Source organism: Netta rufina (genome assembly GCF_964035555.1).
Source record: "Netta rufina genome assembly, chromosome: 3".
Lineage (NCBI taxonomy): Eukaryota > Metazoa > Chordata > Aves > Anseriformes > Anatidae > Netta > Netta rufina.
In genome coordinates, this window is record NC_140125.1 from 106,778,974 (window position 1) to 106,923,152 (window position 144,179).

The following is a 144,179-nucleotide window of genomic DNA, read 5'->3' on the forward strand; positions in this document are numbered from 1 at the left end:
GGGAAAAGCTAATTACAGTAACTGTAAGAGATTTAGACTGCTGTTTACAAGATAACTGGTAGAAATTGGCGTGCATGTATATTTTATTGTTTTTGTTTTTGTTTTTGTTTTCTTTTTTTTTTTTTTTCAGAGATTTGCTTCATTTAAATTTTGGGAATAAAGGTCGGCACTGTTTTATGTAAATAGCATCACCTGGGCAGTTTTCGACAGTTAGTTAATTTAAACTTTTTAAAGGAGTGTGACATTCATGTCTAATCCATCCTTTATAAATAAAGCTGACACTGCATGGATATCTGTCTTGGTGATATATAGCACTGTCAAGCATACTTTTTTTGGGGGTGAGGGGAAAGTTGGATGAAAGGAACTCACTATTAAAGAATTTCTGAAACGGATCAAGAGAAAAAACAGTGTTATTTAATGGCTTGAAATGTAACATGGCCTCAAAGGTACAGGAGCTTATAGAAGAAATCAAGACTAAAGACAGAGGGTTGAAAACTCCTGTCTTGTACTCAAACAAATTATGCTAAATGTCTGTAAACTTTCCTTATTTTTTAGATGTGAGATTTGCTTTGCAAATGCTTAGACATGCATCTTTCTCCAAGATTCATCCTGAAAAAAAGCCTTAAGTATTTGTGTTGAAACAAGAAGTTTTCCAGTTTTGCTTTCAGAAGTGGTGGCTTTGCACAGTACTATTTCTCTGATCCTCACATCACAGTGCTGGGAAAATCAGAGTGCCTTCTCAGTGCAAGCTCGTGTATCTTCCCATAAAGTTGTTGACTGGTTTGTTTTGCAGTATTTCTGTGAACGGTACTCTGATAAAATATGGGTTCACTAGTGTGGCTGTCGAAGTTCCTCAGACCTTTGCAACACTGCTGGGTGCTGCTTAGCCTCTGTATTTTTTCATGGAATTATCCAGCACGCAACCCCTTCTGTGTCCCATGCTGTTAAAGTCATGTTCAGCTCTACAAGTAATGGCCAAACCATTTGGAAAGATCACAAGCTCAGAGCTTTCCATTAAATATCTGTAAGATTAAAAAAAAAATGCATTTCAGCTTCCTGTTCATACATCAGGTTTTTATTTGTTGTCTTTGTTTGCTCGTTATGAGGACAATTCCCTGCACTGGTTAGAATGGTTGTTGGCATTGTGGCAGTCTAGGCTCTGTACTTGTGTTTGAACAGGTACATTTACTGTCTGAAACACTGAGGTAACTTCACACGAGAATTCTGAACTTCACATATTGAGGTTACTTGTTAAGAATTGAGGTGCTGACACACAAAGGCAGAAGCATTATGAAAAAGTAAAACACTTTAACTGCATAGTTATTTAAAAGTATTCTGCATGGGTAAGATCACTACTGTTGCAATTAAGAAATTATAAAAGTTTGGAAATTTCACCAGAAAATGGCCAAATTAAAACATTCAGTATCTTGTATTGTTTCATGTACAATTGTTTCAAGTGAATGGGGAATAGTTTAAAAGTAATTCCAGAAAGGCATATTTACTTGATTGCTGCCACAAGGCTGAGCTTTAGCATTCCTAATTCAAAACTGTTCTCATGTGTGAAATTAAAACATATCACTAAATCAGATGGAAATAGTAAATCACATCCTTTCTTAACATTCTCTTTTGGTATGACATCTTCAAGATTTTCACAAAATGCAGCTGTGGGTGGGCTGAAACCATCATATACTTAAGTAACGTCTCACTTTTAACCTTTTGTTCTGTGAGTTACCTACCCACAGTATCCTGCTTACAGGATAGGGGTCTCGGACCTGGCCTCACCAGACATGTTTCCTGATGAAAAGGAACAGGTACAAGTCTATGGGACCCTATGACATGCATCCCAGAGTCCTGAGGAAACTGACTGGTGGAGTTGCCAAGCTACTCTCCATCCTATTTGAAAAGTCATTGCAATCAGGTGAAGTCCCTGGTGCCTGGAAGAAAAGGGTAACATCACTCTCATTTTAAAAAAGGGTAGAAAGGAGGACCTGGGGAACTACAGACCAGTGAGCCTCACCTCTGTGCCTGGGAAGATCATAGAATGGGTCCTCCTGGAAGCAATGTCAAGGCATATGCAAGACAAGGAAGTGATCCAAGACAGGCAGGAAGACTTTACCAAGGGCAAATTGTGCCTGACCAATCTGGTGACCTTCTATGATGGATTGACTGCATCAGTTGACAAGGGAAGACTGATCGATGTCATCTATCTGGACTTCTCTGCAAGGTCTTGTTTTTATTACATCCTGCTATAAGACTAGATACACACCTCTTGCGTGACCAAAATGCAGTTACTTCCCTTCAAACGACCAGCTGTGCACCTGACATAGCAGAAGAACACAGCACTTTGTTCACATGATGCCAAATATTAATGGTGAATAAGTCAGGGAGAGCAACTCTCCAGACCTCTGTACAAAAATTTTTTCATCCCTGACATAGTTTACAAGCAAAACTCCCTTAATCCGTAAGCATTCAGATATGGGGAACACGTGGGGTTTTGTGTCCAACTGAGATTCTGAGGTGACTACAGTAATGCAGATAAATAATCATGATAAATAAAATCAAATCTGTTTGGGTGGGACTGACATCTTGTGCTGTACAAAATACAGCAGCTTCTTTGTGCTAATGTTTTTTACCAGGTCTGCACAGGGAGGTAGGGAACCTAGGTCCCAGCTCCACCCTGTTCTTGTCTTGCCTGTTGTGAGAGGGTCCATTACAGTGACCATTGTGAGAAAAATTAGCCTGCATTCATGCAAACATTTAGTCTCTCCTTTCTGACTTTGGATGCAACAAGAACATAGAACTCTCCATCATGTGGATTGACTTGATAAAGTAATAGAAAACAAAATGAAAGGCAAAATGGAATTGACAGCATGCTTTTACAGACCTTTATCCAGCCCCTGCCTTCTTCTCTAGTGCCTTCCATGCTTGCTGGCTTAGTCATCCACCATTATCACCTGCTGATAGTATTGTTATCGTGTTCAGTACTGTGTGTCAGGGGGTGAAGCATTTTATGATTCAGCTTCTGCAAAAGACAGTATCCAAATATAGAGAAGGTTACTGGGAAGGTGACATTATTTTCCTTCTTACCATCTCTCTCCACTATCAAAAAACTCTTCACAAGCACTTAAGCACTAATGTCTGGCATTTGAATAGCACAGGCTTTACAAATGATTTGAACGCTACAGGATGTAAGAGATTTCAGCCTCCTTCCCTTAGTAAGCACCTCCTGGTGTTATGGGGAATGTATAGATCTTGGCTCCTACGCAGCATCTAAAAGCAGCTGCTAAATATATCAAAGGCTAGATCTGTGATACTCTGTGGTGATAGGTGTCAGTCAGACAAAAAGAAAGAAGTACAAGAGAGATAAACCCAAAATAAGTGTCAGGGGAGAAGTTACAAAATGGAAAATGGAGAGCAAGGGAAGGGGGGCTAACAATGGAGACAGAAGAGCCTCTGCATTTGCCCCTCAGTGTACAGCTTCAGTAGTTCATCAGCTTTCACTGAAATACCGTAGCTATGCTGGTGAGAAATAAAATTCATATTATTCTTTCCTTTTTTCCTACCTCCTTAAAGACCCAGGTCTTCATTGAAAAGCAAACTAATCTCATATATCCTCTGCCTGTTCTGCTTTTCATCTGAAAAAGAAATGTCAGCAGTTCTGGTCACTGGCAAATGCTTTTATAGCATTTCCAGTCCTGTTTTGGCAGCCCAAAAAGTAAGCACTGATGGTTGTAGAGGAGACAGCTCAGGGAGTTTTGAGGCATTGTCCATTTGCTGGCATTGCCCACTGCTAACATATTATTCAGTAAAAGAGAGAGGGGATGTCAAATGTAACAGTGAGAGTCCTGCTCAGTCAGAAAAAGACTTTTGGAATTGACTGCCTTGATTTTCAGAAAAGCTTCATAAAGCTACTTCATATGCAAATGTTGTTTTGATTAAAATCATCAAGAAAACTGACATGTTTGATTTGCATAGCAGCATAAACAGAAAGAAATTTCTTTGTACTTGTTACATCAGTGATGTATTTTAAGCTCTGAACATATTAAGGAGGATTGTTCTGGCAAAGTGCATGCTGAGGTACTACAGAAAAAGTGTAGGGGCATTGCTATCAGCAGCTGAAAGATTTCCTTTTACTTAGAGACAATGGGATTGACACAAAAACGAGTTTTTACTTCTTTCTGCCTGTAGGGACCCAGTGACCATGGAGAACTACTGTTTGCTCACAGGGTATTGTGGTAACCACTGGATTCTCTATCGACACAGCAGATCATTCTGTAATCTCACAGAACCTGTTTTTGGTGATGGTATCATTTTTTTCTATTTGAATTTTATTATTGTAAATGCCCCTGGTGTTTCAGCCAAAAATGGCATGGATCTTTCCCAGACTAAACGGCACCTGTACTGGGGCATGATGGCAGCCCTGGGTACCAGCCTGAAGTCCCCCACTGGGCTCCTGTTCAAGCCAAACCTGCAGCATCTTGAATCTTACCTCTGCCCTAACTGAGTGTCTTTCATTCCTTTTTCTCTTTGTTATTTGTATAGCTAAAAATCCCCAAATCTGCTGCTATTTAATTTTCTTTTATTTGCCTGGTGAATCTCCCCAGCTGAAAGAGATGACAGTTAGAAAACCCACCAATGTATCTCATGTATTTACTTAGTCTGCACATTGTACATTGCATTTGCAGTAACCATAATCGGAAACAGTGTCCAGGGAGAAAAAACAAGTGGTGTACATGCAAAGCAGGAGGCTTACTACTTGGCATTTGTGTAAGGCAGATTTTATTCTTGCTTACTTTACAAAGCCCCTATTTCAAGGGATTGTAAATTGCCATGGCTGTTTATGAGATAGAACAAAGAAAACAGAGAAAAGCAGTTCCATATGCTGTGTTCATAGCAACTTTGGCTATGTGAAAAAGCTGGGGAAAGTTAAACTGCTCTAAGAGAGTGGCTCTGTCCCAACAGCAGAGTTGTAATTGTATTTAAAAATAAATTAAATTAATATTCAATGAGCTTCAAAATAACTATTAAAAGAATAGCTATTCTATTAAAAATAAGAAGACGATCTTATCAGCTTAGAAAATAAAGTTTACACCATGGCTGCAGTGAGCTCATATTACTATTTTAAATATTCTGGGGTGACTACATTTTTTTTTTCCTTCTCATGACAGAGCACTTACAGATGCTGTTTATAAAAAGAAATTGGCTCCTGTTTGCCCTGTATGATCATGTAATGAAATCATTAGGCTATGTTAAAACTGACAGAAGACTTCTTTATACGCTGCATGATTATCCAGTGAAACTTGCTGATATAAGATCTCAGAGAGGCAACAAGCTGGGTAGGAATCCAAAGTGGCTGCAAAGCTTACATGAACGTGAGCCTGAGAATATTTTCTGTGACTTCTGGGTCAGTCCCAGTGTGTCTTTGGTTAGAAATACTAAGCGTGTATGTAGCAGGAACGTTGTAAAGTCACAGAGAATTGGGATTGGAGCAAGGAAAAGGAGCTGAGGTCTGAGACTATAGGGAGCACTGGGAGGAGACTTCAGGAGAGAAAGAGGCATCAGCCTGGCTGGGGAGTGTGGAAGCAGAGGAGGTGGGAAGGGGAGCAGCTAGTGGCAGTGGTAAACTTGGGAAAAGGCTAGGAACCACTGTCTTAATTTATGGAAATTAGAGACTTTTTCACCACTGATTATTATTCCATTTATGGATTTCTTGATCAGAAACATCTGGTGTTGGTCACCCTTGAACATAAGATGCCAACTCTGACTATGAAGAGCATCAATCTAGGGGTTGCTGGGTTCACCTGTTGCATGGTAGAAATGTTCATAGCTGTCAGGGCTTCCTGGTGAAAGCAGAAAAATCCCAAAGCCGGACGATGCACAAGATGACAAAGGCTTCAGATATACAGTGAGCTGGGAAAGATGTACATCCACTTCTTGAAGAATGTATAAATAAATCTTATGCAAAGGATTATAATGATTGAAACAATTACTGATAGATTGTTATACTTGCTCATCACCGTTTGAAAGCCAACTTAACATAAGAACTGGGTGGTACAGTGGAAAATTACTCCAACAAGCAGTAGTTCCTATCTTTCAAGTGCTGTGAATAGACTTTTCAGCAGAAGCAGGAATGCCATTGAAATTCACTAGGTGTGGCATTTCCCTGCTAAGCAGCAATGAGGAGAATTGTATTGAATTTCCTTCCCTGAAACTGCTCCAGAAAGAAAATGTGATGTGTCAGATAGCTAATAAATGGGTTTCTGTGCTCCCAGTCTTACCATTTTCAGTACAACAGAAGCCAGTAACTTGAGCATCCTGGTAACTTCAGTTCTGTTCTCTTTTCTCTGGGAAGTGTTAGCCTGCAATTTTAAAGTGACAGAACTATTTGGCCACCTCAGATTCAGAGTTTCTAATGTAAATCTAAGTAAGCATCATTTATTTTGAAAATCGGCTCTCCTTCAAGTGTCTTCCAAGTCAATGTCCTGTGATCCTACCTCCTATCAAGTGGAAGTCTGTCAGGCACTGGCACCAGTGGGCTGGAACGGCAGAGTTTCAGGGCAGGAGCAGGGTACAGGGGGCAGCAGGAGGCTGCCTGACGGCACAGGAGGGATGCTGAGGCAATGGGTTTCCACCTCAGCTGGGCTGTCTTGGGCTCTTCTGGAGACCCCCAAATAAATCATATCAGGAACCTGTTTCAGGCCCTAAAAAGCCCTGTGTGGTGTAGTTTGGGACCAGGAGGGTGACTGAGGACACAGCTGAAGCTGATGTAGCTCTTGAAAAAAACATACTGTCAGACCACAGCTTGTGAGATGGTGATACCCTAATCCTCGAGCTCATAATGCCTGGTGGACTGCCAGCTATTAGAGAGGGCTGCCCCTCTTCTGTCCTCTCTACCATTACATGCTACCAAGCTTAGTGCCACTTGCAGTGATGATAGACCACATGCTGGCTACGGGCTATTTCTCTATTAATTGTTATATTTCCAAAGTTTTATTTTTCCATTGCTTGTTTCCCTACTTACTGAATTTGCATGTAGCTTAAGGTGAAATATCAAACATAGCTGGGTGCACTTGTTGATTCGATAATCATTATCAGCTCGTAGCTAGTGCTGGGTCTCTCCTGCAATAGCTCCCTATAAATAGCACATTTCATTATGTAACACTGGAAAGATTTAGAAGGCTTTGCCTGAAGTCACAGATGTATCACCACAGTTCAGATTTTTCAATAATAATTTTATTTCACCACCTATTGCAACCAGATGCCTTATAAGCATTAATAAAATCCAAGCCAAAGGTTATGATCCTGAAAGCATAACAGAGCCATGAATTACTGGTCAGTTCAATTTCAAAGTCTCTCTAGGCCTGATGTAGGGGATGAAACTGCCAGTCAGTTCAGTTGCCACATATGATTTTAGGACACAGCTCTGCAGTCCCCTCTTACAGAAAGAGACATCACACATGTATCAGGACAAGTTTGTCTGAAGCTACACAGGACAAAATTTGTAATAATTGTATTTTACTTTATGGTATATAACTAAAAAGAATCATCAGATCAAAAGGAAAGTGCCCTCTTTCCAACTTTTTATTGCACAGAAGAATAGAAAAGCTGTGCTGCCTGCACATATGCACAGTTATAATTTTGGAGCTCTGCAGTTGTGTAGAAAGGCAGAATTAGATTTTAACATTAAGAACCTGTCTTGAAAACAAAATTAAACCATTAAAATACACACTAAATATGATAAGCAATGGTAATAAAGTGTTGGCAGAGTGAGAATTCCTTATATTCTTTTCACAGAGTGTAAAACTCAGCAAATAGTCTGACCATAAAATCGCGTATACAAGTAAGACAGACACCGACTGTTTGGAAGTTCATTTGTTTGTCAAGCTCTAATTTTTCACTGAACTTTATGACTTAATTAGGATACTTGAGGAGTCAGTTGCAAGGAAAGTGTGCTCTGGTTTACTGAGCTCATGTTTCTTGCTCTGGCTGTGCTTCCAAGAACTTCAGCAGGTAAAATTAGCAAGCAAACGCGATCACGGGGAAAATATATTCTCTGGAGCTTTGTTGTCAACAGCTAAAACCTGAAGGCTGCATTTTTGTATATGGCTGAAATCAAGGCTAGTTTTAGTAGCCTACGCAAAGAATGGGAGAAAATGATCAGCCCAGGATGTCGTCTGAGGATGAAGAACAGCCTGAGAGCCCTACTGGCTCCCCTTGGTCTTGGGTAAGATCTTATGTCCTAAGGCTACATAAATAACATTTTAAAGCTCTAGAAGAAAGTAACAGACTGTGCTCTATAAACCTAGGTAAAACTGAATATAATCAGCTTTTTTACTCTTACAGAGAAGTTTGTGTTTCATCACTTATTCGATTTCCTATTCTATTTCTACCTGAGATATTAAAAAAAAATAAATTAAATGGGGAAAACCTATTGCTCCTATTGTGTATGCCAAGTGCTGCAAGAAAACCTGTCTGATTCCATACTGTTTGCTGTCTTATTGGCTGTGTAAAGCAGCACTGTGGAGAGGTAGATTTTAGGTATAATGGAGGGAAAATGATGTAAAGAATTGTGTAAACACCTGCTTAAGAGGTATCTTTTAAGAAGAGAGCCAGTGAGACCTCTATTACAAATACAGAAAAGCTTTGCCATCATTTTTTGATAGAAATTGCCTTAATATAAGACATTCTGCACTAATAGTCTAGTAGCAGTGGCTACATAGGACTATGGTTTAAGGCCTGAGCTTGATGCTTTATGATGCTAGAAAGGCTGTGTGTCAGTGAAGTTTTCTGCTGAGAAGATAAAGGATGCGTTCATTGCAATGGGGCTTTGAACTGAAACAGGAACAGCTCTACTGAATAATATGAGAACTCTGCAAGTGTCAGGAAAAGAGGGGGATATAAAAACAAGGGTTTCAATTACTTTTTAGAAAGCATGTTTACTACTGTAGTAGTTAAAAAAAAAAAAGTATTGAAATTAGTTTTTTTGTTTGTTTTCATTTCATAACCTTAAGTTTAATTTTCTTTGTACAAACATATACATCTATGATTTTTCTGAAAAAATATTAATGTTTGATAACTTCCTGGGAACCCGCATGAAATATCAGTTATATGCTTACTATTTGCTTTATATGCTTAATATTTGTGCCTGACCACAAATATTTAGAAACTATTTCAAAGTCATTTCTTTTTGAAAGTAAAAGTATAGAATAAACTGTTTTAGGTGATGATAGAATTGTGGATTTAAAATAGTTCATCACTGGAGGAACATGCAGGGAGGATGAAGAGGAGTACCAGTTGTTCTCACTATCAGTCCACAGGATTACTGATAAGTGACAGGACTGGTGTGTTGGTGAATGTCTATCTGGGTAGTAAGATAATTTATAGATGTTGATTTCTTAACTAAGAGTAAGTGAAAACTCTGTTTTCAGTGAAAATCCCCTGCAGACTGACCAGAATGGAGGCTGGGTAGATAGAGATACTGAATAGTTAGCAGGTGGTTAGATCTCTAAGGAACATCTAAACTATATTCAGTTTGGTTTATAAATAAGGCAGGGATTTTTTTCATTTTTATTTTTACTTCAAACTTCAGTAGATTTCTGGCTATGAGTTTTATTAAAAAATTGACAATTGCATTTGTATGATTTGTACTTTAGTTTAAGTTTCCTTCTCTGAAATTCTTTCACATATATGTCTCTTAAATTGTCATGGGAAATCATGGGTCCCACTGCTCTGTGGAACAATCCATTCTGCAACAAATATGAAAGTTTCATTGCAAGTTAAATAAGCAGTGTTATTTAGCATATAAAGCATATTGGATTTCTGATAGAAATAAATGTCCTAAAGATCATTTGAAACTGTTGCTGTTGGCCTTTAGGAGTTGCTGACTCTAGGTTTCTGCTAAGGACTTCAGAGAGGAAGACCATTTCTCTCCATAGATTTACTTGTGTTCTGTGTGTCAGCATATGGTAGAGTAATTAGAAAAACTGTGGTCCCTGAAGATGAGGACTGAATACCTATATCTGAGAGTTTTAAGAGCTCTTCAATAAAAAGTTTCCCTAGGTATGCAAAGATAAATATATGAGCCCTCAGATTAAGCTTTGAAATGTAACATGCGATTAAAAAATTACATGCTTCTAGAAAGAAAACTGTTCTTTTATAAGCATATAGGCCTCAAAGCACTTCCTCTGATTTACCATGGCATTGTAAAAGGACGACACAAAAATGATTTCATACAGGCATTTCCTTTCCCTGAGGGTATTGAACATGATTGTACACTTCTCTCCTTTTTATTAGAGGAATAAAGGAGAAGATATGTAAAACGAACCACAGGCAAAGAAATTATGCATCACTGAAAGAAGCCAATGTATCACGGTAGGGGTGGTGGTGCTGTAATTTAGACTTGAAATAGAAAGATAGTAATGAAGACAGCTTTATGGTAATTGCACAACAGATTAAGCAGAAGGAAAAAAGTTACCTTAAAAACCTGCATAACCAGTTCAATCTCCTTTTTTTTTTTTTTTTTTTTTTTTTTGACCAGTGACTGGCAATGTGTCAGCACATGAAGTTTCAGTAGAAAATTGTGACTAACCTGTGTGGTTGGAAATGGGATTCTTAGGAACAGGATGCTGCTGGAGCAGCACAACCTGCAGCCCAGGTTGCAGCTGGACTGCATCAGCTGTGTTATTCTTGTGTATCTGCCTTTCTAGACCTCCTGTGAAAGTAAGATAATTATATATTCTATTTAATGTTGTAGCCCATTGCAACAGCTTTGTATTTATAATGCAAAGGTGGATTCCTTTAGCCTATGTTTGCACCAGTTGAGCCGTATCTAAATCGGGAGAGGCTTATACATGTTTCAGTGCTATGTGCTAGGAAGAGCTTCTTTCACAGGTCTGGTGAACTTTGGGAAGAGCAGACCTATAGTCCATCCCTGCCCCCTGCAAACACATATAGACAATATCCCCAATATACCCTGCAAAAGTGGGAGCGAGTGTTGCCTGGTAAGGTGAGAAGTCCATGAAGAACAGAAGGTAGCCAGTCTACCTCAGGAAAATGGCCTGGTGGGCATGGAGGAGTGAACCAAGACAGTGGTGTGCTGCCAGCCTTCTGACAAGGTGGGCCCTTTCCCAGTCCCCTTTTCCTGCTGGTGACAAACCCTCTGCAACCGATTAGTGGCCTGCGGACAGGGATAGTGTCTGCAGGCATCTGACAGGCTGGGCCGTGCGTTGACTGGTGAGGAACGCACCCCAACCTCAACAGTAGCACAGGGCCTGCATCGATCTGGAGACCTCAGCTGAACACAGAGAGGGATATGCTGTTTCAGCACCCAGGAGGGCTGCTATCATCAAGCACCTGCAGAGGCAGAAAGCGTATTTTCCTCAGACTAACACAAAAGGAAAGACACAGTTACTTTGCAAAGCTAGCTAACTACAGCTTTTCTGTAGGGCCTGTCTCTGATGTCACCTCCAAAACCTGCTGCTCTCATGTGTCCCAAAACATGAAGGAACAATAAAATCTCTGCAGGGTGGTGACATGGCCACCATGGGTGTGTGCTGCTTTCTGAGCCAGCACCTAGGTGCTAGCGAGGGGAGATTGATCAGCTTGGGAAAGCCCTTGATAGTCACAGGGGACCCTCAAGAGCCTTTGCAGCAGCTCAGGAAGTCTTCTGAGGTGTCACAGTGAGAGACTGGTTGGTGACACTGAAGTAACAAGCATGGCTTATGCCTACACAGCACCAAAACATCGAGACCAGGCCGTGCATAAGAACTGCAGTGCTAGGAAGTTGGGGTCAGGACGAGTGTGTGCTGGGCATGGAAACCTGACTGTCCATTTTGTGACCAGGAAGCGCACATGGGGCCCATGTGGCAGGAGCAGGGGCAAGGCCCTTTATTCCTGTGATTAACTTGTTTGGATTCAACTTTTTTTTTTTTTTTTTTTTTTTTTTTTTTTTTTTTGTGGTTTCATCCGTTCAGTCAGGGGTTTTTGAAAGATGTGCTTGAAATCTCAGTATTCTGGGGCAGGCAGCTGTCTTGTGAAGTGGAGGATGGCATGAGGCTGTTTTTGGGAAACAACGTCAGGTGTAGGGTTGCATGCTTTCCAGGGAGAGCCCATACGGATGGTTTTGTATCTGGTAACTAATGAGATAGCATGGCATATGTAGATTAGCTAACAGATGCTGTAACTGCTGTTCATGTTTAATTACAGAAACATGTAGGAAGCACATTGAAAGTACTCACCTAACCTTCATTATCACCAAATTTTAGAGCAGATCTGGGCCTGTCAAAGCACAGAGGACACAAGGATCTATGTGAATTCTTGTATCAAACACAAACTTCCTCTACAGCCTTGGGCAATGTCATGTTTTATTTTGCAGAATTTCCATCTGTTGTAGGGATCTCTGTCGTGAAGTCCCAGCTTGAGACCTTCATGCTCAGAGGGACTTCGGCAAACTTTACCTGAGCTGCATGGGCTGAGCATCTGTGAAAACCTAATTTTTTAGGCTAATTTAACCTGAGGATTATATTGTCTTTTGAGATCCTTCAGGAGAAGCCTTCTAGAAATGCAAAGCATTGCAGCAGTTGCCATCTGCTGCCAGTTGATGCAGCCTGGGCAGAGGGGCTGGTTGGCTCCTCAAGGGCAAGTTTCTGTGCCTCTCCAGCTAGTCTCGGATCAAACACTGAGTGAATGATAAAATACCCTTGTTTCTCCAGGGCTGTAGCCTTCTCCAAGGGAAGCTGAGCCCTGGAGCAGAACTGGCAGTTGGCTGGGGAAGATGCTGGGAGGCAGCATGCCCAAAGCATTGGGGGCTTTGGAACAAGGCTCAGATGCTGAGGGAGGTAGGCTTCATCAGTGAGAGGCAGCTACAGGAAAAGAGCTGCCTACAAAGGGAAAATTTATTTGCTTTTAAACATGATAGTTCTGTTATTTACTCTGCTTTGGTGTTATAGGCAGATTACTGCATTCAAAGGCCCTAAAAAATCCAGTGGGTTTTCTGGGCCTGAGCAGAACTCAGGTCTTTCCAGCAACAGGAGCTTATTTTCATGCCATGCCAGGCACGTCTGTAGTGGCAGACCTGTTTGCAGACCCTTGCTCCCATTTCAGAGGATGAAGGATGTATTCTTGCAAGAGGAAATAAGGGTAAATAATGTTCTCTCTGTGGATCAAGTACATGTGCTGCCTTCCTACCTACAGAAAAACAAACAGTAAATTGAATCCAGACTGTGCAGTCTTCTCTGCAGTGCCTAGAGCACCTCTCTGGGAGCTGACTGAAGACTGGATCCTTCTGCACTTTGTTCAGAGCAAACTGCTGGAGGTCAGCAGTCCCTCTGTATCTGGAGATCATGTCTCAGAGAGACTGCCCTGTCCTATTATAGATATGAAAGTTCAGCTCAATACATGAGGACCAAAGGATGTGAGGGCAGTAAAACACTATGAAGGTTATCAGCTGCCTCGCCTTCCAGTTCCTGTCGCCTACACTGCTACAAGGCTTCTTTCTTTGCAGGATGAGTAATGCTTTAATAACACTACTTGATCTTAGGTTGCCATAAATGCAAACAGAGTGTTAACCTCCATGTTTCCAGTTCTTGGAGTGATCTGTGACAGGTGACTCTCACTTGCAGCAAAACTTCCCACCATTTAAAGGTGCAGCCCTGGCTGAATGGCTGAGGAAAACCTACACCAAGTTCTCTGTTGCAAGTGCAAAACACTTCTAAAGGTGGAGGAAATGAGAAAAACATAATTCAAACAGGATGAAAGCACAAAAATGTCTCCAAGAACCAGGGCTGCCTTAAAATATGTGATTTTTAAAGGCTATGGTACATATTTGTTTCTCACTACCAACTTGGGAGCAAACAGTCTTGTGGATGTCATCACTTTCACAGAGCTGAAATAATTAAGAAATTGAGAGAGGAGCTGCTTATGTGGAGGACTACAGACAGGTGTGGAGGTGAGAGTGGAAGCTTGCCCCTGCAGTAAGGCAGCTGCAAGAAGAGAAGGGAACATTTTACTGCAAAGGTCTGAACCTTTGGACTCATCTGCTTAGTGAGCAGAAAAGAAAACAGCAAAAATGCATGATGTGGCTGAAAAACTACAGAACTAAGCATTTCCAGGGAGCAGAGTTTATATGGCCTTCTCTTGTAAGTGCATCCTCTTAATTTGAGGAATTTCAGAGGCAGATGGGCTCCTCCCGTGAAACCCAGTTTTAACCTGCACAGTCAGGAAAACATCAGCTGCCGAGTCAGCTTTGGGGATAAGTTAAAAGCATAGATGCTCCTACTGCTTGATCACTTGATTTGAGAAAAGGAGATATTAAAAGCTTAGATTCGTCAAAGGATTTTTGGTATCAGTAGCCACCCTAGCAGGAAAATCTACCACTATTTTTCTGAAGAATTATAAGAAAAAGCAGTTCCTGATCCTGTATCTCAGACACTGAACCTATGATCTGGATTGCTCAAGCTGAAGCCAGCACTGTCTATTTGCACCTTCACCACTGTCCTCAAGCTCTCCATGCACTGTGTCCTGCAGGGCTCTAAAACTACCTCCCAGGCAGAAAGTCTGTGTGCATACATCAATTTAGGTTTTAGCAACTGAAGCAGAAAATATAGCAAATCAAAATTTTTGAAAATATGTATTTTTAATGAGGACTCTGGGGAGATGAGGTTTCAGTGTCACAAAGAATCCTGCAGTGCTGCCAGGGCATTCAGGAACAGGCATCGGGGGCTTGTTTCTCCCTCAAGAGCACCACTTAGAAGTTACAGCTCTGAATCTTCAACATGTGGCAAGCTATGATTTTAATTTTTACAGTTTCCCAGTTAGTCCATCATCCAAGCCACAGACAACAGCACAAAAGAGCAATCGTTTACTTGAACAGAGCAGGCTCTATATTACAGGCATTGTTACCAGGCAATAGAGACATGCCCCTTCATGACAAATTCTGCGTCCTCCCTTCTGAAAGGCCAAGAAGAAAATACTGGAAGGATAGATTTATTTAGTACCTATATTCTCTTGTCTCCTCAGCCTTTTTTGTTTGTTTGTTTGTTTGTTTTTCTTTTTGTTTTCTGAATTTTGTGAGAGTCTTTTTCTGATCTCAGAGCAATGATGATTTTGTGGCATCACAACTGAAATGTACTGCTCTAATGTACAACCAATTTTTCTTTTGCCCAACAAGCATGGGGAATAGAAGGGATGAGGGCAGGATATTGCTACCTTTCTTTTCTCTTTCTTTATTTCTTCAGTGGCAAATGCTTGAAACTTGGAGTTTTTGGGCTAAGTGGTAGATGAGCATGGTATTTGATTCATGAATCAGGTGAATAGTTTAAATATTTTCTTTGTTCTTGTAAAATATTGATCTAGTTTCATGAAAGTGCAGTAATCTGTCTGCATAGGTGCAAAGGAAGAAAATATGTTCTTTTTCATTCTAATGAAACCCTATAGTTGTTTTAATTAATTTACTTAATAATATTGTTTTTCAGGCCAAAATATTCACATTGCAAAACTCCACAGTATGGATTTTTTATTTATTTTTTTTTTTTGGTGAGAATCCCTGTTTCATGATAGTAATTTGCTAGTATCCTCTGAAGCTCTTCTGGTCTGCAACATATCCTAAAATGAAATTAATAATTTCTAATGAAATTTTATGAGCAAGTTTGCAAGCTCCAGCTGTGCTCCTTTCTTCTTTTGGGTATTCTTTGTTGCTGCCAAAGGCCTCGAAAGCTGAGGATTTCTGAACCAAAAGTGACCTCCAGTGGTCACACACATCATTCATGACTGATGCCTAGCATTTATCTTTCCCTTGTTAGAAAAGAGACAATGACGTGGTAATAATTATCAGCCTGCAGCCTCTGCAGCACAGCCTCCTTGCCACCATGGTCAGTCAAACGATTCCTCACATCATCCTTACAATGTGTTTTGTATACCAACAGACTTGCTAACTACTATGAAAGTGTTTTTTTTTTTTTTTTTTTTTTTTTTTTTTTTTTGGTTACTTTTTCATCAGTGCTGTACATCTCAGGAGTATTTCTATCTGCATTATGCTTGGTCTTGGGTCTGCCTGGCTCATCCTCTTTGCTCACCCTCTGTATGCACAGCTTTGATGTTAATGTCCTCCATACAGCAATCTGGTTCCTTCTTAGGTATTATGCTAGCAATTTGGAGTTCTGCATACCTTTGCTAATATAATCACTATTTTTCCTTTTCAATCTGGAAATCTGATAGATTACCCTATCTTCTCCTACACGTTTTATCACCCCATGGACTTGCCTTTTCTTTGGCGTTTGAAGGTGGAAACACACAAGGCAGAGGTGTAAGCAGGACTTTGTGGGATGTCCATCTCAGTAAACACCTCTGAGAAATCTGTAGAGAATTCAGGGATCTCCTTTCAGCATAAATGTCTGAGCACCTCCAGCCTCCCAGCTTTTGCTTAAAGATTTTTATGAAAGACATCTTATGGGGGGCTTTTTTTGCAGGGGGATGCTTAGGAAATTCAATAGAAATGCACTCTTTAATCAATAAACTGCTAAAAATATTTGTATGAAAAACTCTTTTGAAAAAACAACAGTTTCCTTAATTTGTATTAGCCTAATTTAAAACAAAACTAATTAAACTTGAAGAAGAGGAAACTAACTCCTCTGTTAGTATTTAAATGTCCTGCATCTTTACATCCTCAGTTAGATTCACTGGCCAAGCCACAGCATTTTTTTTTTTGGAGGGTCGGTGGAAATGCAATAGTCATTGGAATTTGAGCTAATTTAAAGAAATACAGACATGGCCTTTGATAAAAACGTTTGGGTACTCATAAATCCCTTCCCTTGGAAATTTTATTTTGCATGTGCAACAGGGGCAATGACTTGAATATAAATCAAGTAAGACTTGACTCTCATCTGAGACTGAGAAACAATCGGCAGCTCTTGGCCTAACCCAAGCAGTGCTGGCCTGACTCAGGGTGACAAAGCAATTCTCCCTGGTGCTGCTGGATGAGTGTCAACAAACCACTGCAACTTTCTCAGTTACTCCATCTGTTAAAGGGGGATTATGCTAATAACATCTTTTGTAACATGCTTTGAGATTCATGGAGGCTGTGCTGTATACAATTTAAGAGGGATTTAATAAACAGATGGCAAAGACAATATTTTTTCCTCTCCTTTGTAAAAATTTACATAAGTGAAGAGAGTTAAAAGAATAGAAGGAGGAAGTTTGCTTTATTTTCATTTTATTGCTCCCTTCTGCTTCCCTCCGGCAGCTGTATTAGGTTTTGTAAAGTAGAAGCTTGTAAAGATGTCCACAGAGCATCTCTGCAGCAACACATTTGGATATAAACTGTGCCATAAAGCTTTTTTTTTTTTTTTTTTTCCTCAAAATTAATATTTTTCTCCCTCTCTCTCTTCTTTCCTCTTTCTCTTCTTCTCATCTCAGGGTGATAGGCTGTGTGTAACCAGGCCATCATGGTACAGCTGAAAACATGTACTAATCCTTATTTATGTGATGCACTAACCCTTATTTATATGATGAGCCCACTGATTTTGATATTCTCCCTCCTCTTATGAGTGCTGCACAAATCTCAGTAGATTAGGGAATGGAGCAGGAAGGAAATCTGTGTCAGAGTCAGTCCTGGGGATCTGCAAGCACAGACAACGAATGGCAGAGGGAGAACAGCATTTTATCTTGGCGTAACATCGCGACAGACAAAAAGGTGGTTTATTAATAGGGGGGTGGCAGACATGCTATCCCAACACTTTAATGACTGCAAAAACAAGATTGAGGCAGGTGTCTAATTTCCTGCTGGCAGCTTGTGCCTAATGGGTGACAGGTTAATGCTGAGGGAGAGGCAATGGTCAAGTTTCCGACTCATTTTTCTTGGCTGTTCTGGGCAGCGGGATGGGAGAGGAACATTTCTGTGACACATGAAAACATTATAAAGTAAGTACTAGCCTGGCACTTACTACAGCACCCAGATATTTACCTTTCAAAGGGGCTGGTCACTTTGCTTTCTTTCTCTACAAGGTAGATGCAGTGGCTGGGCTGCTTCCAGCCCAGCAGTGCTCACCTTTAGCCTTTGGCAGAAGCTGAGGGAGCCTTCAGCCTCCGTGGAAGAGGGCTGCCAAAGGCCAGAGGCATCAGCCTGCAGCCCTTCCTCACGTGGCAGCTGGTTCTGGTTCCCCGTGACCTCCCTCCTGCTTTCCCATGGACTCTTTTCAACTCCACCCATGTCAGAGGGAGCCAAAGAGGCTGCTGCATGTTTTTTTTTATTGCACTTGGGTTTAGTGGAAAGAGAAGGGCATCCCCACTGATGGGTTTCCAAGAAAACAACCCCCTTGGAGTAAATAATTCCTTGAAATGTCTCTACCTCTCTGCTGCCTACAGAGGGAACTGTCAGCTTGCTTAGGCAACCTAAGCCAGGGTTAGGGAAGATGCTGCTTGCTGGGAACGTGCACAACATTGCCACGCTGGAGAGGCAGTTCCTTATTTTGTTCTCCACTGGCAGAGGCCACTGAAGGACTGACCAGATTTTGGAACACTGATTTTGGAAATCCCTCACCTTCAGACAGTAGGGAGGATTGCACAAAAGGGGGATCTTGGCACAAACTATTTGTTTTGTCCCTATACAATGTGTAGCAAAGTGGACCACAATCAAAGCACTGATGAATGCAAGAAAGCAATAGTAAAAATGGGCATAATAGTAGAAAAGTGCATGTTTTTCTCCTTTGTAAACCTTGGGACAATTTAATAGTCATAGAAATGAAATGGTTTTGACTGCTGTACTGATTTTCAGAATGCATTTGCATCTGTTTTCATTTTTTCCATTACCCATGAGATCTTGCTGAAGAAATGTTGCCTTTGTCACATGGAGCTGCAGCCCCTGCTGGAAACAGTAAGCTTTAGGTGAGGTACAAAGGCAGAAGTGTCTTGTAGGGACAAAGTGTGAAAAAAAGGTAAAGGAGAAAGAATAGCAGGCTGCTATGGAAAGGGCCTTCCCGTGACAGGCCAGAGGACCATTTACATGCCATTTTAAGGTAGGTCAGATGGATCATGCTCTAGCAATGCTACTTCTTCCTGTTGATTAGAACATGAATCCAGATGTAGCCATCTTCATTATGGATGTCTATGGTGAGAAGGGCAGCCCCAGGATCTGATCTCACTGAAGCAAGATGGCTTTGAAGTCAGGGGAATGGATCATTCTCTGTCCTTCAAGCCAGAAATGTGCATCTGGTCTGAATATAGAAGGGTCCAGAATATAGGATTGTCTACCATGGGCACTCCAAATCAAAGGTTACCTTATTTAAGGTAATTTTTGAAGAAACCAATCAAAAGGCAGGAAATCTTCCTCCTGAATGCATGCCACATAATGAAGACTCTTAACTGGGTGAAACAGGCTCTGAAAAAGTATAGTCCTGTGTTGCTAACTGAAGTAAAACAAGAGCAGCTGGACTTCTGTGCTTGCTCTCTGCGGGAATCCCTTCATGTAGGAATAATTACATGATGGGAATTGCATAATGAAAAGAAAACCAGTAAATATGCCAGAGCCTGCTAGAGCAAACAGATTATTTCTTGTTGTTAGTATCACACTTTTTTCTGACTTTCTAATCTGTGAAGTTAATTACAGAAATGGATCCTGCTAGCCTGGAGTATCTCTGATGTCCCTGGTCATGTCACTGTATTTGGGAAGAGGTTTGTGGCACAGGTCTTGAAACTCATCTTTCCATATCCCTCTTAAGCTGCAAATCCAGAAAACAGAGAGCCCCAGAGCATTCCTGAGGGCAGGTGCTTGTCCTGTGATGCTTCGCTAGCATCAACAGCAGCAGAGAAAGGTGCAGAAGAGATACTTGTAATGAGTTTTCAGAGCTGTCGTGTTCTCCTAGGATGAGCCAGCCCCACATGGAGCGTATGCTGGTGATGAAAGCTCTATGCTCTACAGCAGGGGCATCTGTGAAGCTTCACCCATAGGATTGAAATGGATGGAGAAAAATGTTATCATGTAAAAAAAAGAAAAGTGATAGATGCCAGGCCACTGAGGCTGTGTTAGGCAAAATATGGAAGGAAGTAGGAGGAGAGGCAAGGAACTTGTAATAGTGTGATTTTGTTGCATGTTGGAACAATTTCAAAGCCAAACCAATTATTTTAGTATTAATTAAAGCCTGGTTAAGACCCAGGGATTACTAACATGTTTAAAAATAGATTTAAAAAAAGTTTTTTTTTAAAAAAAAGTTTTTTTCTACATAAACAAGTACAATACTTGCAGCACGGAAGTAAAATGCTCCTGCCCTATTGCACTCTGCAAAGTTTCTGCCTGAGAATATGAGTCAAAAACTTCCTCTTGTTCCACACGTGTTTTTTTCTACTATTCAGCAAAGTTGCTGTGCATTTTGATTGGTTTTTATGAGCACCTCCTTCTTCCTAGAAATAGTCCTGAACAGCATGTAGCGTTAGTGAGAAAAACAAATCACATGCAACGAAAAGCACACTTAGGTTTCCCCTCCTCCTTATTTTCTGGCCTCCTGGACAAAATCCAGCATGGAACTGCTTCCAAAGTCTATTTATGAACTTGTATTTACTCTTAAATATACGTAGTCTTTACTACATACGAACCCTATGTTCTGACCCAAGGAACTTGGAACCTTTGTTAGCATTGAGAAACTCAATTTCATAGCAGGAGGCTGAGGTGGATGCTGTTTTCTCTATTTTACATCATAACAAAACAAAAACAAAACATCATCAACAATAACAATAAAACAGAGGCAGAGAGAGGTTAGCCTGGTTGTTCCGTAAAGGACAGAAAGCCCGTGACAGTGCCAGCCACAATGGAAGTTTCCAAACTTCCTGGCCCTCCCCGAGATGCAGGGTTGTTTTCCTTCTCTCATTGTTTCTCATCCAGAAACCTGATCTTGTGACACAAGTCCTGCCCTCTCCGTATTACAAAGATAGACCTGTTCTACAAAATGACTGCAACTTATTCCCTAAAAAGCTGTGGCTAGCAAATCTGATTTAAAAACTGAAGATAACATAAAAGACAATTACACTTTTCTCCCCTCCCCCCCTCCCCCCCCCCCCCGCAGTTAGCAATGTACATCCGAGTCTGCAAAATTTGCCTGTATGGTTTGAAGGAATCATAAGAAATCTGTCTTTATTTATTTATTTATTTATTGATGGACAGAGAAAAGTGTGAAAACAATCAGATGATTTTTCATTCACTTGCACTTTAATACAGGGTTGTTATCACTCTTTCATGAAGTCATATCTTGAAACCTGATGGTCACGTTACTCTGTGGGTACACTTGCTGACTCTGGGCTGTAACTTACACATAAGTGCTTAGATATCAGCACTTGACTCTGTGCCACAAACTTCAGTCTGTGGCAAAATTTAATCTGCTCTGCATAAATTGCAATCTGACAGGAGGCTTGCCACAAATCAATGGGCAAAAATGGGTTGGGAAGCATCATCTGCAGTTTAAAATAGCTGTGATACCCAGGGGGAAGACCTCTGAGTAAAAGCCTACAAGCAAGCAAAGTGACCAGCCAAAGCGAGCAACAAGCCCTCCTGAATTTCAAGAATCTGTCCCAGATGTGACCATTAATTCTGACCTGCTGCCACAAGCTTTATGCCATGCTCTGGAAGCAGCTATGATAGGCAAAAGGTTTGTCTCACAAAATGAAAGGTTTGTACAGCTTTTTAGTGTGTGGCACTGAGTTTTGTGCCTGTCATCCTTCTGATCCCAGGCACAATCCTAAACCTCATGCACAGATTTACCTGAAGAATAAATGGAATCAGAGAAACACTCATTTTCTTACAGCCTTTCTGAGAGATCCCCCACAAGCTTCAGCAAGTTGTCTGTATATGGCCTATGGCAAAACTTACTAGCAAGTGAAAACACACACAGTCTGTGCCCACGTTATCTGACTGGCACACAGCAGTAGCTTTTATTCCTGCTTGCTTCTAGGTGCTGTGGAGGCTGGGGTTCAGCATGTGTCACAGACCCAGTTTCTCAAGCCTGTAAACAAGACTTCTCCAGGTTGAGCTCTGCTGTTGTACCTGTTTGACCAGAATATGTCTGATTTAAGTCAATAGCTTAATTGCTCCTGCCTTTTTTCTCTCCTTGAGGATCCTATGTGTACAGGACTAAGCACGTACCAGGTGTCACAGCAGGAAAGCAAATGGGGCAGGTGTACATTTGGTCTGGTCTCTATCCATCTTGCATAAGCAAATGTTTCCAGACTCTTCATGGGTGTAAACCCCATATTCTGCTGATCTTCAGATCTAGCTCTGAAGTCCTTGGCCTTGTACTTAACAGAGCCTGGACATCCCAAAGCTAGCCACAAGGCTAAGACCAACATGCAAGGGCATGTACGGTGCAGATGCCACCATTTTGAAGCTCTCTCATCTGCCAGGTTTCTGCCCCTCACTGTGAGGACAAGGCAGTCAAGCTCTGCTTCTCATTGTAACCCTTCTCCAGTGAAAGGAATATATGGGCTTCCTGGGTGGTTTGGTGGTGAGCTGCACTTGGTAGCCCCCATTTGAGGTGCAATGGTGAGGCTGCCCTGTGGAGGAGAAGGCTGGGAGGTCACCGGGTCTGGAAAGAAGGGTGCCGTGAGTGAGGGTGTGATGATCGGGTGATGTGGAAACATCACCTCATGAAACACCTTTTGGTAGCCTGGGGTAGTGCCTAAGAGAAACATTCCCAGGTGCAGTGTTAACTACAGTGATTAAAATACCTGCCAAGAGCAAGCAGGAGGTGTGGTGGTGAGGCCATCACGCCAGCCAATGGAGGCAGTGTTCAAACACGCTCTAGTGGCGTGGTGAAGATGAGGAAATGGTCTCTACCAGCTGCCTATAGATGTGTCATAAGATTTGAGATAAATAGCTGATCATTTTCTCTGCAAGTGACTAACGTAAGGTTAAGAGATGGGAGGGAGCTCGGGAGAAAGAATTCAAAACCGGCGCAAGGCAGGAAATTCGTACCAGACGGGTGCTTTGGCTAGACTGGCACTGCAGCCTCATGCATTAACCCTGTGGTGGGGTGAATAATTTACCTGCTGTGTAGTATTACTCCTCCAGTCCTTATTTCTATCTTTACCTCAAAGTCACTTTCAAATGTGGTTTGAAAACCACCAAGCCTGGGGCCTGCTACAGATCAGAGCAATCAGGGGCTGTTTCTCTTCTCCCACAGCAAGGAGCCTGGAGCTCTAGGACAGGAATGCCATGGATATTCTTACTTTTTAATTTTATTATTATTATTATTATTTAGTTTAGAGGCTGGATTACTACAATGCATTCAGCATAGGTTAAAATCATTTAGGAATTTGAGGTAGTGCAAAATGCAGCTTTCTGTATTTCCAGAAATGACATGGGCAGGGGAACCCTATGCTCACGCTGCAGGAGCTGCCCTAGCCACCACTGTGGGCTGGACGAGTATGAAGGCCTCAAATCATTTGGGATCTTCCCACCCTATAACCGTGCCTCTAATTCAATGGGACCCTGGAGCTACCAAAATGGTTGAGGATAATGGCTCCTTTGACTGGAGAGAGATGACACAGGTGAGGCGAGAGAACAGAACAGGTTTCGTGTTGGGCCTCCTCAGCTTCATACAATGCAGCCTGACTATGATTTTCATGTTTCAAAGTATATAAATGGTGATGTGCTCATCTCCACTTGCTGTAGCCCCAGATGTGACCTCCCACAGATCAGCAGCTGTATTCTGTAGCCTTTTTGTAGAAGTTAAATGTAGACAGTAATTCTTTGAGCCTTGTGAGTTAAGAAGTCAGGCCTTTTGACTAGGAACTCACACAGTTTCTGACAGAGCTCTCCATGGTTGTTTCTGACATTTCTGCAACAGCAACCCATTCTGTGACATAGGTTTTTGATGACCCAAGCTTCACCTGACTCTAGCCACACCTCTCCAGCAAAACTTAATGTTGTCAGTCAAACCTCACTCTGCTAGATACTAGGAAATGGGTTTCTTCCCATAGCAGTAAACAGCCGTTTAGAAAGGAATCCAGTCATGTGCTGAATTTAGGATCATCATCTTATCTGACAAGAAGGCCTTCCTTCCTCTTTGCTGTTTGAAAGAGACCCTGTGGTGGAGATAACATCACTTTATCAAAGGCACCAGCTCTGGGTATCTGTGAAAGAACAGATCTGCTGCTCTGCACTATGCAGAGAAAATGCAAGTTGCCTCTGGGCATCTGAGGTGGGCCTTATAATTGTTTTTTAAAATAAGATGCCCCTCAGGGGAAGAAATAGGATGTTTCTGGCTGGTACTAGCAGGAAAGCAAAGAAGCACACATATACCATGCACTTAACTACATTAGGAGGTATTATTACTGCAGGAACCAGATTTAAATGAGGTGAGTAATTCACAAATGAGCAACTTTGTTTACAACAGCTGTTGCAATCAGTGTGATGAGTTAATCAATGGCCAGGTGATGTCATGCAACCGAGTCACAAGTTTGAGACAGAAGAACCTTATAGGTCACCTGTCCTGTCCTTTGGCTATTCTGCTGTGGTTCCCTGCAGCTCATTTCTACACTGTTTTCTTAGTCAGGCTGAAAACACACCTCATGTGATGGGGCTTTTACCACAAGGTTCTGAATTTTTCCACTGTGAGATTTTGTTGCTAGGAAAGGGCTCCTAAAAATGCAGCCTCATCCTGCTGTGTCAGTTTATCACAGAATAGCAGAATACAAGGCTGGAAGAGACTCAGAGATTGTCCTGTTCATTTCTATGCCTAAAGACAAATGCAACTAGAATTACAACATTTCTGACAAACCTGTGTTTACCCTGCTCTGAAAGATTTCTAGTCTCTTCTGGCAATCCATTCCAGAGCTTGCCTACTCCTGATATTATAAAGTTTTCATGTTTCAGTTTTTAATGCCTAAAATGCTTCCTGTTGCATTTCATACTCACTGCATTTCCATATCTCTCCTGAAGAGACATGGATAACAGTTGTCACCTTTTCATTTTTCTTGTAATTTTTTATACTAGATGATTATTTTTTTTTTCCACAGTCTAGTGAAGGGATAAAATACAGACTAATTGTTTTGCAGTTGTCACATCAAAACATGTTATCTCTGAATCTTCTTTTGTGTTACTCCATCTTCTATCATCTATAACAAATTTTCATCCTCTGAGTCTCATTCACATTTAGCTGGGCAAAGTACAGCTTGGCTTAATGCTTCCAGACTGGCCAAAATAGTGTTATGAAGCCTCTCTTCAAAAGTTAAAAAGCAAATTTTGCTTTGTGTCATCAATAAATTTACTATAACAGCTGAGGAGGACATTATTCTTATTCAACAACAGAAGAACTGAGGTCAACAGCAGTGCTCATGGTATGTCTACATGCCTGGAAGAGGGCTCAAGTAGCTCCAGAGGAGATCTGAGCCCTTGGCTACAAAGCTGCAAGTCAGCTAAGCAGTGTTAGGGCAATCCTCCACCTTTGATGCTTCCTGGTATGACCTAGTCACCTCCTTGCTATCAAGCTCTTTCATCCCCCCAAACCGGTTGGCCCCATTGCGACTGCCTGCTGGGAATGCTCTGCTGTGCCAGGAGAGCCTGGAAGCTGCTCGCGGGCTGGGGCCGAGCACTGGTCTACCAGTGTTAGGGCAGAGATGAGGCTGCTCCAGCACCTCCGCCTGCGCCCTGCCTCTGTTTAGTTTTGCAGTACAGGAATAGCCTTGTGTCCTATTTCACTGGCTTAAGCACAAGGTCATCTTTTGCCTGTGTTAGCTTTGCTTCCTAAGGTCAGCAGAATGACTACAGATGCTGGCATAGTTAAAAGAAAGATTTGATGCATTGTGTCTGCTTTAAAATAATTTTCACTCAGGTCAATTTGCATTTCCAAGCCCACTAAGTAGGAAAGCTGTTCTCTAGCAGTCACCTTGAAAAAGAGGGCACGCTAAACAATGTACAAAAAAACATTCAATAAATACTACTTTTTTTCCCATTAATTGCAGGACTGAATGAAAGCTCCTTAGGGTTGTTTTCCAAATGCAAGCAGGAGCAGAGATTAGACAACTCTAAAGATCAAATACTTAACTGCAATGTTAACTGTACTTTTAAACTGCTGGCAGGGATCCTGGAGAGTCCCGTGGTTGTTACACCAGCACACAAAGAATGTTTTACGGGACTGTCTCTGATCAATGTTTTTCAGAGGAACTGAATGCAAAAGCAGCAGCACTATTGTACAATTACCAACTCTGTTGCAACACACTGTTGACTTCTCTGCTAATGAAACGTACTGTTTTCTGTGTCAATTCCTATTATGGTGTTCCTATTTACATGTATTTAACCATGGGTGTGAATTATCAGGAACTCTGATTGCTATTAAGAAAGAAAGAAAGACAGAAAGAAAAAGGGAGAAAAATAGGCAACAAAACAAAGGGAAAGAGAGAAAGAGAGAGAGAGAGAGAGAGAGAGAGAGAGAGAGAGAGAGAGAGAGAGAGAAAGAAAGAAAAAGAAAGAAAGAAAGAAAGAAAGAAAGAAAGAAAGAAAGAAAGAAAGAAAGAAAGAAAGAAAGAAAGAAAGAAAGAAACATAAAACACAAACACTGCAAATTTGATCTTTAATGTTCTATATATTTTGTAATAACATTGAGCTGTCAACTGCTATGATATCTTCTAGTCACCACCTTGGTCACCAAAGCAACAAGAGGCATCTTGAACTCAACCCAGCACATGCAACAGGAATATGTAATTATCTTAAATTACCCATTTGCATAAAACAGGTACCTGCATTTCAATGAATAATTTAGCCTGCAAGAATATTTATGTTCTTTTCCTTATTGGTGCAGCAATACCAGTACTTTTGTTCTGCTTCTGAGAGTGGAAAGGATACTCTTCTTGCTAAAATTATGGGCCATATGGAAAGAGATCTGTTTTTAATTCAGATGCTAGACTTCCTTGGTAACCCGGAGTAAGTCATTTAATCAGGGTGTATCTTAGTTTCTTCATTTGGAAAATGGAATTAATAATACTTCCTGGCCTATAAGGTTGTTGAGAGAGTTGGTAAATTGTGTTTGAGGAGCATGGTGCAATCCTTAATGGCAGGCTCCGGGTGCATGGTATTATCATGAAGAGAAGGGCTACGTGTCAGACCTCTACTGTCTTCTCCTAAAGGTGCCACCCTGAACTTCGTGTCATCCACACAAAATGTTATCCTAATTATGCATATAACAGTGTGTGTGTAATGAACAATAATGGAACCCTTAAGAACTGCACTTATCAGAATTGGGTGATTTTTATATATTTTTTTTCCTGATCCCTTCTTATTTGTTAGTATTCCATTAGCCATATTTAAATGAGAGATAGTTCAGGAAAGGGATAATTTCGAGCCTTTTCTACATGCTCATTAAGATCGCTTGGAGTATTCTGGGTCTCATATAGCTTGAGAACAATGAAGAGCAAAATGACTTCTGTTTTTTCTGGTGAGCATTTGTGTTTGAAAATTTTTGATATTTGAATATAAAGGACCATGAATGTTTTCAGAACACATGTTACCAGAAAACCTGGTTGTATTTGAATGTCAATTTTACTAAACACCAAAGGAAACTCTTTCATATATCATTTTATTTTATGGGTCATGTAGAATTAGTTCTTTCAGTATAAAATTTCAGTATGAAATAAGAAATAGTATATAATGTAGAGTTTTTCTTCAGTAATTTTTCTTTCTAATTTAATAGAAGGATGGCTGAATCCCCTCATCAAAACTTGGAGCTCACCCTTTTCATTAGATATTAATTAATTTCAATGTCTTACAACTGTGGCTTTTTAAAAAATGAACTCTCTATTCATTCCCAGAATGAATGCATATTCTACGCATTCAGAAAGAAATCATCACACTTGCTATGTGCCACCTCAGCTCTAGGGCTCTGACTGAAATAAGCCACTCTTGAGGATCCTGTGCTGTCTGCCAGTAAGGGACTACTCACAGGACAAAGTCCCGATTTTACTGTGCAGCTCCTTAACTTCGTGTTTCTCCAAACGGGCTGAAATGGGCCCCTTCTGTCCTACAGACTACCTTCTCCCATCCTGCTGGATATTACAGGTCTTCCTGTACCATAGAGGCCAGGGATGCTGCTATATGAAAAGGTCTTCTCCCTAGGTAGCAGGGTAAGACTCCAGCTCTGCCTCAGTCCTTTGCATTGGGCATCCCCATCCTGCAAAAGAATAAACAGAGACAGGGATCCCCTGCTTCCGAGCTCTCTCTAGCAGATGATATAGAGCTTACTAGCAGATGATTAATTCTACTGGAAAGACAAAACAAACAAAACAAAGTAAAACATCAAGAACAACAAAAACATGAAAATGGAGATGGTGGAAAAAAAGGAAATTGAGAACATCTCTCAGTAAAGATAAAAAGTGAGGATGTGGCTTACAAAAGAATTGCAGGGGATGTATTACAGCAGCTGAGTTTCAAAGACAGTAGTTGAGGCCTGGATACATTCACTTCTGTGCATGGTCAATTAACTGGATTCTTCTTTTTTTTTTTTTTTTTTTTTTTCCCAGATTCCACTGATGAAAGATCCTGGTTGGATTCGAAACGTCTGGACTCGCAATCTAAATGTAAGGAATTTTATTGTCTATTTACTTTCTAACTCCAGCGCTGTATGGCAGGCCTAGCTTGAAGCTAGGCAGGTCCTTGGGAAAAGCAGATAAGGCAGAGATTAATGCTTGACCACCGCCCAGTACCCAGCACAGCACGTCCAAGTGTCACTCTCTGGACACTGTGTGACCAGATGCCCAATGGGGAACTGATATTGCTGTGAAAGGTTGGGAGACTGTGCAACCGTGGCCCTCACATGGGGCTGGTACTAGCAGGGTAAAGATGGAAACATCAAAAACAAACCAACAAACAAAGAAGGAAATTTGGCACTTAGCCTGGGCAATAAGAATAAAATAAGCAAAGCTGTGGCAAATGTGGGTTAAGGGACATTTGCAAAGCCAGGGAACTTGTGCCCAGGCAGCCCTGCTGCTGCTCTCCTGGAAGGCCCATTCATGAGGTAGTGGCCTTGGGACATGCAACCACAAATTGGACAAATGAACTCCCAGGAGCAATGATGAGAGAAAGAACGGCACTTCCATCCCAGTTAGAGATCTGCCACTGCTGAATGACTGGTGAAGGAGGGAAAAGGCAGAGTCAGCAAACAACCTGCTGCCTTCCTAAGTGACTCTGGACTGTATTCCTCAGCAGTGACCTACTCTTACGGAGATGGTGGGGCAGAGGATTTAGAGGCTGACGTGTTTTAAATCACATGTAGGACAATGGCATTTCTACCCAGCACCAAGTAGTGCCACACGGACACATCATCTTAACTGAACTGTTGGAGTCCCTGTAGATCTCTGTGTGGGTTTCACAGAACATTAGTCTGGGTGGAGTATCACACATCACATTGCTATCTCATGTAGATCCTGCTCACATGTTTCCACGCAGCCTACACTGGTGCAGTGTAGAAGATATGCTATGATTTATGGAGGAACCTTCCTGATCTAGGAGGCTGTGGCTGACTCACAGGTAGCTAGCTCCTCTGCGTGCTAGGTGGTTGTAGAGCCTGGCAGCTTTTCAGTTTGAGTCTGACAGATGTAGGTGAAGATTTCCATGGAGCTATGCCAACACAAATCGAGGATCTAATCTATATGATGAGTTTGATATTAGCAATGTCATGTAAAGCGGACGGGTGGGTAAGTCAAACAGGCAGGCTGAAACAAGGGTGAGGTTGGCTGCTGTTGGGTCGGGTTGGGTTTGCATATCCATTTCAGTATCTGAGCTATGTAGACAGAAAGGTACCTGGGAATTCAAAATGCAAATAAAATAAACAGGGAAGCAGCTCCAATTAGCAAAGAACAGCACAAAATCTGAAAATTAAACACATCTAATGCAACAGTATGGATGCGGTCTTTCCATTCCAGACTTGGGCAACATCTGGATCTGCATTCAGGTGAGATTCTGAACTTTACAGCATCTTCTGGGCAAGTGAAATGCGTCTTGTGAACTTGTACTGGAGTTTGAAAGAAGTGAGGATAATGCATTATTGTAAGATTACACTTTCAGAAGTATCACTTCGTGTTTTATTTGGGCAAAATTTTGAATGTATTTTTATAGCTCATTATTATGCCATTTGTCCTAGACTACTCCTAATGCAGTATAAAAATACCTGAAGAAGATGAGGAGAAGCAATTTTGTAACATAGATGTGCAATATTTAAAACATGCTGCATGGAAGACAAATCACAGAAAATTAATGAACCACTAAAATAACACAAAGGGTGTTGCAGACAAGACATGCTAGCACTAGGTTTTACCTATGTCTGCACAGACACGGTAGCAATCTTGCAGCCTGCAGTATGAAACAGAAAGTGAGAAAACCGCATCAAACAGAATCTGCCACAGGAAACAGAATTACACAGGATAAATAACATGACCTTGACAAGGTAGATGAGCAATAGCGATGATCCCATCCCCGGGCAAGCAACATGCAAAACATACGGGGTGAATGAGCTGGGCTGCAGGGGAGGGGCATCTGATATCACCGGGCTGACTACATAGGCAGGCTTTTTTGTCTGTGCCCAAATTGCACTGTGGGGGTGGACATGGGGAAAAACAGGGTGTCTGAAGAGGTCAGATCAGAAGCAGACATGTACTTTGACATGACTCTGAGCTACCTGTGGGTATGACTTTGTTTTTTTATTCTGTTAAATATATTTATTTTCTGTATTTTCTGACCAGGCCTTTGTCAGCTTCTTCTACTACTGCAGAGCTCAATGCAAAACACTATCTGCTTGCATACTCATAGATTTGCTTTTTTTTTTATGTAAAAAAAATCACCTGTTTCAAACAATGAGCAAGACCCTTTGCTTGTGTAAATCTGCAGAGGTCACTGGTTTGAATGGGATTATCTTGCTGTGTATGGACAGAGCATGGGGCCTGAGTTCTCTTTGCGCGTGATCTGCCGAGCACAATGTCGCTAGCCTGCAATGGGAAAACCAGCTCACGTTGCTTTCACAGGCAGAAGCTGCTAGGTTTGAGGCTGTTCACGGTCTGTAGATTTTTCTGCAGTAGATAAACTGTAGGGTAAACTGTTGGTATCAGGACTGGGGCAAAGTCTCTGATGAATTCTCAGGTTTGCATAACAGAATATGTAAAGCATTCAGGCTGCCAGGACAAAGGCAGAATGTGCTAGACCTAATGAAATGATTTCACTAATTTCACTGAAGTAAATGATTGCCATGGACTTATGCAAAATGTTTGTATACAAGAAACACTGATGCCAAATTTATGGTTCCGGTGCGGTATAGTTTTCACAATGTGCTAATGCCTGAATGCAGCCATTTTATCAAACAAACAAAACAAAACAAACAAACAAACAAAAAACACAACAGAGAAATACTTTTTAAAAGTTCTGTATGTGCAAGTGCTGGAAATCTTTTTTAAAGTTGTGAACAGAAATACTTGGACACAGATTTACCTTCATTGCCTTTTATGTAAAGGTAGAGTCTAGAGAATGGTAAGAAGAGCAGACAGAGTTCATTAGGGTTTCTTTGACAATATTTGAATACTGGACCAACCAAAATTGTTTCAGACTTCTCAGTTCAGTATTGAATTAGTTTTCCTTACAATTAATTATTGCTTCGTGAGAGCCATTTGAATACATCAGACTGTTTGGTCAGATTACATATCCATAATAACCTTCCTTTCAGACAGGTGTTTCACTTGCAAAAAGCTTGTGTCTGCTTTATACTGAGACTCATTTATGTTTCAAAGTCTTTGTTCAAATATTAATATTTAAATACCTAAATTTCCCATTGAGATAAAATTACAATATCTGCTTGGCGTTCAACACAACAGCAAAAACAAAAACAAAACAAAACAGGAAAAAAAAAAGAAATATTTACTTAAAATCTGCAGGCTGTAGCTCCTCCGTTAAATACTTCATTTTCAAATTCCAGATTGGCTGATATATTCTTAGTCATGCCAAACCTAAGTTTAATTTAACAAATAATTAATTTTAGACTGATGGAGATGAAGCGTATAACATTCATTAGCATGTTCAGGGATTGTTGTGCCATGACACTTTTGGAGAGTCTACATGCATTTTGATGTCAATAATATTTGGAGGAAAGGATTTACTACTGGGTTGTCATGGACACTTCTCCCATTCATAGAAATTTGAACATGAAACTGAAATAAAATATTTTCATCATTTTGCAAAGCCAATCACATCTGTTAACCATTTAATACTCTAGATTCAGAAATCATAAGAGTGAATCCAGTTCTTTACATAACATCCCATAAGTATATGCACATCCTCACAGATATAAAGAAAGATATTAGGTAAAAATTTGAAATCAATAACAATATTCCTGCTTTAAAATATCTGACTTAGTGGCACCAGTAAGAATTTTATGTATGTCCTGAGCCTAAACTAAGAGTGAACATGCTTAGATAAGGGAAAGACTGCAGTAAACAACCTTATGTACGGATTAATTGCTGGATTTGATGCAAGTAATTACAGAGAATTTATTGTCCTGTCACTGCATCTGCATGGATTTAATTCTGTGCCTTAATTTGTGTCCAGGATTTCAGTACAATCTTGATTATTATCTTTATCAGTAACAATACATTTTTGAGAACAAATCATCTCTAAAGCAGTAAGATTGGTAGCTCTGACAGCAAGTAAGACTGAAAAGATAATTTTTAAAGCCATATATATTTTTAAACATTACAGTTTCCATACAAGTCAAATTTTGCCTGAAAAAAAAATCTTATTACAAGCATTCAAAGAATGACTATACCTCAAATCTAGAACAAGCACAGGCCTTGTTATAAACTGTAATCACTAAAATCCCAATGGAAGAGAAGTGCAAGGAAAATGCCTTTCAAAGAGTTACCCCCAGCAGTACCTTATCTCTCCCCCTGAACCATCTGATGCTGAGTCAGAGGCTGGAGATCAGAGAGATATGAAACCTGTGGAGCCAGGTGCTGCTGCCCAGCTGAGGTCTCCTTGCAGCTCAGCACAAGGCAATGAATGGAAAGAAAATGTGCAAAGACCTGAGGGCCAAGGCTCGTACTTGTGCTCTCGTCTCACTGTAACAGAAAGCCCCACAGAAGTAAATCTGGCCCCCTTCAGCTGGGGGTGCAGGATCCAAACCTGTGGCACTGCTGAATTGGGGAAAGCAGAAAAGTGCCTTTTAAAGAAATACACAGAGACATTTCTGACTTGAAAGCCAAGTATACCTGCTTCTTATAACTACAAACAAATGGGACAAAATGAAATCTTCCAGAAGCAAACATGCAGAATGACCACTCTCAGATGGACACTGGTCTGCACAGAAAGAAAGAGTTTATCTGTCACGGTGACAAACACCAGATACCGTTACTTTTATTATAAAACCTACTTTATTCACGTTACTATGCCAGTGGAGTTACAGGATGAGCTTTAATATGAGCTCTTCTAGCACTTAATGCACTGCTTACCATAAGAAAAGCTGTATACAGCATATCTCTGTATCTTCCTGTACCTTAAGTTGGCTATAGCTGTTAAATTTTTGCTAGCTACAGGAAAGTGGGACTAGTTTGCATAGTAATGAACTAACAATACAGGGAATCAATGTGATGTGCTGCTTTGCAGACCCTAAGCAATAATTTTAAGAACCTGTTTAGGAGGATAATTCAATATTTGCAGGCAGTCTGATGCAGATACTGTAGACATTAGTATGAAGAAAGCAACAATCTTCCCAACAGAAGGAATTGGTTTCTGAATATCTTTTCAGGATTAAGGTCACTATTTTAACATTACTGTTTTCATTTGCAAGAGATACAGGGACAGCAAAGAAGAGATTATAACCTGGGATGTACAGCAGCTTTATTCAGAGTTCTCAAAGCATGTTTTGTACTATTTTGTCCCAAATAAACAATACTGATCATCTTGCTTTTCATTTGCTGTGCTTTGAAAACAGTGTTCTGGGCTTTGTTAGCCATGCATGAAATTACTGGATTGAAGAAAAGGTAGCTTTGGGGCTGGAAAGCATTTCAGTCCAAAACAGGATGGAGGGTTTTTCTGTGGATGTGTGTATGAACTTTCATTTCTGGTGTGTGTGTACATTTAAACATCAATATGCCTTCTGTCTGAGCAGAGCACAGGCCCGTGTTTGAACATGCCTGCTCAGGAATTCTGGGCTTTGGCTGAGGAAAGATCATGTTGATGACTTCACTCTTATATCCGTAATCTCCTATATTGTGATTGATTTGACAAGACTCACGATTTTCTAAGCATCCTAAGATTATATTTAGAGAGCTCAAGCTACCGATTTGGGCTAAATTACTTCCTGATGAGACTGTGCTGGTACAAATGGACCTCCAACAGGGCTGGTATATTTAGCCTCCCTTGTTCGTCATTTGAATACTCCTACCCTCTTTTGCTTTGGCTGTGTTTGGATCATAAGAGTCAATGCATTCCTCTGTTTCTCAGTAGCCAAGTATTCTGTAGCAGAGAGCTGAGTTCTCACTGTGGAAAGAGTTGCTAGAATATAAAGGAAGCATTGAGGTTTTCATGGTTTTGCAAGGCTGCATGTGGATGTAAAAAAAAAAAAAAAGAAAAAAAAAAAAAGGCTCTTTTAAGAACTTTCATTATCAAGACGTTACATTCTGAGAAGGAAAAATATATGTATATCTTCAGTAGTTCACTGACTACAGATCCCCTTTTGAGACTATTTTTTTCAGAGAGGGACAGGTAGAAAACCGTGTATCTGTCACAAAACCAAGCCCAAAAGTACTTAGTTCAAAATCAAGTTTGGTTATGCAATACAAGCCTGATGGCATGAGAGCTGATATGCGTCATTAGGTGAACATTTTGGTACAAGATCAGTGCCTCTTGCCCTGCCTCTAATTCCCTTTGTAACAGTTCCTGGAAAATTACGATCCCACAATCCTGACAAAATAATCCTTTGGTTCTCCTTTCACCTTTACTCCCCTTATTCACTGACTTAGAAGGACTTTGTAGTCCTTTTGAGGACATTACAGTCCTTCCGAGGATGATACCATCACCTCACCTCTTAGCATGAGGACAAAGGAGTAAGATAAGAAATGTCTAACAGGAAATGATGTCTAAGAAGTCATCCAACATGCATGTAACCGATGGGAGTCAGCAGACAATTACAGCACTGGGAACTGTGACCATATGGAAAGCAAAATCCAAAAGCTGAAGTTGGCAAAGTGCAAGGAGCGCAGGTGGGGCAGACTTTACAGCTGGTGCAGGCCAGAAGCATCTGCCTAAATGTGACAGATGGAAGTGACTGACAAAAACAAGATTTTTTTTTCCTATAGAATAACGAATAAAATCTGTCCTGTCTAGCTTTATGTTGGACAAGGATGGCATTCTTCCTCTTTTTGAGGTTGTTTTCTCCTCAGATCTTGAAGAAGCTGACACTGATACAGTGGGAACAGTCCATCCAGGAGCAGAGACAAAGCAAAAGCAGCAGGATACACAAAACTGGCAACAAGTTGAAGTCAAAGGGACCAAATGTTTTATGAATCTCTGCAACTAAATAACTTCTGTTTGTACTTTTTCTTCAAAAGTTCTCAAAGAAGCTGAGCAGATTAAATGCCAGGATTTACACGCTGCAGTAACCAGCACTACTATGCCTTCAAGTGAAGGACAAATTCAAATACTAGATAATTGTACTTGAAGGGAAAAGAAAAATAAAGGGAAAAAATAATGTGAACAAGAGAGGGGATTCAATTATTCATTGAATGTACCATAGGTGCTATATTAAAATGTCTACTTGCTTACATTAGGAGAATTATAATTTTGTTAAGATGATGGAGCATTTAATTAGATAATTACAGAACAAGAGTCCAACTATTTTCTAATGTTTATTCTGGAATAAAACTAGATCAACTCTTTATACTCCTTGAGCTACTGAGTTTAATACTGTGAAAATCAGCAGCAGATTCCAGAGCCCTCTTTGCTTACAAGCTCATTATAAATTAACTAAAAGCTGAAGTTTTCTATTTTCTGAATCTTTTTGCATGCCCAGTGTGCATGCATTAACAATTGCAATAATTCACAACCCAGGCATTACGTGCCTGAAGGAAAACTCCACTTTTAGTGGGGGGAAGGCCAGACATGACTGATAGTGCATTAAATAATTAACTTTTCAGTTTGAGTGGAAATTCTGGTCACTGGCCAACATACTTGCCAGGAAAATCTAGTGCCCCAAGACAGAACTGATTTTTTTTTTTTCCTGTATAAACTTGCATACTACTTTCTAGTAATCTGTGCTTGAGTTTTATTAAACTTTCTGTGCTTTTCGATATATTTTTTTTAATCCATTTTTATTAATTATCAAAAGACTACACAGGTCAACTCTTTTATTACTTGTCTTTTCATAGTAACTGTGAGCCCAGATCCTAGGCTAGACTTCCACTGTGCCAGAACTGTAAGCACACAAACTGAATAGGCAAACTGTGAGCTTTTTGGGACAGGAATCAAGAGTTAGGTGAGTCATAACGGATGGATGCAGATCAGTGAAGGAATAGAAAGAAACCCACATCCACGACCATTGGAAAGATTGTATGGTATAAAAGATTATGTACTAGTGCTTGGTTATCTAGACAGATGTAACTGTTGAGAACAGTTGTGAGCCAAAGTCCTGCAAAAGTAAGGATTTCAGAATCAGTTGGCAGAGGTTGGTCCAGAAGTAACCTAAGGAACACTGTCCTGTCCTGTGGTCACACCAGCAGTAAGAACAGCAGCACTAAGATGATCTCCTGATGTTAAAAGAAGCTTATAGTTGCTGTGCAAGCATTTGGCATTCTTCACAGCATCTTATTTCTATCATGGCAATATTTTCACAGCAACGTAGGAAGAGAAAACATGACCCATCACATAGAACCATTACAAATGTAGAGCATTATTTTGTGGGCTATTTTACGTCAAGCAGCAGATGGCTGGACATGGTAAATAGCTGAACACAGTGCAGTATTTTCCAATGGTAAGGTTCTTTACTGGATTTCTGAAAGAAGCAGAGAAGGGCGGGTGTTGCTGAGGCTGTGGAAAGACAGTGGTTTTGATTCAATATGTTATGATTATGTTTTTATTTAAATGTAGCAGGGAAAGACTGTAGTGGAACGGTATGTTAAAGCAGTCCTGGACTGTTACAGCTGGAGGACACCACCCACTCAGAGGGAACATGATACAGGATCGCATTCCACATGAATGCAGCAGACAGCTCTGGTCAGGATCCACAGGCGGCACAGGCACAGCATCTTGTACTTATGGCAGGGATGGGGCTATTCACCAGCAGGTCTCATCACCTGCAATGACTGCTGACAAGGAATTGGATATGATATGCCTGGGAAATGAAAATGCAAGTGTTTCTGGGCTCAGTTGCATATTGTTTTGTCTTTGGGAATAAATGAACATCCGTGTTTGTTGTGCCCTGGCAGAAACTGCCTTTGCTGATTTTTTTTTTCTTGTTCTAAAACATAGATGAAATTGTTAGTGTATTTCTGTAACTGGAAACAGAGAACAGCAAACAGGAGTTTGAGTTTGTGAGGGTGCATCAGGCTACATCACCCAGCTGTTCTTGTGAACTGCCCAAAGATTAGCCAGTGCTAAGCCAGAATTAACAAAACTACATGTAACTGTGGAAGAAAAAGAAGTTCAAAGGGTTACAATTGGGTGAACTGTATTAGGGGAGACTGCAGAAAGATTGTTTTACAGTATAACTGGAAAGTTAACAGAAAATGGAAGATTTAATTGCTAATTACTCAACAAGGAACTCTTCCCAGGCTTCAGCTGTGTGTACCTGGGACTAGAACATGTAGACACATGAAAAAGACCTCTGAAAAACTTGTTTTCAAGCCTAACATTGGCAGGCGCATAATTTTTTTTTTTTTCTTTTGCGTGTGCATGTTTTCTGTCCTCTTTTTTTCTGTTTCCTGCTCATTTGCTTTGCACTTCACACCACCCACCTCTGCTTGCTGACTTGAAAAGTATGGACCTATCTCTATCAGATAATTTTTATAATGGCCATCCACATCACAATTTCATTGCATAAGAAACCCCGTGCAAAAGGATGTTACAATAGGGTTTTAATGGAAGGGAACCAGCATCTGAAAAACTTATTTTCATTACAATTATGCACCATGATACTGAAAGAAGTGCCTCCGGCATTTGAATTTGTGAGCCCTGACTGTAATCCTTGCCTTTCCAGGACCTGCTCAGCATCTGGGCAGAACAAACCCCCCTTTCCACTCCCAGCTTTTCCCCAAGAGCAAACCTCAAGATGGGGGTGAAAAAAAAAAGTGTGTGTGTGTGTGTATTATTTCCCTGCTTATTGTTTACAAACGTGAAGGGATGGTTTAAGTAAACACTACCACTGCTGTCCCCACAAAAAGGGCCAGCTCTCCACACCCAGCCCCCGTTCTGGCAGCGGTCTCACCGACCTCGCCTGACAGACTCCAGGCACTTTACTCCCAGGCCCTACAGGGACACGGAGGGTAGGCCCAGCAAACCCAGGCGCTCCCCCGTTAACTCTGCTCCCTGCAGTTGACCCAGGGCCTTGCCTTCCTCCTCAGCCACCCCACGACCCCGGGGAGCCCCAGCGGCCGTGCCCGGCAGAAGGCGGGTCCCTCCCGGGCAGGGTCAGCCCCGTCCCGGGGCTCCCTTCACGCCCGCCCCGGTCCCTCCTCCGGGGCGGCCCCGGCGCTGTGGCTGCGGCGGGCGGAGCGGCCCCAGGCAGCCTGGGCCGAGGAGGAGGAGGAGGAGGTGGGTGCCGGGGCTGTGCGGTGGGGAGGAAGGGATGGATGGGGAGAGCTGGACCCGCAGCTGCCTCCCCGGTGCGGGCTGGGCAGCCGCTTTGTGCCTTGGTGCTTTGTGGAGGGGGCGACGGTGCTAGGAGGGAAGGAGGCAGGCAGCCCTGGGGAGGCTCTGGGGATTGCAGAAGGGGCAGAACCGTGCGGGGTTTTTGTTATCGCCGTCAGGAAGAGGAATTGTGCAGAGGCCTGTGCCGATAAGGGGAGCCCAGCGCTGATGCTGCAGGGTAACCAGCAAATGATTTCTCCTTTCGCGTGTAAAGTCATCAGGCTCGACAGGCCCATTAACCTCGTATTCGTTTCGGTCTGGAACGGGTCTTGGTGTGCTTTGTTCGTTTTCTCGGTGGTTTTAACTGTGTCAGTGCTGTCTTAGGGAAAAAACATTGACAGATGTTACGTGGCTAAGGTTTTGCTGCCATCAGTGTATCCAGTTAGAAGGCAGACGGATATGCTCCTGTTAGAGTAAAATGACCCTAATTCCATCAAAAAAACTGGAGAAAAGGTGGGAGACAGCGGATTCAGCAATGTTATGATTTTAGGCACCAAGCCATGAAAATATCTTCTCCTTGTTTTAGATACCTTCTGCTTTTCTGATAGCTCCATTTCAGAGTACAGACCACCTGATAACATCTACTTAAGGGAGTTGGGTAAGTTTCAGTCTTTGGCCCTTTTCCATACCAATGGATGTGCAGGTGTACACGTTTGTTTATCTGTGAACACACAGACTCGAAAGTATTTGAAACATACTAAGAGCTCACTTTAAGCTGTGAAAACACTTGTATGGTTCAAATAATGGATTTACTTCCCAATCCCACTGGAAGAAATGACACTGAGTCACATGAGGTATCAGCATGGAGCAGAGCTATTGCTGTGCTTCCACTCTGATTTATATTCCTCCTCTGACATCAGAACAATACAGTAGAGCAGCACAAGATGTGACTACAATATATTCACTCGTTACTTCAAAAGTTCTTGGTTTCAAGGATCAGTTTGTACTTTCAATTTGTTGTGAAGTTTGATCCTATTAGTGCAGTACCAAGTGGGTGTCAGTGCATTTTGTATGGTTTTAGTGGTGTTAGTTTTCAGTGCCTACACCAGGGAAAGACTGGGACAGTTGTGGGGTTGGTGGGTGACCACAGTCATAGTCTTAAGTCATAGACTTAAACTGGTTATGAAGTAGTTCTCTTGGATGTAGCCACCCTGACTGTGGGACGAGAGGCCAGTCCTCTCTCTGTTTTCATGTGGGATTTCATTACAGGCAGGTTTTGAGTCTTTAGCTTTAGCTTCAGCTGCTCTCAAGAGAATATTCTACCATTTATGGGAACTTTATCAAGTATTGGACCAAATAATGTTTCAGTTATTGTAGTGAAGGCAGTGGTGGAATTTTCAGCAATACCAGAACCGAGTCACCTGAAAGTCAAAGTCTGTTTCTGGGTGCGAGCCTGGGTGAGAGAGCAGGTTCTGGGAGAGACAAGCAGCTTGGAAGAGGTTTGACATTTGATCCATTTGACTCAGTGGCCATTACAAGAACTCGCATTTTTTGGCACTGTCCATGGCTAACTTGGAATGGGAGTCAAATAGTTCCTAATAGAATTAAGCCCAGAATAATCCCAAGCCTAAAGTACTTCTGCTGGCAGGAAGCAAAATGCTCTTACTCTGGTGTTGAGCCAGCTACATGCTGCTTTCTGTTTGGGGATGAGCAAGTGAATTGCACCTGTCCCTGGTTGATGAGAAGTATTGTCAAATCACCTGCAGGAATGTGGTCAGGCTCAGACCGATGTGACTGTGATGAAGTATGGACAAAAAATGCACATAATCAGATTTGTGCTAGAGTCTGCTGTCCTATGGACAAAACAACCAGTACCACACTAGGCCCAGCAGAGTGCTCTGGAGTTCTCCCCCCACAGCTCATCTATATCAGGAATGTGGCTGCTTTTGGCTCCTTTAGAGCTTGTGTGTCCAGGTTCCCTTTCCCAGGACAAAAATGTGCAAGGAGAATGTTTGGCTCTGTCTTACTTGGATGAGCTTGGTGTGCTGCCACATGATATAGCCACACTGATAGACCCCGCTTGAAACCGATGGGGGTTAACCATCCTCTAGATCTTAGCCTTAGTGATTTTGACAAGATGATGAATCCTGTAGCAAAGGAGGGACCTAAACTGAGGCTTGCTTAAGTCCTGCACAGTGCCTTCACTGTTTCTGTAGAGAAGGTAAATCCAGGCTCTGGTTTTGGTCTGAGAGACAGGTGCAACTTTTGGGTTCTGCCAGGGAATTCATTCAAAAAAGTGGGATTGAGATTCATGGCAGTGAACATGTGTTGGATTGATGTTGGGTGTAGAAGGTAGTAGAGAAAAAATGCTTTCAAAAGTTATTAATGATTTTCCGTTTCCAACCAGACATGTTAAAAATTTAAAAAGTTTTACTGTGATAGTCACACAGTGTTGGTGATTTCACAAGATGCTGGCCATTCACTAATGAACAGAAATAACTCTTTTAAAAAAATAGAGTGTTGGATTTTGTGACCTTTTGTAGTTAAGAAGTCATTGTTACTGTGCTTTCTATATAGACATGAAGGGTTTATCTTAATTTTGAAAAAAAAAAAAAAATCCCCGTAGGGAATCTTCATCTAAAATATTTCCTTCTCTTTCTTATGTTTTTATCATAAATCTTTTTCGAATGTAAGCTCTGATAAGGTTTGTCACAGTAAAGAATACAGCGGTAGAAGAATTCCATTAACTGCTGTAGAGGGAGTTGGTGTTCAATACTGCAAACAGGCTGAGTTGCTTTGGAGTCAAGGAAAGAAATGTTTAGTGCATGATAAAACAGTAGCAGTAAGCACTTACCTAGGAGTCTCTTAAATGTTGCCAGTTACTTTGCGAGTGTAATAATTCACCAAAAGGGGCCAAAGTCTGATCCCCAAGTGCAGTCCAGTCTCTCTCAAGCTTTCCATCTTCAAAACAGAAACCAAGGGCAGACCAGGGGACCAGATGGACCAGGCTTGTAAAGCTGTCATCGTTCCGGCGTCAGAGGCAGAGCTGCAGTGATTTGTTTTAACTGAACACTGGCTTGTTAGTTTTGGCTCCCTTTTACCATTTTGCAAGTTGTAAGGAAAAGTTCTCAGCAAAAGTCAATTTGTTTTGTACCTCAGTTGTGGACCACGGTCTCATTATGACCCAATGTATTAAAAGCATAACCAAAAGATATGTCCGTATCTGGTGTTTTTCCTTGAGTTTTGTAACATAAAACCCATTTGGTTTGTGTTGCGTTTACCATAGCTGCAAATGTTCCTCTCATGTCCTGCAAAACCAGTGCACAGTCTGGACTGCAGAGCCCTGGCAAAAGGGTTGGAAGGGACCTAAACGTTACCTCCATGCTAATGATTGAAACAGTGCCAAAGGCTGTTCTTGGCGGCTGGACCAGCGAGCACACACTGTTCACATCTATTCTAGAAAGCTCTCTTAACCTTTAAAAGAAGGCGACTCTCAGCTGGTCTTGGGAGTGGTCTCCAGTGCACCTTAACTACTGCTACTGCCGATGGACTAACTGCTAGGCCTGTGTGCCTGAGAACTGCTGTTGTTCCAAAAATGTACCAAAAGCAGGTTTTGTAGTTTAAATCGATTCACTGTTGATCACTTGGTAATGGTTGTATCTGTCGTGTGATGCGGTTTGGACATGGGCACAGTGACAATCTCTGTCCCAAAGATGAGGGTTGCCTCTTCCTGAACCAGTCCCAGCAGAGGTTTGTCTGTCTTGCTTTCAAAATTTTCTGTACTGGAGTTTTCACATGCTCCAGGGGAAGTGTGTTTGAGTTTTTAGTTACCCTTTTGGCATGCTACCTAAATCATGTTTCTTCAAAAGCTGTCTGGCTTTGGAGCATGTTGAATAGCACCCGTATCCCAAAATAATTCAGATGTCTTTTGGAGATCCATTATTCATTGTGTTGTGGCACCTGAGGAAACACTGGCTCTTGCAAAAGGTATCTTTGATTCCAATAACTGTCAGCATCTTATGGTATAAAATAAAACAAAGAAAGTTGAAATGGTATGGGGAAGAGCTGGGCTGGAAAAAAATAGGCCAGGAAGGGTATAATTTCCAGCTTTTCCAGTGGAATTATGGCAGTCTGGGGTACCTGTACAGAAGAAGCAGATGATCTAGATGGTGGTACATTTGAACTAAATGTGGCATCCAGTAGAGCTGGGACTTGAAGAATTAACTTTGTTAGGTCAGTCTTTGCTAAGTTAATAAATTTGTAAAGTAATAAGTTACACCTAGCTATTTATCTTTTGCTTATTTTTCCTCAAGATGATCAAATCTGAAAAATGACTGCTGTCTTTAACATTCAAAAGGGTTGGAAATTTCCTGAGCCTCCTGGCAGGGGATGGTAGTTAATTTGACATAAAAAATTATACTAGAAAGTACTTCTAATTTCATAATAGATGCATAATGTGGGGCTGTGGAGAGTCTCCTGGCAAAGACCAAGAGACTCTGGGCATTTGATAATTGTGACAGAACTGTACAGACTGCTCTCTCTTGCTGTACGCTTAGATCAGAAAGATTCTGAATTTTCCCAACACAGGAAAATATTTTACGCTTTGTCCACTAACTTGCCTCGATGGTACGAGAACCAAGTTTTGCTAAGTTCAGTCTTATTAAGAAGCAGGCAGTGGGGGTTAAAGCCATGACGTAAACCCGTGTTTACTGCTGGAGATGCTGCTGCCTGGTTAGTAAGTGAAAGACTTCTTGGAGCAGCCAGAGTGAAATGCTGCTCTAAAACCACACACAGTCTCGCCAGGGTTTGAGGAATGCTGGTTTCCTGGAGTACTGACATAGTATGGGCTGACTTTAGGTTCCAGAGGATAAACTTGAAAACTACAGACTCCAAACAATCCCAGCTTTGGTTAGCTTGTGTAAAAGTTAGGCCAAAGGGCCTCACAGTACCTCCCTCACAGTCCCGCTTCTGACCTATCCCCCATTAAAAATCCAGCATCTTTTGTTCCCTACACTGGAAATATAAAACAATTTCTGTGTGTTTTCCTCAGGAAACAGGATTTATGTGATTTAACTGCCAGTCTGTTTTAATCCTGTGGTGATTTTATTGCACAGGCCAGGTTGGGCCTGACAGGAGTGTCCGCCACCGGCTGGCCCTTTGGACGTGGCACTTTTTAAGGACTTCCCCTGTGAGGAGGCAGGCAGTGCTGTGCCAGCAGGCCTGAGAGGGTAGTGTCGAACTTTGAATTCACAGGTATAAAAATAATCTCTGTGTCCTGAGACAGGGCAGGCACTGTGGCTAAGATTTGTAATGAGCAAGAATAGTTGCAGAAGTTTCTGCTTAAGAGATCAGGAGACCTGCTGGCGTGACTTGTTGGGATGAAGCGTGAGCCTTTTTTTTTTATTTATTATTATTTTATGTCTATAACCCTCCTGAAAAGTGGGGTGTATGTGCTGTCCCAGCAGGTCCTTCCCCACCAGGGAAAAGGAAGTTGTGGCCATGCTGCACCTAGAAATTTTGTTGTGTGTGCAGACCAAGCATTAACTGGCCTGTCCTACACCATGTAATTTTAAGTCTAAATGTAGCCATCTTTAAGTTTAATGTTATCCCAGTAAGAAATCTGTTTCTTATTGTGCTTTAGGTTAGAAAAAATGCCCTATAGAAACTGAAGTATTTTTCCAAAGCAAAGGTGATTTAAAAAATTTGCTTACATCTGGTACTCTGGAGGCTCTTTTCTGAACTTAGGTCTGCGCGTGTGGTACCTGCTTTTTAAAGAGCTGAGATGAGGGCTACCACAATAATTAGGGGGCTGGAGCTCCTGATTTATACAGAGAGGCAGGGAGAGCTAGTTTTGCTTGTCTTCAGGGTACTCGGCTACCTGTTGGGAGGTACTGAGAAACCAGAGCCAGCATCTTCTTCGAGGTGCACAGATACAGGACAAGAGGCAATAGACACAAGTTGCAACTTGGGAAATTCTGATATTAGGGAGAAAATTGTCTCTGTGAGGACAATCAGACATGGGAACAAGTGCCTGGAGAGGATATGAAATGTCCACCCTGAAGACACTGAGAACCCGATGAGGCCAAAGTCCTGGGCAAGCTGGTGTATGCTGACCCTCCTTTGAGCACCCTTTTGGAGCAGGTGACCTCCACAAGTCCCTTCCGACCTGTTGTTCTGTGAGTCTGTGACACAGCATAGGGTGTGTCATGGTTAAGGTTCTCTGGGAAACAGCTCACTGCTGGATTTGCATTCAGGAAAGTATGTTACTAACATATGAATTGTAGGAGCCCAGCAGTGCTGCTGCTAGTTGAACGCTGGAGACCTGAATATGACGACTCCTCCTGCCATGAAGTTTTCCCATGCTGACTTTTCAGTAGGTGGCACTTTCTAGATGCCTGAGGATGGGCCGTGAGGAAACGCTTCACCAAGCAGAATTTAGGGATCTATCTTTCAGCAGTTAGCAGCTTGTGTAGTGCTAAATACTTTGAAAAAGTCAGTTCAGTTTCCAAAGTTAGTGCCTAGTTTTAATCTTAATCTTTTTGAGATTCCATTTCCCAACTGTCAAATGGGGAGAGCATCATCACTTTCAGCAGCAGTGTAGTGATGACTACCTAAAACCCAAAGGAACATAAATAATTCTCCTATCAGAACATGGTTTGTGTCCTAGTGCTTATGTATTGCCATAGAAACACAGAAGAAAACAAAGCTTTGGTTCAACTCATGTGGAGGGGCTGGTGGAAAAAGAAGAAAACAAAACAGGTGATCATTAATTAGAACAGTTATACATGAAAGGACCAGCCTTAATTATCCAAATTCCTAACTTTTCAATTTTTAATGGTAGTACCTTCATTGTATTATTTTTGTTTGTTTGTTTCTAAATATAAATCCCTGTTAAAATTTGGAGCTATTTTCACAGCATTTCACACTTGCATCTTTTTGTTGTTTCTGAGGGAACAGAGCTGAAAGAGAGTCTGTGTTGCTGCAGATGCTGCTGCTTAACCCATGCCGTGAGCTCAGTGCAGGGACTGTCTCAGGCTCTGAGCTCAGCTCTGTTCTCATGCCCATCAGCAGGAGTTTTACCATTGCCTGCCCTGCGAGTGTCTCTTTTTTTTTTTTTTTTTTTTTTTTTGATTTCCAGGTGATGTACAGCTCAGCAGAGAACTTGGATGTGAAGCATATGCGTTATACTGAGTGCATAAGGACTTCCCTGAAAGCAGTAGCTCGTAATCCGCAAGAGGTGTTAGAAGAATAAGGGAGATAATAGACATTAAAAGTCCCCAGTGTTCTGGAGGGTACCTGCTCAAACTCATTCATATTCTGAGACACTTTTTGAATTTTTGAGTGCCTAAGTATGTGCCCTGTCTCGTGTAGGGGACTGTGTGTATTAATGGAGCATAAACAGGATGTGCATTAACAGAGCAGAAGCGGGAAACTATGCTAAACAAATCCATGAGCAGGGGAAATAAAGCCAGCCAGCCAATCATTTCATCCATCAGCATATGCCTAATTTTTAATAAACCTGTTGATACCAAAAAGCTGTTTTAAAAGAATGATAAAGTTGCATTAGACGGCACTCTAATGTTTGGCAGTTCTGGAGTGAAGGTTGCCTGTCAAACCTTAACATGTATCCATTTTGTGTCTGACTTATGATAATCTTTTAACAGGAGAAATCCTGTAAAATGGGAGAATAGTCTTTGCCTTTAATGTAGTGGAAAATTAGAAACCATTCACTTGCCCTGCCCTTAAAAGCCTGTAGAAATACGCAAGAAAAGCATATCCATCTGAGAGCACAATAATTGATAGGAGGAGATGTTATTTTGGAAGTAATGCTTTTCTCTTCAGAGATAATTAGAAACTTTTATGAGTTGCAGAGTCTAGAAGTCTGACAGCGGTTTTGAATGCAACTAATTTTATGAACTTTTGAAACCTGTATAATTCTCTGAGTTAAAAGGTCCCTTTTTACCTTTGCCTTTCAATAGCTCTCTACGCATGTCAGCTGAAAATAAATCAGGTGGGAAATCCTGATTTATGTGCAGTTATTACTTTGTGAAACAAAATAAAATCTCATTGCTGGGATCTGAAATATCTTGGTCTCAAGTGTCTCTAAAATATAAAGCAGGAAACAAAACCTTGTTTGTTTTATCTTTTGTTTTTCAGGTCCAAACCATGAATTACGTCGGACAGTTAGCAGGGCAAGTGTTTGTAACTGTGAAGGAGCTCTATAAGGGACTAAACCCAGCCACATTGTCGGGATGTATAGATATAATCGTTGTACGTCAGCCGGATGGAAATCTTCAGTGTTCCCCTTTCCATGTACGCTTTGGGAAAATGGGAGTTCTACGTTCTAGGGAGAAAGTGGTAAGAAAATTCACACCATTGATATGTTCTGTCTGTGTGTTGACTAGAATGGCACGAAAGTTACTGAACATTTTGTGTAAGTCCAGGTTTTCTTCAGACAGTCTTTACAATACGCTCAAATCGAGGCAAGCTTTGATTAAAATGCTTGTTGCATTTCAAAGTGTAATTTATAAGACGTCATAGACAATGTAAGACATAATAGACAAAAAACATTTGTAATAATAATAATATATAAAAAAAGGCATTTATAGTATTTATTTTCAGCAGAGCAAAATTTTGATTGTGCTAATTTGGGCATGTACCCAATTTCATTATTGACTAGGTATTAAGACCCCTTTGTTTTACATGTGTATTGATAGTTACAAAAAGGGAATTGATATTGAAGTAATACTTTCAGATAACAGAATGTTAAAGTCAGTTGAAGCTAGAAAAAGCTGTGAGGACTTTAGATAAATATAATCAAGCTGAATGACCTGGCAACATGATATCAGATGAGAAGTTGCCAGTGACTAAAGCATGGCAGATTATTTTAGGAAATATTGTGTAACTACATATAGTCCGAGTTCTAATGGTAGCTATAATTGTTCAGCAGAAAGATTCAAATGTCACCATGCACGTTGTTCAATTTTTACATGAATCAGAAAGGAATACAAATATTTAGGATGGATAAAAATTAAAATTGTTACTATGGCAAGAATATCCTGTGTCCTGAAATATAACAATAATGTAGGGTTGTCCAAGTGCCCCCCAGAATACTGTGAAAATGGATTTTGTGGCAAAAATGGTTATAGGCAAAGAGAGAGATCCTCCTGGGAAGAAATGGAAATGGCTGGGGCTGTACAGCATTGAGGTAAACATGTGGAAAAAAAAATCAATATGTGAATTGTGTAGAGAATATAAATCAGTTTTTATTTGTGCTTCTCATAGTGTCTGTCTAATGAATTTGAAAGGCAGGATATTAAGAATTTCCAAGTGGAAGTACTTTTTGAACGATGCAAAATTAGGCTATGAATTAAAAAGGAGAAAAGATTTATGTGATGAATGAAAAATAAAGAATTACATTTAAAAAGATTCAGGACTTTATGTAATGGATATATACCTTCCTGAGTAGAGGAGCAAGACACTGGTGAGCTCAACAAATTAGGACAACATACTGACAATTGATGGCCTTGTTAAGGGGTGGGGAGTGAAACAGGAGTTTGTGTTTATTACAAGGTTTCCTATGCTTCTCTGAGAAGCATTTGTCCTGTGACAATAGTAGGATAGCCGAACAGAAACTGTATACCAGAAATAACTTTATTTTTAGTTAAACAAAATGTTATTTTCTTCCAGGTTGACATAGAAATTAATGGAGAGGCTGTAGATTTACACATGAAACTAGGAGACAATGGAGAGGCCTTTTTTGTTCAGGAGATGGATAATGATAAGGTAAGAGTCAAAATTTTAGTTTGTTAATATTCAATGCTTACTTATCAAGATCAGTTTTAATTTTAGGAATTTTGTTGAAGAACGTATCTTTATCCATTCTATAATTTTGGAAGTTTCTGGACATTTTTCTGCTATGGAAATTCAATACTATGCAGCTTTTATAGATAAATACATGTATATATATATTTATTTATTTTTTAAATTGCTGAGGTTGGAACAATCTGAAGTAAGTAGTCACATAACTAAAAATATCAGAGTTTATATGCATGTCAGTGTATGAACAGAATAACTTGTACACAGTTCATACGATCCAAACATATGAGCAACAAAGGATGATATTCCCATGGACCTGTTTTTGCAGAAATATTTGCTTTGAATGCATATACTCAGCAGATTGCCAGTACAAAGTGCACATGCCTTTTAAACTTCTGTGCACAGAGTAATTCTAGTAATTCTGGTATTCACCAAAGATGTGGTCTTATAACTACTATTCATGTGGAATTATATTTAAAGGAGAATGCTACTGTTAAGCTATGTGATTGTAAGTTACTAGTCTTTGTAAGTTATGGTCATGCTAGTTTTGAGTAGTTCACATGTAATGTAATCTAACATAGAAAAAGCCCCTTAAAGGTGGGATGAATGTTCAAATTTTTCTACTGAGTACGCTACGAGTTTCAGGTGGGATTTCTGCCCATGGGGTGTTTTCATCTTTATATCTTTATAAAGTCTTCTATGTGCTAACAGTTACTTGGTGACTGAAAATGGCTAGAAATGCTTCCATTTGTGTCTAGAGTTGTGTACATATGAGAACATATGTACATATGTGTGCATATGAGACTGTTCATGTGACCTAGTTATAAACTGTTGACCTACCTTGACTGGTATCTTTGAGTTGCGAAGGAAAATTGGATTTTACAAACTGTTCATGTTAAAAAGTAGGATTTTGTTTCTGCTCTGCATCTGGCATCAGGTGAATAGAGACTCATGCCATTAACTGGCTAATATTAGATCCTCTTTGTTAAGAGTATTGTTCCTGGCTTGTTTAGGGAGATGCATCTATGGAACAGTTGCCATGTGCTACAGGATCATGCTGAGCATCCAGATGCTAAATCTTAGTTACTTTTCTGAAGAGTAAATGTCTTTCAGTAATTGTGCATAGAATTTAAAACTAGATTTATGTCTAGCAGAGGAACTAATACGTTACATGCTTTGGATTTTTGCTTTCTCAGGAGGTAATTCCTTACCATCTCTCTACATCCCCTATTATATCTGAGGGAACTGCTTTAATGGAAGCTCAGCTGAAGAGGAACTCCATTGACAGGATAAGAAACCCGGACAACAGTGCATCCTCACAAGTATCGCCCCAAGCTCATGGATCCCAGACTGGTACAGAAACATCTCCAGTTTGTAGCTCTGTGAAAAAAAGGAGGAAAAAGAGGAGGAAATCTACTCATAAAATAGACAGCTTAAAAAGAGAAGACAATGGAGACACGTCAGAAGATGAAGACATGTTTCCTATAGAGATTAGCTCTGAGGAAGAAAAGGAACCATTGGACAATTCAAGGTATTAGAGCAGAATTGAGATATATAATAGAAACGTAATGTTAGGTTTATGTTCCATTCTGTACCTTCTGACAGTAATTTCTGTATATGTCAGTACACATGGCTGATGAACATGTTTTTCTAAGAAAAAGCTTTAGGCTAGAAAGCCATCAGGAATGTCACTAACAAAAATAATGAAAATAACACTGAAAACAAAAACAATGTTCAATTACGCTGTGCACTAGAAGGTGTGAATCAGATAACATTTATCTCTTTATCTCCTTTTAGTTCACGTTAGACTAATTCTTCTCTGCACTATTTTTTTCCCCTGTTATCTGGAGTATGTATCAGTTGGGTAATCAAGTATGTTTTTAAATGTCATGTCTTTCCCTGTACCTAGGATCCCTGTTCCGGATGTGTTTGTTGATGAAGTATCTGACATAACGGCTCCTGTAGTTTCTACATATTCTCAGTCTTCATCTTATCCTCATTCAGATGGAGAATGGTCTCCTCTTCAAAGGTAATTTTTGTGATAGTGCAGTTCTAGATTACTGTCCTCTTTCCATTAATTTCTTTTATGCTACTGCTGTATGAAGTCTTACAAAAAATTGTTGCCAACCATGGTCCCTGTCAGCTGCTAGATGAAATCAGTGTACAATAACTTCATATTAACTCTGTCGTTGATTCAACAAATGCATACATACAAGTGCTGGCCCAGATATTGTAAACAATATTTATATCTGTTGATTACACTGCTTGCATGTAAATACTTTAGAGAGGATGATCATTTTATGAATGCTGAATCTTTGCCTGAAGCACGTACCTTTTAAGGACTTCAGTGAGTGCAGACATAAATATTCAGTACTTTGTGTATACTCCTTGCAAAATCAGAGCTGATGTATAAAAATACTGCTTTTTAGTGACCATGAATATGAGCTTCTTGGGTCCATTTTTAAAGCTAATCTAATGAATTGCAATGGTAGATAGAAAATATTTATTATGTGAAAGAACACATACAGTAACTTGCTTGCTTTTTCCTGTATGTGTGTTTGTGTGCATGTGTATACCTTTGGGTTGGAAGGGACCGTAAAGATGATCTAATGTCAAAGCAGATCAGTTTGGATCTCCTTTCTTGTGTCTATGGAACACTGTGAAAAATGGATAGTTCTTAACTTGATTTCAGTTACATTGCATTATAGTCTAAATAAAGTGTGTCTGTGTATGTGGCTGTGCACACATGCCCTCCATCTTCATGGAGACTGTTGGAGTGGGGAGGTATTTATAAGACTTTATTGTTAATCTTATCTTAATACACTGCCTCTGTGGGTGAGGAATGGAAGAAATGAGAGCAAGCAGATGATTTCAGAGCAACGGCTTAATTTAGGTGTTTTGAATTGCATTCTAGAAGAAGCTTTCTCTGTAAAGCTTAATGAGATTAGCTTTGTTAGTCTGATGATAACATGTATCAATACCCTGCCCCTTCTGTGGCTCTTTGAACTGTATGTTCTCTTTGTTTTTGAATTGCGATATTCTGGATTTTGAAAACTCTAGATTCACGCATTCATGTAGCTAATACACAAAGAGCTTGTGTTAATTAGCACTTGTGAATAATGACACCCTGTTTTTTTTTTCCTACCAACATGTTGTGCTGTCCAGTAAGCCTATAGATTGTGCAGGGCAATCCTCTCTTCTCACTGTTCCAGCAGATGGAGGCCTATCTAACTCTTGTCCTCATCAATCTTCTCACTTTTCTCCTCCAGACAGGTAGAACAGTTGTTCTCCCTCTTTTCTGTGCTGCTCTTTAATCCTTTGAACACATTAATACACTCTTGACACATTAATTGCACATGGACTTTGCTGAACTTATAACTGCACTTATTGCTAACCCAGACACTTTTAGAAAAAGTGACATTGAAAACTATGTCCTCTGCTTACTTCTTTGTGGGCACTGATGGGAGGTAAGTTGCCTTGATGAATCATACGATGAAAGAGGGTGGCTAATGTAAAATCAGGACAAAGCAAACCAGGGTTAAAACTGTAGTTGATTAAGATGATATCAAAAAAAAAAAAAAAAAAAAAGGGAAGAACATAGAGTGAAAACTTGCATTCCTCTGAAGATTGATATTTACATGTGTCTTTTTGCAGTTAATGTATATTTTAATGTCATTTTTATCTCATGGTTTTCCTGAGAAGTTTGGTTTTGCATAGGATGTTAAAGTAAAAGCTGAACAAAGGCCTCAGAGATTAAGGGAAAAATAAGGAGAGCAAACCTTGTCATGGGAGGAGCCAAGAACCAAAACAGAACCTCTTTTCTCTTGTTACCTGTTTTGGGGAGGGGAAGGATTGCAGTAGGAGAATATTTTAGGGAGGAAAGATGGCGCAACAGGTAGGGCATCTTGCTTAAAGTTAAGGAGATCCACAGTTAAGCCCTCACTGTAGTGTAGGCTTCCTTTGGCTGTGGACTCTCTCTTACAGAGCTGAAAGTGGGTATGGACATTTTTAATAATCTCTTAAATTCAAGGTCTCTCAAGGTTCTGCAGCCAGGCCCTTTCTCTCCATTAAGTCAGTGTAGACATTACAGCAAGTAAGTTAAACTGTCTAAAGTATATATCTGAATATGACCTCTACAGTTCTCCTTTAGTGCTCAGGAAGTTTTGAGTAATAAATTGAGCTAAGTTGCTCATTACTTATCTCAATGTTTATGCCATACTAGGTGCTGTATCAAAACTGATAATCTTGAGGGTTTCCCAGTTCGTAGATCTGCTCTCTTTAGGCTGACCATGTAGCAGCACCAAGCTGAGGTGAGACCCTGGGGTAATCAAGAATGTTCTCCTCAGTGTTTATAGTGGGATGGTAGGGCAGGCGCACAAGTGCAGGCCTGGAGCAGTGACATCTCCTGTATGGCTCTGTGAACTTTGCTTGGGAGTCCTGCAGTGTAGACACACAGCAAAAGTGCTGTAGGAACTTGTCTGTGTCTGCAACTGTTTTCCTCTGTGAAGTAAGAAACCCTGCTATGGCCACCCCAAATGAAGTTCAGAGGCTCTCAGCTACTGTTGTGATATGTACATGAGGTAAACCTTTCCTTCTGACAACTTTCCCAGTTTATTTGACTTTAGTCAAGGCAGGATTCTTCTTCAGGTCACACTGAGCTGAGGTTGCTCTTCTTTCTCATGTAGCGTTGACAGGGCTGGTGGCTATAGTTTGATGTGCAGTATCTATAGCAATCTGTGGAAGGTGAGAGAATTTCAGCTGGGCCAGTGCCTAACATAATGACAGAAGAATTGCATGAAAGTCAAGGCGTAGTTCAGCCTGCGATACAAATGTCTCAGTGATGTAAGAAATAAAACCCCTTCTGACTCTTTGATCCAGTGAAGTATAGGTTGCTATCACTGGATTACAAATCCTGCACCAACTTGGTATTCAGCTTTATTGACACCTAGTGCAAGTGTCACATTAATCCCAGATTTAATTTGAACTAATGGAGCAACGAAAATTGAAGGGATGTGATTGTGAGCTTTATTAGTCTTCAGTGTGATTTTACTTTGGTGGCAATAGTATGAGGGAAATAGCAGCTAAAATAGTCCCTGAGCAGATAAAGGAGACATCTGGCATCACATATGGAAGCAGAACTATACAAACAGGAAGTAAACAAGCAAGACTGTAGTAGGCATAATTGCCATCTGCATGTATAAACTGTTGCTGTTCCAGAAGGGTATTAGGTGGAGAGAGTAGCTATTGAGTGTTAAACAACAATATGGCATGTGAAAGAAAAGCAAAGGTATTTATTTCTCTGTAATGGTAGAACAGCTCACAGTGGGAGGCCACCAACCCCATGCTAATGGGTGGCATACAAAATTCCAGCTTGTCTTCCAGAAGATACAAAGAATGCTTTAGTATCCTTTTATACAAGCAGGAATATAATTTACCCCGTTTGCCTAGTGGATGCATGTTTGCAGTCTGATTTAATGTTGGACCTTTTAAATTAAGATGCTGTTACAGTGATAATTATGGTCTACCCTGAGGTTGCATTAGTATTTGTACAGTAAGCTCCAAGGAGGAATCAGCTGAAAACAATTCTGAAGATCCAATGTGCTGCTACTCCTCAAATCTTGTATTTTATTGTAGAAGAGTATTTATAGAATGTGAATTGTGTTTGAGTTGAAAGTTCAGCAGATAGCATGTACTCTGGTGTATACGCTGTTTTGGGAGAGTGGGTGATGTTGTGGGGTTAGATGTTCACCCCATTCCTGATTTACCATGGTTATACTTGAGCTGTATCTTCTTGGACTCGATGACCTTGAGGTCTCTTCCAACCTAGAAATTCTGTGATTCTGTGAACAGATAACCTAGACTGGTGCCTGGATCATGGGGCAACCTTTTGCAGCAGGAGCCTTCTCAGAGCAGAGCTGTATCTGTGTTAATGTACACTATTTCTGGCACTTACGTGTGTGTGGCTGGGAACACATATCATGGTTCTTATTGCTGCGTAACACCAGCTTCTTCCCCACTTAGTTCTGTGTACAAGGAAATTTGTATTTTCAGAGAAAGCTCTGGAAAAGGCAGAGTTCCTCCCTGCCCCACTCTGTGGTCTGTGTTCTCACTGCTAACTACAGAGTTTCTAGCCCAGGCTGAAGTAGTGCCTCTATTCTCTCATGTTATCTGGGTGGGTAAGTGAACTTGGGATGAATATACCCCACAGCCTAAACTGGAGAAGTAAACAGTAGGCATTTTGAAGGTTAAAATGTATGTAGTGCACAGGTTAATTTGTGTGGTGATAACACTTCCCAAAAGTTAGATTTTGGGGGCTTAAAGTTGCCGTAGAAGCATTTTTGCTGGCTGAGACTTTTTGAATTTCCCAGGTTCCTGTATTCGAAACTTTCAGTGGGCCCTAGATGCGTGGAAGGAATTGCAAATCCTACAGATTTGTCAGTGGGATATGTAAAAGGTATTAATCTCAATAGGCATATCTTGAATCCTAAGAACTAGAAAAGCCTTTTACAGCTTATTGCATCAATTCTTTTGTCTGTCAAATGGTAGGTTATATCATAAGGACTAATAAATATTTGAAATTCTTGAGCACCGCTGTGGAAGATTCTTTTTGGTCCTGTTACAAACGTAACAGTTTAGTTAGATAAATTACTTATTTGTAGCTGAAGAGTTTTTGTGTTTGCCCATATTCAAGGAATACGTTACTGCAACAAAGCTAAAAACCAGTAATAATGTAAATAATTAGTTGCTAACATTCAGAGATGTGAAATTCACAGGTTTCTAAAAGCTGCTTTATGTTAGTGTAAAGTAATTATTTTCCTACGACGAATGAATGCCTGAGCAAGCTCTACAAAACTGCCTTATGTTAAAAGAACAAAACTGGTTGGGCTATTCAGTTTATCTAAAAGAAGGTATAAATCAAACGTGAAGAATTTAGACTAAACGTAGAAAGCCTTTGTGAAGGTAGCTCAGCTTTGGACCTTTGATCCAGAAATGCTGTGGATTGTTTTTTTCCTTGTAGTTTATAAATCAAGATTGTATTAGTATACCAAAGTCTGGCTCACACAGCCACAAATGTTTGGCTCAAACAAAAATAACGGTCTTTCTTCAGGAGTTTCTAGGAGAAATTCTAGGACTTGCATTACGCAGAAAGGCAGAATAAATAATTAGGATTTTTCATTTTGCCCTTGAAACTAGTGAATCATTATTTATTAACGGCTAACTTGACATCACGTTATTGACTTCATCACATTAAAAATGTGCTACAAACTGATAATTTACTAATAAATGATTAAATACTTTATATTCCAGTAGGCAGCAAAACAAACAGTTAAATATTTTTGCACTGGGAAGGCTCACATTCTTTGTGCACTGCTCTTGCTGGTTTCCCTAAAAACATGTGTATGAAGATAGAACTGAACAAGTCAGTAAAAGGAAGTAATCAACTGGATTCCTTAGACTAATTTATTATTTAGTCAGGGTAAAGTGGCTTGTTGATGTGAATGAATCATTTCTGCACTTCATTATAACAATACTAACATCTTTTCATCTGCTGCTGCTGGTGCCATCCCCATTTCGCATTCTTTTCTTCCGCACAGAAAAAAAAAAAAATCCTCATGAAATGTTCACATCCAGTGCCTCTCTTTCTGCTTCTCAAAGCTTTTCTGTGATGGCATTTACTAAAAAATGACAGATGAGACCTCTGAGTGCCAGTCTAAGAAGATCCTGAACTGTTTGAAATGTTTTTCCATGCTTTCACACTGTCATATGGCTGATAATAAATACAAAATACTCAATGCTTTGGGCTGGTGGATGTCAGTTTGGAAAGTGGTTAGTGCATTGTGGTTATTTTTGTTTTTGCAGTATTTTTGTAATAAGCATTATTTATTTTTGTTTGTTTGTTTTTCTTCAGCCCATCAGGATCACGCCCTTCTACTCCTAAAAGTGATTCAGAATTAGTCAGTAAACCCATGGACAGGAGCGGACTGAAGAATAATCCACACATGCACTGGGCCTGGGGAGAGTTACCCCAAGCTACAAAGGTATCCAGTGTAATTGTTTTACTTCCTGATGGTATCTATTGTGCTTTAATAGGGCTTATTTTATTGCAGACTCCCGAAGAGGGAATGGATCCCGTTTGTACATGAAATTGTAATATTTTATGTAAGAAAATTGCATTTTGCTCCTTAGGAGATACAGAGAAATGCTGTGTGCTATTTCACAGCACAGATGATGTATGGTAGAAAACGGAGACGTACCTAAGACCCAGTCTTGTAAAACTTAGAAACTTAAATAACGTATAAAATAGAACCCAGCACCCTTTGGTAAATCACTGAAATTCATAAAGGGCCTTAGATGGAAATGAGGTGCTTGGTGTTAGCAGTTTGATTCACAAAAAATAACATTGGCTGCTTGAATGTGTGAGTCCAGCAGCACCTGTGCTTCTGTATCTCCACATGCCCAGATGTGCAACTCCCTTGGCTGAGCCAAGGCTTGGTGCCTTTCTCCAGCCTGAGGCCTTTTGGCTTTTCTGAGGGCCCTGCTAGCTGGCAGGATCTGTAGCATGCCAGCAGCATTGCCTTCCATGCTGCACAGAAGCCATGTGCAACTTCAGGTCAGGTGTGGCTGGCTCCTTACCATAGCTGTTGAGCCAGAGTGTTCATACAGGAAAGGGGAGGTTAAGGGCTTACACCTGCCTCACGGAGAGAGGAGTGAAGATCATCTCGAGAATGCGATATCCTTGAATTGAACAGAACAGGTAAAACTCTGGCTGTTGCATTTTTTAAGAGCTTTTCTTTATAGCAGTCTGTTTATTTTCCCTCACAGACCAGTTCCCTGATCAAAGCTAAGGAACCCAGCATGGTAGATGTAAATCCTTCTGAAAGCACTCACTTTCGAGTCATCCAGAGTGCTCCTGTGGAGGAGTTTAACACCGTGTCTCCTCTACCTGCCCTTGGACAAGCAGATGCAGCAACTGCAGATGAAACTGAGCCCTTGCCAGCTGAGGCAAATAAGCCAGAGACAGAGTCTGCAGGAGCAGCTGTAGCACCGTTGCCTGCCAATGAAGAAATAAAACAAGCTGCAGCTTGCTCAGCCCAAGCAGTTGACAAGACAGATTCCCCTACCAGAAAGAAAGGTAAAACTGTTGATTCTGCACTTTTATGTGTATGATTTTTGTCTTTAGATTTCATGGTGATAAAGCACCCCATTGTCATATCAATTAATCTGTGCCTTTAGGGCACTTTGAGATCTGGAAAGGAATAAACTTTAAAAGAACCATCAAAACCTAGCAGTGCAGCAGGCAGCTCACAGGAATGAAGTAGTAAGACACAAGTTCTCCTTCACTGGGGATTTTTCCATATTTGATGAATTCAGAGATCTCATTTTGGTAGAAGCCTGTTCTACATCTGCTGAATTACTTGCTTTGACCATTTTTGGAGTTGTTCTGCATGACGAATAGTTGTTGAACCTCTCTATTCGTGTACAAACTAGTAATATATATTTTGCGTGAACAACAGGTTTGCTGTAAATTAAGGTAGTTTTGTTTTACATAATCCATTTCAGGAGTTATGTTTAGTTGGTACACATCTTGTTTTGAATTTGCGAGATAAAATTCTGTCTGCTTTTCTGCTTCCAAATTCTTGGTATCTATAACCATGTTTTTTTTTTTATTCCAAATGTTAAAATCTTCACATGAAATTTACTTACAAATGTTGTTTTAGAGCTCTAATTATTCTATAATTATGAAAGCTCTATAAAAGCCTGATTTGTGCAGATGTTTTTTTTATCAGTAAGTATACACGTTTTTAGCCACTTCCCCGTGCTTTTCAGTGTCTCTGAAAACAACAAAAAAATCTGATTGCTTTTGTGATGTTTCATGTTGGAAATCGTGACAGCAAGAAGCTGGGGTTTTTAGAATGAATTCCAAATAAAATTTGGCCTTATACTAGTTATCTGTCTAGACTTAGCAGCAACAGCAGGATAGAGGTGGCACTGCATGTTGGTACTAGTGTAAGACAAAATCTGGGTTCAGGTCTATGCTGTCTTGTCTTCTGCAGTGGTGCATGTGTGCAACACATCAGTTGTATGTTTGAAAGAGTGAATTGTCTCCACCAGCATGCCAGGTATAGTCTGGTAGTGACTGTAGTGATAGTCTGTTGTGTTGTTTCTGTTTTGCAGGGTGATTGAAGATTAATTATGTGGAGATTAAATGCTTTGATTGATAGGCCTGTGGAAATACTTATGAAAGTTCCTCTTTCTGTTTTCCTGTAGTGACCACTGACTTCTAATTCCCAGTGGTTTTGTCTGGAACAGTGGGGCTGCAGCATGTCTCAAATAATGTCCTATGCTGTCACGTTTGTGTGTTTGAAGTGTGAATAGTGTATGCAAGCAACTTGGTTTGAAACTTTTGGCAGTACCACTCAATGCAACTGTAGTTCACAAAGTGTTACAACCTGTCTTCTTTTTCAGTCCTAAAATGAATAGCTAAATTGCAATAACAATTCTGTCTTGTTACTCAGAAAATATTTGTTAATAGGCTTATTTATGCCATCCCTTACAGACAAACGAAGCCGGCATCTTGGTGCTGATGGTGTCTATTTAGATGACCTCACTGACATGGATCCCGAAATTGCTGCACTTTATTTCCCCAAAAAGTATAAGTCCTTTGTTTATATTTCTACTATTTAAATAGCTCTTTTCCTTTCAAATTTAAACTGTTCATGTGAACTGGATGAGATCTCCTTTTTAAAGTACAAAGTTTTGTTTTCCTTCTGTTTTCACCTCAGCTTGGAGTATTAGACCTTCCGGATAGCTTGGCATTAGGGCCTAAAAAGTGTGCTTAAAATTGATTTTCCATTTTGGTCAACTAAGCATCATATATTGATTGTGGATTGTTATGTAACGTACACTGATGTTTGTGAGTGTTACTCACATGCCCTGGGAGAGCAGTTGGCTGTGGGATATATATATCCCCATGTCCTTGCTTATTACTGTGAAGAACACAGCTTACTGCTAACAGCATAAAATTATTGCTCTTACATTGTTCTACTGTGGGTGATTGCCCATAAATATGAATGTTGTGCATCATTCAAAAATGAGTTCCTGACAGATTTATGTATGAAAATATTTTATACCAAACATACAACTTCCAATTTGTTTCAATCTTTATCAGAATCTCTTTTAAAATTTCTAGTCTTCTTTCCACATCACTCTAGTCATTTGACTAAAGTCATTGAGCAACAATTAAGGCAGCTTGCATATTTTATTTTTCTTTCTTGCTTAAACTCAGCTGTTGTAATATTAGCATTTCAATAAAACAGAGGAAGATTAGTAATATAGAGGAAAAGGCTGGATTGCAAATTCCTTTCTCAAATGCATTCATATAAATCTGGAATGGAAAGCAGAACTTGAAGAGCCTGCACTTTGTAATAATGATCTCATCTATACACAGATCTTAAGTGGATATAATTATGTGCTATTTCTTAAATTTTTAAAGATCTTAATAGCTTATATGTAAATTATTTTATTTATATACACATTTGACATAAATATGCAAACATATACATCCTTCATTTTGGAGTTAGATATCAGTTTATATAATTGATACAAATTCAAGAATAAGCTATATTTATTCTTCTTCCAATGTGAGAACAGTCCTACTAGTATAAACTCTGCTTATAGTAGTATTATTTTGTCTAATAAGCTTTTACAGTTTATTGTCTTATTCTTCCTCTCTCATGTAAATGAGCTATACACGACTGGTTTAGACAAGTAAGTAGAAACAACCTAATTTGGAAGGTTATGTGAGGCCTATGCTACTTTGTTTAAATTTTATGGCTAAAACAAGCAAATTTCTTTTTCTGTATTTTTAAGTATGCATCAGATGTAAGCAGTGCATGTTGAAGGGAGAGAATTTGGGAATGGATATGTGAAGACTGAATGTCTGATTTTTCTTTTTCAGTGGGGACAGTGTACAAAGCAAGAACACAAATGACACAGGGCCGTGGTCTGCCAGTCAGTCTCCACAGTCTTTTGGGAGTTCAGGTGTTGACAGTGGTGTTGAAAGCACCTCAGATGGAATCAGAGATTTGCCCTCCATTGCCATTTCTCTTTGTGGAGGCCTTACTGACAACAAAGAAATAACCAAAGGTATTAAATGACCTTCTGAATTAGAGGCGTGTGCTGTCAGACGAGTTTTAACATCCTTGACCGAGGAAACAGTGCCCTCCTGCGGCTGTATCTAGGAATGTGTTGAGAAAATATTGTCCCTGAAATGACAAGTTTCATAAAATTTCTCACGTTTAAAACAGTACACTGATAAAGGACTTATAATTTTAACATATTTTAATAATCTGCTGTATACTAGGAAAATATATGGAAGTACTCGACTGTCCATGTCAGGAATGAAAAAGATCTGTAAATGGGGACATCAGCTCTGTCACCAGTTTCTTGTGTGATTCTTTACATAAATCATTTAGAGTACTCTGTGCTTGAAACTTCTAGCTGCATACTGTGAAGATAAACGGTTTAAAGCATGCATATTCTGCAGTAATGTGGAGGCATAAACCCACCTGATCCTGATGCTACATTAATTTCTGTTCAAAAGATAGTTATTAAAGCATTTTGAATATATTGTGATCTATGTTCGTTGTTCAAATCACCTGTAAACTATGGGAATTTTGTGGAAGGAGTAACAACTTGTGGAAAGGGTGTTTGTTCACAGATGTGTTCCTTTTGCAGTAAGCCTTAGAAGTGAGTATTAAGTTTTTGCTCATGGGTTTACGTATACGTAAGCCCACCTGTTCCTGATTTGGACAGAGGATCAGTGGAAGTGATGACAAAGTACTGTTTTACTTTGCTTAGAAGCCTGAGTTTCCTCCTCACAGTTACATCCCTAAGCTTTTACTTAGCTTGTCTTATGAAGGAGGAGGACACCCAACAGCTCACAAAGAAACCCTCAGCATCTTCTGAAATTGAGAGTTTTTGAACCTCTTGCTTCTATATTACTGCTGATCTCGTACCCTAGTAGTCACGGGCAGACTCTGAGTGGGAAAGCTATATGTCTGAGTTAATGCTAATTTTTTTAGGTTGTTTTGCCCCAGGAATCTATAAATGTATGATTTACATATGCATTTTTTTCCCAACAGAAGAGTTCTTAGAACATGCCGTAACATATCAGCAGTTTGTGGACAATCCTGCTATCATTGATGACCCTAACCTTGTGGTTAAGATTGGAAATAAGTAAGTATCTTTCAGGAGAAATGATTCTTACTGTTGCAATTAAAACATTGCTTGTGCTACTTCAGAGTGTTAGATCAATTTGACCATAGCTGAAAAATGGGTTTTGCACATTCATAGCATAGATTCTTCTAGAAGGAGTCATCTCTCTAGTGAATTCAGGTTCTTCTTCTTCCATGTACCTTTCCTCCTTTAAACTGAAAGAGCAGCTTCAGATGACCTGTCACAACTAACTTAACAGAATTTGAATTTCAAGAAGCTAGTATTAAATGCTAATGGTGTTCACATGCAATTGATAGAGTAAAAATGAAATAGGTTGTGAACTTGCTAAGCCTTGCCTTGAGTAAATTTGAATAATGAATATTTACAGGGATGTGGCAGTCTGCTTGCAGACCTTCCGTACCCAGCAGGTTGTCTCTATAAGCTGAATATTTTTGCTGACGTGCCTCTGTGGAGGCATTGCTTTTCAAGACTTGTCAGACTTCACCCACTCAATATGAGACTTCTGTTTCTGGAAGGCTGAGACATTATTTCATATGTTTATATTGCTGGGCGGTGCAGCACTATGGCCTATGCTAGATGCAGCTCTATGAAGGGTATTTTAACTTGACAGCCTCTTGCAGCTGACTTACTGTGTTTAGCGTAGAGAAGACATAATGACATTGTGCTGCAGTTAGGAGATAGGCTATCCTTAGTTATAGACATTGCTTATAAAAATCTGACGTGTCCAGTACATCCTTATACAATACTCTTTAATCACAAATGTGTTGGGTATATGATGACCTTGTCTCCTTCATCAGACAAGGATAACTTGAGAGGTGTATAGCTGACCCTCTCTGCAGTCTGAGGTCAGTCACTTACTGCTTCCATGCCTTAGTCCTCTGATATTTGAAGGTAGTGTTCATGTGTCTGCTGATGTGTTGAGAAGAGAGGAGCACTCAGTGAGGATCTTAACTGTCATGTTCTCTAGACAGATGATTGATACCACTGTATTAATCCTACTGTCTGCAATGTAAGCTGAGCTGTGTTCAGCACATCATAGCAAAACTATAACATCTTACAGACTCCAGTCCATAACCTTTGTATAGAGCCTTGATGCAGAAACAGAGAAACCTGCTTGTAAAAAATGTAGCTCGTGTTGCGATAATGAAGTACAGTAAGGAATGGATGACAAATACCATTTCTGCTTAAGGACATAGCTTCTCTTATGTTTCTCAAAAAGTAACACATGCCTATGAATATACCGTGGAATAAGGTGAGACTGCTGTTGCTGGTCCAGGCCAGAGTTGGACCTGAGCTAAAGGAGCTTCATGGGTTTAACGTACCAGATGATAAATACTAGATTGTGCACTAGAACCTTGAGATTACGAAATGCAGTAATTGTCTCTCTTGAATGCCTAGGTACTACAACTGGACAACAGCTGGTCCCCTTCTGCTGGCAATGCAAGCATTCCAGAAACCTTTGCCAAAGGTGAGATTGAATATGAAGGTTGGTCAGAGTGGGAGCTGTGACATTCTACTGTTTATTAAGTTGCATCATTCACTAAGGTAGAGAAAATGGGTAGTTTTACAACAGATATGCAGATGCTTTTGTATCTATTCACACATTACTATTCACTGTTATATCTATTCACTCGTAACCATTAAATTTGGTCTGTGAATAGTTCTTATTTCCTAGTCTAAGATCATTACAACAGTGGCAGTGACTAATAGCTATGACCCTGTAACAGCTGTATGCTGGCTTATATTATACACATTGAACAGTCCAATTACATTTTGTTGCCTCAGGACAGAAATACATGCTACTGTGAAAGTTTATAAAGGAGCAAGTATCAATATTGGCACCAACGTGTGCTATTTAGCCATGAATTTAACATATTTTGGATCCTACGCTTTCCTTCTGCCACTTGCAACCCAGCACATGTTTTTTGTTTTACCTATGTGAATTCAAATTCTATCTCTATTGCCATAAATTAAGAGTATTATGGGTTTTGGAGAAATTTTTTACTCCACCACCATGTAGCACTAAATCAGAAAGAACATAACCTATATATGCAAACAGGTAGCTGCACTGTAGTATCCCAATATAAAGTAAAATGATCCTAGAAGTCCCAAACATCTGGCAAACCTGGTTTGAACTTCAGGATGTTGCAGAGACTGATTTGTTTTGTGTTTTACTGCACATATTCCAGTAATCATCAAAGGTGGGATTCATCCCACCAAACTTGAGTGCCTACAGGAAGGATTGTAGTTGTACTTGCTGATCACTTCCACAGAGTGGTTCAAACCTTGTTAGGTGCATATCGGTCTTCACTGGGATCCAGATCTCTTGGCTTTTGCCTAGGAAGGATAAATAGAAACAAGTGGTATGAAATGTTTTTCCTATTGAGGGAAATAGCAGTTCCTTCAATCCTACTGTTTTTCTTAACCAGTTGTTTATTAGAGTTTTTGGTTTACATTAATAACGGAACTAAGGAGTTAGAATATTAAGAGACTTTAATCAAAACAGGATTTGTGAAGTGATTGAAAACTGGAGCTATTGCAAGAATCACACATGTTCAGCAAAATGCGCTTTAAACACCTGCCTAACTGTAAGCATGTACATGTGGCCTCACCACTGTGTCTAGTTTTGGACAGCACAGTATAAAAGGATATAAAACTATTACAGAGCATCCGAATGAGGGCTACAAAGATGGTTAAGGGTCTAGAGAGCAAGATGTATGAGGAACAGCTGAGGTCCCTGGGTTTGTTCAGTCCACAGCAGAGCAGGGCAGGCTGAGGGGAGGCCTCATGGTGGCCTGCAGCTCCCTCACGAGGGGAGGGGAGGGGCAGGCGCTGAGGCGACAGGACCCGAGGGAATGGCATGGAGCTGGGACAGGGCAGGGTCAGGCTGGGGGATAGGGAAAGGTTCTGCACTGAAAGGGTGGTCAGGCACTGGGACAGGTTCCCTGGGGCAGTGGCCATGTCGCTGAGCCTGATGGATTTTAAGAGGCATTTAGACAATGCTTTGAGACATAGGGTCTGATTTTGGAGTGATCCTGTGTGGAGCCAGGAGTTGGACTCTGATCATTGTGTGTCTCTTCCAACTCTGGGTATTCTATGATTCTGTGGTCTCATTAAAAGTCAATAGAACATCTGCTTGAAGTTGTCCAGATGTTTGAGAACCTCCTTAAACTGTAGCCGTTGTTCTCAATGTTATGTTCTCTGTAGCTCCATCTGCACTTTTTTTTTTTATACGTTTAAAAAGTTCTCAATCTACTTGCTCAGCTTCATTCACTTCTTTCTTCTAATATACTTCAGATAGCATATCGAAGGAGAACCTGTGGAAAAACAGAAAAGGGAGGCATTGTATTGTCTTGTACATGAGCAGAGCTCAATCTTCTCTTTTAACTGCAAACGTTTCTTAGAATAGTCTTTTTTTCTTTGTATCACTATCAACATTGCATTTTTATTTTGATGACTTGGTTTACAGTAGAGACTGTCATTTCATCAGAAAACCAGTAGCTAAGCACTTCTAGGGCATACCAAATGCTGTGGCCACTTCTATTGTAATATTTCCCCTTTTGTATTTTGCTTGCTCTCTGGAAGAAATAATTCAACTCTTGTTGTTAAGCTGCATAAGGTCCAGTCATTATGGTTACTGAAAGAAACTTTTCTCTACTGGGATTCAACTACATATAACCAATAGAAAGTAGCCAGGGTTTAAAAAAGTAACAAAAAACATTTCTAACACTGTCATTTAAGTTCATAGCATCACGCTAAACTCATAAAAGCTAGTTAGTTTTTTGCCTTTTTCTTAGTTGGTGATTAAATTTGAGCCTTATGGTTATTTTTAATGAGAATGACCATCTTGCATGCTGGTTTGTTACTGTTTTCCATGAGAGCTTTTTACGGAAGTGATCTTTTTATTTATTTATTTATTTATTTAAATTATTAACTAAGTAACTTTAACTTAAAAACATTGGTTCTTCATTCCAGACATTAAACTAATACCTATTTATGCTTTATTTTTCTTCTTTGATTTCTGTCTCTTTTTCATTTTTCTTTTAAAAATTTCATAAGTATTCATGCTTAAGTTACTTCAAAGCAGTGCTGGATACCATTAGATTTTGCTTTAGTGGAATTTATGGTTCACAGACAGTATGTTTACTTTTATTCTATTTATTATCAGTTACAATTGTACATTTGGCACTTTTTCATTTACATATATCAGCTTGTCCTTTGTTTTGGTTTCTTTTTATTTTACCACCCATTTATCACAGGCCACTGTGGAATCTATCATGAGGGACAAGATGCCCAAAAAAGGTGGAAGGTGGTGGTTTTCCTGGCGAGGGAGAAACAGCACTATTAAAGAGGTAAGTTTGAGAAGCAAGCAGTTTCCTTCTGGGTGCAGTGGGAAGGGTGGATACCATCATATTCATCCCTCAGAACCTTGCTTCTAGTCCTAGCTCGGCACTCAATTTGAATGAGGATGTACACATTAAAAGACATTTGAACAGGATCTGAAGTCTGACTTCAGAAAGCCTTGGATCAGATCCTACCTGGAATGTTTACTTGCAGTGTTTTGGTTCTGCATTTCTTTTCCTTATACTAACGTGAGACAATGTTATCTAATGGATTAAATTTGACTGGAAACTTAGAGTTGAAGAGCTGTGCCACCAATTTTACGTTTTTATGTGTTTTATTTACCTTCACGCGGTTTTCATTGACAGCTGAAGAAAAGAGATTTCTGACTAGAGTACACTGTAAAATTCAGCAAAATGTAAGATGGAAAACTGAATGTATATTAGTTTTAAAGCCTTTTTGAATTTCTTTCCTGAGCATTAGAATTTTGTGGTAATGGCCTTAAAGCTGTGAATGAACATTAAAGAACGTTATGGTGAAAAAAGCAAAACTTTGTATGAAATATTGATCTTCTGTCTAGACATATTTAATCTTTAAAGTTTGCTAATAAAACTGCTTCATATTCATTTATACAATTGAAGCTTTAGTACTTGAGGGGAGAAAATGACTTCTAATACAGTTTTATGGTTGTACCTCAATAGATGAACTTTTTAGCTTTGCGTGAAATAACCACTGTACTGATCTGTGGATATGGGCTTCAGAGCATGAGACTTTAGTTTCTACAGTTAACTTGAAGTTTTTAGAATTTCTTTCTTAGTGGAATTTTGCTTATCTATAGAGCTGTGTATAGAGCAGGTATAAATTGGCAATGGGAAGCGTTATTCTTTGTTTCTTTCAAAAACATTCACTTTTTAAAAGCCTTTCACTTTTGGGAAGAAATCGATATAGGTTAGCACCTCCTCAGGGTAAAAATAATTTGGAAAGTTTGATTTTGATTATTCAAATACCTTGAAAGGTAGTTTCTGTTATTTTTCTGGTGTAATATTTTGCCCTTTTAAGTGAAATCTAGCTATTTGTGGTTAATTAACTGGATAGTTATGAGGTTGATCCTAGAACTTCAACAGTGCTAGCCACCTGAAATCTGATAGTTCTGTACTTCTATGCAAGACTGAAATGTAATTCTTCTGAGTTCTATATTTGCATTTTTTTAGTCCTTTGCACAGCCTTTATTCTTTAAGACATTCCTAAAATTGTACTTTGCCTGCAAGTAAAGGGGCGTGTGTGTGTGTAAAAACCTCACTTGCTTTTTGCATAAAAGTTTTTTTGTTTTTTAATAGTCTATACAAGACAGAACAGGTTTTTCAGATATTCTGCTCAACTTCTCATACTTGTATTTTTGCAGGAAACAAAGGCAGAGCAAGGTATGAGTGGGAGCAGACTTACAGGAGAAGAATCTTCACAGATGAGCATGGCAAACAGGTACCCAAGAAGTTATCTGTACCTGAAATGAGCATGAGTTACAGTTGAACTGTGAAAGGAAGCTACCTCATATATTTTAAGAAAGAAATGCTGCATCAATGAAATATTTCGTACAATGAAATAAAAATGAGTTTAAGTGCAGATAGGAAGGCATGTCAGGGTTGCAGACCTTGCAAGTGTGCTTTTTCTAGTATACGGTTTGGCTGGTAGTTCTGTCATACATCTTACAGCCCTTTGACAGCAAACGATAATTGGAGCAGTTCTCTAAAACTATCTCTCTGGAGTTTTCAAGGAAAGATCATAGATGACCCCAGGTTGTTGTCAGTTCTGACTTGCTTTATGAATATTTATGGCCTGACAGTTTAATTTCTTCCTTTGTATCTTAGGAGGTTCAAGGGTCTAACACTTTCCAGGCTTCTTTTCACAGGCTATTGATAGGAAAATGGCATGGTGTTCTATTACTTTTTTTCACAGATTTCAGAATTCTGTTCCTTTGTGCTCCAAAGTAATTATACCATATGACCAGATTCTCTGCCTCAGTAGGGCTTTGTAAGATGAGTCTTAACTTGCCCCCAAAACTTTCTAGCCAGGGACAGGTCTCCTCCCTTACCTCTTTGCTGACTGACTGTAAATCAGATCTGACTGTAAAGACAGCTCATGCGTTCTGCACGTAGAACTGAAGAAGGCCATAGCATTCAGATTTAAATATGTTTTATTCCTATTAAGTTAAGCCGTGGGGTCACCTTTGTGAAACAAGAAGGCTGTTGTTGACATTCTTTCTGGAGATCAGTAGTTACACTCCAGGAGAGTGGGCTGGAAAAGGTATTCCCTGCACTGTAGGAGACTAGCTGTTGTCTTACTTGGCTCTGTTTTCTGAGTTTGTGAGATACATAGAAGGAATTGGAAAGGCTGATCTCCCTTTTCTGGATAATAAGTGACATTAAGGTCTGTTTCTATTACACAGTTGTTGGAAGATAGGCTTTAAAGTGGGATTAAGATTTCAAGCAGACTAGGTTCTGTAATTGGTGCTTGTTGTTTGTTTTAACTGATCTTACAAATCTGTTGATAAGAATTTGTTACTTGCAAGCAGAACAGTGCAAGTGGAATATTGAGTAAAGCTTTTGAGATCTGATGTTAAAAAGGATAATGATTTTTTCTTTAATATTGGTAGTCATGACACATGGTACCTTGATACTGGGTCAAGACTTCCTGTCATCAAAGAGCATCCAGGTGTGATGGAAATAAAAGCCCAATAGCTGATTGTTTTGAAGATGATATTTGAAGGATCTGAAAGGATATTTTACCTTCTCTGGGTGATAGATCTGTGTAATATAGGAAAACTTTCCCTCTGAAGAAAACTGACCCTAAAAAGAAAAAAATCAGAAAAAAAACGTTAGCAGAAAAATAAACATTTTTCTGCTGATGTGTATTTGAATAGAATTCTCTAAAGGAGTTCAGTGGGGTGGCTTTTTTTTTTTTTTTTTTTAAACATTTTCATCATCATATCCTGAATGGGGTAATCCTGCAAATCCTGGAAAAGAACAATCCAATGATCTAAAATTGCTCATTGAAAAAGGAGGAGGAGTTTTTTTTTTGCTAATAAAACTTTCATCACTTGGATTCTTTGATTAATTGCTAAATTTCTTAAAAAAACACACAAACAAACAAAAAAGAAAACCAAATAAACCCTAGCATAGCAACTCCCGTTTTATTCCTCTAGAACTGAGAGGTTTTTATAGTTTTAGTGTTTTATATATATTTACCACCATGTGTTATGCTGACTCAAAAATCTCATTAATTTACATCTGTTAAATTTAAGTGGTGAAAACTAGCATATAGACAAGTGAATGACTAGACGAATCCAACTATGAATAATGGGGAACAAGCATGAATGAAAATTCCGTTCTCCATTGATATATTTAAACCCATGATATGAATGACCTCCTGTGAGACGTTAGAAGCAGAGAATCAATAACTTATTTGGTGACTCACTGTTAATGCATTTTTAATGGTTACTGAGATGCATTTACTGACATGATAGTATCATTTTCTGTGTGTGCAATGTTCCAGAGTAAAAGATGAATCTTCTTCAAGCGATGAAGACCCTAGAGCTGCCAAACAAAACCTTGGGTCATTACAAACCAACTCGAGTCATCTCTCATTGTTGTCTGGAATCAGTTACAAAAAAACCCTTCGACTCACTTCTGACCAGCTTGTGAGTTAGTTTTACATCCTTGTCCTGAAATGTCATTTCTAATACAACAAGAACAAAACTGTTATTCAGGCTTGTAAGGTTTAATTAGTTTTTACTTCTTGCATTGAATCCCATTTCTTACTATAGTTTCAAAACAATTTTTTCCTTTCTCTTTTCAGTGTTACACATGAATGTTGTTCCTTTCAGTCCGTGTGTGTGAGAACTCACAGGTCTCTTCCCTCCCCTGCCCCTCCTTTCCTTTCCCTTCCCCTCATTCATAGACAGACAGGCACAGTTTTACATAAATACAGTTCTTGGTTAGTAACTTCTGAAAGAGCTGCTTGTGAACCTACTATGAGGCCAGGCTATTAATTTCTCCTGAGCCAATTCTCTTTCTTTGTGGCAGAGGCATTTTGACTAATGGTGACAAAACTGTTACTGTTCTGTGTTCTGCACATTCCAATTTGATTTGGAAAAATGGGCTACTTTAGAGAAATGCTTTTTGTTGTCTTTCTTATCTACAGCCAATTAATTTTCAGAAGGAAACCTATACGAGTAGTACAGCATTATTCAGGCAGTGAGCAATAGGCTGCATAGTTTGCAAGAAATGTAGATTTTTTCCCACGAGACAGATGGAATGTGTTTGTACTTTCCTGTATCAGACAGAAAGTAAGCATTATACAAACACACTGATACTTGTCTTGCAGAAATTAGCAGAACCCAGTACTACTCTTAAGTTGAGTGGGTGGGACTCATCGGTTGCCCATCAGTTCTTCTGTATTCACACCTCCTTTTCACTTTTTAACTCATTGAACAATTGCAATGAAATATAACTAAGAACACTTAAAGTATGAAACTCCTGCAGATTTTGTGACAGTGAATGAGCCTACAAAAAGAATCAAATCAGTTGTCTTACACCCAGTGAGTCTCTAAGTGGACAGGAAGGGCAGCAGGGTGGGAAAGTTAAGGAAATTTGGTGGAGACTGAGTAGCTCATATGGTAAGAAAGGTGGGTTATTATAGGCTAGAGATGTAGTGCCTTGGAACACAAATCCTCATGTAAGCACTCTGTCATTTTCACTGTTCATGGCACTTCTTGTTACTCACACTTCTCCCTCCATATATTTCTTTACCACAGTATGGAAAAAAAAATCCCTGTAGATTTGTATGAGAACCTTTCAGGATATTTTTTTCATATCCCTTACTGTGAAACAGAATTTATTGTTTGTTTCATTCTACTCTCTAAAGCCGTGCCTCATGTACATCACACAAAGCAAACCTCTGCTAACATTACCTAGAAAATAGCTTTGCTGAAAGCAATAAGGTTCAGTGTGACCAAGGCAATGATCATCTGTGGCTCTGTTTGCACTGTGTCCATTTCACATGCTCGGTTTGTTGATTATCTTGCTGATAATGTCTTGCAGAAAAGCTTAAAGCTCAAGAATGGCCCCAATGATGTGACCTTTAGTGTTACAACACAATATCAAGGCACTTGCCGCTGTGAAGGCACCATTTACCTATGGAATTGGGATGATAAAGTTATTATTTCTGACATTGATGGAACAATTACACGGTGAGTTCAGGGAGAGACTTTTATCTGCTTCTGTCCTTTGGACTGAAGCAAAAAGAGTAATTAATGGGAAATTTCAAGGCAACAAATTGTTACATTCTAGTGTTTTGTGGAGTCTGTGTGTGTGTTTTTAATCTTGCTTTAAAATACTGCAAGAATCATTGGCTAGATTCACGATTTCACAAAGACATATGCTACATGTGCTCATTATTTGTTACCTACTATTGTTTTATGATAGTATTTACTGTAGTATTGCAGGACCTTTCACTTTTTGCTGTGTCACATTTGTGAAGTACAATAGATTCACTTAAAAAGAAGAAACACCTGCATTCTGTTTTAAAAGGCATTACTGGGGCATTACAGTGAGGGTCATTTTTATCTAGTAGACAAGACCTTAGATTTCTTTCAAAGCAAACTTACCTATGTATAATTAGTCTTGAATTATTGTTATTTTTTTTTTTTAATCTGGGATGAATTAAAATACTTGATTTGAACTGAAATATCTTTTTTTTTTTCCTTGCGATTAATCAGTTGTAGGACAAAATGCTTTTCTGGTGCCAACACACATTAGTATCCCCTCCTTTCTGTTTTCTTAAGTGTCAATGAACTGAATGGGATCTACTTTTGTCTCTGTTATTGAGCTAACTGGACAGTAATTGAATCTCTTCACCATACAATACTATTGCAAATCCATCCTAAGCCACTGCCCAGTCTTTCTCTCTTAAGATTGTAATTTCCCAACACTACCTTATAGGTCGATTTGGTTTATTTAGAAAACATGCAATGTAAACCTCAAAAAGTATGCTTAATATCCTCTTGGCTACTAGGTAGGTCTGATTGATAGCCTATGTTCTGTAACTTCCATGCAAGCTCACTAGCTTATCCACACATCCTTATCCTTATCCGCACAAGACTGATTAAAACAACATAGACATATCAGTCTGTCTTGAAAGAAAAGGTAATAAAATCATCCTCTTCTGATTGCAGTTAGTACCTTGCAGAAAGCCAAATTAATTAGGGGGACTTTTATTAGCCTTATCTGTTATTATTTAAAAGCAGTAAGCTTTTGTTGGTGGTGGTGGTGTTTTTTGTTTTGTTTTATTTTTTTTTCCATTTCAATTACATTATTTTTTTCTTTATTCAGGTCAGATACTTTAGGTCATATTTTGCCTACTCTTGGCAAAGACTGGACACACCAAGGGATTGCAAAGTTGTACCATAAAGTGAGCCAGTGAGTATTCAGTAAATCTGTTCATACATCTGTGGCTTGCATGTGTTTATGCATTTGATTCATTTGCATCTAAAAATTAAAATCTCTCTAGACTGTTAACCTTGGAGTTTAAGAGCAATCTCATCTGAAGCAATGAGATACTACGATGCTTACACAGTATAAACATCTGCTATGCAATGTCACAAAGCAGGCTTTTCTCTGGGTATCAAGAGCAAAAGCCCCCTGCCAATGAGTAGTGATTGCTCTCTTAACCGTTCCAAACAGATAACATTGCAGTTCCAAAAACTTGAGTCATTTGAATGAGCTGTATAGCTGCAGCAAGTGGAACTTCTTGCAAATTGGGAGTTGAAACGCCATTAGCTTATAAGATGTTCATATACCTTCCCATCTCTCCATGTTGACAAGATTGCAAAAAAGTCAACGAGACCTGCTGTGAAGAGCCTGAGGAACTGGCTCTTAACCTGGCAACATATTTGAGCTGCAATAGCACAGCTCAGTAGCTAAAATACACTTGTGCCTGTTGGTCCACAGGAATAAATGTCTTCTCTGCTACTGTTACTGCTACTGATGGAAGGACATGAACTCATCATAATCACTTGTTGGTTGTACGCTCAGATACCTGAGGTGTAATGATGTTTTGAAATAACTGTTTTTCTTTATTGACTGTTGAAGAAATGTTGGGTAATAGCAGATCAGTGGAACTTTATCTCAGTTAACGTCATTAACATGGTGAAAATCCTAGTATGACCAGTTTTTTCAATAGCAATTGAGAGAAAAGGAAGTTAAGAGTAAAATTAATTGATATCTAAATGGGATCAGATGAAATATCTGTTATATTTTGATATCTGTTCATATATATGTTCACGAATTCAGATTTTTAGCTTCAACAAAAAGGTCTTGTGATTGTCGTCTGTTCAAGTTGACATTTCTACTTTATGCAGGAAAAAAATCTTGCATAAAATTCAGTTGTTCTTATATATTCAACCTACCACAATTGTCTGGAGAGCCTCTGGTACACATAACCACTGTCCTCATAGTTAATATGATTTGTTCTGTGCACTAGGGTTATAGTAAGGCTTGTTTATTGCTTCTTATTTTACATGGGTAATGAATTATAAATTATGGATGATGGAATCTAAATTATGCCAGAGACATTGGTCAATGCTTTTATTCTGTATAGGCATACAAAATTACAGAAAAGACAGGGCAGCCTGTGAATTCATGTGCTGAACAGTATTTGGTTTCTGTGTATAACTTCAACATTACCTTTGGTGAAAACGTTAATTTTTTTTTTATTTTTTATTTTAATTGCGCTTGTTATTTCTATGCCTGCCAGCACTGTCTATTGTTAGGGCTTTGGTGATCAAAAGCATTAGGGAAAAATGGATTCGAGTCATGTTGCTTTTCAAATTACCGAGTTAATTATGTAGCAGCTAGATTTTACAGCTGAACACTACAGAAATGTTCAATAGTTAGATTTAATGACCATGCATGCACTGAATACAGTATTTATTTCACAAATAGTTTCTTTGTAGGACTTGCAAAAGAAAACGCTATTAGGTTGAACTATGCCTGTTAAGTTGCACTAATGTCATTGGACTCTGTTCCATCATGACAGAACCAAGGATAGCCAGTGACTTTGTCTGAAACTTTTATTTCAGTACCAAGACAAGAAAGTGTCAAGATTACTTCTCACACTATGGTTTGCAGTTTTAATTTGCTCAGAGTTGAAACTGCATGTTGCTGCTGCACACATGCATGCAGACCAATCTTTTCTTCCCCTGTCATCTTCACCCCTCTCCCCAAAACCCTCTCCAAAGGGGCCCAAAAGGCAGGAGTGTAGCATTGTTAATTTAGCAAAGGTTAATATGCTGTTGTCTGCTATATGCCAAGTGTTTTCCTCTTGGCAGATATCATTTCAGTTAATTCTAAGGTCTATGGTTTTAGTGTGCAGGGGTGGATAACAACCTGTATGAAGTCATGAAAAGACCAGGGGTAAATGAACCCTCTCTAGGTGTAAATCATAAACTGTAGTAGAGCCAGACAGAATTTAGTTATCCAGCATTCTGAAATAAACATTTTTATTCATTTTAAATAGGTGTAGGTTAAACATGTCTGTTTTAACCATTATGATTGATTTGTGCAAAAACAAACTCACAATTATTAATGTCAAAACACCTGCTTTATTTTTTTTACAGTAATTTCTTCTTTCACTTCTGTTCACAGAAATGGATATAAATTTTTGTATTGCTCAGCACGTGCTATTGGGATGGCAGGCATGACCAGAGGATACTTGCACTGGGTCAATGAACGGGGAACTGTGCTGCCTCAAGGGCCAGTGCTGCTGAGTCCGAGCAGCTTATTCTCAGCTTTGCACAGGTACTGCAATATCACCTTTATGCTGAAAGAAACTTGGAGGCTGAACTCTCAGCTTTTTTTTTTTTTTTTTTTTTTTCTTTTCCTATACTATGGGAGCACTTTAAATCATTCGTAATCATTTTTCTTGAACATGAAAATTAAATGAATGTTTTATAGTCCGACTGCATTGTGATACTCTGTGGGGATAATGTTGTCCTTTCTAGGTGTTGATTTGTAACAAGTGAATCCTAATAGCACAGATCATGAATATTGTACCTTCTTCCTAATTCAGTGAGGCATGTCAAGTGATTACTGAAAATATTTTAAGATGTTAAAAGCTGCTGTGACAGAATTTCATTAGAATTTTTAATGATAGGTTGTTCAGATGCTCTTCTGATTGAGTGACATGCAGGCTGTCTTACCAGTTATGTTCTAAATATAAGAGAACGTAGAGGCTTTCAGTGTTCTTCTCTGACTGATTAAATAGTTTTATTGAAAGGGTAGGTACTGTCATCTTACGTTTTCCATATCTAGCAATATATTAGAAGTGATACTCTTTTTGATATGTTTTTTAGACTAAAGAACGCCCATTTTTCAGTATCCAATGTCTTAACTTCTGTTTTCTGTAGGCAAGAAATGACTTCATTGTTATCCATGGATTTATTAGTTGTGGCTTTAGGGGCTCTGAGATCAGGTGTATATGGAACTGGGGGAAAATGGTTGTCTTCCTCTTTTGCACATCCTCAAACTTTAATTTATATGTGGAGTTGCTATTCTGAAGGGCCGTATTATACTGCTTTGAAGCCTCTGTGCTACTTGCATCTTCCTTGGCATATGTGTTGGTGCTAGGATTCTGAGCTTCTTCAGCGCTTTTGTGTCATGCTGGTGTCTTCCTCTGTTATGGGAACTCCAGACTTTGCCACCTGTTCAGCATCCTTGCCAAGAGAAGCTGTTGTGAAAGGGCGCTTGCCCAGAGATGAGACAACTCCACTATTCATTAATGAATTCTGTATTCAGTAGGGAGCAACTGAAGAGAAATGGAAGATTTCTTTATTCCTTAACTTCTGCTAATTAGCAGTGATGGATGACCCTGACTGTAGAAGGATCTTAACAGGCTGAGGTTCTTTCAGCACATATGTTAATTGTAATCCTTTAATTTAAAAGGAGAAAAAAAAAAAGGTGGAAAAAAAAACCACCATGCACAGTGAGAGCTAATATAATCTATGAATCATTCTTCAGTTCTCAGGAAGTGGTTTACTTAATAACAATTTATGTCTTAAGATTTTATTTAGCCACTGCTCCCTGTAATCAACCATCTTTGCTTAGTAACCATCTTTATCACTTAGGCTTCAATAGAAGTCCCCTTGTTTCAGAGGATTTATTTATTGTGCCCATTATGTAAGCTTGGGAATGCTATTTCGTCTTCATGGGCCTTCTGATTTCCAAATGAAGATTTATTGGAGAAAGGTGGGGGCCTGATAGGAATATCCAGCTAGGTAAAAATGTTGAATAAAGAAAGTAAATTGGTTTATGCTATATTTCATATGTATATTTCACCTTTTTATTTTATTTTATTTTTATATCATTTCAGGGAAGTGATAGAAAAGAAGCCAGAAAAATTCAAAGTTCAGTGTCTGACAGACATAAAAAATTTGTTTTATCCTAACACAGAACCCTTTTATGCTGCTTTTGGAAACAGACCTGCTGTAAGTAATCGCTGAAATTTATGTCTTTTACAGAGAACAGAAAGGTTGCTATTATTTCGTGATTTTGTTACATTAGAACTTAGAAGCTTTAAATAGGACTTAAGAATATTTGATTAGGCCTCATACAAAGGATAATATAAAGGTTCTTCCAGAAAGATCTCACCATGTAGGATGCAGAGGTAGAAGAGAAACAAAGTAACTACATTACATCTGCATAAGTTAGCATAATAAGAAATACTGATTGAAATCCTAACTACATAAAAGATCTTTAAACTTGTGTGAAAACACTGATCCCATTTTAGTGATCCCGTTTTATCCCATACTGATACAGCGCCGATGAGTTACTTCTGGACAGACACAAAATCCTTCAGATGAATATCAGTGGGACTTCAAACCCTAAGTACATCCAGAAGGATTTGGATGTCCCACTAAAATTGAACAGTTAACTTTGAAGTCCCTGATACTGAGAGGAAAAGTGAGGTCTCTCTCACCTATTTGAAGACTACAGAATTGGGCTATAGGCTTTACTTAGTCTCTTTTAGGCCCAAAGGACATATACTTTTATGCATCCACAAAAGGCAACAGTCTCAGACATGCTGAGACCTGAGGAGCATGGAATAGATCTCAGCTGTAGCTGCTTGGAACTGTAAGACCTTAGACATGTCCACTGGCAAAAACATTGATAGCCTGAGGAAATCACAAGTATAAATATGGACACTAGCTATTGCCAGTGTGAAAGTGAACATTTGGAGACTGAGCATTTTTAGATGCCTAAATGTTGGACAGAAGTGCCTGGCAAGATATTTTGGCTCTGAAACTGTGGATGTTGTAGCGACATTTGGGAGAAATCAGCATGTCTTTCTGTTGGAATTTGTTTCTACAATTATCTCACATTTTTCTTAGAGTTGTTGATATTTATGAGCAGTGACAACTCTTTCAGCTTCATCTTTTAGCAAGTTACATAATTTAAAACCATTATTAGTGAGGACAGGAGGACCTCACTGTCCAATTGCTTTATCTGGTTGTTATATCGTACACAGCTTAATTTTGACTTTCAAGATACCTTTAGACATATGATTTTGAAATAACTTTGTAGCTACTTCTGTGATTTTGTATTATGGATAAAGCCTACCTCTAGTTTCATTTTTGTTGTTGTTGAATGTCAGGGAAATAAAACCATTATTTTCATACTCCTTTGATTGCTGTTGGAGTGCAGTCTTCAGATGTAAAATACGCTACTGGCCTTGTGAACATCAGGATGATAGCTTTCTCAATTTTATGTGCTGCTTTTTTTTTGTTTTGCTTTTGCTTTTTGTTTTCTCCCCTCAAAATTAAGTGAAATTTCAATACTTATGCACCTGTACAACATAAAAATTAAAATAATTTTCATATGTTCATTAACCTTTCAGTCTTTTACCACTTGAATTTTTAAAACTATACCCAATGATTTACATTAGTAAAATGGAAGCTTGGTCTCATCTTTTGGGGGTTATTTTTATCTTTGCTTTTGTCAAATGCTTTTTGTCAAACATTTTTTTCAGACCGGAACAAAACTTGTTCGTTGCTTGTGTTAACAGTTTGAATTTCTTAAAAGTTATTCTCAACTGTTACTTCTAGTTGAATGCCATAAAATAATTCCCAGAGTTGTCGCTGCATTACCACCTGGCGCTCACTGCTGCAGTTACAGTGTTTATACCTTACTTTCCCCTCTCTTTCCCTTTCATCGATACATAGTCAATATATGGACATTGCATAAATCCAAACTCAGCAGGTAAAAGATTTTTCCAGGGGTTTTAGTGTAAGCAGAATTTTTACAGCTTTTTGTAATCTTGTCATTACAAACTAATCACTATTTTCTAGCAGTTATGTTTTAACCCCAGTACGTTGTTGCAAGATATTCAGTACAATACACTCAGGAAATGAAATATTATCTGAAAAATGAAAGCGCAAATACTTTTACTCCCAAATAACATTACTTTTTTATATTTAATTTTATTTTTTGTGTCAAGGGAAGTAACTGGAGAAAAAAAGCAAAACAAAACATGATTTTGATCAATAGTTTAATTTACAGTGACAAACTCCACACCTGCAAATGATCTGTTTCATGAGCCTTTCATTAGTCTGAGTTCAAGTTTTCAACATATTTCAGGTTGAGAAATTCATAGAATTTCAGGTGCACAATAACTAGGTAAATTTAGTACCAATACTGTGTAAGTATGTTTTTCTGTGTAGTAGATTTCAGCAAGAAGAGACATGACTGTGCAAAGGCAGAATCATAATTCTTTTTTTTTTTTTTTCTATTTAGGATGTTTATTCATACAAGCAAGTGGGGGTTTCTCTAAACCGCATATTTACAGTTAACCCCAAAGGAGAACTTATACAAGAACATGCAAAGACAAACATCTCATCGTAAGTAATCTTATCCCTAAAACCTTACAGGCTAAATAATTTCCTTTTATAACTTATAACTTGTGTCCAAATATAGGTTTCATTTTACTAATGAAAGATTCCTTAGAATATTCCACACAAAATATAAAACATGTAAAATACAATACAGACTTTCTACTTTCCTTCAGTTAAACTGATAAAGACATTATTTAGTATTTAGTTCAATATACTCCATTTACTTTAATCACGTAAAAGAACTATAAGTGTGCAATTGAGTCTGTATAGAAATGAGATTAACTGGTTTCCTGAAGCCATCTGCCTTTTCAAAATTTCCATTTCCTGGAGCTGCCATCTAGAAGAGCCAGGAACAAATCTGAAGACAGGGCTGAGGGCTTCCATCAAGATTCTTAGGCACTGTAGCACCACATAATGAAGGGAGACAGCCTTTAGTGATGTTAAGACTGCACTTAGTGGAAAGGGTGCCAAGGGAAGTGTATAAAATATGAATTATCAGTTGAGCAGGGAGCTGCTTGAACCAAACTGAACAGCAATGGAGAAACAAAATTTGGGGTTTGAATATTTTAACAGGTGATTTGGGAAGAAAATGGCATCTGTTTCTTTCTAGGTAAGTAAGTCCCTTTGCTTAGAATGAACAGATTTCTTATCTGAACTGTGAATGCTACCTGGAAGCTAGGCACCAAAATTGAGAATTTTACAGTTTCAAGGATGATAACTTGTTCATGTAAGAGTAGCCATGCCTTGGTGACTGGAGACTTATTTAAAAAAAAATATCAAAATAAGAAGATCTTTTTATTTATTTTTCAGTTATGTCAGACTATGTGAAGTGGTAGATCACATTTTCCCTTTGCTGAAAAGAAGCCATTCTTCAGACTTTCCTTGTTCTGATACCTACAGTCAGTTCACCTACTGGAGAGAACCTCTACCACCTTTTGAAACTCAGGATGTACATCCAGCCTCATCTTAACTGCATCTCCGAACTGTCAGCCTCGGATCAAAGAATGAGTTAGCTTGTATTGCAAGGACTTCACTTGGCTTTTGCTGTTGGCAGTTCAGCTGGAATCTGTGATGTGAGCATTGTATTCCTTTGCTGTGAGCAAACTTAGAAATGCTTCTTCATACTTAGTCACGTTTCCAGATGACAAGAGTGAGTTGTACTAGGAATGGGAATTACATTCCTAATGTTCCTTCATCCAGCAACTCAAATCGTGCCATACAGTTTCATTGCCTAAAGTCAAATAAAAGTGCAGTGATGACAGAGTTGCAGTTAAACACATCATAAGGTCATGAAGTGGTTCTGTATCTTTCTTGTATTACTGAAGTTGTCTTTCATCTCAGAAACCCCTGCAAGTTAGGGAGCTGAAGGTGCTCACCATTCCTGACATTTTGTGATACATGTTGCAGCTCATATGTCAAAATTCCATCCTCTGAAAGAGCGAATGATTGAGTAGGGTGGTTGGACCAGATGACCTCCAGTGGTGCCTTCCAACCTTAACCATTCTCTCATTCCTCTTTCCTCCTTGCTTGACCATCTGATGTTTGTTTAACGGTTCATTACTGGTCTAGGTCCTCAGCTGTTGTAAATTGGTGTAGCCATCGAAGACGATGGAGTGTGTTGATTTATTTCAACATGTTGTTTTGACCTGCTAATGCTTTTTTTTGTGTTTGGAAATAAATGATGTGCAATGTAAATGGAAGTAAATTAAATAAGATGGCCGGATTCTGCCAGTCTTCTTCAAGTTGAGGAGTACCATGTTTCAGAACAGTTATTTGGGTTAAGATACGTGTGAAAGTGTAAGATATAGGCTGCTGTGTGTAGTGCCCATCTTACTGAAGCCAATGGTTTGACTCTGGTGATTTTTCAGTAAAAACATCTTACGAAGTGGATATGTTGAGTTTCAATATCATTGCTGAGCCAAGAAAACTGAAGATTTTGTCGAAATTGAATAGTTCTATTTAAAATGTTATTTTTGGCTAAAGTGTGAACTTTGATGCTGGTGAGTGATGCATCTCGGTTTTTTACTGAATGGATTTTTTTTGTTTGTATTTTTGTTTGTATCATAAAGTACAGATGCTTTTAGTGCGATTTACTGTGCTCCAAGAAAACAAAATCTTTCATCTTTTTTTCCCTCTCATTTGTTCAGACACAAGCTGTAGATACTGTTTTTGCTACTTGCTCTCAACTGCCTTAAGATTTAACTGTGCATTGTAGAAGCAATACTGCAGATCAGTTGATGATATTTTCCAAATGATCTGCCTTTACACAATGTGGTACTTTTAAATGTATGCATGAAATGGCCAAATAATCCTCAATGAGCTGGTAGCTAAGAAGGTGATTTTTTTCCCCTTCATTTTAAAATGTATTTAAAAGTTGAATTATTCTCTGAAACATTGAAAACGGCATCATGGGATTCCATGTATATAGTATTTCAGTATGGTTAAAACAGTGGTTCATAAGCTGTGATATCTGCCAACTTGTGATCTGTGAGGCTATGATACATGTTTTGCAGCTGCTTTGCAGTGTTTTCAGTTAAGGGTTTAATAATAGGAAGGCAGAGTGGTCCAGGAGAAATTTTAAGATGTGATTGTGGTTGATTAGCACCCAAAGGTTTGGGAACAGCTGCTCTGCATCACATTTGTTCTGTTTCAACAAATTCTGGTTTTGCATCTCAAAAGAGTGGTAACAACATAGGTGGGATGGTAATTCTATAATAGGGATTTTTAACTTGTGCTGCAGACTTTATCTGAGATGTCAGGGGGCCAATTTATGATTTCCCTGTGCCTTCAATAGTAATTAATAAGTGCAATCCTTTATACAACTGCAGTGTGCATAGCTGCAATGTGCAGTGGTGAGCCCTTCCTAAGTCTTCCTTTTCACATGAACGTTGTGGGTTCAGGCAAGGTACACATCCATTTCAGAGATACTGGAATTAGTAGACAAACAGAAAGAGGACGAAATGCATATCCAGTGCCCCAGACTGATTATGCTGTCTTCAAAGTTTAAAGAAGGTGCAAATATCTTTTTACTGTCAGAAAATTTGTACCACATTTCTTAAATCTGTCAGACAATCAGTGAGGATCTCAGGTTGCCAAACCGAGATGGTTGCATCTCTAAATATAGCCACACTTTAAGTATCCATTTATACTTGTCGCTAATGATTGAATTAATGGATGAATGTACCAACTGAATTCTGTGTTACTCAGTTCTTGTAAAGGTCTGCTTCAGTCCATTATGCAAATTAAAACCAAATCAGCCCTTCTCTTCAGTTAGAGGCCATCAGGTTTTTTTATTCTTCACAGTAGGTGAGATTGGCTTTCCTAAGGTACTGCATGCAGTAGCTTTCACCAGGAAAAGAAAGGTCCCAGAGACTTCTCCACAATCGAAGTCTAAAGCCTGTGTGTATTTGTTTATGACTTAATAAATAGCCTGTCCAGGGCTGTTACTGCCATGTATTTCAACCCAAATGATAGTGTGAATGAGTGGTCCTTTTAATTCCATCAGATTTGTAAGAGCAGTGCCACGCTGGTGCAGGCAACCCTGAGGTGCTGTGGAATCCCCATCCTGGAGTTTTCCAAGACTTGGTTAAACAGAGCTGTGGCTGACTTGGCTCTCATGTTGTCTGCTATCTGCTGCAAGCATGAAGTTGGACTAGCTGACCTCCAGGGGTCCCTTCTGACCAATATTGCTATGATTGTGAAGTTAACGCTGTGCTTCTGACGTACGGTATAACTAACCCTTTGTGTCTGAAAGTTTAAATATAGCTGGAAAGTGAGACAAATGTGTGTTTATATAACTCATGTTTATCAAACCTGCTCACAGAAAAGACAGTTAAGAAAATCCAAGTTTTGACCTGCTAGAAACATTGCCATACTTTTAAAGGGAGCTTAAGATACTTTGTTGTGGTAGCTGAGCAATTTTATGCATAATACTTACGCTGCTGTGTTAATTCCTAATGAAGAAAAAAAGGACGGTTTTACAAATTCCTACTCTTTCTGTGAAAGAAAAAAAAAAAAACTTTCTCAACTTTCCTTTCAGTGTAATGCTGGTTTCTGTTACAGAAAGAATATTTGGCTAGCATAAATATGCAGAGACATTAAATCACTGTGTATTCTATTTATACGGTACACATAAACTAGAATATGCAGAAGTGAGGAGTGACTGATGTTTATTTTCATGAAGCTGATGACCATACCCCTCCAGCTGTGTTGTGTGAGGGACAGAATACCATGATTGTTGCATTAGTTGTGTTACAGATAAAATGTTACTGCTGTAATATAGGGAGGGAGGAGAAAGAGTATTGGGTATTTTTATTTGTAGATATGGATTATTATTTCAAAGACTATTTATATACAGTATTTACTCTGTATATGTATGTGCTACTGGAATGATGAAAATCATTTTAACACCTCATTTTGATCTGCTGAATGCAACGACGATAGAACTATATATTGTAATAAAGGCAAATGTAAATTTCTTCTGACTTTTCTATTTTTGTGTATGCTTTGATTTCGGCAGAGTGCTTTTTCAGAACTGTTGGAGCTCTGAAGTGTGGAATTTGTACATATCCTCTCAGTTGCTTATCTCTTACTGGGGCTATCCAGTGTAACTTCCAGCACTTGCAAATTTTTTGCTGTATTGGAGTGTTTGATCCAGAGCCTTTTCACGTGCAAGGAGTCAGGGAGGCAGGGTCAGGTTTCAGGCTCTCACTGTGCTGGGGTTTGAGGACAGCACCTGGGAGCCAAGAGTAACCAGATGGGAATTGGAGCAGCAGGACCAGTCAGGAATCTTACCATACCCCAGATTTTTTCCCATTTTCCCTTTGTATAATTCTTGGAGTGATCTGGAAAACTAGCTATCTGATTTGAATGGGATTGTTGTTATTCACAGTAACAAGACCAGATATTCTCTCTCATAGTTTCCCTCCCAACTGTTCCCCCTCCATAACCCCCCCCCCCCACACACACACACACTTTTTTTTCCTTCTTTGACATTGGCCATTCAGCTGGCAAGAAGCAAATAACATTTCCTCATGTCTGTGAGAATACAGAACTGCTTTTTGCTCCCTCTGCCAGGTTTGCTAAGCAAACTAACTGCAGCCGTAGCGATACTGCCGGGCTGGTGTTGGTATGAAAACAAAGATGTTTGGGGTTGATAAGGCTCTACAGCAGCTAAAGGTCTGTGTTAAAAATACAAGAGCAGCCGTATTTGGGCAGCCTACAGTCACTGCTTCTTCAATCTTCCCTATTTTCTGTATGTCTCTGGCTTGTATAAACATTTACACTAGAGCTCTGGAGACAGGCTTTGAAATGAAGGTGCTTTTTTAATTAAAAGTCAGAGAAATGATGCTTTTGCCTCTGCAAACCAAACTTTATAAGGACATATTCATTGCTCCTGGAACATCTCATTAACACAGAAAAGTCAGGGGAACAAACCTCCTGAGGAGTGAAGACTGTTATTTTTTTGATGCTGTGGAGAAGGTAGGGAACGCTACCCAGAATACCACGTTAATTGTTTCCTTTCAAATAAATAGTCTTCATTTGCATTGCAGATGCCATCAAGTACATCAGAACAGATTATTGCAGGAGGCAGAAGACTGTTAGTGCCAAGAACCTAAAAACTGTAACTTTCAAGTCATCTGTGAATATGCAAAAAAAGTGAAGCCTGGGGGCAATTTTATTTATTTCATTTTATTGCATAAATACTTGTGAAGGGAGTACACTCGCAGTGCCATCACCAAAGGTGGTCCTAACCCTTCTGCTTGGAGTAAAATCCATCACCTCATTTCTTTCTGTAGCATGACTGAGCGATGCAAGGAGAGGAGTAGTTGTAAATGAGAGACAAGAGGCTGGCTCTAGTGAAAACCCAGACGTGGTACACAGAGATTAGGTGCTGGATGTTTTTAGGAGGAGGTCCTCATCAAGACCTTTCTAGCCACTGGAATGTGAGGGTGAGAAATAAAGACGAAATGAGAAATGAGTTTTCTTCTAGGAGGCACTAGAGAAAGGGAACAAAACCAGGGTAAGTGGCCAAAAAAACAGCTTCTTAATTCCATGCCCATGTTGAACCTAGGTGTCAAGTGTTGAGCTCCCTGCCTCTTGACCAAAATCCAAGTGATAAGATGAGTGGAAATGGCCTCAAGTTGCACCAGGGGAGATTTAGGTTGATTATTAGAAATTTCTTTACTGAGAGGGTTGTGCGGCACTGGAACAGGCTGCCCAGGGAAGTGGTTGAGTCACCATCCCTGGAGGTCTTCAATAAATGTGTAGATGTAGAACTTAATAGCATGGTTTAGTGGTAGGCTTTAGGATAGAGGTTGCACTAGATGATCTTAGAGGTCTTTTCCAACCTGAAAGATTATGTGATTCTATTAAAATCCCATGTCTCTACATTGAACAGAAGGAGTGAAGGCCATTTTGGCTTCATTTGCCAAGCAGGAGAGAATAACGTTCATCGAAAGGAAATCCCTGTTTAAGCACCTGAGGGCTACCACTAACAGCAAAAGAAAGCTGCAGTTACAGCTCTATTTTAAGCTTTGATAAGGACTAGGGCTGCTTTATATTTTCATGAAACTGGGGAACAAAGCTTTCACCTGCAGTATACATAGCATGCATCCCTTTTAATAAAGCTCGCTTTGGAAAATTGACGCAGCCCATTTAAGCGTGTGCTTTAGTTGCAACTCCCTGCAATCAAATTTGTGCATATTCTTATCACTTTACTGGATTAAGTCAACTAATGCCAAGAAATCAAACTGGGTACTGGGGAGATACGGTTTCCAAGCTGAAGAATTGATCTCTCTTCTAATGGCTACTCTTGGACTGTTTTTTACCCTCTAGCACTGTCAGGTGTTCTGCCTGCTGCCAGCAATCTATTTATTGATACAGGAAATCCATTTTGCCTTGCCTTGCTTTTAATGAGTTTTGCAAGCAAGTGGCCCCTTCCTGTGACTCATTCTGTGTTTTCTGAGCGGGAGATTGTGGTTTTAAGTTTCACATTGGAAAGTAACCGCTGTGTCTGCTTTCCTTGTCTGCTGGAATCTCAACAAGAGGAATACATTTTGGAACAAAGAAATGTAAATGGAGCAGAAGAGTTCACATTTCTTTGTGAAATTGTATAAACATCCTTTTTTCCAGGGCAGTTAAAAAGACTAGTGCAAAATGAAAATAGGACATGTTTAAAAATAACAGCTTTATCTTAAAACATTGTTATTAACATAGACAAAAACAACAACAACAACAAAAAAATTTTCACTGATTTCTCCATATTTGCTGGCCCTTTGATTTATAACCAATAAATACCCACATTTACCAGTGGAAGCCTCCCTCTGTTCTTACTGACACAGGAGCAGCTCCGTGAGCATCTGGATTTACGTACAATTCCTGTCATTCCTTTTGGATACTGGAGGCCAAGAGGTAGAAGTGGATCTATTTGTTTCTTTTTTTCTTTTTCTTCTTTAAACAAAAGTAGAGGAAGGACAGAATCCCCTGCAAGCTTGGACCGTTAGCACTGAAAACTTAGATTTACGTTAAAAGCAGCCATAAATACATCAAAACCAATGACCAGGATGGTTTCCATTCCCCATTACCAGATACAACTATTTATATTTCAGGCTCAGTGGCTATGTCTGTACAAATAAATAGCTGGCCAACAAAAGGGCAGGCACTATTCTTTGGCCTCCTGGCCAACTGGTACGCTTTGGTGAGTGTCCAAATAGCTGCCTGCCAAGTAGCACTGGCCCACAATGACCCTCGAAATGTGTCTAGGCATTGCTTGAAAGAGCACTGCGTGGGTGATGGAGCCCTAGCACAGGCCCCCCAGAGAGGTGGTGGAGTCTCCTCCTTGAAGGTCTTCAGAAGCTTGGAAAGGTGCTTCAGTTTTTCTGTAGCCTAGTTTGATCTCACTGTCTGGCCCTGAATTGCTTCTGCCTCTGTCTAAGGCAAGCCCTTGCAATATTAAAGCATGACGTGAAAGCTGAGACTATCATCTCAGCATTTCCGCAAAATGCCAGTAAAATCTAAAAGCTTTGCTAACATAGGCTTCTTAGAGACAAAATGTATATGGGGAGGTAAAGGAAAATCATACTTGGGAGCCAATAAACACATTGGGAAATATGAATCCCTGTGAGCAAGAAACTGAGCAAAGGAGGTAGGGAGATCTGCATGGTTGAACAAGGAACTCCTGACAGAACTTAAACATAAGCTGAAGGTGTACAGGAGGTGGAAGCAGGAACAGGCCACTTGGGATGAACACAGGGTATTCAGAAATGCAACAAGGAAGGCTACGGCCCATTTGGAATTAAATCTGGCTAGGTATGTCAAGTCCAAGAAGGGCTTCTTCAAATATATCAGTAACGAAAGGAAAAACTAGTGAAAACGTGGGCCTGCTATTGAACTGGGCAGGGACCCTAGTGACTGAAGGATACAGGAAAGACAGAGATACTGAATGCTTTCTTAGCTTTAGTCTGCACCTGAGAAGAAATAACCTCAAGCACCAGGCTGGGGGCTGAGCTATTGGAAAGCAGCTCTGAGGAGAAGGACCAGGGGTCCTGTTAGACAACAAGTTAACCATGAACCATTAGTGTGCCCTTGTGGCCAAGAAGGCCAATGGTATCCTGAGATGCATTAGGAAGAGTGTTGCCAGCAGGTCAAGGCAGATGATCCTGTCCCTGTAGTCAGCCCTGGTGAGGCCGCACCTGGAGTCTTGTGGCCAGTTCTGGGCTCCCCAGTACAAGAGGGACATGGAGCTACTGGAGTGAGTCCAGAGGAGGACTACTAAGATGATGAAGGGGCTGGAGCATTGTGTGTAAGTATCTGAAGGGAGGATGTCAAAGCAATGGGTCCAGACTCTTCTCAGTGCCCAGCAATAGGATGAAAGGCAATGGGCACAAAATGCAACAGAGCAAGTTCTGTCTGAATAACAGGAAACACTTCTTTACTGTGAGAGTGACTGAGCATTGGAACAGGTTGCCCAGAGATGTTGTGGAGTCTCCTTCCCTAGAGATATTAAAAAACTGTCTGGATGCCATCCTGGGTAATGTGCTTTTGGGGACTTGATAGAGGGGTTAGATGAGATGAGATGAGGTCCCTTCCAACCTCAGCCATTCTGTAATTCTGTGAAAGCAGGAATTCAACAGGTCATGTTAAAAATGTGACCTTTCAGTTACCCAACTCAGCTGTCAAGTTCAAGGTGGAAGGGACAACAATTAAAAGAAAAAAAGATAATGCTCAGAAACTAAAAAAGCTTTAATTGGGAAAGTACTGAGATGAAAGATACAGGGAGACACAATATTATCAGAGTCACTTTCCTGTAAGGATCCAGATATCACATAAAAACGCAGTGCCCTGTACTGTGGACTTAATTTCTGATCCATGTACTGTGTGAAAGAAATAATATGAGAATTGTCCTTAATTCCCAAAGTAACGCGGGGTAGGGATTTTGTTTGCTTGCTTTGTGTCGGCACCAGCTTTCACTTAGTGCAGTGACTGGTGCAGTGACTTAGGAAGCAGCTCAGGCACACACCTACATTTTCTAATGCACTCTCTGTGCAATGTGGGAGTCAGCACAAGCATTGCACCATTCTGCAAGGCTCATATTTTCTCTCTCTCTGGGCTGCTCCTCTGCATGTATTATTGGCAGGGAATCACTTCCATTTTCTTTTGACCTAGTGAATTCTTTTAAACCAAGGCTGTGGTTTCATGGGCGGTTGATCTGATCTACTGGTTTGTTACTGCCTAAAGGAAAAAAAAAAAATCATCACTCTCCCTGTCTCCTTTCTTTCTCCTCCTGATTCTCCACCCTACCAACAGGCTGTACTCCTGGGACAGTTTTGTTCTGCATTAGCAGAGTTAAACAGGCTCAGGGAGTGATACAGTGCATGCCACACAGCGTAAGTGGGTGAGTGCATAGATCAGAGAAAGAGGGGAACAAGGACCTTATGCTTTTGTCTAAGTATGTCTCATGAAGCTGCAACCTAAGTTTTCTTGTGTTGGACTTCATGCTACACCTGACCTCTTAATTCTTATAGTAATCCTGTAATTGAGGGCAGACCTTATAAAGTGACATGTCTAGTGCCTATTAGTGAACTTGAAAGCAAGGACGTAAGCATATCCAGATGAGCCCAAGAGTGGTGATATACAAGTAAAGAAATCCCTGGATCAAACCCACCTGCCCAAGACACAAGGACTTTGGGGAAGCAAAAAGTTGGTTACAAGTCAGGAACAAGATCCGTGCCTTGACAGATGTCCTGTTTTGGCTGGGGTGAATCCTTCATTGTACTTTGTGCTTTAGATCTCCATGTGCAAGATGGGGCTGAAGGCAGTTGCCTCTGTCCCAGGCATATTCTGAAGACTAGACATTAATGCCAATGAGATACTGAGATAGGAAACTTGGGGGAGGGGAAGAAGGGGAGGGGAGGGGGCAGGGATACAAGAAGTATTTTTGAACCACCATCAGTGGCTCAGCTTCTGAGTACCTGACTGTCACATAAAGTATTGTCCTCACTGGCCTTTGGGAGGGGGAAGAAATACTGTCTCCACTTAATAACAGGAAACAAAAGGTCTTGGTAGCCTGAGTAACTTTAGCCACAATTTCCTGAGTCCGATGCCAGGGTCACAGGTACCGTGTCTTTGGTATGCTCAGTGCAAGGACTGAGAGGAAGTGGGGAGCTCAGGGTACACCCCAATTTGTTAAGAAAAAGTTTCTGGTCTTCAAGCTCATGAAATGGCACTGCTTTGCTAATGGTCACTGATATGGTGGCAGTCTCTAGGGTGTATCATCATGAACCCCGGACCTGGAGAGAAACGACTACCGGAAAGCCCCAGAACATTAAAATTGCATAAGGATATTTGGATGTGCTGGAAATGGGCAGAGAGTCTGCATGACGCATAGAAACACCAAATGAGCATATGTCATCGTGACAGAGCATGGCATATACCAGGGCAGCCTGGCTTTTGTGGGCTAAGTCACATCGACTAGCAGATTTGCTCTGGGGTCACCACATGATGTTTGTTTGCTTGCTGGTTATGTCCCAGCTAATTTTGCAATGTGAGTCTAAATCCTTCAACCACACATCCAATTCGTAATTTAAGCCTGCATAATTTTATCTCTGCTTGCTTACACCCACTGTCTCCTGGTTTACACAACCCATTGCTGGTTTCTGTAAGAATTGCTGCATTGATTGATATGTGAAACAGGAAGGTAGGATGTTTTAATGTGGAACGGTATTTAGAGAGATGCAGCATCTGTGCCTAAAGTGAGAGATAGTTACAGGGTTAGACAAGTAGGCCATCAATTACAGCAGACTGAGGTTAGGACCATCTGGCTGTTTGAAACAACACCAGGTGTTTGCAGAAGCAAATTTCCTGTGTTGCAACATAGGAGGAGAGTGGCAAGCAAGAAGCAGCCCTCCAGAGTGAATCTCAGCCATGAAGGAAGCCACTTCTCATTTCCTTTTTTAGTGCTATCTTGTGGGAAAAAAAAGCCACTCGAAGAGAGTGACACACCTCTGTTGCCTGCTCGGTGCCACCAGTGGGGTTCTCAGGGAAGCATTGCGGACCCTCTCCTAGAGAGCTGAGTAGGACTTGTGCCCTGTCCTGGTGGGACCTGTCCTGATGGGCCCTATCCTGGTGGGCCATGTCCTGTTGGGCCACATTCTGGTGGTCCCCATCCTGGTGAGTCCTGTCCTGGTGCGCCATGTCCTGGTGGGCCGTGTCTCCTTCACCCACATTTTCCTTCCACTCTACACCAGTATCATGTTTGGTTCCTGGGAGGGCAGCGACACTGAGCTCACCAGCACCTGTCCCCATATATATAGACCATAGGCTGGCCTCTCTGCAGGGCCTGTGGTTGTGCCACCAATCCCACAGACAGGGAGTGTCTGCTCCATCAAACTGGGCAACTTCATGTGCATGCTCTCCATGCTGGCAGCTTAGCATGGTTCTTGGGACTTGGGCTGCTGATGGCCACTGCTCTTCTGGTCTTTTCCTCAGGGCAGCAGAACCCAATACAAGGTTCACCATGGCTTTCTGGTTCCCAGCCTGTGTGTGCCTTGCCCATGCAGTTGTAGCCAGCTGTTGGCTTTCAATCCTGATTACAGCTGGACCCTTGCTGATGGACTAAGCATTAATGTCTTGGTTTGAGTATCCAGCATCCATAGTCCTCTGGAGGCTGTCCTTGCTACCTACCCAATGTACAAGGTGTCTCCAGCCATATGCAGCCCTGCCTCAGTTTCCCTTCCCACCCTGAATTTTCCCCTACAGCCAAGGGAATACCAGCCAGAGCTGGACTGGCTGAGGGTAGAGAGGGTCAGGAAGTGTACCGAGATCACTGTCACCCTTAATCTGCTCAGCATAGGACTGTGCTCTGATAGACATTGTCAACCATTCAGGCCTACTGGGACATATTTTGTAAAAATCAAGGATTGGTTCAAGTGGAAAATATTTTTGAATTACCTATTTGTGCATTGTTAAATTCAAATGTCTCCTGTGCATTTATGCTAGTTCAAACCTTCTCATTTATACTTGATAATATTTAATTGTTATGATTTACATTAAAAAGAGGAGTAAGCCTTAATGCTGAAATTGATCCAGCCTAAAAGTTTAACTGGTGTACATAAATTAGGAAACAATCACATCTTCCACTAAAATTGTTCTGACTCTGCTAAACTCCAGCTCAGCTAGGACTTTACAGAGCCTCTGGCAAGAGGTGATATCCGAGACCTTCCAGGTGAGCCCCAGCTCAGCAGCAGCCTTTTACAACGAGCAGACAAGAGGTTAAAAATTAGGTAAACGCAATCTCAGTAACTGGCAGCAGGACCTTAGATCAGTTTTTCCTAGTTTCTATTTCTATCAGTGAGAAATAGCCCTCACGGGTTTATTTTAAATTTTAATTATTATACTTTAATTATCTGGTGACAGAGTGAAAAGACTTTGGTTTGGTTATAAATTCCCAACTTAGATGAATTCCTCTATAAAACACTTCATTTAGGAAATACAGCAAAGGTTGCTAAGTGACAACAATGCAGTTATGTGTCAGAGCCCTTCCAAACCCTGACCGCCAAGAAGAAAATGAATAGCTGCGGGCAGTGGCACGTAAGCAGGGTGGGGAGACGAAAGGGCCATGGCTCATGAGCAAGCCTGTGCCAATGTGTTCCCAGCCCCCCTATTAGGTGCAGGTTAATTTACAGAAGCTCTGAGCACTTCTGGCACCCACTGAATAATGAAAACCTGTGAGGTGTCCAGAGCACTGCTGTCGACATAGTTTTGTGCAAGGGGATAACATGGTATAACCTCAGCCTGGATTTGAAACCATTAGCCAGTATACAAATTGGAAGGGCTCACACTGTTTATTAAAATTCAGCTACATGAGTGCTGCCCCATGGAAGACATTCTGAAAATGGACTGGTGACAAACACGGAGGTAGAGTTTTGGCTAATCTGGATTTCTATAAACTCCCTTTGAAAATAAAATATTTGATGTGGATTACTGCAGATAATACCAACAGCCATTCCTGAAAATAATGCAGTGATTGCAATTTTTACTAAAAATTGACTCTGAGATGGGGTTTCATTAGGCCTGACTCTCTCTGTATGCTCACCCACTTCTCTTTTGTCAGCAGGCTAGGCTGCAGGGTTGTGGCAGGAACAAAATGATTGTGGCACCAATGCTTCCTGCAAAGATTTCACAACAACCTTATTTATTCTTTAAAGCTGCAGGCTTTGCCACACCTAAATCAACCTTCAGCCTAGTACAGCAACCAGTTTTAGCTAGCAGCAACAATGGAAGGGGGTTGTGCAGAAAAAAAAATGTATAGTATCACTTATAAAAATGCTGCAAATGACCTTTGCAAGGTCCTCATCTAGGCGCCAGATGAGTGGCTCCATGTGCAGCTCTAGGGTGGCTTTGCACATATTTTCAGTCCCATGTAAGAGCATTCTTGCTTGTCCCCAGACAACAAAAATTTTGTGGTGAGACAAGTGGAGCTCAGCTCAGCGTAGGCTTAATTTGGGGCTTATCTGAGCTGCAGGCTGATGGCTCTGGCACAGGCCTGCTGCACTACATGAAACATGGACCTTCTCAAGCAATCAGCAGAGCTTTGGTTTTCTGCTTCAAAGCTGAGCGCTGGTGCTTGCTGGCTATTCAAGGCTGAAACTTTTGAATCTGAAAAACCCAGCCCTATCTGCCAAATGGCTCCTCTACCTGATCAGGTCTGTGCATGCGTGCAGTAGGTTGGCTGACAGGGGTTAGCTCCATGTTAAAACAGGCCTGGCCAGCTGGAGTACGATTCTGGCATAATACAAAACTGAAGAATCATAGCACGGCCGAGGTGGGCAGGGACCTGAGAAGGCCGCTGGCCCACTCCCTGCTCCAGTAGGGCCACCCAGAGCAAGGTGCCCAGCACCATGGCCAGGTGGCTGGTACCCCAGGATGGTTAAGTACCCCAAGACGAGAGTGGTGTTGGGGATAATTTTGACCCACTGATTGTTGAGTCGATTGTTGTGCCTTTTGGGCCAGGTGACTGGTGCAGGTACAGCCATGGGCTGCCTAAGCAGCAGCTCTGCAAGCAATCCTAGGGGACACTGTGCAAACACATGCTTACTCCTGGCTTTTTGCTCTGAAGAACAGGACAGAAAACCTGATGCTGGGATTTGCAGTACCACTGCCTTGCCTTAGGCTTGGCAGGAGAAACCAAAAAGAACAAGAAAGGAAAAACAACACAACTGACTTTGATCTGACTGAGAAATACACTCTGAAGAATAATATGTGAGAAAGGCATCCAAATTTTTCCCTGCTTAAAATTTCCCATTGTCTTTTAAGGAGCAAATACTTTAGTATATATTTTGTTTAGCTGGATTCTTTTGCTATGATGCTCTGTCTATGCTAACTATTGTAGTAACTATGCTAATTCTTGTAGTAACGGCTCCACGATGCTGCATTTAAAGATTATAATTCACTTATAGCCCACTGATTTAAAAAAAAAAAAAAAAAAAAAAAAGTATAAAAAACAGGTATTAGCTATTATTAAATAAAAATAATTTACAGCTTACTATGGCCACAATGAATGAGATTGACTCACTCATGGGCTTTGGGACATTTTTTCTAGTTTTTGTTTTACGAGACTGTACATGAAGGATGTTAGCTCAGTTGGAGATTTTCTCTTTTACTCTATGCCAAGGTTTTCAGAAGTGACTAATGACTTTGGGTGCCTAACTGGAAACATTGTAATAAGGCCTGAATTTCAGAATGGCAGAGCACCCATCATCTGAAATTTAAGTCCATTTATGGTCTTTTAAATTCATCTCTCAGGACTGAGATCCTCTAATTCATCAGTACTTCTTGAAAAGCTTGGAAGTTCTGGAAATGTATTAAAATCTAAGATGCAATTTCCTTCTTAAAAACGTCTCCATGCCCAATTTTCCATGTCCCAACGTGAAGGCTCAGAAAAAAAAAGTAACTAGCAATTACTGAATGCAATGTGCTTGGATTTTATGATAAAGAATACCTTGTGCTCATTTCCTTACTATGGTAGTGTTTCCCTGCTTTCTGATAAATTGTAATGTCCATAATCTTGTTTTTAAAGAGTGTTGTGTCAGTTTTCTACATCTTCAGTATCAGTTAGTGAAGTGTTTGGTGCTGTATAAGCTGGGAATTCAGCCTTTGCTTTGGAAAGGTAGAGACAAGTCGGTTGTCTTTATACAGGGAGGAATGATTCACGGGATGTAGCAAGCACAAAAGGCTTGGGATACCTAGGGATGAAAGTCCCTGTAATACTCTTTATTTAATAGACTTCCTGGCGCTGTGCTGCCACAACCCACAATTATGTAGTGGACGGGTATTACATTTCACTACCGTTGCCTTTGCAGTTACCGAGTCACATCTTTCTTTGATATCTACTGGTGCAAACTGCCACCAGCTAAATTATGCCATTTGACATCAGGTGGGCTTAGCATTTCAGTGCTCACTGGGAGGTAAAGTCTTCCCCTAGATAACTGGAGAGTTCTGTCTGATTATCTCATAAAATCAGCTATTGCATCAAGAGCAGAATAGGAGGAAGTTAGTCTCTTAAACAGATTGTAACTGGAAGCTTTTACTCTGTCTAGCTGGGCTGTTACCCACAGCTTAGATTAGATCTGCTCTTTTTATGCTTCCCTACAGGTTTGCTTTGATTGTCTCCCCATTTTCCAATAAACACTTGAAGATACCACTGGGCAATTATTGAGGCAGTCCCTGGGAACCGTTCCCAGCCGGTCTGATAGGAGGCATGCCGGGTGCAAGGCACTTGCCCTGGATTGATCCCAGATGCACAGGGCACCTAGATAGCCATTCCCAGAAGAGGCTGCAAAGAAACAAGCTAACAAGGGGCATGGGAACAGCCTTGTGACCTCAGCGGAAGGCAGCAATGGGAGACCGGGTGTTCCAACTGGACTGTGAGAAATGGAGTGTGTGTGATTTTGTGAGAGGTGAAGTGTGAAAACAAAGCACTTGTCTAAAGCTAGCAGGGCATCACTGAGCACCCAGTTTTACAGTGAGTGTCACACACAAATGCTGTGAATCCTTTCTCTCTTCCTGATTGACCACTTCACCATCTGGATAGTGAAGTCACCCTTGCTCCAGGCAAGGACAGAAGAGTTTATCTTTGGCATCTTCTACTCTCTTTTTATTAAAGAGTTGTAGTGTATGTTATTTCTTCTGACTGCTGCACAATGTACCACCTTTCTGAACCTAGAGAGCAATCCTACATTCATTCCTTTATCAGCTCCTTACCTTCCCAGCCTCTGTCTTCGTATCACCCAAGTGTGTCCTCTCCTTGGCTGTGGCCAGGTGACCCACCAGCTCTTTGGAGGACACAGTGGAGCCAGCAGCCCCTTTCACCTTTTATTTTACCTGCTTATTTTATTTCTTCTTCTTCACATGAGCCTGTTCCAAGCTGCAGTATTAAAAGCCAGGCATACACATGGGAATCCATGAGTGTGCAACCCCAGACATGGTCAGGATCTCCAGGAGATCAATACCCACATCCATCCCTCCTGTTGAGCAGGCCCTCTCCCCCTGAGTGGGCTGTGGAGCCCCAGGGCCACTCAAAAAGAAATCCTCTGAATTGCCAGCCTGGCAGCAGAAGTCCTCAGCAAGGTACCCAGGGCAGAATAATGCCCTCTCCCTTTACACAGTGTGTAAAGGGTTTCAGGAAAGGCAATAGAGGAAGAGGATGAGGAAACCTGTCTGTTCTGAGCTTCTGCTGCTGCTGAGCAGCAATGTGGCCAGCTGGAGATGTACCCAAGTGCCCAGAAACTTCTGTTTATAGTACCTATGGCATTGCTCTTCAGATAAATTCTGTGACTTCTGTTTTTCAATGAGCAGAATAGCAAGACATATCTCAGACATCAAAGGGCTTGGGACTTGTGAGTTTGCAGGTATAAAATGGAACAGAGTCCAAGAGTTTGGACAACAACATTGCACAGGACAGGGTGAAATCCACACTACTTATACTTGGGCATATGCACTGAGCTAGTGCCTGGAGTGGGTAGGAGAGAGAGGGCAAAGAGGGTCTGAGAGACAGCACTGGAGGCAAAACCAAACCCACAGTCTGTTGCCTGGCTCATCACCAAGGAATAAAGTTTACCTAGCTTATAGGGAAATGAAAAGGATATGACCTCTAAACTGGATATTACCCATATGCCTCCAAGGCCTCCATGTCCTCCACTCACACAGAAGCAGGGCTTGCCCTGGCAGTGCAGTGTTTGTAAACTTCTTGCTGTTACAGACACACTGGCAAACCCCAGGGCAGCAAAGTTCCCGAGCTGAGGTGCAGCTGAAGGGAACATGCCTGCCACTGCAATCATGTCCCCTCCTGCAACACTTTTCCTGGCAGAGTGTTTTTGATAACATTTCTGAGTTGTTTCTTGCAGACAGCTCTGGGGGCTGACCTTCATGACACAAACTAAGACTCGCAGATGTTCTCATGTTTACTTGGCTACCAGTTTTAGAGGAATGTCTACATGCCTCCACATGTTGTACAGTGCTGATTGTGTTTTCATGGCATAGGGCCATGTTGGGGGTCACCCTCAGTGCTTTCCTACAATAAAAACTTGGGGAAATGTCAGTCACCCAATCTGTGCCTTCCCTCTGCTTTCAGCAGTCTTCCCTGGCGGGCGGCCATGAGCAGGGTGCAGGTTTGTGGGATGTTCCCGGGAGGTGCCTCAGCTGTGCAGACACAGCACTGCACAGCTCTAGGAGCAGAAATAAAATGTGGCATGTCCAAAGCAGCCTAAAGAGGTTAATGATCACATCAATGGGAAACAGTGTCCTCGTGCCTCTGATTTCTTTAGTAAATTTCAGTGTAAGTCATAAAATGCATGGATGCCTGCATCCAATATATGAACCATGTTTCTTTCTCATAAAATACACCTAAAGTTAAAATGTATTTTACTCTGAAATTACCTAGGAAAATGTAACTGATATCAAGTCCTGGCGACTTAATGAGATACCAGTTTACTGCTGTCAGCAGCCAGTCTGATGAGATACCATTTTACAACCACCAGCAAATCTGGAGGTGGTGGTTCAAATCGATCTCCTTTTGGACCATAAAATTCAAAAATATATCTTAGTCTCTGGAAAACACAGTATAATCAAACAAAAATCAGAAGTGTACTTTGTTCTCTTTGTAATGCCTGCTGTTTTCTCCTTCTGTGTCTGGAGATTGCTGAAGGTCAGTTTTGCCTCAGTTTCTACCAGCAAGACTGGCCTTCAGGAATCCTAGGTCCCAGGGCTAGGCTGGAAGTCTGGAGCAAGGAAGATGTACCTTTAGTGGGAGAGCATCAGGTCAGGGAATACTTGAGCAACCTGGACATTTGCAAGTCCAAGGACCCTGGTGGAACACACCCAAGAGTGCTGAGGGAGCTCACAGGCATGGTTGTGAGGTCACTATCTATAATCTTTGCTCAGTCATGACAACTGGGAGAAGTGCCTGAAGGCTGGAGGAAAACAAATGTCACTGCTATCTTCAAGAAGGGGAAGAGAGAGGACCTGGGGAGCTATGGGCCAGCCAGTCTCACCTTGATCCCTGGGAAGGTGATGGAACAGCTAAGACATGTGAAGGAGAAGAAAATCATCAGGAGTAGTCAGCATGGATTTACCAAGGGGAAGTCATGCCTGACCAGCCTGATAAGCTTCTATAATGAAATCATCGGCCTGATGGATGAGGGCAGGAGCAGTAGATGTTTTCTTCCCGGACTTCGGTAAGGCTTTTGACTCTGTGCTTCATAAGATCCTCATAGAGAAGCTGTCAAAGTATGGTCTGGATGGGCAGTCAGTGAAATGGATTGAGAACTGGCTGAATGACCAGACCCAGAGGGCAGTGGTCAGTGGCACAAAGTCTAGTTAGAGGCCAGTAGCAAGTGAAGCACCCCAGGGGTCAATGCTGGGTCCAGTCCTGTTTAATTAATGAGCTGGATGATGGGTAGAGTGCACCCTCAGTAAATTCGTGGATGATATTAAACTGAGTGGTTGATTCACCAGAGGGCTGTGCAGCCATCCAGAGGGACAGTGAGAGCCCAGAGAGGTGGGCTGACCAGAATCTCACAAAGTTCAATGAGGAAAAGTGTGAAGTTCTGCACTTGGGGAGGAGAAACCCCAGGGACCAGGACACGCTGGGGACACCCATCTGGAAAGCAGCTCTGGAGAAAAGACCTAGGAATCCTGGTTGCCCAGAGAGGTTTTAGAGTCTCCTTCTTTGGAAATCTTCAAAAGCCACCTGGACATGATCCAGGGCAACCTGCTCTAGGTGTCCCTGTTTGACCAGGGGTTGGACCAGATGACCTTCAAAGGTCATGCCCAACCTGAGCCATTCTGTGATTCTTTGATTCTGTGGTTATATCATTCTGTCATACTGTCATTTTGTCACTCTGTCTGTCCAGCCATGGCCGTGCCTATGAGCAGCACAACGGTATCTGCTAGTCAGCCCTGCAGATTTGATGTTCTTGAAATATCTCCCCAAACTCCATCCTGCCCCAGTGCAGCACCACCTCCTTCAGACACCCCTCTCTGCCATTCAGACCCCTGTGTCTAATTGAGGCAGCACCCGGTTTTAATAGGAAGTCTGAACAGTATTTTTTTTTTTTAGATCCTAAATTGTTTTCAAAGGGCTGGTGAATCATTCTCACCCCCCTCCAGCCCATCCAGTGCTGCTCAAGAAGCAACTGGGACAGTCTTTGCAGCCTCCAGAAGATGGTGCCCTGCTGTTAGGAAACAATGCTGCTAGCAGCAGTCATTCCAGTTCACTGGCACAATGTCACACAAAACGGTTTGTGTCTGTCAGCACATTCCTGGAAGGTCACAGTGAATGATGAATGCTCCTGTGTAGGAGCTGTAGAGGTTTTTTTTTTTTTTTTTTTTTTTTTCCTTTTTTCTTTCTTTCCTTTTTTTTTTTTTTTTTTCCATGAATTGCATCACTTGGCGGCCTCTTGGCTTCATTCATTTGACTCCTGTGGTTACAAACCTTTCCCAATTGTTGTGAGCCTGCTTCCTCCACAGCCCCTCTGTGGCCAAAGCAGGATATTCATGACTGACTGGCCTGGGGAAGCTGGACAACTTCCAGCTACTTTCCACAGCAGAGTTGCTCACTTCCCTCCCCCCGAGGTCTGAAATATCCTGTGGTTCTGGTTAGCTTTCTCTCCGGATGCACATCAGCTAAAGCATATGCATCATCATGTGATACCCAAGGTTGTTTCGGTGCAGCTAATTGTCACAGAGGCTTTATTTAGATGCCATGTATAAAAAGATGAGTAAAGCACTCCAGTGCGAAGCCAGGAGGATATTAGATTTGATCCTGAATGAAAAGCTGATTTTCACTGGCATGTAGCACTGAGTTCTCCACTGAGCTTTGCACATATGTCTAAGATGTTTAAATAATTCCAATAAACTATGATGTCATCTTTGCAGCTCTGCTGCCATTTCCTATGATTTGGTTCATGATTTTTTTCCCCTCTGAGTTACTAATTGCTCATGAAGCTCGTGCAACTGAATGGGGCTCTTCTATTTTTTCACACTCCCCCCCCCCCCCATCATTCACAAAACACAGACCTTCTAGTTTTAATTGGGGAAAAACACCTACAGCCAAATTCAGCATTACTTCTCAATGGGAATTTAGCAGCACCTAAGTAGCAGCAGTCACTCAGCACAATCTAACCAGCCACACTGAATGGTATTTTGTTGATGTGGGGAGTGTCTGGATATGGAGGATAGGTCAGCAAAACCCATGGCAGAGTAAAATCAAAAGAGGAACACCCACATGTGCAAACAATGTTCATGGGCTTGTTCATGTGGGCAGACATGTCCTTCAGAAGCAGGCAGACACGTTCAGTGGTCAGGGCTGATTAACAAGTACGTGCCTTTTTTTCTTTTTTTTTTCCTCCTCCCTCCCCCCCCCCCCTTTTTTTTTTTTTTATTATTATTTATTTCTGCTTTTGGTTGCACAAATGCAGCAGGGAAGAGGTTCTGGGAGAGGAGTGCTGGGAGCCCAGCAGTATGTCTGCCCTGAATGGTGCCAGGTCTTGTTCTCTGCCTGAAACCATCTGGCAATGTCCATGCTGTTAAAGTCTCTTTGCCTTCAAGACATGGTAGCTGCATCAAATCTGGCTAGCAAGTAGTTCCTGCTCTAGTGTAGCCCCTGCACTATGCAACCTCTCTAGAAGTGCCCAGGAACTGATGGGAGGTTGCTGGCTGTGACACTGGCTAGGTTTGGAAATGTTCCTGGCATTGCTGTAAGTATTTATCAGTTCAGATGATGGGGGTCTGTGACTGTGTCCTGGCTTTACTCAGTCTGCTACTATGGATAGGGCTGGACAGACTCCTGTAGGCTATGCAGGATTCACCTGTAGGCCTGTTCATCTTTATTTTGTATAGAAGAAAACCATTCCTGGGGAGGAGAAACTGGACTGGGACCTGGTGGGAGGGAGAAGATGTAAGGTAGATCCTCGTTGACAAAGATAAAAATGTCTGGAATTTGGTAGGAGCCTAAATAAAGCCAGAGAGAAATAAATTCAGAGGCCAGATGACTCCTTAGGAGGCAAAGCTTGTGAACTTAACAAAGTAGGAAATATTTTCCAGAAAGATGCAAGGATCCACATGCTGCCAGATTATTGACACATAGGGAGAAACAGTTGAAACTTCAAGATTTATTTTTTTTTTTTCCTCAGCAGCAGCAAATAAGGACATTTTGCAAAAGCTTTGGTGAAGACAAGCAAATTGCAAACTGCTATCTGATAATGGCTACATGTTGCAAGGAGTGAGATGAAAGGAAAAAATCTGTGAAATTTGAGGACATTTCATGCTTTATACATTTCCAGAGATTTCATCAGATCTTTCAAGTTGTCAGAGAAATGTCAGGAAATGAAGAACCAGAGGTTTTATGCAATTTATGGGGATTTTTTTTTTTTAAATTACTTGATTCAGAGAAAGTAATTGGAACTTGTTTGGTTTTACTTAGATTTCATGAAATCCCTTGGTGTAATTATTTCTCCTAGACCAAGGCCTGCATTTACAGGCTTAGATTTATTTGACACTTGCCTTTATACAATCCAAGGGCTGTTCCATCTACAGGCACGCAACCAACGTCAAAACCTTTATTGAGCAAAGGTCATTTCAGATCAAGTGAGCTCTTTGTCAGCATCACTAATAGCTTGATAACAATATGTGGAAGCAGGTTTGCCAAGAGACCTAACAGGATAGAAGTCACTTTTTTCTCTTTCCACTGTAACGTTGCTTGGTGCTGCTAAATGGAGTTGCTAGGAGCAACCTTATTCTGTGTGTTTTTGTATCCAGCCATGGTGGATTGCCCTGTGTGGGACTTATGAACAGCACAAAGAAATAAGGATGTCTGCAGGGTTTTGGATGGCTTGCAATGTGTTGTAGAGGTGTGATGGAGATCTATGCAGATGTGCCGTAACCAGCAGGAACAGCTCAGTTGTGCCCATGCAAGCTTTGCCACATGCCCACACACGGATGCTGGGTTTGTAGTTGGTGTCTGCAATTCCCATGCTTTTCATAAGTTATCTGTGGCTCTGTTCTGCCCATCTGAGGACAGAAGATCCTCAGATCTTGCCATACAGACACGATACTCCCAGTACCCTTGGGAGGAGGAGATGCCACTTGGCAAAGAGCAGTAAGAAGGGCAATGGTGCTGTCTGCATCTCATCTCTTTTGGGTGGTTCCTGTCTCCAGCGGCTCTAACAGAACTATCTGTATGCTTAGAGATAAGGACTATGGCTCATGTGACTGCACAGGAGAGGAAAGCTCCTCAGACATTCATTTTGTGCCTGTTAAAGAGCAAACCTCAGAGTGCCTTTATGAAGCCAGAGGAGCCTGTAGCAGAGAAGATAAGGAAAAGCAGCCTCCTGTCTTTCTCAGTGCAACACAGCCTGAGTACTTCCAAGTCATAGTGTGCTCTCAGCCCTGACTCATGGAAAATGCCTGCTGACATGTCACAGGAACCCGGGATAAGTCACTAAGGACTCTGAGGATCTTCTCAAGATATATTATGACATGCACATTGCATCTTTTGAGCACGAAGGACAATAAAACTTACCCAGCATCAGTTGAGTGATGTCAATATGCACTCATCATTAGGATGGAGGGAGGGAAGGGGTTTAGCACATGCACCCACACATATGAGTAACAAATTAAAACTCCTGAAATTCTTCAAAGAAGTTGATTTGTTGTGAACTCTGGGAATCGATCCATGCAAATAAAAGCTCACAGTTTTTTCTTTTGATTCTCAGCAAAAGACACTTACACACCAAGGTGCTGAGCACTTAGAGTTATTAAAGACAGAGACTTCAGCTCCTACAGACAGTGCAACTGGGGTTTCACTGGCTGTCACAATCAACAGGGGCAGCAGAGCTACTACAGGGTGATAGGATGGTTTCCTCTGCCATGGACCGTAAGCATCACTGGCAGAGGAAGACAGACTGCGGCTGTGTCTTCAACTGTATTCCCAGATAAAAACCCATGCTTTGTTTTAGTTTTGTTCTTCTGAGACCCCTGAGAGGGAAAGACCAGGACACTGTGGGATGTATGTGAAAACTATCAAACACAATTCTCAGTAACCAGTACTGTAAGTCTACACAAATTCAGCATTGAAGTCAATAGGAGTCTTTTTAATGGCTTCAGTTAGGCTCAGATTTTTACTCTAATTGTGTGCCTACGCAGGGTTTGAAGATTGAGATTCATCCACCTAAATATAGGCATCTGATTAAGGTGTCCAGGGTAGATCAGTACAAAGAGACAGATGCAGGCAGATTGTGGGTCAGACTATCCCATCCCACACAGTTAACTGTTAAGAGTCATTAGCAAGATTAATCTTCTAATTTGGTGCCTTGAATAGTGCCTAAAGTTAGTGGGCAGAACAGGTTGAAGCACCTAAGCACCCAACTGAAACAATGGGAATATTATTGCATAATTTTCTTGTGTAGCGTTCACTAAGATTAGGGTGGAAATGTGCACATGTTGCTGGATCTGCTGGAGAGGCGAAGAAAGAAGATGATGAATTAGAAAAATCAAAATTAAAATAAACTTTTATTTTTATGCTTTATACTAATGTATCTAGAATGTTAAGAATTTATCACCTGAGATAAAAGACTTAATCATTACTAAACCCTTTGGCAATTGTTTTAATAACATTAATCAAGATGAGCTCATTTAGTGCTAATGGGGGTGTTTTAACTACTTTTATAGGATTTTCACTGAAATTCAGAATTAAATAATTGGGCCATTATTCTAAAGTGTTTTCATCATCCCTTAGGGAAGTCCCCAGTTTCTTGGCTTTCATCTGCTTGGTTTTATTTCCTGTCAAGCATTAATTCTGATTGCCCTTGACAGTTTGGGAGCACCCCCTCCCAGTTATTAATCTGACCCTCTTCTGGGCAGTCTGAGGTTGGTTGCCCCTGATAATCTATTTTGTAAATGCAGTCACGGGCAGGAAAGATTTAAAAAGGCACTAAATGAGTGTGGTGATGGATGATGAGACAGGGAGGATGGAGACTGCCGTTGGATAAAGGCTCCAGTGAGTTGAGTTTTCCCAACATCCAGACTGGATGTGCAGTTGGTTAATTAATTGTCCATTTCTGCATACAATATTACCTTAAGCATGCTTAGCTCTTACTAGAGGCTGGGGTCTTTGCAATCTGGAATGCAGGGGCACATGCTGAAGGCTTTATGGAAGGAAGGAAAGGAGTTATGGACTCAATTCAGTTGTCCGAATTTATCCTCTTAGTGGCAGATGATATGCCAAAACATGTCTAAAACACCCCTTAACAATCAGAATTGTAATGCAGAATGTACAGTAGACCCTTGCTTTCCTTGAAAAGTGGTTAGATGTCTTGGTTGTCTGAAACAACACTAAATGTTTAGGCAGCTGTGTTGAGCCCTAGGCTTAGGAATCCATTTGAGATTAGGACACTCCATGTGCCCATGTATACCCATCTACACGTAAGCTAGGTATCTAGACTCACATTAGAGTTAGTGGAGATCTAGTTAATGCACTCATCGAAATCTAGTGAGCAATTTGGCTGCTTAGCCACTAGCTGTCTATCGTAAGGCAATTTGAATCACCCTCCAGACTCTGGTGACTGTACCGAGTAGATCTCTGCTAAATACAGCGAGAACTTGGACGCCTCAGGCTCAGTTCAGCTGACTAACTATTGATGCCTAGTGCCATGGTAGCTGCTTTACAGTTTCCTGGCTGGCCTCCAGCTTTATCTTCAGAAGAGGCAGGTCATATCTGCCAACCTGATGTGGTTGTCTCAGACATCCAATGACACCTGAAAAAATTGCAAGAAGGTTATACGTGGGCACCAAAGCACTGCCTTTTGTCATGGATAATAGGGTACAATACATGAAATCACTTCAATACAAAAGCTAAATTTCTCTGAATCATCCATATAATGATATGTTCATTTAGATGACAGCTGTATTAAAAGGTTTTATTTAACCTGGTAGGAAAGCCTGCATCAATCATTCCTAGTGTTGATAATCACAGGAGACATTGCCATTTCAAACTCACCCTGCTGAATTGTCAGGTCATATTCTACTAGCTTGTTTGGTACTTCACATGTCTAAGCCCAAGGACTAACAGCAAAAGGTAACTAAACAGATTTAAACATGAAATAATACATTATTTTTTTCATATTAAACTAACTTTATGCACTGCTATTTTCTATTTTTCTCACAGAAAAACTGAAAGTTTCTTGTCTCTTATTCCATTATGGTGACTGAAAATAGTACAGGGTGGTAGATGGATAAGTATGAGGTAAAAAAGAGAAAGAAAAAATTTCCATTGTATAACTTATCTTGAAAATAATCTCTGAAAACTTCTTTGTTTTAAAAGATTGTTCTCAGTGTAAAGATCTTACTCAAACCATGGTATCAAGAGCAATAAACAACCTACATTACATACAGCAGAATTTCACTTCTGTAAGTCCCATTTTCCAAGGAATTATGTGATAATGCAGATCACATTTTGTAACCACAGTTTTTATCTCTTGCAGCTTGTAAATTTTGTATGATTTTAACTATTGGTAAATTACTTAACATTTCAGATAAATTTAAAAATTCCTGTTTTTTATTCACAGAAAGAAGTCAAACAACTACACTGAGGAACTAATGACTGAGAAGAGTTATTTTCAGGATAGCTTAATCATTGGGTAGCGTTGTTAAGATGTCATCTTTTAACTGTGCCATGGAGGCATCTCTATTTTTGTCCACTTCATGTTCCCACAGATGGGTCTCAGGTTTTGCAACATGCATTGGGCATGGCTTATGGCCATGCCAAATATATAACAAGTGTGGGACCCAGGTAAAAATATATGCCATGTATCCTGTTTACTCTTACACAATTATAATAATTCAATCCTCTCCACAGGAATGATACAACAGGGTTTCCATTCTAGGACATTAAGCTCTGCCCACATGTGATGTATGCCCTTTGTTATTATTCAGGGTCTCACTGTTGCAGGCTGCAGCTGGCAGACACTTCCATGTCTGCACTTCAGCTGGATGCTACAAGTCTAACAATGCTTACTGCATCCAGTCCTTGCTGGAGACACTTATTCATGTCTTCTTCAGGTCTAACATCATTCAAGCTTCATCTCTGCCAGAACTGAATAAGGATTTCAGGATTTCAGTTATGGAAGATAACCAATGCGAAAAATGAAACTGAAAGATTGACACTTCTGGTGTTGTTAATTCGTGGCACTATTGCACCAAACACCAGTCAAAATGGCCATAAAGAATTGTGTCTTGAGAGGCCAATTTTTCATGACTAACCCTGTGGGTTAGAGCAGAGGAAAAGCAGCTTGATTAATTGTAACATTTGTTTTCATTTAATAGATTCATAGGTTTCCAGGCCAAAAGGGAGCACTCTGATTATCTAGTCTGACCTCATGCAGAAGAGAGGCCGCTGAGTTCCACCCAGCGATTCCTGCACAGGCTGTGCAGTTCTTCCATGGTCCATAAGGAAACCCTCCAGCCAGCTATAGAGGTAAGCATTACCTCATGCAGTTTACTGGGTCGTATCCTGAGCTCATTTTACCAGCTTGTAAATTCTGAGGAGTCTCCTTTGCCAGCTCAGGGCTTACATGGGTGGAAGTGAAATCAGAATTTGGCTCACTACTCCTCGCAGTGTGGTAGATGGTGAAAAAGTTTCTTTAGTACACTGAATTAAAAAAAAAAAAAAAGTGTAAGATTTGTATTTATGACACCTATTGCACTGTACTTTTTTGACTGAATACGGGTTCAGTAGAGGTAATGGCCTTTGGTCCTATAATGAATTTTGGATCTGTTTAGCAGACAACGAAGAAACCTGAATACTTGTATTGCAGTTTATAAGTGTCTCTGACCTTCTGCCTTGTAGACATCAGATTCACCCCTAATCCTGCACCGAATCCAGCACTTCTAATGGTATCAGAGCAAATAATCCAAGAGATTTCATTTAAGAATCCAGCACATCCTTAAGCACTTCTTTTAAAGCACTTTTAGAAGCTATGTGCCTACCTCTAGAAGAAAATGTGAAAAGAATGACATTATACACTGAAAATCCCTGAGAGTAGTCAAATTACATATTTATCTTTACTGTTAAAAGCAAACACAGCATATTTTAAACACAGCTCAATCTAATGTGACAAGAAATGAAACAATTCAAGTACAGTCACCGTTCAAGGTAGTATTCTGCTGCTCAGAAATACTCTGCATCTGTGCATCTACTTACAGCTAAACAGCAGACAAATATTGTTACACTGCAGTCACTGGAGAAAAAAGGGGCCAGGACAGCTATGCTTGTCAATCAGCCTATTGGTAGCTAAATCTGGGTTTCTGCCAGCCAAACTTTCCAAAGCCTCTATTTGTCTGAGACCATCCAGTTTCTTTGATATGCACAATTTTCTGTCCCTATATTCTGTATGTTGTGCATTATACCACAGTCTTTTTCAGAAGAAAAGGACACAGTGCCTTTAAGCACTAAGACTAAAGTGAATATATGGAAATCATTGCGTTAACAATACTTCCCAAGTGATACTCTCTAATATCAGAAAAAATTGTTGCCATAGTGACTGGCCTGACCTGAAACAGTTCAGCTGATGCTGAGCTTCCTTTTCCTTCCCCCCAGAAGGTACCAAACATAATATTTCAGAAAGAAAATTCTTTTGATTAGGTAATAGCAATCTCTTACAGCCTGTTGTTGGTACCCCATTGGCTTATTAACACTATCAGTTAGAAAAAGGACAGTTTAACAAAAAGTACGTTGAAAATTGGGTTCCAATTTTAACTGAAAATTACCTTTATAATAGGAAGTTTTGGTCACCCATCTCAGGACACCATCTAATCTAACATTGATGAATGGAAGTGGAGAGTTCAAATGTTCACTAAAAATGCAGTAATTCCAGTAATGGATGAGTTTAGCATTACCTGCCCACAGATAAGCTGGACAGTGGCATGTTAAAGCTTTCTTTGATCCTTAAAAACTTGGTTAATTGGTCTCATCATTAACAGGCATTTTACTTTAATCCTCTACTGGATTAAAAGGTGATCTTCTCATGATCCTGAAGTGATAACAATTTTGTTGAAAATTTTCTTTTCTTTGAAAGGGATGCTGAGAAGAAGGAAATGTCAAAGAGTGACATCCCTCATGCTGCTTCAGCTGCCTGCTGGAGCATGTTGCTTTAATGGCTAAACAAGGGCTGAAATCCACAAAAGGTCACAGGTTCCTAAGCAAATGTTTAAAGGCCGAGAATGAAAATCACAAGGTCCACACTCAGCATGAACTATGCTTTCACTGGTTAAGTCTTCTAGGCGTTTAGGGAAAGACTCCAACTATTTTCTGTGATCCAGCTGCCTAAGGTGCATGCCTGAGTTTCCTAAAGGCTGTAAATTGAAGAAGCTTAGGTATGTAACCTGCAGGTGAGGGCAACCTATATGGAAAAAGTCAGCCACACTTCTTCCCAGGTACTCAGACTTACCATAAGGATTCATATATTTTGGACCTAGGTGTTAAGCTCTGCATCTCTGAACAGGGAAAGGAGGGACTGAATGTGGCATAGTGGGCTTCACTTCAGCGACGTGTTCCCATGCCTTTTTGTGGCACATTTTTGGGTATACTTATGGCAGGAGAAATAACTAACTTGCTCTGTGTTCTTGGTAAGTTGTCTCATCTCTCTAGGGTCTCCATTCACCAACAGTGATAAGAGGGGATTCATTAGGAGCTGCTCAAAATACTTCCATTGAAACAATGCAAAATTAGGTTCTTGGCTAGTTGAGCAAAGAAACTGATGAAGAACTTCTGCATTCTTTTTTATTTTAGCCTTTTTTGGTTGAAAAAAAATTGGCTTTCAACCATGTTTATCTTACAATACCTTTGCTTTGCTAGATAATTTATATATATATATATTTATTTTTTTTTTTTTTTCTTGGAAAATGTCATTCTGAGCAGCAATATTTATATAAGACATTTCAGAAACTAGCAGCAAAAGATGATCTTGAAGTGCAACAAGCAGTAGTGTTATAACTTGGGACACCAGAGAGACAAGAGCTGTAGGGAGAGTATGTCTTTCAGTATATCAACTACATAATTCAGAAAAAAAAAAACAAAAAAAAAACGACCTTCCTCAGATCTCACTAACTTACAGAAAGGTCCTCGCTTGTAGTAAAGGACAAACAAGTATGTCTTCAACTTTTCCAGAATTGCTCTCCAGAGTCTGTAATTGCTCTCTTTCACACACACATACATACACAAACAAGTTTAAAAACCACTTATCTTGCACCAGTCTGCATCTGCCAAATACCATGTTCTCTGAAAGGTTACAAAGAAACATGGGATTCCTCTTACTCCAACAAGTTAACTGACTTTGACAGCTAAATTTCCCCCTAAATATGTTTAGAACTTCCTTTATATAGAAGTGTGAGTCATTCTGACAGCCTTAATTTGTACTGAAAAATGAATGTGTTAAACTTATTAGCCATTCAGGTTAGAAAGACTGTAAACAGTAGATTGATGACATTTGTACTTCATGTACTATACACTATGTGCCTACAAAGTGAGAATACAAGAGACAGTGAAAGGCATGCTGAAGATCTGCTAGAAATCATGTCCTAATCCCCTTCTTCTCTTGACTTAATGTTTCCTTCCTCTTTCATTTTCTGTAATGAGGAGAATATGTATGAAAAGATGGACCTATTTTAACTGCATCATATTCATGGCAAGCATATGCATATTTCCAGCAGAACTAAACAACTAAGAATAAATATAGCAGTTCAGTAGAATTAATAAAACACTGCATGATATACAAAAAAAAAAAAAAGACTTCCCCCCCCCACCCTCAAAAAAAACCCAAACACAACAACAATGGAGTCTGAAGACCCATCCATTGATTCTAAGGAGATGTTGAAGTTCAAGCCTTTGTTCAGCAACCTTGAGGATATCTGGGTATGAACTCTCTGGCTTGGTTTCTGTGTTAAAATATGCCTGACTTGTAAATAAGACAGACAATGAAAGAGAAGGGACAATCACCATGTCAAGAGTGATTTAGTTGGGAAATATCCCAACCTCTCTCTTCTCAGTGGTTTAAAAAAAAAAAAAAAAAAAAAAAAAAAAAAAAAAGCAGCGTTCTAGAAGGTGATTCAGAGGTGAAGCCTGACTCAGTTGCTCATAAGCCTCCTGTGTATTGTCAGATGAGCTCTGGGTGTGAGCTGGCACCTGAGCCCAACCTGCACACACCTGTGTGATGACCTGTTTGGGGAGAGAGAGCAGTTTCCCCAGGCAGGGAAAGTCGTCAGGCAGGAGAGTTCATGCGCTATCTCCAGGCTCTGAGACTTTTGAGACTGCTGGCCATATATGTGCATATATGGTCTCAACCATAGCTACCAAGGGTGGTGCAGGTATCATCTCAGAAAATGAAAGTAATTTTTAAGCTTTGAATAGTCTTCTAAATGAATAGATCTCCTTCAGAGTTTACTACTGGTAACATGTAAAACTGGCAAGTTAATTTAGATGTTGAAAGTATGAATAATGGTAGGAATTACTACTCTCATAATTGAACAGTGGATAAAGTCATGCAGTTTGAGAAGACTCGCTTACTGCACTATGATCTTGGCTCTCTTTATGAACAGAATGATGGAGCTTTGGGTCCAAAGCATCCCCTTGTCAGGCTAGGCTTAGGTTGCGAGGCAGTAGCTAAAGTTGCAGCTGGTCTTGTCAGTACAGTCCTTTCCCTGTGTACAATTCTTTAGCAAGTAGCTCTTCAATGAGTGTCAAGAAGCCTAGCCAAATCACATAAGGCACAATATTTCAATGTCATTGTTTATTATACAGAGAATTTTCTATAGCCATATACTTAAAGATTCAATGGTAGTGTGGGGAGGTAGTCTATATTTTAATGACATTTTAAGGATTTGCTTAGAAATCATAACCTTGTCATTGGTACTTGAAAAATCTTTGTAGCTCGTCAAATCCAGTGAGTACATCTGTAGTCAGGAAGAAAATGTCTACTGAGGTTGTTTTCTATTGCTATCTGTTTGGAGTGTATTGTGAGTGTGGAAGAGAGCATAATGAGAATGCAGAATCCTCAACCAAATAATAGCCCACGAGAACAAAAGCGTATTAGAGGTGTATGAATCTAAATGTTCATCTGATCTGAACGTGCCAGTTCTATGAACTCATGCATGACTGACAGCATTGGTGTGATGTCCTTTGCAGAGAACATGGTTTTGCTTCCTTTGCAGAGAAATTTTCTGCTGGGAATCTATTGCGTTATTATCTTCCACAGCAAATGCTGGCAGCCCAGTGGAATAGATAATGAATGTGTGACTCATCTGGGGCAGTGTAACCTGTGTGTGTGTGTGGATGCTTTGCATAACAAACCTAGCCTGAATTAAACATACATAGTGTTAGATCTGTTCCATGGACTGTGCATCACATTTGCAACAGGTTCAGACTGCAGATCTCCAAAGTCCTCAAAGATAAGGGCTCCTGTAAAAGCACACATCAGAAAAGAATATGATTTTATGTACACAGTCAGTACAAGCAGAGTGAGTACATATAAAAGTATGAATTCAGGATAACATATGTCTTTTGGGTGTTTTTTGTATAGGACCACAGTAAGTCTGGGGTTTCACATTTTTGACTACAGTGAATCAGAAAAGAGAAACCCAAGTATATCTCTTCATGCTCTTGTTGCTCTGGGATTATAAGGCAGATTATATGTGTTAGTCAAAGCTAGACCGTACCAGAAAACAAAACAAAGAAATCCACCCAACAGCTAATGATTTAAAAACAGAACAAAACAAAATTTCTACATTTGCAGAGGCAAAGATTTAAAAATTAACAAAATACCAGAATTATTGTTGTCTGTGATTTTTCATTCAGTTCCTTAGGTTACAGTCTTGAATTAAATAATCACACATGATTTTTTCCACTCTGCCAGGGGTATGAATCAGAATTGTGCTGTGAAGGCATCTGTTGTCTGTTAAGTCCCCTGACTCATTTGTTACACAAGTTGGAAGATGTGAAATGAATGAGGCAGGGGACAGAAGGGAGAAAGCGGGTTGTCTTGTGGCTGAGGTAGATGAATGTCACTCAGGAGAGCTGGATTTCATTCCTGTCTCTGACACAGATCACATGAGAAGCTGTGCAAGTCATTTAAACCAGGGTTATTTCCAGTTATGAACAAGTGGAAATTATACCCTGTGCTTGGATATTGATTTCAACTCCTTCTTGGACTTCTTCATTACAACCAAACACTTTCTGGCCCTCTTGTTTTGTCCTTCTTCTGGTAAGTCCATGGGAGAGCTGAGTCCCCCTCGTCCCAGAGGAACCATGTAATTACCTTGCCTTGGTAAGGAACCTTGGTAATTACCTGCCAGGCTCTGTGGCTCCTCCAAAGCTCTTGAATGGAGGCTGGGACATGAAGATAATTCAGGAAAGGGAGGAAAAGTATCCTAGGAGAGATGGTCACGTGGAGTGTACGATACAACAAGTCTAGCACTATCTGTCCCTCTATCTTCATGATGTTTTTCCCTTGCCAGTTATGAGAACCAAACAATACAAGGTTTCATTCATATTAAATTGTTTGGAGCTAACCTTCTCCTCTTAGCAATTCCCATGTGCTGTCCCACACAGATATTGTACTGCTCAAAAGCAGCACTGCAGCTGGCAGAGCTTGGATGCTTGATCTAATGGAGGTGCTGCAGACCTCACATAGGTACACAAGTAGGGCATTAGCACAGGCAAAGAACTGAGCTGAAAGATTTTAGGCTAAGTTTCCAGTTCTAAGGAGGGTTGCGTTCCACTTTTCTGCCCCTTATGCATAACTGTTGGGCTGTCTGTATGTTCTTGTTCCAGTCCCATTCTGGTCTCATCCCAGTGCTATGCTTAGCCCATCATTAACCAGCACAGAAATGTCCCATTTAGTGATTCTCACCCCACTGTCACTCTTTTCCTTTTCCCATACTCCTTTTCCCTTGCCAAATCTTGTCAGTCTTTATCAACCCTTTTTTTTTTTTTTTTTCACGTTAGTTTTATTTCTCTCCACCAGTCTATGCCCATGAGAACCTCATCCTATTCCTTGAGCACAGTTTCTTTGCATGCACACAGTCCTTCGTCTTCCCTCAGCACAGCCATGCCCACTGCTTGCACCTGTACTGCACCTTGCCATTCCCAAGCTTTACCTCTTATCCCTCTTTGAGGTTTCCCAAACTGCAGTGTCCCTGTACTATTTCAGTCCAAGTTTCTATTCATTGATAGCATCTGGACCTAGTCTTCTCCTTCAGAAAGTCCACATATTTCTACATCCTGTTCCTCACAGCCTTTGATCTACCTCCTGTCCCTGAAGGACATAGGCAGCTCCCTCCTCTGCCATGTTTGTGTTTAGCAGTGGGTGGACTGGAGATGCAAGAGAGCCACATCCAGTGTGCAGGATGCCCAGGGCATGCAGGGACAGCCATTACAGAGGAAAACAGATTTATTTCCTATAGCTTTATGCTGCAGAATACTTTTGTTGTTGTTATTATTATTTTATTTTTCCGGTGGCTGTGAAGCATGTACAGTTCAGCCACATACAGAGTTTGTAAGGAGCAGGGACATGCTCAGTGAAGAGAGACTGCCTGGGGATTTTAGCTATTAAACTCTGGCAAGCCTTTACGAGATTTGTGTAAACTACTACTTGTCAGACACTTGTGCATTTTTAGGATGTGGATGTATTTCACAGGGAATAAAAAAGAATAAACAAGGTTTATCCTTAACAAAAGCCCAAACCCTTCCTTCACAAAAGGTTTCTGCAAAACAAAGAGCCTCTGAGCTTTGCAACTACTTTTTTATTTTATTTTTTTATTTTTATATTTTATTTCTATTTCTGTTTATTTATTTTCTTCTACTCTTTGTTTCTGAAAAGCTCTTGGATAATTTTTAAAAATTAGGTAAGACAAATGTGAAACCTCAGCCTCCAATACTGAAACTTTTTCTAAGCTGCAAATGGAAACATGGCTATACAATAAGAGATGTCAGAAAACCTTAGCTGGGATGAAAGGGTAGACTTCAAATTACAAACAGACTGACCTCCTGTGTATGTCCATATCCACATTTTATTTAGCCTAATGTTTTGTTAGGTATCAATTAGATTATCTGTATCTATTATCTATTACATCTATATCTAGCCTTTGTATTTGAGGACTAAGACTAGGGCTGTACAGGCATGTAGATACAAAGCAAATGCCTTTCCTCATTCTTCATTGTCTTTTTTAGGAGCTAGATCCAGACTCCCTTTTTCACTGAGTAGTAACTACATTAGAAGAAATGGAGAAAGTGAATATCAGAGAATCATAAAATCATAGAATCATAGAATGGTTTGGGTTGGAAAAGACCCTTATAGATCATCTAGTCCGGCTGCCCGCCATCAGGTTGCCCAAATCCCCATCCAGCCTGGCTTTGAACACCTCCAGGGATGGGGCATCCACAGCTTCTCTGAGCAGCCTATGCCAGTGCCTCACCATCCCCTGAGTGAAGAATTTCTGCCTTATATCCGATATATTGAAACCTGCTGGGTTCACCGGACTGTGGCAGGGAGCAGAGGTTTCACAGACTCTGGAAAGCAGTGCCTGGCCTTGTGCATCCCTGCCGAGGAGTAGGGCTGCCTCCCTGGCACGTGCAACTGAGTGCCGGGAAGCCACAAACGGGGCCATTTGTGTCCACTTTGGCTGTGAAGCTCGTCTGCAGGGAGGGGTGTGGGAGATCTCACAGCTCTACCGCTGAGTAATTTTTGTTATGGAAACATATTTTTAATATGTTCCATATGAATATTGGGAAAATGAACCACTTGAGCAGTTTATCATAATTCTGGTCTAGATAAACAGCTCAATAAAGAATGGAAAATATGCATTTTGTCAGAAGGCACCACATGTTCACATATGGCAATGATTTCCTCAGTATTCAACAAAGGATTGGCCCAGGAGTCTTCTCCTGTAGATAGGGATCAGATTTATCACTGTGGTAATGTCACCTGACTTGTACAATGTTTAAGTTGTGAGTCAGCAGAGCAGAGGGATGGAGTTCTCCAGCATGTACAGTATTTATCCCGTCCTTTTTCACTCCCTGGCTCTGATTTTGTTTATAACATTATTGAGGAGTGATTCTTCCTAGTTAAGGTTACAGATGAGTTTGTCTGAAAAGTTTGTGTTGGCTTCTCTATGAACTGCCCTGCCTTGCCTCTGCAGCAGGACATCAGAGCTTGGTAATCCCAGCTGAGAACAAGACAATGTGTCTTTTCTGAATGTGAAGAAAGCAGAAGGAAGGTTTGCTGTATTATGGTGATCAGAGAATAAAAATGCTTCCATGTCAGAAAAAGGAATCCTCTCTGTTTCGCTTCTTTGTTGACTGCCTTCTAGAAATTAGCAGAGAAATGCTTTATTTTTCTATGGGATGTTCTAGATATTTCCCCATCATCCTGGAAAGATGGCTTCTGTTTTACTCATCACAATTTAAGGAGACAGACAGTGGTCAGAATAAGAAAAAACAAACAAACAAACAAACAAAAAAACACCAAACAAACAAGAAATTATGTGCATGTCAACGTTATCTCTTTTTGATGACCTCAACAGGCTGTGGACTTGAGTGCTTGACATCTGCAGGACAGTGATGTAGATTTAGATGCAGAATTTTTAAGATCTAAATGAAGATTATGTGCCTAAAAATGTGATTTAACTGAATAAAACAGGTAAACTTGGGGCCACTGAAGCTGCATACACCTCTGTTATGCTGGTGTGCCCCTGCATGTGTTGTGCTCCCCTGGGTTTATCACAATCCCTGCTCAAATCAGCTGAGAGCTGGGGGGAGGGTGGAAATCAGCACCCAAACCCCACAAGGCAAAGCTGTTTCTGCCTGAGGCTTTGAGGTGCCTCTGTGCTGAGGGAGGTCTGGAGTTTAAAACTGTTTCAACCTCTCTTCCTCGTTTTGTTTTGTATTTCTTTTCAGCTAGCACTGCCACTAGTAGGAAATTGGGAAGACAATTATTTTTTTGATGTACCTTTTTCTTATACAGAAACTTTATAGGAACTGCAAGAACCTAATGTAAGTAAATTCTACTCTGTGTGCCACATGCCTAAAAACTGGGTGTTATGGTACCTGATACGTAGGTTTGATTATTTTATTTTATTTTATTTTATTTTACTGGATTTATCCCTGGACATCTCTCCCTGAACAACAATGCAGAGAATAAAAAATCAGTTCGATGCTCAAATCCTTTTGGTTTAGGTTAGTATGTTGTTGTTATTAGTGGCAGCAACTAATGAGTTGCAAAGAGTGGGGTTCTCACGTCCGAGCGTTGCTCAATCAGTACAACTTTCATATATTCCCACAACACTTGCTCTATTAATCCAAAAGGTCTGGGCCATATCTCACTTACCAGGCATGCAGTCCACAGACAGCTTGTGCATAAGGTCATGGAGGAGCAGGGCTGAAAGGATCTCAGAAAATCATATGTTCCATCTCTTAGCCCAAGGTAGATCAGTGATGTCTGTTTGACTTCTGTGATTTGTTAGGGTAACCTGTTCCTACGATGCCTTGCAGTGTTCCCAGGCGACCTGTTACACCAGGCTCACCATGTCTTCCTTGCCTCATCCTTGTACTGTCATTTAAGCTCATTATGCTTTTTTCTTATCTGCTCCCAGACATGGAGAACAGAATAATATTTTTGTCTTTGCAGCTGCCTTTTTTTTTTTTTTTTTTTTTTTTTTTTTTTTGTGTGTGTCTGAACATTTCTCCGAGGCTCCTCGCTCTTCTTTCTAGCCTATACTTTTCTTTCTTTCTTTCCTGGTAAGCCTTGTAGACTGGGTCTGGCACATCTGGACTTCTGATGGTGGCAGGTCTGAAGTACATCTGGTGAAAGGCTTTGGATTCTGGTTAGAAAGAAAACAACATGGCAACGTGATTGTGATGGGATCAGCTGGACTTCACTGAACCAGAAAAATTCATTTTTTTGTGTGCAGTTGGCAGAATCGTTCCAGGTGCAGAGTTGGAAAGTAATGGAGGATTTTAAGTACTCAGATCTTAGCTGGAAAGCAAAATGCAATGTGGTGTAAATCTTAGATATTTAATAGTTTGCTGACTGAATGTAAACTGGTTACCTCTACTTTGTTTTGTCAAAAGAGAAAAACTAGTCTACTGTACAGGTATTTTGAGGTACTTGTTTTAGAAACCTGTCTTTTGGTGAGGTGAATTGTCCTTTGGAGATGTTCCTTTCCTTTGACAACAAAAACAATTTAGGCTGACTATTTTAGATTGAACTGGTGAATTGGCTTTAAATGGGGCAGCACAAATTTTTAACGCAGAAAAATCGCACCATATGGGGGTTCCCTTTACAGCTGTGGGCAGTGGATATTTACATCAACAATAGAGCTGAAACCATACCATGAGACATGCTATCTGAAGGCATGTGACAGGCTTAAAATAGTGAACGTTAGAAAAGAGGAAACGTTATTAACTATTTTTACTTGTCTTTGGTTTATAGGCCTGTAGGGGTAACATAACATTTCCAAGTTTTCTCCTGGAAGCCTCTGTGAAAGATTAAAAACTGAGATACTTGGCTAATCACTTGGCTCTAGAAATAGAGGCTTTGGGAGAGCACCAAATGTTGTAATTACATTACTAGAATAGGTGTCATAACATTTTGCTTCTTTTTGTGTGGAAAATGAGAGAACTGCAGTTGTTGACGAGTTCTTGGATAAGAAAAAGGTGATTCACACAGGAGCCCATGCAGCCATTTCTCTAACATCAAGCTTGATTCATCCCTGCTCTTCACTGTGAAAGATTTCAGAGTGTTGTGACAATTGTTTGACATGAAGAGATTTCAGATAGGGTCACATTGCAACTCCCAGTGCCATATATAGCCGGCCCAGGGGCACCTTAAAGATTTGTCTGGACATCATCTCAGCAGAATCCGACCTTAGCTGACAGGTCACATGAAAATGAACCATCTGAGGTATGTTTAGGTTTATCATTCGCTTTTACCAACTTCACTGTGAGATGTAGGAACCATCAATATTTAACATGCAAAACATCAGATAACGCTTAGAGAGAGTTTGTGGGCATATACACTGACATATCAGATTGCCATAGCACTAACTCTAAGAGATGTTTTGCCTTCTATTGATTAGAATTTAGAGGAGGAAGAAATATTTAAACTCAAGATAGAGCTACAATTATGTGTGATGGATCTCAAAGCAGTTCAAATATTTACTTAATACATGATAATTTAAATGAATTAGACATTAGTTTACAATTGCAATCAAAATGTGTTTTCCCTAAGACTTTAGCTGTTCTAATGATTCTTTAAGTGTAAAGAAAAGCCTGCTGCTTGATTGAAACATGTCCAAAAGGCATCACAGCTGACAGGAACTTGAATTGGTCTTCTGCATTCATTTCTGATAGCAGCGGCAACATAATCTGACAGCAGATGTTAAGCAGGCAACATTTCTCTTTTGCTCCTAAGAGCAGCTGACAAGGATCTGTAGCCTAACTTCAAACAAACAAACAAACAAAACTGCCAGCAACAAAGTTGTTCAATTAAAACCGGGTTACCTCCTTGGACAGAAACACCATTTACATAACAACAGATTAATTAACAGGTCCTGACTATTTTTAGAAGGGAGGCGTTCATGGATTTTGCATCGTTTGACTGATTTTAATGTTTCTGATCTTTGTGATTTTCTTGCTGACCATTCTGTTTTACTGTTGCAGACTGATCTACGTTTCCTGAAACTAAGGAACCCTGACAATGTTTTTACTTGTTAGGCAGGAATATATGATCCTTATTTACTTCCAGAACCACCTTATCATTTTTTTGAGCTTGAATATAAATCTCTTATTTGTCTCTCAGTAGTCCAATGATTTCTAATTTAGGCTTTGTAAGATGTATATATGTTCTGGAGGAGCAGCAGCAGTGGCAGGAGACCATGTAGATAGCAGTGCATGCCTCTGGGCAAATTAGATGAACATGGAAGAAGAGATCTATTGCCTAGGTCTCTTTGCATTTTGAGACATCCTTTGCCATTTGAGGAATTTTTGGGGATCACAGATGCGGTGAAGTACTTGCGGGAGACTTGCATCCTTCTGGAGTAGCAGCCATGGCTTTGAGATACTCTCAGACTTCTAACATGTCACTAGATGTTCAGGAAATGGATTCCTAGCTTGAGAGTCCCAGTGTAATCCCCACATGGAGAAGAGAGAACTGTAGCCAAACACCCCAGATCCAAGGTGAATGTAGTTGTGGCAGAATTAGTCAGTAAAAGGATGTTGGCTGAAGTCCTCCTCTTTATTTGGCTTCGCTTATTAACATAGAGGTAGGATAAGTATTTTCCTAATTGCCATAAACCCAGAGCATAGAACCTCAGCCCTAGGAAGAAGATCTTACACATCCTTCTCAGCCTGTCCTACAGAAATATTTGAGGTGGCTTCTGTTCAGAGAGAGCTTTTTGTAAAGCCTTTTCTTAAACAACATCTCTCTTCATCAGCTGTGTAGAGCACAGAGGAGCCTGAACACTGGGCCTCCCATAATGAGGGTAATGAAAAGTAAGGGATTGTTTATTTATTCATTGCTTTGGAAGTAGCTTGATCTTTCTGGTGTCCCGAGCACAGAACAGAATCTGCTCTAACATAGGAGATCCTGCATAGGAAATAGCTCTCAGCAGAGAACCCCACTGTTAACTGTTATGGATTGAAGCAGACATAGGAGTTGAGCCATGATGAGCTTGTATATGAAATGAAGCATACTTCCAGGAATAGAAAAGAATTCAGAACTGGTTTCTGAGTCTGTATCACCAGTGATGCTGATTTCATCTAAAGTAGATTAACCATCTTACTCTGGTTAATGTTTCGTTATTATAAAGACCTGCTCATGGGACCCTGGGTGTCTTTTGATCTTTTGCAGAGACTTCATTAGCAATTAGTTCATTAGTCAAGTCTAGGTTAAGTAACAATGGTTACAGGGAACAGGAAGCTTTCCTTATACCTCTTTCAATTGTGAAGGCATGGGAAGAGCCTTTGCCTCTGCACCTCTGCCTTTGTCCCGTAATTCTTGGGCCTGATTTAACTCTTTTAGAACATGAGTTTCCTCTTGCAGCTAAAATCATTCTTTTTCTCACCTAAAAGTATTTGAAAAGCTTATTATTATCGTATTATTATTATTATTATGGATTGTAATTGAAACAGATAATTTTATTTAGGAAAAATCAAACATTGTAAGTCATTCAAAACAGATTTCTCACAGATTTTCAGTTCACTTTAAATGAAAACAAAACAAAACAAAGCCACAAACAAATTAGTATATGTTCTAAAATCTTGAAATCCATTATTTTCTTCCTCCAGTTCCTAAGGAAAAGAAAAATTATGCTCTGTCCTAGCTCTTCCTACAACTTTTCAAGATGTCTGCACTTTCTTGTCCCTTCTGCTGCTATAAATGACTGCCTGAGTCTCTGAGCAGTACTGAACCATAGATAGGGTCCTTAACGACTCTGCCTGTGCTAGAAATCTTCCTTTGTGCATTGGATGCAATAATGACAGAGCACAGAGTAGCCAGGGGGAGTACATGCTGCCGTCTGCAAAATCCTTCAGTTATGGGTTTGTGCTTCTGTCCTCAGTGATGCCTTTAGGCTTAGCTCCTGTATGGGTTCATGCTGGAGCACTAGACCATTACATTTCCTCTTAGCCAAGCCTGTGCCTTAAAGCCACAATTTACAGTCCATAATGCCTGCACTTTGGTAATGGAATGACCCAGACGTGTTAAACATTATCATTATTACTGTAGAGTACATGACCATATGAAAGAACTCAAAAAACACCCTCTTCATTTTATAGTGACACATCACACATTTTTTGGTGATTTCTACATCTTAAAATAATTGTCTATATAAAATTTTCGATGTCCATGGTGATCAATAGCCATCCAGTGTGCTGTTCATTAAAATGCCTTGCTTCATTACTCCATTACATCTTCAAGAAACCCCACTTAAAACAAACAAACAAACAAGCCCCCAAACAAGGATTGCACCCAAACCAGCAAAGGTGGTTTAAAATCTATGGCTTGGAGTACATCCTCAGTGCAATTTCTGGATGGTATTCATGCTTCATTTAGTTCTTCATTCTGTTTTCCAGCAGCTTTTAATGAACACATTCAGGATTTAACAATTTCTTTTCCAAAAGAGAACAATTTCAAGATACAACAATGTTATTCACAGACGCATGTACACACAAAAACAAACAGTCCCACAGGCTGGCCTTCTTTTTTAAGAAGAAAGTGTCATACTACTTTCTTGATAATATTGCTATTCTTGAAGTAAAGAAATCAATCTGTAGTAGACTGTAATATTGAAAAAAATCTTTCCCAGATCTGTTTGGTGCTAATATATGAGCACTTGCTACCACAATTTCAAGTCATACTTATAAAATTCTTATTAGGACTCTGATCTGAAAAAAAAGTTCCATTGTTCTACATCCCTTTCTTTGTCTGTAGAGCCAGAACTGACCAATGGTTTATTTCATTAAGCCTGTTGAAGGCATTATTAGAAATGACAAAGTCGCATACGTTTTAGTTTAGCATACTCCGCACATACAAAAAATAAAATATCTTCCACTACCTATAAGAACCAACATTGCTCATCAAATGAGCAGTGAGTGTTGTCAGGCCTCATTCACTTGGCAAGCCTGCACAAAACAGACAGGAATTTATCTATTTTGAGGGTGAATTACCTTGGTCAAATAAATGTGCATGCATATATGTAAATTAGTAATCCTCTCCTTTTGATATTAACAATCTAAAGAAAGAGTTTAGTATCATCAACAAAATGAAATTCAAATCTGTTTTAGGGCATATCAGACCACTCTAAGGGTGCATGAGAGTTGTGGAAAAAAAAAAAGAAAAACAAACAAAAACACACACACAAAAAAAAAGCAAACAAAAACAAAACCCAAATCCAACAAAACAACACAGGAATTAAAGCCTGATTTAAACAGTATTCTTAAATAAAATGTCAATAGTAATAATCCTGAGTCTAAGGTTACACATATTTTCATGCATCTGGTTGAAACAGAACTTTGAGTTTATATTTATAGGACTGAACTTTTTCCCTCCTTAAGTTTCTGTACTGAGGTAAATAGCTGCTCAAATTGATATTCTCTGCAGTCTCCCTACCAATGCCAAAATATGCTTCTTGCAGACTACAGAGCACTCAGGGATATTAAGAAGTCACCCAACTCTTAAATGATATACAAACCAAATGTCAGTGAAACTACTAGTGGTCAGGCACCTAATTGCATTTGTTGTTATGATACATGCAATCTGCCTTTGTGGCATATCACCTGCATGCATGGTTTTCTAAGAACTACTCCCTGTGTAGCAAAATGAGATGACCATCTGATACTAATTATTGTTTAGCTTAGGTAAGTGGATCTTACATGCTCATATTCCATCGCTGTGCAAGCACGGATGATAATACTCAAAAACAGTGCAGACAGTGACAGAGAATAATTTTCAGAATGCTCTCCTTTGGCAAGGCAAATGCATTTTTTGTTTTATTTTTATTATTTTCACATCTATCATCTCAGTAAAGATGATGCAGCCAAAGAAATTCCTACCCATTTGACTTCTGACCATGACTCCTTGGCTAATCCCTACAGCAAGGGATTCCCAGCTAGTCTCTCAAGGAAGAACAAAATTATTTAGTTGCTATGATGAGACAAGAAAAAGTGCATTCAGTCTGGCATAGGCATAGGCAAAATAATTTGAAAAGCAAGAGAATAACTAAGATTTGGAAACTGAAAAACTACACTAGCACTTGGACAATCAAAACATTCAGGATTCCATGATTTAGCACATTTAAAATCATGCTCAGGCTTTCTTGTTACTGCAGAACACTTTTCCTAATGTAAATTTTACTTGAATACATTTCTAACCTAAAGCAGTAATAGATTATCTACTAGATTAAACATGCTCATGGTTTTCTCACTGGTTCAATCATTTGGGCTTTTTCCACTCTGGAAAATCCCACCTGCAGGAAATCACTGACTTCATTTGAATTTCATGCCATTTCCCACCTCCAGTTCTCCAGCTGGATTGATTTGTCATCACTATACATGGTAGATAGAATGGGCTTATCTCCTAGTTCCAAGTCCACATTACTAGTGACCAATGCCTCACAAAATGGGATGGCTAGCTGAGATGTCAGAAATGGATGGATATTCAAGCGTATGTTATTCCTTGCTGGTATTGGGGAGCCAAGCCATACAGCCTTAATTATCTAGGATACCAAGAGTCAGGAGAGACTGAGATCATCAGGGTATCCCTGTCTCTTCCTTTGATAAGTTAATTCCTTGGATAAAACTGTGTGGTGCAGTAAAACAGCTACTGGTTCAAAATGTCACACTCTACAAAAATTACATGCATGTTCTTTACATACAAAAGAGCTTGATTTGATGACTGACTGCAGGGATGTTCCTCCAAGCCCTTTCTGGGACAGAGACAGCCTGTTCGGCCAGAGGCTTGCAGCCTCTCAGGCCACCTACAACCTAGTCTCCTTGGTCTGTACAACTCAGCTTCTCCAGAAATCCAGTTTTCTGCAGTGGCTCCCTCTTTGAAGTGAGAGGGAAATGACAAAAATAAATAAATAAATAAATCAGAACATAATTTTAACCCTGCTTATTTGATCCATCCTCCTGTCCATAGAAATTTTAAGAACAACAGCTCAACAGGAACAAACCAATAAAAACAGAATGGGGGCTGAAAGGAGGAAAGGATAGGGAAGAGGAGATACTGACAGTTAAAGAGACATTCTCCCTGCAATTATTTTCTAAAGCTCTGATATACTCTGTGAAATGATGGGCATCATCCCACACTTTAGAGAAAGAAGCATGAAGACAGTTTAGTAGATGATCAGAAGTATGGTATAGAAGAGAGATGATGAGGAGAAATGTACTGATCATGATGCATCTTTCCTGTTGATGGAAGCTGGCTATTCATACCAAACAGACATATGTCTGAATAAATGGTTAGCACCAGCACATTTCACTAGTATTAAATTGACATATCATTATATGGAGTTCTTTTTATTTTTCTGTCTCTGCTATTATGGATAGGTCTTCTTGGAAAGAATTTCTGTTTTTCTTAGTGCTACTTTTAAAAGTAGGGGAAAGACAAGTCATTTGGCACCTTAACCTTTTCCAAATACGTGAACAGCTCAGCCTTCCCATTCAACCAGGAAGATAGAGGAGGAGCAGGAGAAGGGAAAGTTATAAGGCAGAAAGTGGAAAGCTGGCAAGGGGTGGAAAAAATGACAGCTTAGCTGATGTGGCAGGAAAGAGAAAGAGAATTTCTCTAAAAAAGGGGAGAAGCAAAAGGTTTTAAATAATCTGATGTTAGAATTTTCTATTATAATTTTTGTAAGGTATTCAGATACCATGGTGATGAGCACAGCTGAAATATCTGAGCACTCTGGGATAAAATATATTCAAACAAAAAGGATAATTAAAATAGTGCTTATTTAGATGAGGGATAATGTCTCAGTTCCTATGCAAATGAGCTTAGTTAAAGGATCACTTGCCTTTTTATGAAAATGAATACTGAAAGTTTGATGAGAAACTCGTGAGAGAAACATTCTGGAAGTCAAAGCAAATGCAATCTCTATATGCAAATGAAATCAATTAATTTTAGCAGCCATGTATGAGTGTAAATGAGAAAATCAATGATTTTCAAAATCTAGTAATTTGATAGCCATTAGTCTCATTAGATTTTCTTTTTAAAGCTTAATTATTCAAAAATACAACCCTATTGAAGTGTGGTTTAGAGAGGACACATTCTGAAATTAATTACAGTAGTGATAGAATGAAGATACAGAACTAGTACAAGGCTTTGTAGATAGAAATATGACGTTGTTCTGGAGCTGGGACTTTATTTTGATACAGAGCCCACCAAACCTCTGCAGCTCACCTAAATGCTGACGCAGAAACATGAGTAGTCCCATGGAAGCCCATGGAGGACATATTATTTGGACCTCATATGGATCCAGCCCTTGACTTCTAGGTATATGCACAGATTGCAATCAAGACTACCCTCTCAGCCTCTTCTGTAGTTCATGCCTGACTGAAGATTCCAAGGTGAGCAGAGAGGAGGACCATGAGTAGAGAACCAGCCAAACAGCAAGCCAACCCCAGGGCTGTTATGCCTCACTTGCAGAGGGCTCACCCTTCCTCAGCTGTCCCTGTGGGAAGAATTTCTTCAAAATAGCCTCCTGACTGCAGCACTTATCCAGGAAATGGTATGCTAAGGTTTGATTTTTTTTTTTTTTTTTTTCAGTCTGGAGGATATTTAAATGTGTTATGAATACAAGTGGATTTTATTTTTTTTTTCTTTTCTGAGAGCTGTCTGCAAGCTCAGTGATCTATAAAGATATCCCTTGTCCTGAAAAGCACAGTGTCCCTTCAAGACGGGACACACTGGCTTCATAACTTACATCTATAAACAGAATGGAACCAGGTCCTCTTTTCTGACCATGAGGTCCTTGTGTGGCTTAGCAGAACTCATGCTAGTGAACTCAGTAACCATCTGAAACAGGTGGTTTTCATCCAGACTGCCTGCTGGGAAAGGGTCCTGGCCTTTGCTAACCCCAAAACTGCCAGTTCCCAACTGGGAATTGTTCAGAAGAATCCTCCCCAACTCGGGCCAAAACTGTGCCAGAAGCCATTCTCAAAATGTATCAGTATAGACAGCTATGTTCATATCCTTGGGATACACCATGGCACAGTTTCATTTACGAGTATTAATGATCTTTACTGACAAGGTTGATTCCAAAACATTTTTCATCCCTTTCTGGCAGGAAGAGGTGTGGATACCTGGATTTTTGGTTGCATTTCTTTCCTGTCTGAGGATCTGCCTTACAGTCTCTAAGGAAAACATTGACATAGCTCACTCCACTTGCCTACTGCCACTCCTCCTTCCTCCTTTTCCACTCCTTGCAGCTCTGCCCCTCACTTCTCTCCTTCTCTCCTCCCCTCTCACCTCCTATTCAAAATAATCAAGATGTAAAGGAGATGTACTTTCAGAGGGCCAATTAAGCTCAGCAGGGCACCAGCTGAGATGCGGAGCTGCCGTGAGTGAATTTAAATCAAGCTGCAGTTTCTGAGAGGTGATCTCTGTGCCGTCATTGGAATATCTATTTACAGTGGCAAGGGCTTCAGGCAGACCTGCACATCACCAGGGAAAGGTAAACCTTAGTCTGCAGCATCATGTGACCCAGAAATTTAGGAGAGAAAAAAAAGTTAAATAATTAACATTAAATATGGCTGCAAAAATTTATACCAAGCCCTCCCAGATGACAGGCAAATGAGGATCAAAAGAGAAAGAGGCACAGTCAAGTAAATGACAATATTAGCATACATTTATATAACACGTGATTGTAATGGCTGAGGATTGCAGAGGATTTTAAAAAGGATTCTTCTTTATTTAAGGAGGCTACTTTTCTGCAGTGACATTACCACTAAATCACTGTATTCTCTGCTTGGCAGAGAGGTCTCTCAGACATGGCTCCACAGAAGGAGAACCACTTAAAAAAGGGAGGAATCGGCACAACCCAATGGATTTTTGAATGACCACAGCTTCAAAGATACCCCAAAACTTAAGCCCATGCTGTGGAGCATCTCCCCTCACCCCACCTTGCCATTCTTCCCCTGCCAAGTCCTCGGTCTCCCATGGCTCAGGCCAGCCCCTGTCCTCAGCAGACAGCAAGCTGAATGGTCCTGCATGCCCTGTGCTGATGTCACGGCGCTCGATCCCCCACTGCCCCTGTGGCCCCTGGCCAAAGATCCTGCTCTAATCTGCCCACGGCATTCAGGGTGGAGGCAGCAGCTGTGCAGCAGTGCTCTTGGATGGCTCAGGATAGGAAGTAAATGATTTGCCCAGCTGTCCCTGCAGCATAAATCTAGGAAAAAAATTGTCTTGTTTTTCTGAATAGTTAGAGGTTAGATTACCAGGTCAGTCAGAAAACTGTTGAAAGCCTTCAAGGGCTTTCATGATTGCCATTGAGAGCAGTGGGAATTTTGCTTTTGTCTTCTGTGTAAGTCAGCTGAGAGAGGACAGGGATAGGGTGCTCTGAGTTAGCACCTAAATTTATGCTTTGTTTGACTCTGTCTCATCATTGTCAAATGTCTGCTTTATATTACATGTCCTGGACTGCCCATATAGAAAAAAAACTTGCTCCATGCTGCAGCTGAGACATTGGCTTCCTTGGGCAAACAAGAGAAAACAAAACTGGAATGAAATCTCTTTTCCAATCTTCTGTGATGCTTGAAGGGATAACATCACAGGAATATACTTCTGGAGTGTGGAATGACCCAGAGCTCCATGTGTAGATGCCATGAAGAGGTTCTGCTGAAGCAGGAAAGGAGCCACAGAAGATGGCAAGACAACGCATGGCAAGACAACACATGGCAATGCCCTACCTAGCAGCACCAGCAGGGAGAGTTCAGTGCTCAGCCTCTTTCCACAGCTCTGTCCTTAATAAATGTTTAAACTCTTGCTTAGTGGTAAGTGCCAGTGGAATTTAAATGGGTTCCAGTCCTCGAACTTGACTTCTCTTCTGCTTTTTGGAAGCAGAGCTTAAGAGAGGCTAATAAATCCTGAAGAAAGGCAACTGTGACTAATTCTTAGCCACAGTTATGGGGATGAGAGAGGGAAGGCATAAGGGGCAAGAAGGGTTTTCTTAAACATTCAGGCTGGCCCAGCTTCTGTCTGCCAAGTCTGTTGAGACCAGACAAGGTGACTGCATGGCCCATTCAGACCAGGGCTATGGAGAACCCCAGGTACGTGGCCTGATAACTATATAAACTAATAATATAAATCATAAAATTAAATAGCATGATTTCATTCTGCAAATGATTTGGGGACATAGTTTACAGGAAAGACACAACACAAAGGAAAATTGTACTGCATGGTATAATTTTTTATGACTTTTTTGTACTTTAATATGATATAAAATTCATATTAATAGGTGCCATTTTTATGGAGAAATTTATAGCCAAAATATGGCAACTTTTTAGCTGCAAGAGTTACATGGAAAAAAATAAATTTGACCATTGCTCTTTCTTTTTTTTTTTTTTTTTTTTTTTTTGTTAAGAGATTTTGGTGTGAAGCGGTGAATTGTTTAAACTTGAGAACTTTTATATTATATGCTTTTTATTAGCCTCTTTGTTCATGATCAGCTTTTCTGTGGCATCAGTAAAAAAAATATGGGAGCTGTCCATGGGCCAAAATGACATCTGTACTTTTTCATTTCCATCACTTGAAGAATGTGTAGCCTAGAGACACAATTAATGCTAGGCTGGCCTCTTCCCCAGATTAGTGGTCTCCTATGCATAGGTTTATGTGCCATATGTGAAGGGCCAAATTAGTCCCACTTGGGTCACGCTTTCCTTGATCACTTCAAGAACTAACTCCACAACAGTGGCTGTTTGTATAGACGTAATTTTCCATGGCTGAACTGGTATTTACCTGCAGAGGGATTTTTCCATTAACATTCTGTAAGAGATGTTGGGCCATAAAACACGCTGAGATATATTTATTAATGAAATTCTATCAAGATTAAATGCCTTTACTGAGACAAAAAAAAAAAAAAAATCTTTGTGTAAAGGCTATTTTTCCTTCTTTGGCTGATGCTGTAAAAAAATCCCCACACTATATCTGCATACAGATGGGGGCAGTCACCTGCTTGCCTCACTGTGTCTTCAACATGGTTTCTCAAGGACAAAAGCACAGGTCCATTACCCAGCCTAAAGGGCCAGTCCCAGGACATAACCAAATGCATGAGAAATTAAATATGCAAAGATTGTTGGGAATGTGGTGAATACTGATGACTGGCTGGCTAAGGGCTGATTTCCATTCCTGGCACTGCTACCCTTGGCAGCCCTGCTAAGGGACCGAGAATTGGAAAGTAGGGGAATGTGCTGGGCCATTAGATAAAGCTTGAAACATGCGGGCATGTTGCTATACATCCACAAAAGAGAATTTGATAGGACATAGAGGCAAATGGGAGTTAGGAGTTTCCTAACTTGTGCAATGCAACTTAATTTGTTCTCTCTTCTGCTTCCACTTAGTCTCTGAGCCAGAACTCATGGCTGCCTGTGATTTGCTGTTGTTATAAGACAACAGGTAGCAGTGAAAGGAACTGATACTTGTGTTTGGGCTGTGTGCTTTGCATATGAGTTAGGAGGCACAGACTTTACTGCTATTCACATAAGAATGCCAATACAATGCTTTGATGATACACGTACACTATTTAGATTTCATATTTTCAAAGATAATTCAGGAAATATTTAGAAATAAATACAAATGAGACAAGAAATTTTACCATATTAATCTTCTGTCTTTAAAAGCAACTAACCTAGATTACGTATTAGCATTTAAAGCTATACTGGAGAACATTTTTTTTAAATGAATCTATCTTTGAAATGGTTTAATGAAGGGAAATACATATTAAAAGTCATTGTTTATAATTACTTTCTTGTTTATTACAGCGTACAGCTGGATAGTGTGGCTACTGTTTAGTGCCTATACTAAACAATTATATCCCTTAAAGACTATGTTTTTTGTTGTTGTTGTGTTGTTTTGTTTTGTTTTGTTTTTGTTTTTGTTTTTTTTTTGTTTTTTTTTTTTTCCAGAAGAACATTATTTCTTGATGGCTCAACATAGAGATAATTGCAACATATATTGAACACTTTTTACTCTAAGTGACTGACAAATATACAATCTTAAGGTAGTTTTTTGCTTGACGATATCTCTGTGTGTTTATGTAGTCATTTATGACACATTTCTTCAGCTTGTCATTCAAATGTTATTACAAAGGAACAATAATTTTAAGACCTCTGTCATGTGTCAAAACCCCATAATTTTCTTAAGCTCTTTTAAGCACTGCACACTAGTGGAGCACTACCATGTTTGGCACATTAACTGATAACCTCACAATATGCAACTAAGATGCTAGAAGTAAAACCAGGAGGATGGTACAAAGCAAGAAAGAGAGAAAGAGCAAGGATATAGAAGTGAAGGTTATTCCTGTGAGGTTTCTCATCTAGAACAGATCTCTTGATGTTAGAGAGAAAACAGCAAAAGCCTCTCTCCAAAATTCATAGGAAGAAATATGAACGTTTTTGTCATTGTGTAACATCCATGTCCTTAGCCATTAAAATTAAATGACTTTGTCTCGAGGGGGAGAAAGGTAGTTATATGATCAAATCACTGCCTTATGCTCTTGTTTTTTTCCATGATCAGTTCAATCATGTATTTATTCACCAAACTCATTAGAATTGCAATGGTAATCAGAAAAAGGAAATGGTCTCCATCTATCATCCTGCTTCTAACAAGAAGAGGTAACAGACCATTTTAGTTACAGTGCATTAATGCTCATTACTGCCCTAATGAAGATTTGTGTTGCTTTTCCAAGAACCTTCAAGCTAATCTCCAATTTCCTCCTTTCAAAGAAACACCAGTTCTCACATGACTTCAGCCCATTGGAGCAAACAAAGAGATATTAATCTCACCATTACGAAACATAGTTTCATAAATAAAGGAAATTAATATGAAAAACACAAAGTAACATCTAGTTATTTAATTACTGTGGCCTAATGCTTTCAGTTGGGTAAACACTGATTGGCTCAATCTCTGTGCCCAGACTCTAGCATTCTAGCACTCTAGTGCTTCACATGTGGCTAGTATTAAACTACTACCTATTAGTCTATTATCTGATCTAGATTTCTGCATAACTGGATCAGTATCTTTTCAAGCACATACATTTTTACAGTGAAATGTTCAGGCTGTAATGGGAAATCCAAAATATTCTTGCCTGATGACTTTTCTTGATGTGTCACATGCCATTACACAAACCCAAACCAAACAGCTCATAGTGAATACTGCTTGGGAACCAGCTTTCTGCTGGGAGGTGTTTGCTGTGTTTATCATGTCCTTCTGGGATTAACTTCCAAAAGAGAGTCATGTGCATGCGGGGACTATTGCAGGTCACAAAAAGAAAGGCATGCTGCAAAACCTGCTTTTCTGGTGCTCCATGGGTGCTGTCTCTGGGCTTGACACATTTTGCAAACAGATATGAGACTGTACTTTCACTTACTAATTGGGCATTAGCACATGTGTCCTCTCTAAACCTCTGGCTCCAGGTTTTCACTATTTTTGCATCCAATGGAACTGGTGTTTGCTCAAACTGAGCACCTGTTTAAATATCTTGCTGTATCAGCCCTCAAATGTCTGAGGCACCTAAAACATGAGGAGTTACTTTCCTGAGCTTTGTATTAAGGATCTGTTGGAACATGTTCATCCTTAGTAATTGACATTTGGACACAAAGAATTTGAAAGAAAGGAAGTACCTTACTGGGCTTAGGAACATTTAAATGTATTCTAAGGAAAGACCAACTTGAGTGTTGTTTGAAGAGTTTTAATTTCATTGGCAGGGCTACTGGGAACTAAGACAGCCCTTTACACTTGGAAACAAGCTTGCCAAACCATTTCCTTTGCGTATCTTGTTCTGCAGCAGTAACAGAATATTCCATTCCTGCATATTTTAATAATGCCAAGGGAAAAGGTGTATGTAAAGTCAAGGAAAGCAGCTTTCTGACCAGGCTGTTGCTGTCTGTTCCCATGGTTTATGCGTAATAGTGGTGACACACAGTTCCTTCTTCCTGTGGAAAAGAGATCTGTCACAAAGAGAAGTTCTGCTGCTCTCTGACGGATTGACCTTTTTGTGGGTAACAGCTTGGCAGGTGTTTGTTTTAGTTTTTAGATATGCGACTCGCAAAAATTAAAATGGGCTCTAGGGATGTGACTATCATTCTATTTTACATCTGCTTTCATCAGCACAGATCCATTGCCTTGATTCATGTTGGTGCAAACGAGAGGAAAATTAGGCTCTGAGTTTCCCTTTTTTACTATGCAGGAAAACTAACAACATTATATAGAGAAGCAGTTTAAGGATACTGTGGAGTATGTCTATATGGAGATATAGATCACTGACTTGGATTATATATAGCAGTCATTTCTGTGCCCAGTAGTAGGTATTTGAAGAATAAAGACCTTAATTGTGAACAGCTGTTTTCACATACTTAATAAAGTGTGCATGGCCAGTTCAAGCTCTATAAATTGTTAAACATAGTTTTATAAAACACGCACTGGGGCTATGCACATTTTTCAAAGAGTGCATCAGCCATTCTGACTGTTAAGTCCTGTGCATCCTATTTTGGAGACAGATCTCTAAAAATAATTTTTCCTGGGATAATTCCCTTATATTTGTAAAAATGAATGAATAAATAAATAAATAAATAATCAACAATGACAAAACAACAAAACAAAACATGGCAACTCTTAGGCAAAAGGAGAACTAAGTTATCATCTGAGCTGTCTTTATACCTCAGCTCACCTGCTTGGTGATTTTAAGATCAGGAAAGGACAGTGGCTTTTAGGATGGTTAAATTCCTGTTTGGCTTTTTGGCTTTACATCTATAAGGAATGTCAGTGTTCCAGAAGAGGTGTTAGGGATCAAAAGTGAACAGTACCTATTTAATCTGCAATGTTTGAGTGGGAACTCAGAGCCTGGATATGACCAATAACTGTTATTCATCCAGTGAAGGTCAGCTCTGGGCCTGCAGCATGGACACATAGGCTTCTTGCTTTCCAGATGGGTGCCACCAATGCAATAGGTCAAAACTGCAAACTGATACACAGTTTTGTATCACTTTTTGACTCCCAATTGGTTCCAAGGAGCAGGAACTATCCTCACATCTGAGTTTATGCAGATTCTGGGAAGAAGTGGAGGAACTCCACAATGGGTTAAGCAATTGTGGTAAGACAGCTGTGTGAGAGTAGGCAGTTTCAACAAACAGGTTGTGCCACAAGTTTTAAAGGTATTTTGAGAATTGCTGTGATTTAGCAGAGGTCTGACTGTATTAAACTAAACCAAATCTCAGCAATAAGTCTAATACCAGGAATTTGCACCTGTTGGAATATACCCTGTGTAGCGATGACCTTCCTTAAAGTTTCCACATTACTACCCGAAATGCATAAACATTAGTTTGAAAGTACGCATTTCTGTACTGGACATGAATGTACAGTATTCTGCAAATTAGCACCAAGCCTGTGCAAGTAAAACTAAATCCAAATACAAAATCATCCAAATAACACAGCCAAAATGAAGATCAAAGGAGTATAAAACAGTCTATAAATCTCTTCCACTGCCCAGTTTCCATGCTCCTGTTGGCCATTAAATCCTGAAGGAGAATAAGCTTGCACTTCCAATATAAATAAATGTATAAACAAAGTGAGAAAGTTTTTTGTTTGTTTGTTTTAGTTGGAGCCTCTCTCTCACTCACGTCTCATTCAATGTCTGTGGAAAAAAAAAAAAAAAAAGAAAAAAAAAAAGCTAAATGAACATCAGTAATCCCAGGTACAGTCTGATAAAGTACACGACGTTCACAGTAGTGAATTACATTTGCCTGCTGACATTTTCTTAAATAGTCAAGCGCATGGCTCTTTGCATTCCTCTATATCTACTTTAGTATTTTTGATGAAATTTATTGTGTTTATTTTTAATGATGAGGGAAAAAGATCTCCGATTTTCCTCCTCTTGATCCCTTTATGCAGGTTATCAAGAAACCTTGGCTTTTCAGACCTCTTTCATAGTGTGGTCAAAGGACTCGTAGGTGCCAGGCATCTCCTGAGAGAACCTGGCACTAGGGGGCGATGGAGACATGCACTTTTGCTACTGTGTCTCAGCAATTATTTTAGGAAAATCAGAGGAATAAGACATAAATTAGCAAGTTCTTGAAAGAAGGGTGTGCTACGACTCTACCATCCCCATTTCCTCCTGCTCTCATATGTTCTCCTATTAAACTGAGGCCCCCTAACTCCTATGGTAGTTCTCTACATATTGCCTTCACTTTATTACCACCTTCTGCCCTTCAGAGTTGATGCTTTACCTTTTTTCATGGGATCTGAAACCTGTCTCCAACTCCAGACCAAGTATGTCCTCCTCAGTAGTTGTCTTCCTCTTTACCACATCTTTGCTTCTGCCTCTGGCCTTTCTCTGGTCCTATTCATTTTCCAACCATTGTTCTGTCCATTTGGCCCCTTCCTCAGGGAATCTTTCCCATCCCATATCCTGTCCGTGGCCTACACTCAGAAATCCCAAAGTTGTGGGGATAGAAAAATGAGAGGTAAGAAGATGTTTCATCATCTGTGTTAGGGGTTAGGGCACTAGAAAAAAAGAGAGAGGTCATGCTCTTTGTGCGTAAATTGTCCATCAATTTAATGTTACACAAATAATTGTAGTAATCTGACCTAGTTACCACTAGCTAGAATTTCTTGTAATCTGGTTAAGAGTTGCTGTCACTAAATTTCAGTGCAGTGTAGCACAGCCTTATCAAGAGGAGCAAAGAGTATCTTTAACTAGTTCAGTGGTGGTCTAAGGGGCAGGCAAAAGCATCTTGACATTTTTCTAAGAGAATGGTTGAAACCTGGAACTTTCCCCTGCCTAGCTGAGGGCTCCAGGTTGGTGTATGAAATTGGATGGGGTTCCAGGACATTGCAGACACTGTCACCTCCTGGACTGGCAATGAGCTCCAGAGAAGATATCAGGATGCCCTGTGTGGGCCTTCCCCATCCCTTAGCTCAAAGCTGGCCTGTTTTCACCTGGACAGCAGCATTCATTGTTGTATGCCAGGGCAGACAATGCAGATTGTCTCCACTACTGTGTGCAGATAGCTGCGGTAGCTGCGTTAAGTGTGTTTGTCAGGTTTGTGTCCGTGACTGGGGTGGGAAGGTGCACCCCTGGCTCTGCTGGACGTGGTCTGCTGCTCACAGGCTTCTCCCTTCCAAGCTGTCAGCTTTCCTCCTTCTGTAAGCACAACATCCCTTCAGAAACGTCGAGAACCCTGCGGGTTACCAGATTAGGGTGTGTGCAAGCAGAGTTAAACTGCTCTCAAGGAAAATATTTTCCTGGAGCTCTCATGACACACATCTAGGGAGAACAATAGCTGTCATTCAGAGTTGCCAGTTCCAATCCATGCTGCTTTTATTGTCCCCTCATTGCTTCTCAAACCTAGGACTTGAAAGTCTTGGGAATATTTCCTGGAGCTGTTGATCATCTTTTTCTTTTTACATCAGACTCAGGATTATTCCAAGGAACAGGCAATCTGTCCATAGATCTGTCATCCCACATACAATATTCGTTTTCTAGTAGCAAATACACCATACATCCCCCAGAGCTGACTCCAGGCCATACATTGTCTTTATGCTCAAAGCTTCACAAAGCCACTTGAAAGAATGTATGAGGGAAAAATAGACTAACAAGAGGAAGAGTTGTCTCCAAGCTGCCATCATTTTTCTAGAAGAGTATACTCAAAATTGGAGTGATGGCCAGCACTGGGTCCTACAAATAGGTGATTCATCTTCTACTTTTTTTTTCAATATCTGCATATCTGCAGTGTCATTTCACTTCCTCATGTTATGTCCCCCTTCACGAGCCTGGTGGGCACATTCTCAGTTGTTATGAAGATGAAAGTCACCAGGCAAATGGCACAAGCTCAATGAAACTTTGACACAGACAGCTCTCGAAAGCATCAATTTTTAAGTTATTAAGGTGACAAATATTCCCTCCCCCTCCAGAAAAAAAAAAAAAAGCAATCTCTCGCTTCATCACTGCAAGATGTGATTTGAACTGTATTTCCCTGGAAATGACATGATGACAAGAGGTTATGTGATTGAGAATGAGAAAGTATTATACAGACTCACATTCAAATTTATTATCAGGCAGTGAGACTGATGACTCAGAGCTAGAAAAAAATAAATGAAACAACCAAAGATTGTGTCTCAGTCAGTGCTCATAACAAACTTGAATTCCCATTTGCACAGCTCATATACATGGGAATTACATCGCATGCTTCAAATCAATTTGCATATGCTGTTTCTACTCAGTCACACAACAAATAATGTATTAGGGGTGCATTTTAACACACTGTGTTATCGTACAGCTTGAAATGCTGTCTTCTGTCAATGTACTTTTCAAGAGTGTGTGCACGTATGTGTTCTTGTTCCCATTTACTCTTTCCCTCACCGTTGTTAGAGCAAGGAGGTCTTCTACCTGAGGGGCCAGATTAGAAACAAGTCCACTTGAGAATCTAGGACTCTGGTAAAATTACCAGATAGATAGACGTATTTTAAACTGAATGTTTAAATTCCTTCTTTGGCGCTGGTGAATTATCTAATATGCAAGCAGATTTCAGAATCTGGGCCAGAGTCCCTGCCAAGGCAGTCTCACGTGGTCTCCATCTGGCCTCAGCATCCAAAGAGATCAGACCCTTCATTAACTGCAGAACTATGATCTCAGAGTTGATCAGCCTGAGTGGACTTGCTTTGAGAAAGTAATGCTTTTGCTGTGATGATTCACTAGTTCTGTAGCTTGCTAAGTACCCAAGAATCCCAGAATGTGCTGCATCATTAGCTGTTTTTTTTTTTTTTTTTGTTTTTGTTTTTTTTTTTTTTTAGTCACTGATAGTAAAAACAAAACATTGCAAAAATATCTTCACCTCATTTTCAGTGATCTGAAAAGTAAAGTTCCCCCATCTTCCTGCCCCCAGCCCAGTAACTAAAAATCAAGTCATCAGATTAAAACAAACAAAACTGCATTTTTAATTCAAGCCTTTGTCTGTTTGGTGGGAAACCTGGGTGTCATGGAGGGGGATAAGAGTGAGTTCTTGCTTCTCACCTGTTTTTAATAGCTATTTTAATTCTTTTCTGCAGCATGCTCAGAATAAATATTGGCTGATGTGTCTGAAGAGAGGTTGTGTGAGTTGTTCAGGCTTTTTGAGCTGTGAGCAGCTGAGTAAGTAATGGTGGTCTCTCTCACCAACTTGCTGTTCAAATTCTCCTGGTGCTAGTTCTTCAGGGATGGTGTCCCCAGCCCTGTGTTGCTGTCTTATTCTCTTCCTTCTCCTTCACCCCCCCAGGATGGAGGGTGAATGTACACAGACACACACATGCATGTCTTGTGCTTTCTTCTCTTCTTGCTCTGTATCAAGCTTTCCAGGTTGTTCAGAGGTAAATTTAAGTAAACTGATCTTCAGGTATTTAAACAAAACAATACCAGGACCAGCTTTTTAGCTTGTAGTCCAACCATAATTACTATTATTATTATTATTATTTTGCCACATCCATGTCATTTACATGTCTTCATGTATGAAACAAGATGTGCCGTATGCTCCATCCACTGAGAATGATGCCTGGTCTGTGCTAACTCCTGAAATGAACCTGGCTGATCTGAGCCAAAATCACACTGGGGAATGTATTTTTGGGCAGTTAAGTGCTCTCTGATACTCTTTAAATTTAGACATTTAAACGTAGACTGAGGATCAATTTTTGATTTACTCAGTACTAACTTTCTTTATGGTTTTCTCTAGCATCTTTAGAATATGAAGAGCAAAAGGATAGCCATTATTGGTCTGCTGATTTTGCTCTCCACACATGCAGTCTGTACGTCTCAGCTAAACCCATGTTTCAGTCTCCTTGCTTTTGGTCATGATGGCATTCAATTTGGCCACTTCAGAACTTGATTACATGTTCCACCACAGTGTCTGTTAAATAACATTAGGGTACGTATGGATCCTGAGATTTATTCCACCATCCATGTGTTACTAATGATCAGAACTGACGTGCTAAAAGAAATGATGGTTTTCATTAAGATTGTACTATATTAGTGTTTACAACACAGAAACTTTAGATCATTGTCTCTCTTAATGGCTTTGCATGAATGTTTTTGAAGTCTTTTAATTGTTTTTAGATATTTAATGAATGCTTGAAAAATGCAAAGGGGGCCACACCAAGAAAGAAGAGAAAAACTTGGGTATTCTGAAGATACCAGTGAATATTGATATTTTTGAAAAGCTAGTAGGCACTTTAAAAAAGTGGCAGTGTCCATTTTTATTTTTTTTTTTGACTGTGCAATACCATTTTATTTTACCTTCTACAATCTTTAAATCAAAAGCAGGCTTTGAAAAACAACAACAAAGAAACAAATAAACAAAAAAACAACTACCATGTGTTTTTACTGAGTACGTGGATGTCACAGCTTAAATTTCCAAATGCTCTTTTCCATGTTATTTTTATAATTTATTTAGTTTGGGTAGTTCCAAGACATACAGGGAAAGGTAACTGTTGGACACACTGGAATTGCAACTTCACTGTAATATCTGCCTGCAGCCAAGGTCATGCCCTGAAAGATAACAGAGAGTCCTGAGCTTAAGGACTCTCCTTAAGGATCACTCCTTAAAATAGTACCCATGGAAACAACAGTCAGGGGTTAATTTTAATTCACCATTAGCTTTCTTGAACAGAGTACTGTTTACTTATTGGGTATGTCAACCAGCTCCCTACTGTAATGTATCTCACTGCTTATGTCCTTTTCATAGGGAAGGTGCTAGGTTATCAATGCATTACATGGTGCATGGTTCTAGAACAAGAGGACTTAACCTTAAACATCATCCCAGGGTAAAGAATTAAATTATGTCATCTGCTACTTGGTTGCGCTAAATTCCGAAATATACAACAGCAAAATAACCTTCAGAAAGAGGACATGAAAGCATTACACGTTAAATCAGATGACACACACTGACTGTAGAGTCCATGTACTTCTCTTTTCCACATGTGTACCGGTTGCTCTTTCAGTGGAATTTTCATATCATAGTGGCACATACTACCCCTGAATTTTAGAGCGAAAATTTTATTTAAACATGGTTGCTGAATTTTCTTGAATACATCAAGAATGATGAATATTAAATCTCACTGGAAAATCCATTTTAATGCATTAAAGACAAACTTACATGAGAAATAACCTGTTGATTGCATATATAATATTTTCTTTCCCACAGACCGAAGCATATGGGGTTTAACAGCTACACTAGGAACAACACATCCATACTGCACATATGGCACAATGATGTGAGCAACACAGAGCTAGGACACCATCAAGGAAGATGAAGAGCAGTTTCATTTAATCATGAACACATAGAGACATGAACAGCAGGGCTGAAATATAAGATGTTTGTGTAGAAACTTCTGTGGGAAGGCAGTGTCTTTGCTGGTCCTCACTGCATTAAATAGAGGATGAGGAGAAAGGACACTGGTGGGATTTCAGTGGATGCTGATGAAGATAGCTCTCATTTTTGAATTACTGGAGAAAAAACTCCAAAAGCGTATGCAAAACAAAGCTCACTCTGAATATTGTTGCAATTACTACTTTACTAAGATGCTGAATTTAGGCCTGCAATTCTGGCAATAGTGGTATGGGCAATTTGTTCTCCCACAATAACATATGCAAAAAAGAAGGTTTGCTGGCCTTGGAAGGGAAGGGAAGGGAAGGGAAGGGAAGGGAAGGGAAGGGAAGGGAAGGGAAGGGAAGGGAAGGGAAGGGAAGGGAAGGGAAGGGAAGGGAAGGGAAGGGAAGGGAAGGGAAGGGAAGGGAAGGGAAGGGAAGGGAAGGGAAATCCATCTGTTTTCACACTTAAAACAAAACACACACAAAAGACAGTCCAACCAAAACCCTTTTGAATTTTCCTTTAAATAATGAAATAAAATAAGACACTTCCCCCACCCCCCCAAACAAAAACAAAAACAAATTATACCAATATCTCCTTTGATGGAATGTAACGTGGAATATTCTTAAATAGTGTTAATTTAAGTATCTAAGTGTCACATGAAATGTATTTGAATTTATTTATTTATTTTCTTGCCCAGGCATGCATGTGCAAAGGAAAATAATTTGATTTATTTAAAGTAGCCCAGAAGAGTTCTTGGAAGACTGATAACTTTTAACAGGAAACTCAAGATTTCTCAGGTTTTCTCTCACATAACTGCAGATTGTCAATATAAAGGTGCTTAAGGCCAATTCTTAATGACCATACTGATTCATCATCAAATGTTTGTTTACCTACCCATAGAAGAAAAAGATTATGTCATCTGTTTTAGGCAAGTCTTTTCACTCTAACACAGGTTTTACTTTCCGTCTCCAAATTTGCCACAATTTTAATGAGATATTAATCAGAAATCAGTGGACTAGTATAAGACTGTGGAAGAGGAGATGAAGATCTGTGGAGACACTTTTCATCTTATTTTATTTCTTTTATGGGGCCTCAGCTTCTTTTATAACAGTGCACTATTTAATAGCCACTGTTACTTTAGCCTCTGAGTTCAAAAAAACTATAAATTGCTTGACACAGCTTATCTGTCATGAAGCAGGAATGCTACAATAAAATATGATAATAAATTAATGATCAATAACAGCTGACAAGGTTCCTCCATGATCTCCCCTGTGAGATGGCCTTAGCAGTTGGGCCATGCAAGGGTTTGTGTTTTGTGTCAGGGGACTGCAAGGAGGAACTGGAGTTTCTGGGATGTCTCCTATACTGTTACTGAAAAGACATTTTTCATGGCACAAACTGTTATTTCACAGCTGTAACTTCTCTGTAGCCAGACTCAAATGAAAATACCTAAGAAGGTGAGAACTCTCTCTATCTCTTATATATATATATATATATATATATATATATATATATATATATTTAATTGGGCTGTTAATTTTGGAACTAGGTTACAACTGCTTGAACACCAAAACTCTTGGTGGCTGCCACTATTATTATTTTAATTGACATGACTCTGAGCCAATCTTCAGCCAATTATTTGGTTTTTATGAGTGATGGGGTATTTTTCCTCAGGAGGAAATGAAAAGACATCTCATCACATTCTCTTTTAATCTCCCCCAGATGTGCAATAGGTTAGTGATTTCTGGTTATCCTCCAGCTTGCAGGTACCTTCCATTTTGTGTAAGCAGTGTCCACTCCTGACCATGGTGGGCACTCAAATATGAATGATTTTCTCTTTGAATTTCTTTTCTTAGAGACTTAGTGGTGTGCTGGATATTCCATTGCAATGTACCTTGGAGCCTTCTCTTAAGTGAAAGAGTGATAGATGTGGGAGCTCAAGCCACTAGGGAAGAGATTGTAAATAATCTGAGCTTTAAAGACTGGATCCACAGAAGGGTTTGTTTCAGTGACGCATGGCATTTTCAGGTTTATCTACTAGGCAGCTGGATTGTAGAGTGGAATTTGTAACCATGGATTAGGCAGTATTAGGGAGAGATTTGGCTCTCAGAATGGAATTCCCAGCCGCCAGTCTTTAATGGGTAAGAAGAATGAATGAAAAATGAAGTGTGGGCAAGATTTTTTTTAGATACCTACATCTTAAGTGCTCTTCTTGACTTAATTTATAGTTAATGGGGAGAAGCTGGGACCTCACTTTGTCCTACAGAAGATGTGTAAAATAGGTAAGAAGATCCTTAGAAATGCCTATTACTTGACAAAAGCAGCTAAGTTTTGGACATCCACCTGCTATGGAGACATCTAAAGATGGACAAGATGAATTGTACTTTGCGTGTCTGGATTCATGCCTGCCTGACTGGTTTGCTGCATATGAACTTGGAAACCACAGCCTACTGCCCTGTTCTTCCAACAGTGTCCCTCTAGATACTGCCCTGTTCTTCCAACAGTGTCCCTCTAGATACAGACAAGTCTCATGTTTTTTTATTTAAAATAATGAAGGGTGGGTGTTACCCACTTCTCGCATATTATGGATAAGAAGTTAAAATTCACAAAGCAAGGGACTTCATTTGTATTCTTTCAGGCTGTTATATTTTAAACCCATATCTCCCAAAGCCTTTGAGAGGCAGAACTCTTCGCAGCTGATGTTGAAGCTTAGCAGCAATGAAGAAATGAATGACAGACTTTTGGGATTACAGAGATCACAAGTAAGTGAAGAAATCATTGACATAATTGAAGAGTTAATTTAAAACAAACAAACAAACAAACAACAACAAAAAAAAAATCCACCACAACAACAAAAAAAAAAAAAAAAAACAAAAAAAAACAACAAACGAACAAAAAGAAACAAAGAAGAAAGAAAAGAAAGAAGAAAGAAAAAAGAAAACAGAAGATGTCCATTCAGGGTGGGGAGCATTCTGTTAGGCTCAGCTGACTCCAGTCCAGGGGAACTTGTAAATATCATTGGTAAAAGGTAAATTGTCTATGTTTCCTCAGAAACTAGACAGGACTGTGCATTACGCTGAATTACCCTGAACTGAATTCTACCACTGAGCTTTTGTTTCAGACTTTAAGGTGCTGGAAGGCATTGGACCCTTTCCTTTTATTTGTTTTTAGATTTATTAAGCTGTATACAATGAGAGTTTCACTGAATCACTCCAACGCCTGTTGGAAGGAACCCTTCATTCCTAGGAAAGGATAACATCATGCACACTTGATCTGCCTCAACAAATCCCTGAAGTTCCTTTGTGCTTTACTTTGAAAGAATCTACATGAATGGTGATGATAAAGCTAGAAAATTTCTGGTCTCCACATTCAAGAATGAGAATAAGTAATACTTGTTAGTGGAAATATTGCTTTAGTGTGTCTTGATTACTAAAAATACCTAGTAAGATTCAGCATGACTCTTCTTCCCCAGTAACAATGCACAATCTTTCCTCCTTGCCCTCATACCCCATGCAAGTTATGTAGTATTGTTGTGTAGTTCTGTAATATTGTTATGTAGTATTGCCTCTCACTCTCTCCCAGCCCCTCAGAGCTGCAGATCTGGGTGAGCTGGAGAGGACCAGTCCTGTCTGCAAAGCTATCTCCATCTTTCCTGAACCCTAGAAGACACAGCCTGCCAGGGCTGCTACTACCCTGTCTCTGAATTCTCATTCATACTGTTGTTTTCCAGCAGATGTAGTGGCTGCACTTTGGGTCTTCAGGGGTGGGACAAGGAATTATGAAAGCTAGCTATCAGTTTTTGGGACCCTCCCTGCCTCTTCCAGGCTCCCACAGTTGCCTTATACCAAAAGAGGAACAGTGGTTGATTTCACTTTTCCTTGTCTTGATGTTGTATTTCATGAAGTCTGAGTGATTTCCTAAATCAAATTCAAGCGCATCACTGGAAGAACTGGAAAACAGAATGGGTCTGTGGAAAACTTTTGCTGCAAGGTTTGAAATACCTTATTTACTGCCTTACAAAAAGGGATTATGTCCTGGTTTCAGTTAGCACAGAATTAATTTTCTTCCTAGTAGCTGGTGGAATGCTGTGTTTTGGCTTAGAATGAGAAGAGTGCTGATAACACCCCGATGCTTTAATTGTTGCAGAGCAGTGCTTATACTAAGCCAAGGACATCTCAGCCTTTGCTCTGTCCTGCCAACGGGCAGGCTGGGGGGTGCAGTAAGAGCTGGGAGGGGACAGACCCAGGACAGGTGACCCAAACTAGCCAAAGGGGTATTCCATACCATCTGACGTCATGCTAAACAATATATAGGTGTGGCTAGCCGGGGGGAGGGGGCCGGACTGCTCGGGGTTAGGCTGGGCATCGGTCAGCAGGGTGGTGAGCAATTGCATTGTGCATCACTTGTTTGTACATACTATTATTACTTTCGTATTATCCCCATTGTATCATCATTATTATTATTGTTATTATTATTTTTGTTATTTTTTTTTTTTTCCTGTCTTATTAAACTGTCTTTATCTCAACTCACGGGCTTCACTTTCCATTTCTCTCCCCCGTCCCAGAGAGGGAGGGGGGAGGGTGAGCGAACGGCTGCGTGGTGTTTAGCTGCCGGTCGGGTTAAACCACGACAGTCTTTTACTTGCTTTTCAAGGCCCAGGATGGTGTTCCGGGCGGTAGCATGAGGCACAGGATATGTTTCCAGCCATCCGGTGGTTGCTTCCACCATTGTAAGTACGTGGCGCTTGCCATTGCGAGTTTGAGGGAGTGTGATGTAATCAATCTGCCAGGCCTCTCCATATTTATATTTCAGCCATCGTCCTCCATACCAAAGAGGCTTTGACCGTTTGGCTTGCTTGATTGCAGCACATGTTTCACAGTCATGAATAACCTGTGCTATAGCGT

The 144,179-nt window shown here is 40.1% G+C and overlaps 1 protein-coding gene across 4 annotated transcripts; it reads left to right on the forward strand.

Annotated features, from left to right (window-relative positions):
* Positions 1-8,049: 8,049 nt before the first annotated feature.
* LPIN1 (lipin 1) lies at positions 8,050-83,608 on the forward strand. 4 transcript variants are annotated; one of them, XM_084284826.1, is made up of 22 exons: positions 8,050-8,224; positions 28,489-28,545; positions 46,943-47,143; positions 48,476-48,571; positions 49,801-50,135; positions 50,514-50,633; positions 51,770-51,877; positions 56,514-56,643; positions 57,428-57,737; positions 59,163-59,256; positions 60,564-60,751; positions 61,750-61,843; positions 63,242-63,311; positions 66,103-66,195; positions 67,587-67,663; positions 69,734-69,878; positions 71,281-71,429; positions 72,571-72,657; positions 74,884-75,036; positions 76,607-76,721; positions 79,027-79,130; positions 79,935-83,608. In XM_084284826.1, exons 1-22 carry the CDS (start codon positions 8,144-8,146, stop codon positions 80,092-80,094), a joined length of 2,967 nt encoding a protein of 988 aa, XP_084140952.1. In that variant the 5' UTR covers positions 8,050-8,143; the 3' UTR covers positions 80,095-83,608. The 4 variants fall into 4 exon arrangements, with proteins under 4 accessions (XP_084140952.1, XP_084140953.1, XP_084140955.1 ...); XM_084284828.1 differs by lacking the exons at positions 8,050-8,224; positions 28,489-28,545 and adding exons at positions 38,692-38,749; positions 39,372-39,443; XM_084284827.1 differs by lacking the exon at positions 51,770-51,877.
* Positions 83,609-144,179: the final 60,571 nt, after the last annotated feature.

What these genes read in the sequence shown, in the direction of transcription:
- LPIN1 (XM_084284826.1), top strand. Translation starts at nt 8,144, where the DNA reads ATGGGAGAAAATGATCAGCCCAGGATGTCGTCTGAGGATGAAGAACAG. An exon ending in CTGGCTCCCCTTGGTCTTGG is followed by an intron (nt 8,225 to 28,488) that starts GTAAGATCTTAT and finishes TTTTTTTCCCAG; the next exon opens with ATTCCACTGATGAAAGATCC. An exon ending in TACGTTCTAGGGAGAAAGTG is followed by an intron (nt 47,144 to 48,475) that starts GTAAGAAAATTC and finishes ATTTTCTTCCAG; the next exon opens with GTTGACATAGAAATTAATGG.